Source organism: Abrus precatorius, unplaced genomic scaffold (assembly GCF_003935025.1).
Source record: "Abrus precatorius isolate BTA unplaced genomic scaffold, Abrus_2018 Scaffold4, whole genome shotgun sequence".
Lineage (NCBI taxonomy): Eukaryota > Viridiplantae > Streptophyta > Magnoliopsida > Fabales > Fabaceae > Abrus > Abrus precatorius.
Window position 1 is genome coordinate 14,163,492 of NW_020874384.1, and position 137,466 is coordinate 14,300,957.

The window sequence follows — 137,466 nt, forward strand, 5'->3', positions numbered from 1 at the left end:
TCCATCTTATATACACTTTAAGCAAATTCAAAGTATCATAATAAATTAAAAAATCATCTCAATTAATTTTAATGGTTTCATTATTATTTCAATAAATCATCTAAATTTCGTAAAATAACTAATGAAAAATTTCCATGACACAAATGTATATCGTTAATATTTTTAAAAAATTACTTAAATATTTTTAAACCATCACAAATGAAAAAAAATTTGTTATACTTTCTTCCTTTACCTTAGGAGAGCTAGCCTATGGAAATATTATATATATATATATATATATATATATATATATATTCTAGTTTCACTTAAGCAATTTTTTAGAGAAAAAATATAAAATTTTAACTATTTTATAATTTTAATTAAAATAAAAAAATTAGTCTAAACGAATTATTTTTACTTAAATAAAAATCACTTTTTCACTTATTTTGTTTCAGCAATTTTACATTGCAGAGTGATGTTTACACCAAAATGACAAATGATTTAGATCTTAGAAAAGTGGAATGAGCTTAATTTTGGCAAAGTTTAAAGTCTATAAGAAATATATAAAGATTCATCTATGATGGAAATGTAAGTTTTATGATAAGATTTTCATTTAAACTATATTTTAATTGTAAAATAATTATTTCTTTTTGTGTCTATGCATCCTTTTTTTAACCAATTGAAATAATTATTAATGTTAATTTTGAATCAAAGAAATAATATTTTCATAAAAGTTTTATATCATCATATTTTTATTGAGTAAAAGTATATCATACTTTCAAAAGAGAGAGGAAAAATTAACTAATAAAATCCATAACTTAAATTAAAACTTTATATTGATAAAAAAAAAAGTTTTAATTGTGAACATTAAGAAATTTGGTTTCTAAAATTTTTAAATGAATTATTTAATCCTCAATTTACAAATGTAAGACATTTTAATTTAACTAATGGTTATAAAAGTGTTAACTTTTATTATTAAGTGATATCTAAGATGTCAAAATGATGTTATTTCTCTTTCCATTATCTCAAAATGACATTGTTTTCATCTCTTTTTTATCCATAACGTTCAAGTCTTAGTCACCAGTGAACTCAACGCCTCCACCATCGTGTTCTCTCTCCTTCTCGTTGACATTTTCTCACTCTCCCTTCCTTAGTTCCTTCTCTCGCAAGACTTTCATGTCTCCTGGTTTACCCTCTAACATTATTGCCTTGCCAAACTTCTATGGTTCTCATGCCTCTTCCTATCTTTTGAATATAGTGCATTCGAACACATTATATATCATCTCATATCCCTTAAATCTTCCAACATCAAGCTCAAATTAGGAGTGGAAGTAATTTTGTAGAGGAGAAAGGCGAGATTAAAGCTTAGGCTAGTGGTAGAGGTTGTCTAAGGCTTTACTTAAAAATTTGGAGTGAGGAGAGAAGGAAAAAGTTTGAATAGCTTAGGAGGGGAGGAGAAAGGAAAAATTTAATCCTTTTTCTCCTCTCTTAGATGTTTAAATTAAGAAGGAAAGAAAATGAAGAATTTAACATGTAAATAATATTATTACTCTTTTATATTTTTTTTAAAAATAGAAAAATTAAATATTGAATCTAATAAATAAAAATATAAATAATAAATCTGATTATATAAGTTACTAAAACTCTCCAAAATAAGAAACTCGTAAGAGTTTTGAAGAGTTTCAAAAAATTTCTTAATCATTATCTGCATATTTAATTAACTTTCAAATAAGAATTAATGATAATAATCTTTTTTTTTCCTTCTCAACATAAAATTCAAATAAAACTTAAATGAAAATTAATCAAATTAGTAAATAAAATTATATTAAACAACATCGTATTAACATTTTAGTATTATTTAAGGAAAAAAATTTACACACAAAAATAATAAATCAAACTAAAGTATTTACCATTTGTAAAATATTAACTTATCCTTTTAAAAATATCAAAGATTAATTTATTTGATGCACATAATTTTAGAAACTAATCAAAAAATTTATTCTGTATTATATATTATTTTTTTTAGAATAATCACGCGTGCCTTGCTTAAAAACATTAATGGGTTAAAATAAGAATTTAAATACATTATCAATTTACATAAAATAAAATAGAATAAAATAAAATAAATTTATATAGAGAGAAAAAAATATATCTGAAAAGGCGTAAACCTAATAATAAAATAAAATTATGAGAAAGTTAACCACGTAATCAACTAACGCCGTAACATGCAACGGCAACCCTAAAGAGGCGAACACAATGACAAAGACCCTCTAACGGCGTCAGAATAGACGGCGCCGCTCGCTTCGTCTTCTGTACTCTTCTTCCCCTTTCCCTTCTCTCCTCACTCATTTTCTCTTTACAAAACTCTCTCTGTCTCTCTCTCTCTACAATTTCATTTCAACGGGATGCAGCTCTCCCCTTTGTTTCCGTTAAAGGTACGCTTCCATCACGTAACGCTACTTTATATTTTGATAAATGTACTGTTTGTTTTTAGTATTATGGAAATTCGGTGGTTTTGACTGCGAATTCCGGTGTTTCAGCATTGATTTCAGATCGTTCTGACTTTTTCAGTGTATGAGAGTGAGTGCTGAGTTGTTTTTTCTTTCTATTTTTGGTATGTTTGATTGTATCATATTTGAACTCTTTTAAGTGTATTTATTTGGCTCATGCTGTTTTGTGTTCTTAGAAGTGTTTTCTTATTAAGTTATTGTGGTGATTTGAGGTTGGTAACTCCAATAAGTAAGATGAAAGTAGAATACTTGTAGTTGATGAAGTGTGTTGTTACATAGATAATATTATGGCCGTGCTGATTGAACTCTGTTGTATTGGGTTCATTTCACTGCTATTAATATTTTATTCGATGCTGGTTGCTTTGTAAATTAAGGTAAAGTTTAGTATATCCCCTTAAAATTTGGGGGAAATTTAGGGATGATTTTCTTTTGCAAAAATTTGATGATAAATTTTGCCCAAGTTTACGCCTTTTTAAGCTGAAGAAGTGAAGCCTAACCTCTTTGGAAGTCTAGGTTATGTTGATTCAATGAATAGTTGATTGCCCTCGCTTTTATTCCGTACCCTTTTGTAACTGGGCTCTCTTACTTATTTTTATCTTATGTTCGATTCTTTTTTGTTGGGGTATTTTAATTTGGAATTGTGTTTTACTTCTGCAAGAATACTGGCTGAGTAACGATTGGTATTTCTTCTTTATTGTTTCTTCGATTATGCATTGGACTGTCATGTTATGGATCATTACAATTGATGGTATAGTTTTTCTCATCACTGTTACAGTGAGAGAGCAGTCTTCACCCAGGGAATAAGTGCGTGCTAGGGACGATTTTGTTAATGTGAGAAGCAAAATACGGAAACATTTCAGAATGGGTGCTGCTTGTTGTGTTGCAGCCAAAGATAAAACTATACAGAGTGGACCAGCCAGTGAAATCTTGCATCGTAATATTCGGTGTTCTCCGACTTGGAGCTTCCGGTGGGATCATCGAGGGCGTGTAGCTGGTGAAGATACTTCTATTGATTGGTTTTCTGATGGTATTAACAGGAATGATGGATTGGAGAATAAAAATGAATCATCATATGAATCGGAGGATGGAAGCCCGTTGCAGAATTATCAAAGGAATAGATGGAAAAAATCCCCTACTGCTGAAGGAACTGCTGGACAAGTGATAAATTCATCTTCCGGTAACTTTCATGGAATCAACTCTCTGGTTTTAACTATACACCTACTTGGGTTGAAGTTTTTAAATAGAATGGAACATATAATTGCAACGATATGTGGAAGACATAAAATTAGTCAGTATGGTACATTAAATTTGGGAACATGGTGATGTATTTCACTTAAGTTTCTCATAAACTATCAGAAACAAGAAAACAAAAATAAAATTAGCTGTAAATATGATTAGAATGATAATTCCATATCAGGAACAGATTTAGCTTTTTATATTACTTTATTATTACACTAGCAAATATAGAGCGAATTAGATAATAATTTTAAATTTAATGGGACCACAAAAGAAGAATGAACTGTTAGAAATAGGTGCAAACCAATGCCTTAGTTATACTACATTTACTGTGCACAAAAATAAAAACAAAAAATGGAAAATGAAAAAAGATGGTAAAGGGATGGCATCATTTTGTTTATTTAGTAATGCAGGAAAAATTTTGGTTTAAATACATTTTTAGTCCCTATGATTTTCTCAGTTTTGGTTTTGGCACCTATACTTTAAATGTTTAGTTTTAAGTCCCTTTAGTTTCAAAACGGAATGGAAAATCTTGTTAGCCATGATCATGAAAATTTCCCTTTAAAAACACTATCTTGGATGAGTGTCCATACTTAAGAAAATTTTGTGTATTAGAGCCATTTGAAAAAAATTGGACTTATATGTCTACACAAGCATAAACAGTAATTATGTGCTTTTGCAGTGGCCTTGCATGTTTTGCTTTGTATCTTCTCTAGATTATCCATAAGCACCCATGCAAGACAGCAATTGTGCTCTTAAAAAATGTTTCTGACCCTGTTTTAATTGATCCATTGGTAAATTATTTGCTCGGCTCAACTTGTTGATTAATAGATCTGACAATGTTTGTTTATGTTTATATCAGATCAATCTATTTCAAGGAATGTCACCTTGAATGTAAGCACGGAACGGGTGAGGTTATAATAGTGAAGGAATCTGCTATTGTTTTATGTTTTTGTTCGTAGTTTATATCTGAAATCTTTGATACACTCCCTACTTATGAATCACATTTATAGGTGAAGGAGTTGGCAGAATCATCAACCCTATCATGTCCGTATACCACAAAACCTCCACGATTGCCTTCTTCTACTACATTGTCAGTATCTCCTGTACCATCACAAAGTCACCCACTTCCATCCAGCTCAACCCCTTCAAGGCCCTGCCATTCCCCAGGACATCAACTACTACGACAAGTTTCTGATAGCCGAATCCTGGGATTTAAGGTACCTAGCAACTTTTATGTATCTGAAGAAAGGCCAGTGTTTCCTTCATGGTGCAATGAATCTGGTATGCACTCCCATGGTGGATCTTCAGATTATTGGTCTAGGCCTGGCTTTTCTGAGTTGATGGACACTTCCCAGAAAGAAAGCTGGTCATTTGATAGTGAGTCATTTGGTTTTAATTGTGAAAGGTTGGTTAGATCAAATAGTCAGTTTTCAAAGTCTGCTGATCTTCAAACATGTGGTGTTTGCTCAAAACTTTTAACTGAGAAGTCTTCTTGGAGCACCCAAAAGATAATTGCAAGTAATGACTTATCTGTAGTTTCTGTTCTTATTTGTGGACATGTCTATCATGCTGAATGTTTGGAGAGTTTGACACCCGAAGTCAATAAGTATGATCCAGCTTGCCCAATTTGCACTTTTGGTGAGAAGCAAACTCATAAGTTGTCTGAAAAAGCTCTGAAAGCTGAAATGGATTTGAAGGCTAGAAATAAGAAATCTAGGAACCGAATTGTGGACAGTGATATTGATGATGATTCTGTTATGTTTGATCACTTTAGTGATGGAGGGCGTCAAGGTAAAATTCCTAGAATGGAATCTAGTTCCAGTGGGAGAACCTCTAATGTGAAACCTCTTCTGAAGAGACACTTCTCATTTGGGTCAAAGAGTTCCAAGTGCATGTTAGATAATCACCAAACGAGAAAGAAGGGCTTCTTTTGGACAAAATCTAGCAAGGAATAAACTTTCCTTTGGTTGTTGAGAGGTAAGTTGCATTATCTCCATTCCATTGCTCTCCCCAGTTTGTCAATACCATCCTTAAATTCCAACCAGGAAAAATTATTACATTATGATAAGAAAAGAATAATTATTACATACATTAAGATAAAAAAGAGTTTTATACTTTCCTCGTTGTAGTGAGCAGATTATTTCCAATGTTTACAAACGTTGACAGACCAGCCAGTCCAAGCAGGAATACCTCTGGCTGGTCAGGTTAAGTGCAAAATAAACGATGCATTTTTAAAACCGGTGGGTAAATTAGTACTGTATCGGTTGATCTATCTGAACTGGTCATGTGGTTGAATTGTTTCACACATTTTTTTCAATGAAAATGCTGATCAGTGTCAATAAAAATTCTGTTTTTGATCCTCAACCAGTGCCTTGAGGAAGGCCTTTTTTTAATTAATTTATTACAAGTCTTTTCACTAGGCTGAATTGATTTGGTTCCTGATTTATGATAAAAATTCGGACTTTCTGCTATTAGTTTGTCCAATGGGGGCAAATAGGAATATGTATTGCAACCTTGCAAGAATGGTTTGTGTCCAAATTATATTTAGAAGCTTTACCTTTACCTCTTGATTATTATTCGATGTGGGACTTGCATAGGATGAGAAAATTTTCCTCTACCTTTCTAGTTATTTGATGTTGCACTGACATAAGTTAGAGAAAGTTACTAGTAAATATATGTAGTTTAATACTTGATATGCTTAATCAGATCGATATATGGTTCAATATTTTTCTGTGATTTTACTTATATTTGCATTCATAATATATGTATATTTTATTTTGTTAAATTATGTACATGTATTTGTGTAATTTACAGAACCCTTGTTCGACCTAGTTGGACCTTAAAATTCTTAAACTTCTCGTTTAACACGAGATTTAGGGTTTAGAAAACATTTTTTGTTTGGCATCCAGATTGTTTGGATTTGGTTCAGGGTGCAATAGAAATTTGAAATCCAAGCTCCTCCAACGTTTCATAAAATTAAGCATATCATGCCAGAAATCCTCAGCGATTATTTCGAACTTAGTTGTTTATTTACCTTCTTTAAAGCAGGTTCAATTGTTGATCTTCTTGGCAATGTCAGATAATGGCTGAGGAAAGGGCAAGATGTAAATCAAGCTTTTATTCTTGAACATCTGCATACATTAATTCGTGATTTCAGACGGATTAGAAGCTGGAATTATTCTGTAAAGAAAGGTGAAAAAATACAGAAGATAAATATAGGAAGACAAAGTGTTTTGTTATTTTGTACAGATCCATTAGTTTATTGCATATGGAGATGATTCATGTATCCAAAAATGTACCGATATATAATGCAGTATATATGCCATTAGCCCTTGGGGGTTTCTCGTGTTGGGCAATGGTCTTCACATGTTGTTAGGCAATACCAACTAGTTTGGTTGACTTGAATTAATTGCTTTTAGTGAAAAACAAGTTCAGAAAACCTCACATCAAATCAATGCCTTTGTCGTTAGAATTATTTGTATTTGCCTTTTTGGTCTCGTTGGAATCATATTAAATTATAAGCTTTACAAACATGAAATATGGGTTGCAGGCCCCGGGTATTTTGTTGCTTGGTGAATGCTGAATCATCAAAAGGCTTCAAATTCCTAAGATATACACTGTTGTTACGTGTGACTGAGGAATTCCGTGCACGTCTCAATTAGTATCTTCTTGATTCTAATTTTCGTTAATGCGCATGCATGAATCATGATTTGACATGAGTTAGAGAAAGCATTTATCAATAGATCATCCCTACTAATTATTGGGCGACTAAAAATGCATACGTTGACGGAAAGGAAGGTGATAGTTCTTATCTCTTGCGTGTTTGATTTAAAGTCTGGCTTGCTTTTACTTCTAAGTATCATTATTACATCATCATAATGATTAACAATACTCTTACTAATTTATCAAGAATAATTATAAATTTATATTCTATTTACAAATTATTCATAGTATTAAGTGAATGAATCTGACTCCGTTTTTTTTATGATACAAATTTTATAATAAATAAGAGTATAAAAAATTTATCAATTAATGTTTTGAAAATGAAATTTTATTTTTTATATTTAAAAATTATAAATTATTTCTAATAAATAAGATTAGAAATAATAATTAACTTATAGCTTTTTTCATTGTACATTGAAGTAGAGAAAAATAATTTTAAAATAAAAAAAAATATCAATGAGTTTTTAGTAAAATAATGTGGCATTTTGATTATAAAAAAATAAATTAGATGTTAGCAAATCTGTTCAACGCATCCTCACCACTTGCGAGGGATGAAAAGTTTTTTTATTAAGACAAATAGTTCTTATATAATTTGTGTTTAAGTTAATTATGAATTGACATTTAATCTCGAAATGAAATTATTATATGAATATATGTGCAAAATGATAATGCTTCAGTTAATAATTAGTCTAGTTGACACAGTTTATGAACTTGTTCTTGTCTCCTTTGTCAGAAAATGTCCATTATAATGGACATTTCATTAAATATTAAACAGAGAGGAATGAATTGTGAAGCACATATTAAGAATATATTAATCTTTAAACAATATCTCAATGATACATGTTTACCTGTACTTAAAAAAACCTACAATTGCAAATGGATACTATCATTTTGCGCCACGTTTGAATAAATATCTTAAAGTAAATATGATTTTAATACATGAAAATTTTATTAAAATAAATTGAAAAATCATCTAATGTTTTTATTAATAAAAATTATTAAAATAAATTTAAAATAACTTAAAAATCATAACTAATTTTCAAATCTAAATAATTTTTTGTAAAAAAAACTCAAATAATATTTTTTTTTCCAATTTCTCGTTAATTTCTTATATATTCACCAAAAAGAAACTTTAGATATTTTATAATAAAGTTCAATATTTTATATCATTATTATTATTTATTTGTAATAATGATTTTCAACCATTAATTCATAAAATTAATTTTAAATAATTGAAAATAAAGTTCAAATATAATAAAAATTTATCAGTTTTAAATGCTTGTTAATAAAGCCTTAAATATAATTATGAAACTATAACTATCAGTATAAAATAACAAAAAAAAATTGTTAATGACATTTTTAACACATTTTTAATTATTAATTAAAATTTATTATAAATTATAAAAATTAAGTAAATTTCATTTTTTTTTACTCTAAATTTACTTTTTATATATTTTTGCAATTAAAAATGCGTTTATTTATATATTTTTTTACTCTTCATGCGACTGGACACTTTTCACGATATTTATTACTAAACCATTTGATAATTAAGGATTAGACGTAAGGATGTGTATAGATTAGATTTATAAAAAACTAATCTAAATATATTTTAAATCCAATTTATGGATTTAATTTTAAACTAATTTATTTTATTTTTTAAAAAAACTTTTAAAACTGATCTTAAAATTTAAATTTAGTTTAAAATTAATTTTAAATCCGATTTTGATTAAAACTGGTTTTAAATTCAATTTTAGTTAAAACTGATTTTATTCTTAGAGAAAAACTTTCTTTCTTGTTTGTCTTGAACAAAATCAACTGAAATTCTTCTTGCCATATAAAATAAAGAAACCATAAAAACAAATAAAAAGACAATATTTAAAAACACAAACAAATAATGCAATACATGATAGGAAATTTGATGAGTAGTGCATTTTACATAAAACATAATACATTTGTGAACTTATGATTCTATGGGTAGATTAGGAAGAAATCCATCATTCAGAAAGGTTGAGGAAACAAATTTCATATGTTCATAACACATTGATAGAAGGGCAAAGCAAAAGATGGCACAACTCACCTTATTAATTAGTCCATCATCAATTACAGCACTACTGATTTTCTTGAACAGTTCATACAGTGCTTCAATCTCACTTACGCTAACTGCATTGATAATAAAACATATAAAAATCTTCTTTTGCTATTTGTTTTGTATCCCTGATTTTGTATGCTTTTGATAGAAAAAGTATTGTTTTATATCCCATCCAGATTGTATACAATTAGTCATTGTTAAAGTACGAATTTCAGAATCCAACTGTATCCTAGAATCTTCTATTTCTGCCTTTATTATCTGACTTGATCTCAATACTCTAATGCCACAATTTCCCATTAACAGTCAAAGGCGTGTATAACTCTCTAGAGAACCCTTTCCCACCATTGTCTTCCAAATATTGTGAAAACCCAAAAAAGGAATAAAGGACGAAAAGACAGATAATAAATGATTTAATCCGTCTAGGCACAGCACCATGATCTCTTCTGGGTGTCAAAACACTCCATACCTGAAATCCAGGGGGAGAAATCATAATATAAATACATGTGTAAATGTCTAGAAAGAATTTTTTTTACTGTCCGTGATCAAAGTCACATTCCATTTCAGCAACCACTAATGGAAGTCAAGCACCTTTGTTATCTCATTAATTTAATAGTACTAAACATAAACTGAGTGTCATTACCCCTTTACAAGGTACTTCAACAATTCAATTAAAATGTTATACCAGACCTAATTAGACCGATCTGTCCATCCTCCACCTAATATCTCAAAGCAATGCGTGGAAGGAAAGCACTCCCATCCTCTAAAGAAAGAGCTTTACAGTACAAGGTGGTGTGAATTCAAAATTTAGCAATTCAAGTAGGATTCTATGTAACACCCAACAAAACAGATTCACACTATTCCAAATATCCTGAATCAGTGAATCGTCAATCATGGAAAGTAGAATATGATATGGGAGAGAACTCTAATCAATTCAATCTCCCAATTAAATCATTACAAATGACAAGAGGCAATCCGATTCAATATAAAAGAGCACATTAGCTACGCGATCACTTCCAATATCAGGTAATCGAAAATCAGTTTCCAAAGCAGAGCACGACAGTATCACACAATTCACCTACTTTTATATCAGTATAGTTTATCAATACTCAAAGTTCAATCCTTTTCTATGATAAATAAAATAAGAGTAATCACATGAGCACAATATTCATAACCACAACTTATAAAAAATTCTAGCATTAAATTAATTTTAGTATAGTCTTTATTGTCTCTTTCATTAATATTTTAATACATCGCGAGTTTTTATTTGACTCTGCCTATAAGTACTAATCCATGCTAGCACTGGTAGCTGCATATATTTCTACATAGGTGAACAACGCCAAAACCCACCAAACTATAAATGGTAGGAGCAAATGGGTGAACTACTGCATTCAAAACGGGCCAAACTGTTCAACTTTTTTGTTGGTCATTATTATTATATAATGATATGCTATGTCCTTAATTAGCATACCGTTGGTTGAACTTGAATACTATTCTTAAAATGGCTAGCAACTGTGTGGTAAAGGAGCGTGAAGGTGCTGAGATAGTGTATGGTTCTGAAGAGTGTTACTAGCATTCCATAAAGCTCTTAGAAGAGCTTGGTTTTCCAAAGGGTGTTCTTCCTTTGCAAGACTTGGTGGAGTGTGGAAGAGTTAGAGAAACTGGGTCTGTGTGGATGAAACTGAGTTAGAGAGTAGTTATTGAAGTTTAGTGTGAGAGCTGAGTTATTACCAAAACCAACAAATTCCCAATCCTTCAATCCCAATTGCAGAAAATTTGGTTAGCAACGTTGAACTTTGAAGATGTGCTCTTTGCAATTAAAAAACATGGAATCTCCACCGTTCTATATTTTTTTATTATATGAAATGAATGCAATAATTAAATCCATATAGTACTATTCAAAACTGCAGGGTTGCCTCATCAGCCTTATATGTTTTTCAAACTGCAAAGGATCCAGTTCTAGATTGTGATCTCCAACAAGCACAACTAAACAAATATACCCAAATAAAGAAAAAACAAACTGCATTTACAACAAAATTAAAATTAATCATCATAGAATAATTAATAATTGCCGCTGCAATGCAGCAATAGCATACACTACTATGTACACACCCACAAGAACTAGCTTGCAGAACACGTAGCCAATGTCTGCATCTATGTAGATTTCATAAAATGATTTGGTCATACATCTGAAATGGTTGGAGAATTTGAGTCTCATTTGCACATAGCTCTTATGAAAAGAAAGCCAAAAATAAAAGGGGTAAAAAGAGAGAAAGGAGTAAAAGAAAAAAAGGGGGGGAATAACAGTAAGAAGAATCGTCTTTTGTATTGGTGATTTTGAATTCGTACAAAGAACACTGAGATGTTCTAAAAATAAGCACATGACCCTCTAATGTCAGACTCTGATTCCTTCTCTCTTTCTCGCCCCCACAATAACAAGAAAGGAAGAAGCCAAACACCCTCTTTTGCTCTAGTTTGTTCCCACATACCACCCTGTTCCTATTTTGGCATGAACATATCTTAAACAGTGTGCTCAGTTTTCATAATATTGTGAAAATCCCATTGAAGAGGAGGGAAAGAGAGGACTTGCGAGGCTGCGAGTGAATTCTTGTTGCAAGTTGCAATGCCGAATCACTATTGCAAGCCAATCTTCACTGTTGTAGGCTAATTGACATTGTTGATAGAGATCTAGGGTTTAGAAGAAGGAGAAGAAATCTAGTTTTCTCAAGTCATATCCACTTTTGATACATCGGATCAAATTCATATCTAGATTTTTTTTCCGGTGGATTGGGTTATCTGGTTTCCTCAAAATTTGGATTTATAAATTCAGTTGGAGTTAGGTTACAGACTAGGCCTTTATATTTGGATTTTTTGCCACCCCTTGCTAGACGCACAATTTATGTTGAACCGATAGGACAGATCTTGCAATACCTACTTAATTATATGATCAAATTGTGTAGGTCTTTAGTCAAATTGGACATCAATGTACAAAGAAAAGAAAAAGATAAGGATTCTAGTAAACCCTGATGAAAGTTAAGTATTTCTCAAAATATCCATCATATAAAAAGGCCATCTTGGCATTAAAAAATGTGCAAGTTTTACCTGCCAATTCAATCAAAACATTGAATTTCACAAATGAATTCAGAGTTCAGTGAGACAAAAATGCAACAAATTGATCCAACAGGTGTATTCTGTCCAATTTTTTGTTCTGAGTCTTTAGATAAATAGTTGTACAGAATGTATTACTAACCTCTTACTATTTACTGACTGAAATGAGAAAGGAAAGTATCAGACCCAAGTTGTCGGGCATCTCTTCTTATCAAATAATAATGAAGCATTTACCAACTTCCACTTAATCCTTTTCACTAAGGCTGCAAAGTGTAAACTAACTAATCAGACTGAAAGATAATGCGATTAATTTCATTTCATATCAGCTACGTAGAATAGATAATGAAAATATAGGAAAATTCAAAATTCGTTACCAACCTACCCCTAATTCAGAGTTGTGATTTCTGGTGCATGCCTCTCTCCCTGAAGAAAGAGCACTAATGCATCAAATGATAAGAAACCAAAAGAGAGAAAGATACAAAAAAGTAAAAAGGAAAAAAAAAAAAAAAAACCATCAAAGAAAGTAACAATCTTGTAAATAAAATAAAAGTTTGAGACTAGCAACGGCACACTTGAAACTAACATTATTAAGAGAATCTAACTCCATTGATGTCAGCTTCTTTTCCTGTTGACAAAATCCAGGTATCCCTACAAAATACCAACGTGCAACTATACAAGTAGATGTAAACTAAACTTAATTCAGTTCAAAATCAAATATAAAATGTAAAAGACAACTAAGCAGTATGTGATGCAGCTGATAGAGATCATCTCCAAAAGCACCATATGGTAACCAGTCAGCAGGAGCAAAAATGACTGCCTCTGCGCAATTTAAACCTGAGAACACAAACAAATAATACAAAGCTTGACATATTTCAGAATGTATTAAACTCGTAATTTCGGATGGAGACAAAATGAAACTCCAATCAGCATACCAAGATTGAAAACCTCCATGATAAGATCTGGGGAAGGTGATAACAAAATTCCCTTATCTCAGCATACTTTAAGAATATACACCCCAATCCTGTTATTATACTTGTTGCAAACTGTTTATAGGCACAAGCTCACAATGAGGTAAGGAAAAATACTTTTTTCTTTTATTAGCAGGGAAAATTTTAGTTTTTGACGTGATATGGAGAGAAGGAAACGTAAATAATTATAATGAAGTATTCAGAAGAATAATTTAAAAACAGATTTCCATTATGGGCATACACTTGCAGAATGTTGGGTCAAAGCTAACCTAACCACTAGTCTCTCTTCCTTTTACGTTTTTAACCAAGAACATCTTTCATTTAGGTTTTCTGTCTCATAATTCTTAAAATCAAAAGAATATCCCATAATGCAGCTTAAATTCTTCAAATCCTTCTCACTTTAAGAATCGTATGTGATTCAGTTAGTCTCATTTTCGCTTGCGAACTGCTACAAGGTAAAGGAGTTTAAGTTGTGGGCTTGTAAGGGACGATAAATAATTTGGATTTATTGTTGCAGGCCTTCTGGTTTTGAATATTCATATTTTTAGGTATCTTTCAAATTAGCGTGCAAAGGCTCATGCAATTGTCTACTAAAATTAATTTGTTGGATTATAAAGGTTCAGATCCTTCTTTGATAATGGTTCTAGACATGACATTTTGTTTCAGTCAAATGACAAGTTCGCATCTCAGCGATGCTCAAAAGATATATTATCATTCCATTTCATTTTATCAATATAAATGATTTTATCAATTCAATCAAAGCTCAATTGTGGTTAATAATTAATCATCTGAAAGAGAGAAACTGAAAAGGGAAAAGGAAAGTCAATGAGACAACCAAACTAATGCCACTCACCATTAAAAACTAAAATTACCAAATGAAAAAAAATATTAATATCCATGAAGGAGGAAAAACTTTCCTTCAACAGAGCATCAAACATTGCTTGAAAGTGCAATCAGCAGAGAAAACAAAAAAACCTCCAGCCATAATGTAAAAAAAAAATACAGTTCAATTTAGAGCCTACGCTTAAAAACTCTATTGCAAGAGAGGTTTTTCGAGAGGAATTGTAACTCAATTAGATCTTCTATCCAAACAGGTTCTTAACCTATATACAAAATTGCCCTGCTTATAAAAAGAATGGAACTGTTAAATTAGCAATCTGAGTGTGCTCATGCTGATTACTCTGAGCAATTTCTTTTAAACTTGTCCAAGATTTTCTTCGTCTTTTGGCTGTACTCGCAGACATGTTAGTAATTTGAATATCTTTCTTAGAGGAGGAACTATTTCTAATTCTTTTCTTTCCTTCTAACAGGGTTGGGGTATTTGTCCCCAACGGAGTTGCCAAACCATCCACAAGGGCAACATCCTTAGCTACAACTTGTGAAGCAAACACACCAATTTCATTCCCTTCATCTTTGTTTACAATGCCTTTATCCAATTTTGCAGCAGATGTTGATTCTAACAATAGCTTTCAATCTTTCAACGGATAGATTTCTTTTAAATATCCCTTAGGGGTTCCTCTCCTCAGATTCTGATAAAAACAGAAAAGGCACTTGTACACTACGTTGTTCTGATTGATGGTACCAAACTTCTTGCGCTTATGCCTGGCCTTTGATTTATTCTTTTCAATTCTACGACATCTGTGGAGCAGAAAAAGGATCCTGTTTACAGATATTTCAACATGTTTCCAAACACATGCAAAACTATCTTAAAACTTGAGAGAGGCACAAGGAAAAAAAGGGTTGCAACAATCACATAATTTTCACATATTGGATTGTTAATGTGAAACTTAAAGCATGACAAAAATAAAATCATAAGAACAAAGGTAGAGAAGCAAACCTTTGGCAAGTAATGAAAGAAGGATTCGGAAGAACTCTGGTGGCTTCTCTGAAAGCAGAGAATTGGTGGGCATAGAAGGCACCCAAAGAAGGTATAGGGGAGTGACTGGTGTAGGCCCACAGAGTTAGGTTTTTCAAGTGATGAAATCTCAAATTGGACTAGTTGTTAGTGGCTGTTGATGAAAGGATTGTCGCTACTTCTATCAAAACACAAGTAAAATTAATGTAGTACTAGATTGAACTAACCTAAGTCATCTTCTTGTGAACTGAGGGATCAAATATCAAACATGAATTGTGCATTAAGTGCAGCAAACAATAAAAAGAAGGGGAGGGGGGGGAGGCTGTAGCTTTTAGGTTACCAAACATTCAAGTGAAAACTTAGGGAGAGAGAATCAATTAACAAAAACTATTAACCCTTTAACTCATCCATACTGGTTCAATCATAAATTCACTAAGAAATAATAACTCATCCCTTTCTAGAATTCAGTAAATTAGAACAAGCGTTAATTAATCCTAAATTCTCATGCAAGATTAAGCAAATCACATGAACTCTAATTCCTAATCCTGAGAATTAAGCAAATTTAGGATCTAACCCAAAATTAAGCAAACTGAGTTTTGAAACCCTTTTTAAGATCAAAATTTAGATTGATTAAGTAACCACCACCATTTAATTTCTAACTCAATCTTCAAGACATTAGAGGAAATGAAACTCAATGGGAAGGAAATTCGTATTGACAATCAAATTAAGATTTCAAGAATCATTATAAACTTACTAGGGATTAATAAACAAAAATTAGCCTTCAGATGAGATTTAACATTACAAGTGAATAATATTCAGCAAAACCAGAAAAACTGAAAGTAAGCGGAAGGAAAAAAGAAGAACAAAGAAAGAACCTTAGAAATAAATCCTTGGTAGTCACCCAGGGTTCTAACCTAAGCCTCTGCAAAGTGTGTGAAAAGAAAGTACAATAAAAATGGCAAAAAGATCCCTATCCTATAAGTGAAAATCTATTTATAGTAAGGGTAACGCTTCCTAAAGTGATCACTATGACTGCTGAAAGTGTTTACGCGCAGCTCTATGCACTTTTTCCTCTTTGTAGTGATCACTTTAGAGCTTCGTTGGCTAGATAGGCTTGCGCATAATCATTATGGCTACTGAAAGTGATTACGCATAGCTTCTCCTCTTGAATGGTTCTCTATAGTGTTTACTATCACTGGTAATAGTAAACACGCGCAGGCTTGCTTCTTAGAATTAGCTTTGAAGTGATTACTTTAAGTGTTGGAAGTGATTACTTTCACTTGAAACTCGGAATAGCTTGTTGGAGTGATTACTTAGGGTGCTGGAAATTATTACTTTCATCCAATTTTCTTTCAAGAGCTTAAATCCCATGGATTGTTGTCCAAAAATTTTTGTACAATTATTCTAGTGAGTAAAATTGCAAAAGATAATTACAAAATTTATATAAATTGAACCAAAATTAAGAAAGCTGGAATAAATGACATAATTAAAATTTTTATGGTATTTACATTTTCTAACTTCATTTTTTCATTAAAAATCTATTAAAAAAAAAAGTAAAATATTAACAAAATATGGATTCATTAGCTGTCTTACTTTGTATTTTCCCGATGGCTTCTTCCCTCAACGATATCAGAGTGTCAGAGACAGGTTCCAAATTTTTACCTCCTCTTTTCTTGCCCATCACTAATGTGGGAAGAAGAATGCGAACCACAAATAGAAGAATTCTGAGCCACACTCATTTACGGTTGGGCTTTGCAAGGTCTTGTTTCCCACGTAGAAGATGAGATGTGACGACCCATGCATAGCTATGAAGTCAAGAGATTCTGGAATCTCTCTTTCCTGTGCTATCAAGAATAAGGAATAGCCAGTAAGATATTCTTATCCACGCTTGCAAGAGATTCAGTTTAGTGTAAGGTGCAAGGCAAAAGTCAAAAAGAAAATCGAACTCCCAATCAGTCTAAGACTGTGTGTGGACAAGAGTTCCCTCAGGACAGGTTCGAAATCATCCTACAACCAAAATAGAAAATGTAAACGCATTTTTAATATATATCATAATAAGTGTATAACATCTTATAAAACAAAGCAAACTTGTAAAAGATTGTCTAACACAAGCAGAACATAAGAATTTAACCTGTGTAGGGCTTAATTTAACTCTTATTCCGTACATAATTTTTGAATGATCACCACCAAGCCGAGATTTACAAGAAAAAAAAAAAGCGTATGTTTTCAATACTAGGAAAATGCATTCTTCTTAAGATGTACAGCAAGAAGAATTAAGACAAGTGCAGATCTTAAAGTCAATGTTTATTTGATCAAAAAGTCGTGAAATCAATTGGGGTATTTTACAATATTCTGACACATCATATAATAACTAATATTAAACACTTCAGAGTGAGAACTCAGATTCTGAATTTTGTAGAACTCTCTGTAATTGGTAAAAGATCTGCATAATTTTTCACACTGTTGTTACTTAACATTATTGTCGACTTCAATAATAGTCCACAACAAGATCACAAAATGCACAAGGATAATGTACTTATAAACAAAACCAACAACGTGTAATAATTGAAAGATTTACCCCAATGTTTATCAGCTGTGAGGAATTAATTAGAGCCTGTCCAAATCTTAACGGAAGTTTTTTCAACAACTGAACATGATATGCACATACATCATATTACAAACTCAACCAGCTGTGACCAACCTATTTAGAAGGTAACTTTGTCATTCATGAATATCCCTTCAATCTTTAACCGAGTTGTTACATGCTCAGAAACTAAACTCATGCAGGGTCCCTTACATAATTTCTTAGTAATCTAAATGAAAAAGCCGACCTACATCCACTTGCTCTTGAAAATGTTTACAACTGATATAATAAAATAGAATTGTCATTTTATTTTGTGAGCTAATTCATTTGTTTCATGATTCATTGATATTTCTTGCAATTTCCAATCTTCAGATAAATTTTAATTTTAATTTGAACAGATAAATCTTCAGATAAGTTCTTTTGATATTTCAAGCATTATATTTTCTCGTTGCAAGTCAAACACATATATCTCATGCCATATAACAATCACCAAGTATCCAACCCTTTGTTGATTATGCAATTCAAACGATAAGACAATGCTCTAAACATGAATGGTTAATTAAATGAACATGCAAATTTTATTCTACCCTTCTCCAAAGGGAATCAAATATTAGGTAGACATTGTCACTGATTCCATTATACATAAACCAAGATCCATGCTACCTTGAAACTTAAGTTAAATTTAATTTTAGAAATAAAAGAAAAAAGAGTACCTCAGCTAGAGTCGGGAATTTGTCGGCAGCTTCCGCTGGAAGAGAGAGACGGAGAGTGAAACATCAAAACAGTGTTTACTGTGCACAACTCGCATTGCATAATCCTTACTAGAAATACGAACGGTATTTACCGTGCTTACGCTGCGTAACTTAGGATTTGGAGGATTGGAATTAGAGTTGATTTGGGAGTATTCTGATATTGGGATTAGGGTTCCCAGATCATGGATAAAATTAACAGTGTTTTCAGGGTAAGTGTAGCAGGGCTGAATGGGTTATTGTAGTGTTGGCCCAGAAATTTAGCCCTTTCGACACCTCTGATTGTTTTTCAAAAAGCGTGTTATCTACCATCTTTTCCTACTGGTTACGAAGTAAGAGAGCAAATATTAATCACCACATGTTGATGGAATGGCTTGAGCTCTCTCACCTGCCAAAATGTGTTATCCCTGTGTCTCTTTGGTTGATTCTTGTTTTTTATGGCAGTGATTGAAGTTCAAGCTCTGTATATTGCATATTATGTATTGTAAGAATTTTTAGATTTATAATTATGTTGTAAAATATTTCTCTTATTATACATAATTATTATTATTAATTTTAGCTAGATATATATCCTCTCTTCAATTTGTGATACTATAGTTTTCTAAGAGGGTTAACAATATATGTTTTTAACATCATTATTATTTATTACAATTTGCAAAGAAAATGTAAGTAAATCCCATTCATTAAATAATTAAATGCAAGATTTACTGTATTTTCTAACTTTTAATAAATTCAATTAATAATAAAAGAATGCTTCTGAAAGTGTGGTGCTTTTAGTATTTTATAACTTCTTTACCTTGTGTTTCATTGCTGTCATAAAATGTTGTGGAATTTTTGTATAAGAATTCATTAGTTTATTTTCCAAATAACTCTGGGAGTTGGATGGGATGTAGAATTATTAATTAGTCTTATAAGACATTCTTTAAAGATATAAATTTTTTTATTGAAAAGTGTTCATGATATGCTTCCATTGAAGAGGAAGAAGGGTAAAGGTGTAGAAGAAGTGGATGAGGATCATTCATACACTACCACCATGGATAGTAGTCAGCACCAGAAGAAAAGTAAAATAGAGAAGATTAAGGAGAAACTCCTTGTATGAGCCAGTGAATGCTCATCAATATATAATAATGTTTATTATATGTCATCCCATATAGTTGGATTTTGGGAATTTGTGTGATCATTTTTATATTAATCATAATTAACAAGGTTTAATTGTACTTTTAATGTGCAATTGTGATTTTATTTTCTTAATTTTAATCGTTTATATATTTTAAGATTTTCAATTGATTTAATTAAATTTTTTATTCTAATTTTATGACAATAAAAAATTTGTATTATATTTTAGATAAAATATTATATATACCTATATATATTAATTTATAATAATCATATTCTTATCATATTTTTTAATTATTAAATAAAATTTGAAGGTTAAAAATGTAATTTCAACAACTAAAAATTGAAACAATTAATTATAACCAATTAAAATAAGGAGATTAAAATTATACATAAATAAAATTATAGAAAAAAATATAATAATTAGTTATGATTAAATTTATATTATGTTAGAATACATGAATGATAAATAATGAATATATAGAAAGCTACATTAAGTAAGAATTTTGTTGTAATTCTTTTAATTTTGATTTTTTTATATATTTAAATTTCGAACTTGGAGTTTTGATTATTTTTTTTTTAGAAAAGATAAAAGTTATTTATTAACTAAAGGTTTAAATATTTAAATTTTATTATAATCTCGTGACTTAATTTAAATATTGTTTGTTGTGTTTTTTATTAGAAGAAATTAAAATGGTATACTTTTTAATATTATAATGAGATATGAGATGATATTATTTTTATTATCATGTTTTTTATGATCTCATTGAAATATTCGGAATTTTTTTGAGATTAAATATTTATTTTATTTAATTATATTTTGGTTTGTTATCTATATTTTTTTTGCATGAAATATGAGTTTAATATTATATGATATCTGTCAATTATCATTTTTTTACTGTTGATTAAAAAGTATGAAATAGAAATATTAATTTATGAGAAAAAATTATATTTATATAATTTTTATATTTTTTCATAGATTTTAATTAACAGTAAAACATCTTAAAAGAGTGTGTTATTTTAGTGTTTAAAATGTTAAAATCAAAGAACTCATTCACTCAAGTTGACTTTGTTATTCGATATTTAGTTATTTTACCCGAAACTCTTTTCCTGACGAAGAACACAATTGATTTCCATACATGCTTGACACGTTCTCTTTCTCTACGTGCAGTCACGAAAGATAGCATCATAATATACATATACAGCTCTGCATGTCGTCAAATATTGCATCCATCTCATTTTAAATCTCACTTAATTAATACCAGTGCATTTATTTTAAGACAATAAATATTTTTGGGTATTATAAAATAAATAAATAAATAAACAATGAGTTTAATCTATGATTGAGAAAGAAAAACAAATAAATTCGAGTAGTTCATTCATCTAAAAAACTTGAACAATTTAAACTTATTTGTTTCTAAAAGTTTGATTATCTAACAAAAATAACAAAGTAAAAAGTGGGTTATGTTATTGTTAGCTTTATTGTGGTTGTTGATGATGAATGAAATGAAACAAAAAAGTGGAAGATAGTTGACTTGTTCAAACCAATCATTTAGTTTGATTAGCTTTAGCAAAGGCTAAAAAAAGGAAAAGAACAAGTAATGTAGGAGAATCCTCAAAGCACAATGCACCCTCCACATTCTTTGGCTAACTATTGGGAATTCAAAGTGGTGTAAAAGTTGTCATTCCTTCCTTTTTGCCTCCAAAGAATGGTGTTGTTAGCGAGAGAGAATCCCTTATAGGGATCATTAGACACCCTTTTTCAGGCTTTCTTGTTAATCTTGATTTCTAAATAGAAACTCACTGAGCCTCACCCCAGGAGGTATGGGGAGGATAGAAAATAAACAAAGTACCTTTGAAGCACACTTTCTATCATCCTTGAGGTCATCTTTGATGGCTACCCTCCTGGTCATTTTCTTGGCCTTGTCCTCATTAGGAAATGCACTTTCTACCTCATCCTTCATTCCCAAAGACAATTTTCTGATTGATTGTGGTTCAGATAATGCAGCCACACTCCCTGATGGAAGAGAATTCAAATCAGACCCTCAAGCAAGATCCTTCTTGCAAGCCAATGATGAGTACATGGTCTCAGCAGATGGTGTAAATGTTTCCTCCTATCCCATATATTCAAATGCAAGGATCTTCATTCAGGAAGCCAAGTATTCATTCCATTTGGTTCAACCAGGATTTCATTGGATCAGGCTCCATTTCTATCCCATCAAGAACAATGTCTTTGATCTTCAAAAGGCCACTTTCTCTGTCTTCACAGACACATATGTTCTCCTACACAGCTTCAATGTTAACAACACTGAAAAGGCAATCCTCAAGGAGTACCTCATCAATGCAACTGAACCTCAATTAACCTTGGCATTCATTCCCCTCAAGAATTCAGCTGCATTCATCAATGCCATTGAGGTTGTTTCAGCTCCTGATGACTTGATCTTTGACACTGGATCCGGCCTTTTCCCAGTCAGCGAGTTTGGCGGCCTCACGGCTTATGGTTTTGAAGCTGTTTACAGGCTCAACAATGGAGGGCCCTTGATCACCTCATCAAATGACACCCTTGGAAGAACTTGGGAACCTGATGACACTTACCTCACAAACAAGAACTTGGCAAAGAATGCCTCTGTGGCTACCAATGCCATTAAGTTCCCCAAAGACAATCCAACAATTTCCCCTCTCATTGCACCACAAACTGTGTACTCCTCTGTCACTGAAATGGGTGATGCTGGTGTCAATCAGCCAAATTTCAATGTCTCATGGAAATTTGATGTGGATGATGCTTTTAGCTACCTTGTTAGATTACATTTCTGTGACATTGTGAGCAAGGGCCTCAATGAACTCTACTTTAATGTCTATGTTAATGGGAAGATGGCAATTTCTAACTTGGATTTGTCAGCTATCACTGGAGCCTTGGCAACCCCATATTACAAAGACATTGTGGTCAATGCAACATTGATGTCTGAAGGACTAACAGTTCAGGTAGGTCCAGCAAATGCGGATGGCGGAAATGCCAATGCCATTTTGAATGGTGTGGAGGTCTTGAAGATGAGCAACTCTGTCAACAGTTTAGATGGAGAATTTGGAGTTGATGGAAGAAGGATAGGTGGTTCTAACCGTGGCACGGTGGCAGCAGTTGGATTTGCCATGATGTTTGGAGCTTTTGTGGGTCTTGGTGCTATGGTGATCAAGTGGCACAAGAGGCCTCAAGACTGGCAAAAGAGGAATAGCTTCTCTTCATGGTTACTGCCTCTGCATGCTGGTGACACAAGCTTCATGAGCAGCAAGAACTCAATGGGAAAGAGCAATATCTTCTCCTCATCAATGGGATTAGGAAGGTACTTCTCCTTTTCAGAACTGCAGGAAGCAACCAAGAACTTTGACTCCAAGAACATCATTGGTGTTGGTGGATTTGGCAATGTCTATTTAGGTGTGATTGATGAGGGGACTCAAGTGGCAGTCAAGAGAGGAAACCCACAATCAGAACAAGGCATAAATGAATTCCAAACTGAGATTCAAATGTTGTCCAAGCTCAGGCACAGGCACCTGGTTTCCTTGATTGGATACTGTGATGAGAATGATGAGATGATCCTGGTTTATGAGTACATGCCTAGTGGACACTTCAGAGACCACCTCTATGGAAAGAACATGACCATGACTCCTCTTTCATGGAAGCAAAGGTTAGAGATATGCATTGGAGCAGCTCGCGGTCTTCACTACCTTCACACCGGCACTGCACAAGGCATCATTCACCGCGATGTTAAGACCACCAACATCTTGCTTGATGAGAATTTGACAGCCAAGGTTTCTGATTTTGGACTTTCAAAGGATGCACCAATGGGGCAGGGTCATGTTAGTACTGCAGTGAAGGGTAGCTTTGGTTATCTTGACCCTGAGTACTTCCGGAGGCAGCAACTAACTGAAAAGTCTGATGTGTACTCATTTGGGGTAGTCCTGCTTGAGGCACTATGTGCAAGGCCAGCCATTAACCCACAGTTGCCCAGGGAACAAGTAAACTTGGCTGATTGGGCAATGCAATGGAAGAGGAAGGGCTTGCTTGACAAGATCATTGACCCTCACCTTGTTGGTTCCATCAATCCTGAGTCTATGAAGAAGTTTGCTGAGGCTGCTGAAAAGTGCTTGGCTGATCATGGAGTTGATAGGCCTTCAATGGGAGATGTTCTTTGGAACCTGGAGTATGCATTGCAGCTTCAAGAAGCCTTCACGCAAGGAAAGGCTGAGGATGAGATCAAGTCTTCTGCAGCTGTTCCTACTTCACCAGCTCCACAAACACCTTCCACCCCCTCTGATGCTCCAGAAGTCATTAATGCTCCACCAGTCAATGATGCTCCACCTGTGAATAATGCTCCATCAGTGAACAACACTCCAGCCGAAGCCGAAGCCGAATCCGAAGCCCGTGCTGTTGATGACCATTCTGGAATGTTTGCCCAGTTTGATCGCCTTAATGGCAGGTGAAAGCAAAATTTGGTTCCATGAAACCTGGACTGCTGCAAATTTGATCATCTCAAGGAGCTTTTATGGTAACTTTCTCAAGGTTTTTTGGCCAAAAATTTCCTGTATAATGGTGTGATATTCTATGGGTTTCTCTTCTAGGTACTCCTGCTCACTTGTCTGTCTTTTTGTATTGTGTGTGGAGTATTGTCATGATAGCAAAAATTGTATCAGATATTTTATACGATTGACTTACTAGTTTGTAAGTACATATATATGCATTCAACAGTACCATTATTCATAATTAGTCCTATATTTTGTTATGTAAGGGGTAATTGTAGAAACTAGCTTCTGGCAGGTTGTGAATTTGAATTGAATTTATCTGCAATCAGCTAATAAATGTTGTAACAAAGACTTGTTTCGATTTTACAAAAATAGTCTCCTTTTCTCAATTGACCATTAAGAATTTTAGTGTCCAAGTTCCACCTGGAAGAGAACAAACTAGGGCATTTAAAATCTAAATTGACATTTTCAGTCTTGCTTTGTTCTTGTCACATGTAAGATGGTTGAATCAACTAATCATCTTTTTATTATTATCATATCTTAAGGAGAAAAGTGAAAACTAAGGGCTTGTTTGTTTTTTCTTTTTAAATAAGTTTTTTGTTTTGAAAAAAAAAACTTATTTGTTAATGTAAATTTTAAAAACTAATTTAAAAATAAATTTTTTAGTTTTAAAACTGAAAAATAGAATTACTAACAAAGTGTTTTTGTTTTTATTTTTCTGTTTTTCTTCCTAAAACTAATGATAGTTTACTAAAAACAGTTTTAAAAATTAAATTACTAAAAAAATTTGATTTTTATTTTTAAAAATTGTTTTATAAAATTGTTTTAAAATATAATTTTTAAAGAACTAAAAATTAAAACTAAATCCAACAAGTCCTAAATGCACAAGTCCTTGGTTTTCTTCTTGAAACCATCCTAAGCATTGAATGATCAATCCACAACAGGATGAAAAAAATAGTCTTCTCTTGCATGCTGTGCTTTGCCATATGATAAAAGCAATAAAATTGGAAATGTCACCTATAACTGGAGATATTAAAACAGTGATAATACTCTATTTTTGAATAAGCAAGTTCCTTAAAAACAAAAAGTACTCATGAAACAGTGTTATCCCTTAAAGCTTTTTTCGATCAAAAAATGACACAAGCAAATGAATAGCCCAAAGACGCTTTATCTGGTAATAGAAATAGAACCATCTTCTTTTCCTACTCCACCAATTGTGTGTATATTTAACAAGTTTAACTTCAACAAGGTGTGTTATAATAGCATATTATTCTGATATTATATTCAATCAGGCTTTGAATGCAACAAATTGTACATCCATTGTTGCCGGTATTTTAATTTTGATAGTTGATCAGCTATCTATTCTGACCCAAGAAACGCAACTATTGTTATGCAAATTGTCATTGTCAAAATTACGCTGTCATGAAACAGTCTCTCAGAAGCAATGACTTTCTTCTTAGCTAGTCTCTCTTCTAAATGAGCAAAAGGAACAAAAATGTTTCATCAACCTTCATCCAAAGTACATCGCTTCCCTTTGGTTAGAGAACACCTTATACTTTCACTGCTATACTAGAGGACCATGCAAATCATTGTCTATAAATTAAATTACTATATCAGTTCGTATACATTTGAAAAAAATAAGTCTCTGTAGTTTCAATTTTTATAATTATATAAAATTTCGAAATAATTCTCTTGGGTCCTTGAGACCACCTAAGGTTAAGAGACAGGAGACCCCAGTGTGATAGTCACAAACCCCAGTCTCTATACAGACAAGAAGTGGTGGACGCACGATGTATTATTATTTATAACATCTTTTGCAACTTTTTTGTCTGTTATTTTTTAACTTTTCCTTTTCTTTTTTCTTTTTTTACTTTCCATCATCTTTATTTGAATTACTTTTAGAGATTTAATTTCAAAAGGTAATTTATAAATCAGTTCCAAAATTTTCATTTAAAAGAAATTTACAAATTATTTCTGAAATTAAATTTTTGAAATTTTGTAATACATTATAAAATTGTTTTTTTTTAGAGTAATGTTAAAAAAAAAGTTGTCCAATTAACATAAAAGAATACTGTAAAATATAATTCCTCAACTCAGATTTCATAAAAAACGCAACCCAGATTTTTAATTTTGTAGGATCCAGTATCGTGTCATTTTATGCTTGGCTGCTTCCTCACAAGTTTTTTCGCAATTAGTTACTGATAATTAGCACTTTCTAACACGAATCTCTATCTTCAATCCAAGTAGAAAAAGAAATGGACAAGCTGACTTCTAGCATGGTTCAATTAGGGCGAATGTTCCACATAAGAGCATTCAACTAAAATCATAATTTAGAAAAACAACAAAAACTTTGCTTTTTATTGTGGCTGTTCCCTTTGTCATCAGTATCCAGGTATTACTTTTGTAAATTAAGATCATTAAATTACATAACAGATGGGGATGCAACCAAACAAATACTATGACAGGAAGGTACTGCTTAACCTTTCTCATAGTCCATGCAGCAGGGTAGTCCATGCAGCAGGGTACCCACTTTGCATATCAATATCAACTTTGGTTACTCTGAAAGGGGCAATTAATTTAATAAAACGTGCTAACACCTTCATGCTTTCAAAATACAGTGAAGGGTAAAGAAAGGATTAATTCAGACACATAGGATGCTACTGCTAACGGAGTCCACATTTGCAGGCATATTTGCCATTACATCATATATTGCCTTGGATTTCCATTTTACCTTTTCTGCATCAGATAGATTTGTATTGAATCTTCACAAATGGGAATCATCAAGCCATTAAAGATTAGTAACAAAAGATGTCCTTTAAGAATTCATGACACATTAAAGATAAATCACATTCCAATTCTAAAATATAGTGTACATGACAATGATTGAATATGTTACCAGTTTGCAAAACTTTTGTCACTAATGTCAAGTGAGAGAAAGTTAATTTGTGAGGTCAGTGATCCTCTCTGTCAGGCGTCAGCGAGAGCTGCTACAGGGAAAGCAAAAGGGAGAAAAACAGTATCTATGTGAAGCAAAAGACTAATAATAGCAGCATACCTAACAACTACGGCCAAAAGAATCGCCAAACCTCCCTATCAATACAAAATTAGGATGCAAGAATTCATCCTGATTTTAGTGCATGCATAGACTATGACAATCTTCTCTTCTTAAAGTTGTCAAAATTCCCATCAAGCACAACAAGATCGTCTTCATCGTCAATTACTTGCAATTGCTTGTGATGCTTGGCTTCATCAGCAGCATTTGGAGTACTTGATTCATCAGCAAGTTTTCTTTTCTTTGGGGTTGAAACTATTTCTATCTCGTCATCCTTTTCAAATTCTACAGCTGTTATTGATGCATCTGCGGTGCTTGCACCATTACCAACAGACTTGTCTTTATTTTCTACTGCTGACACCGGTTGAGTCCATCCTGAGAGAACCATCCCATCAGGCTCTTTCTCCTCATCAAATTCCTCTCTGAATATATAAATCACCAACAAAACAGTCATTAGAACAAAGAAAAAAAAGACAAAAAGATTGATGAGGAAGGGAATGAAACTAGCTTAATGCAGCATGTGAGAGTAAAAAAGAAACACTACTAACTTACTATGCTCCCCTAGTATAGTAGTATTTGCTGCAAGGCAAGGAACAAGTATATTCAGAATACAAAATAGTATCAAGTAAAACCTGTGTTTGATGTTAATATTGCAAACGAATTCCTGTTGCATATCCTCTACCGTGAGCATTGTGCCCCCAGTTACTGGAGAAGGAAGCTCAGCTAGAACCTGACAAAGCCGGGAAACAGGTTAAATAAAAAAAATGTCATGTCATTTTCAAACCAAAGACAACCACCATACCTTCTCAAGGTTGGCAGCATAAATTGCAACCATGTCTTCCTCGACATCACCAGCTTCATAAAGCAGGTTTGAAGAACACATAATAAGAGGAAGGTTCATCCCAAGCTTTGCCTTGACAATCTTTTCAACTAAATCTTTCAACTTCGAACAGTTTGTATTTATTTCAAGTGATAACGGTGTCTGTTTCCATCAAATATGAATATATTGAGCGTGAGCATATTTTTAAGAATGACTTTAGGCAATAGATACAACAAGGGGAAATTTGGGCAAACCTCAGAGCAAACATAACAGGACTTGTTTGGGTCAAATGGCTCCACCGGCATAAGCAGCATGTTTCTTGATGGATGCTCCAGACAATATGTCATTCTATGAGATGTCCAGATAAGATTAGAAAAAACATTAAAAAATAGTAAAGCCAATGCTGACTTGTAACTTACACAGAGTAGTACATTATTAATGAAGAATTCATTAGAGAAGAAATGAGCACCAAGGAAAGAACAGGAAGGACAAGACAACCTCCAAACCAAAACTACAATCAACAAAAGGTAGAAGATACAGAAAATGAGGTCAGAGCAAAAGATCTTAGCAATCTAGGGACAAATTTTCCCTTAAAGATTGATGCCTTTTGCTCCAGCAAAAATCCAACTAAGAAAGCGCTGCCCATGCCCTCTAAGTTAATGATTATGGACCTGTTTGTCTGATTTTTTTTTGAGGAAGTGCTTTCTTAACTAAATACTATGCTTTTAAAAATTTATAATTATTATTTTTTTGAAATGTAAAAACCTTTCGAAAAAAAGAAGCTGTTTCACTTTTTCGCATATGCTAAAATTAACAGCTACTGGAAAGAAAATCTATAGAAAAGTTATATCACACAAAATCACTATTTTTAAGCTTAAAAATCAAACAAGCTCTAAATAAACTTCTTCAATCATAAGTTCATTCAGATTTATTTTAATACTGCTTCAGACTTGACAAGAATGATAATTATCATCAAGCATTCAAAACAAACAAAAGTAAACCGAGTGTAAGTTATATGATTTAGCACCAGCAACATGATTACACTATGAATTCTGTTTTCCCCTACCAAAAAATTATCAATGACCAGGAGGAATATATTTCCCCAAGGAATCTTTGGTTAATATTTATTAATGCTCCAATTTTAAACAAAGAATGTGCAGTAAGATGCATCACACTATACCTATAATTTTTAACATCATTTTGCAGCACTTTGATTGCTTCAATGACAATCAACCCAGCAATAACAGCATTTGTAGTCGCAACAGCATGCACAATATTACCAGCAATACCCTTAGCTTCAAAAAGGCTGTGCAGAGGGATACCAAATGAAGCAGCCCTTACGTTTGCAGCTGCAGTAACAAATTCTACAGCCAATTGATCATCTTTATCAAAACTTAGATTGCCAATGTCCTGCACAAAGATGCATTTAAAAATACCAAAACAAAGTAAAAAAGGATTTAGGGTTTAGTATCCAGAGGGCGATATAAAGATTACTACAATAGGATCACAACATCAAAATATCATTTCAGACCTTTTCCCTTTTTGTAAAAAACAGTCTCAGTGCTTCAAGAAATATTCTAGAATTTTCTACAAGACTCCAGATATCCTGTGGGTTCTTCATGCCCAAGGATGCCATGGCAGAAACTGAAAATCCATCATCAGATGTGCAACTTTTGTCCAAATTTCCATTTTGTTGAGACAGTTCATCAGACAGCACATCCTTGCTGTATATAGGTTTTGGTCTATTACGATTTTTCCATGTCTCTTCGTTAGACAAAGCTAATTCTATGTTGTACCCAAATACATGATCAAAAATTTTCCTTCCATATTGATCAATGTCTTCATCTTTCCTACGTTCAAATACATCCTCTACATTTTGAGATGAACTGGCAGCATCACTTGATCGAACATTTAAATCATTGTCCTGATTCTTGTCCCCAAATAACTTAGCAAAAAGTAGGTCTTTTGCCCACACAATACAGTGAACAAACTGCCAAACAACAACAACAAAAAAAAAAGAACTGAAGATTTAGAACACATTGATCAGAAGTTTGAAATAAATATCTAATTTCATAATTTCAATTGATGTTCAATTTGACAATGTCAAAGCCAATAGCTATGCATTCATCTAAGATATAACTAATAAAGTTTCCTTTAATAGTATGCTAAATGGTATCTACCCAGTAGCATCCATCAAGATACAACAATGCATTATAAAATTCCATTCAATGAAAATTCAAATAATCACACCCAACCTAAAATTTCCCAGGATGATCCCAAGTCCTATAGCTTTCATATTTTCAATGCTCCCTAGATACAAACTATTAAATGCCCAGCAAAAGAAAATGACTAACCAAAGGAATATACAGTAATTATTTGCATAGTAATACAAATTATCAAACTACAAAACTAAAAGATTCACAAACTACATGTTTGAAGGCACATCATTCAATACAACTCATATGGAATGCATTCTCACTAGTCTTTTAAATGTTTCTAATGATTTCAGTTCTGGATAAGAAAATACTCCTTTGGTGTACAAATGAAAATGAAAACCAACCCATACCTTTGATGGGGTACTTGTGATAGTACAAACTGGATACGTCTTGGGGGCTGGTTTTGGTTGACACTCATAACACTCTGTTCTTCCTTTGATATGTACAGTGACCTGTTTTCAATTAAAACTATATGACAATTATGATTGTAAAGATGCAACTTAGTATACCATAACAATTAACCATACAAACACATCGAAGTTGAAATCATATGGAGCCAGTAAATATTTAAAAGCTAGTAAAAAACAAGTTTTACATTCATGTTTGCCAAGGACAATGGTAGTATTTGTTGGCTCCAGATGATTTCAACTTCACTGGTAGTATTGCATCTTTGAGCAGGACATTGGCATTCATATTACAAACTTAGCAAAAAAAAAAACAGCAAATATAGATCTCAGACCACAAATGTCATACCAGAATAAATCAAAACTAATAACATAATTATTAAGAATTAAAGAATTTGAATCATTTTTTCAGAGGGTATAAATTGAATATTATGGCATTATTTGATCCATGTAGCTTACCCCACTTAGTGGGAAAAAGACTTGGTCCTTTTTTATTACTTTCAGAGGATGTAACTAAAAATCAGGATGAAGAAGGGTGCATTCACTTAAATTGTAGTGGACTACAACTGAACAGAAATTATAAATTTATTCGATAAAAAAATTTTGACAAGCATGAGGCATAAAACACATTGCTTTCCCAATCAAAAGATTGCTTATCAAGGCATAGAACAATTAAAATCAGTTACAAGTCAGACATGGTCACTGGTTTTCATAGCTAGATTTATATACATAGCAGGACGACTACTATTTAGAAATTTTATATACAAATTAAATAATTTTTACATATATATAACTGCTAAAAATTATAAAAAAAACAAACCAAAACCATGACATGTTCATAATTAAAAGTAAAAGTCATAGCTTTTGAGCAAAACATACAAGTAAAGTAAATAGCAATAAAAATAAATAAAACCCCCAAAACAGTGTTTTTTTTATGGCAAATTTGATTTTTTTTTAAAGTTTCACTCTAATACCGCTATTAGCACTACGGCTGCAATTTAAAAACACTCCACTATTCAAATTTTGTAGCAGCCTGTGACCGCTCCATTATTGATAACCATGATAAAAATAACCATTAAACAGGAAAACATGCATTCAGAATCTACCTAATACTGCTAAAATACAACCTCATAATGAAAATGGATATCAATAATCAAGAAGGCCAATAAATCACCTGTCCAAGGAACCCAGTAGTTCCACTTTCAACCAAAGGAACATTAGCTGCCAAGCACAAGCGATTCACATGTCGGCGTGCATCTAGATTGTCAAGCCCATTTAGAACAACATTAAATTGCTTAAAAAAGTCCACATTGAATTCAGGATCTTTGACATTTGCATGGTAAGGTGTAATTTTTATGTGGGGCCTAAATTTTAACACAGCATCCCTAGCAACCTGGTCAAAGACTCCATCAGATGGACATATAACAGAAACCTATACCAGCAACAATAACAACCATGACATATTAACTTACTTTAGCCTTGGATTGCCCAACATGGGATTGTCGAAATAAAAATTGTCTGTTCAGATTACTGACTTCTATGGTATCCATGTCAATCTGCACATTGGAAATAAAAGCATATTAATAATGTGTACAAGCATATCCATAGCTTATAACCATGATACAACTAGTTCAAGAGACAATTTACAAAATGGCATCCTGTAATCAACTGCCTCTGAGTGTGCCCGCACCCCACACCCAAAACACCAGCTTCTCACAAATAGATGAAATGCATATTCAATTACAACTACTATTCACAGTGGATTGACTGACCATCGACAGTATAACTACCAACTCACAGTGACAATGCACAAGCCTCAACACAAGGACACAGGAACACAAAAATTAGTAGAATCTATAATGGGGCACAGCATTCTACAAAAAGGAATTATTCATTGGCAACAAGGATAAAGATAAGTATAACACTAGAACTACACTTGAAAGTTGAGATTTTCAACCCTAAGGCTAAACTACTCCCTTAAACAACTCTTCAGCTCCTTAAACTACAAATCAAGGAAACAATCCATTGAAATTAACTTTGAGACTGAAAAGCGCGACTAAGTTCAGTTATGCTTAGTGATACGTCAATTCCAACAAGCAGGAGTCTAACCTACAATAAATAAATAAAAATGTATGTAAAGAGAGATTTAACAATATAATACACATCCTTGTTCAAAAAGAGTATGACACGTGGATATGCCGCTATTAATTGCTCCATTTAGTAGCAATAAATTCATTCTGGGTACCTCCAGCATTCAGCAGATCTGTCATTCCAATTCACCCTTGGTCTAACTTGCAGCCATAACAAGGTCATTACACTTGTACCGTTGCCATCCACATCACAATTCACAAACCACCGTTAATTAAACTATAATTTTTCTCATGTATAAGCTATAATTATGGTAACCAAAACCCAAGAATAAATATCAAGGCCCACAACCGCCAACAGACTTTCAATTTTTCTTACACCTATCATCCCAAAAACAACTGAAGCCAACAAACTAAAAGCACCAACAGAGTCCACCTACACAGTACAACCAACCATGTGCTCTGTACTTCCCAATTACAGTTCATACCAAAGCAGAAAAATTGCTCAAACCATACCAAAAAATAAACCACACTAACCCTCCCAAATGCGAAAACAAGAGGAAATTGAATAGCATGTTCAAGCACTCCAATTAAGAGCTCAATCTGTCCAATATTTTCTCACAGCACAAGCAATAAATAACTCACTCTCACAAACACTTCCTTCACATGAACAATAACCAATTAACTCACCAAACAACGGCGCAAAACTTTTGAACCACCCATCTCATAGAACATGCAAAGCTCAAAATTCTAACAAAAATCCCAAACCCGGAACGACACAAAACCCTAACAAAAATTTAAATTTTAAAAAACCCCTTACAACTAAACCTGGAAATCCCAAAAGAGAGAAAACTAACGATGTGTATGTCAGGGAAACCGGAGAGAGCAAGAGTCTTTAGGAGCTCGCAGCCAATTCCGCCAGCGCCAACCATGAGCACTTTTGCTTCCTGAAAAAAACAAAACGACATGAGAGGCTTCAAAACGACAAAGAGAAAGGGCTAGCTTTGCCTTGCATGGGTTACCTTAATAACAGAGGAAGAAGAAGAGTCCATTGGAAGTGAGAGTGAAGAGAAAAGGGTGAACTGAAGAAGACAAAGAATAAGAAGAAGAAGAAGAAGAATGGTTGAAAAATCATGAGAGAGAAGAAAAAACGGTGTTTTAAAAAGAAAGAGAAAGAGGGGATAGTGGCTGCGCGGAATCGAACCGTTGACGTGAAGGAAGTGGCGGAATCTAAAAGAGTCTTCAATGAAAAAGCGCCAAACTCTTCAATGAATCTTTATCATACAAAAACAAATTATAAAAACACAGTACTAAAGAACCACACCACACCGTTACTGTTTGACCATGCTCAAAATTGTTTGCTTAAAGTTATAAATTTCACTTAATTTATTGCACGGCCAATGCACAATAAATAATAATACAAAATTTATGATAAAAAATAATTATTAAATTAATATGCATAATATATGTTTAATAAATTTTTAATAAAATTATGTGTCACTTAAAAATAATGAATAATTTAATTATTTTATTTTAAAGTGATTTTAATTTTCTTAAAAAAAATTATTTGCTCTAAACATAGATTGAAAAATGAAGCACCTCTTTTACAAATAAAGAATATCATTAAAATAATTTAATAAAAACAAAAAAGTTAATAAAGATTTACAAAAATTAACATTTGAATCTTAAAATCATAACAAATGTTAAAAAAATTACATAAACTTGTCGAATGGTAATTAATAATATTTTATACTTTTAAAAAAAATTGTAGTCAATATTTTTAAAAATCAGTATGATTTCTATCACTTTTCGAACATAAAAATAAATTAATAAAATAATATGTAATCATTTATAGAATGCAAGCTGATACAAATTTTATTTTCACTCAAAATTTTTAAATGCATGGATAAATAATAATAATAATAATGCAATTTTTATAATTAAAAAAAATTAAGTAAATAAGTTAATATGTATAATATATGTTAAATAATATTTTTTGTAAAAATAAAATTTCAATAAAGAGCATATATGCTACTAACATAAAAAGTGGATAAAAAAATCAGAAAGTACTTAAAAAATGTAATATACAAAACTAAATAAAAAGAGTTAAATTAAAATACAATTATAGTATAAAATAATTTCATCATTGATAATAACTAGTTTATTGCTCATTCAATGCATGGTAGATAATAATAATAATAATAATAATAATAATAATAATAATAATAATAATACAAATAATTCTAGATTTATTATAAAAGATAAAATACATTAAAAATAAATAATTAAATTAATATTTATAATATAAGTTAAATAATATTTTTTAATTATAAAAAAATAAAAATATATGTGTCATTTAAAATAATTTTAATTTTATTAATAAAATAACTTATAGACTGCCACAGTCATAATTTCACCAATAAAAAGATAAAGCATTTTTTCTATAGATAAAGAATATCATTAAAAATTTTAACAAAAAACAAATAATTTGATAAAAATTTACAAAAATTAATATTTGAATTTTAAAACTATAACGCATGTTGAAAGCTTCCTTTATGTAAACTTGTGAAGTAAAAATTAATAATATTTTATAACTTAGAAAGGAAGCAGTATTTAATGTTTGTTATAAAAAAAATATTAGTAACACATTTTTTAAAACTCTCACAATTTATTAAAATTAGTAAAGTATGAAAAAAATAACATTAATTTAAAAATGAGACTCACATAATTTTTATAGTTTTAAAATTTTATTAAATAAAAAAAATTGTATGAAACAGTGTATTGTTAACATTTCTCTTTGTTATAATTAGCATAATTTTTACCACTTTGCGAATATAAAAATAAACTGAAAAATAAATTTTAATAATCATATCTTAAATGCAAGCTCATACGAACTTTATTTTCACTTAAAAAAATAAATTAATAAGTACTGACTTATTTTTGTTATACAAATTTAAGCTCTAAATATAACAAAAACAAACATATTAAATATATACTTTTTTGTAAGTCATAGACATAATTGATGAAAATAAACAATAGAATTTTCTTGTTAACAATATAATATCCAATTGTTTAATAAGATTCAAGAAAAATCAGTTAAGCTTAATATAAAATTATGCAATAAACAAAATAAAAATGAATATATTTGGATGAATATTATATATGTTTGTGTATAAAAAAAAATTAATTTAATGAATGCCTTGAGATGAAAATTACACTTTTCAATGTTAGAAAAAATAAAGAACGAAAGAAATGTTAAATGTTATAAAAAGTATGAGAAAAAAGAAAGAGTTTAATTTCATACTTTTAAATATAATCATAATTGTATCGGAATAAAAATCAATGTTAACAGTGTTAAAAGAATCTAAGAAGATAAAAGTGACACTATATTTTAAAATTTTATTTAATTATCAAATTGTAAAGAAAAAATACGTCATTAACAAGTACTTATTTATTTTGTAAATGACAATTATGTTGATTTAGTATTTATGAATTTGTTTAATTTTTTAATATAAAAAATGTATCTTATTCATAAATATTAGAAGTTTTATGTCACATATACAAAATCAAATGTCTCGTATTAAACTATAAACTTACTAAACAAAGTTTGTTTTATGGATTTTTATGCTTTCCACTGATAGCTTCAAAAAATTATTTAACACCGATTTTATGTTTATTTTTAAAAAATATAAAAAAGTAAATTATACATAAAAAAAAAATAGTTATATCTACACTTACATAAATATTAAATTATGTAATTAATATATATATATATTAATTACATAATTTAATATTTATGTGAGTATATATATATATATATATATATATATATATATATATATAAATTTACTAATTCATATAAGAATAATCTCCTTAATCCTTTGTAATTTTGATATTAATGGATTTTGAAAGATTTTAGTGTTTAGGTATTTATTTTACTGTTTCAAAATATTTCAAAAATAAAGTTATTGATTAAAATCGAATTCAATATAAGAATAGCATTTTGGAATCATTAAGACATGTAACAATAAGTTAGGAATCTATTATTAGTTATTGAAAAGAAACTAGAATCTTGTAAAGAAGCAAAGTTGGATGTGAACTGGGGTTGATGAACTGGATAAGTCAAATTAAAAGAAGATAAAGACAATTGTGAAAAATAAGATAAAAAAATATTACTTAAATTAGGAAAGATGTTAAAAGAAGAAAGATATTTAATGTGTAAGGATAAAAAAAATCATAAAAAAATGAATAAAACTAGTTTAAAAATGAAAAAAAATGAAACATGAATATAAATGTGGCTTTGAAAAGTTATTAAAATTAGATTGAAATAAGAGATGTGATTCATTAAGATGTTCTTAATGTAATTTGACCAAATAAATAGATTTAACAAAGGATTCTACGAAACAAAAAAGAAAAGATAAGGACTTGACTAAAATATACTATAGAGATCTTGCGTAACTTTAGCAAAAATATCATTAAAGATATTAATGAAATATGTCAATAAAAGAATAACTTAAGGATGTGGCCTATAAAATACTATTATTCTAAATTTAATTGAACAAAACTTAGAATCTACGAAGAAGGAAAGCAAGCTCATGTACAATATTAGAGGAGTGATAAAAAATTAATTAATGATTAAATATTTAGATGAGGTAAGCATACAAGAATGTGACTTGATAAGATATGTTTGATCTATATTTCAATAAATTAAACAAAAAGTTAAACATCTAATTCGTCTATTTTATCCATATTTCTTTATGTGATGCACATGATTTTTATGAACTTTTATGACTATAATTAAATCTAATTTTTCCTAAAGTCTCATCAGTTTAAAATCACTTCCTATGACATTTCATTTTTGTGTTCAAATGGTTTTAAGTTTTAGAAAACTGTACTAATTGCAACGCCAAGGTCACTAAATTTTGACTAATTTAGTTATAGCTAAGACTTCATGTTCAACAGATATTCACTTTTTTGGGCAAAATTTGACACATGTAAATGATTAAAAAAAATACTCAAATTCTTAAATCTAAACGTCTAATATAGTCTTTTTATTTACACACCATTAAAAAAATATTTTCTATAATAAATTTTTACATCAATAAATAATCAACTGATTTAATAATAAGAACTTTTAAATATTGGTTGTCAAATTCACGTATGTACAAAATACTTTTTCTATCAATTCTAGAAATAATTGACGTAAAGCTTTTTACATTAATAATTTTTTAAAATGATGTAAAACGTTTTATAATATTTTGCTTTTATAATCATAAACTTTGAAAGAAATAATTTTTGACACAAAATTTTGATTTATGCAAATTATTTGTCTATTTTGTATAATTTTTTTAGACTTATCCAATCTAAACTTTTAAACTTTCTACATTCAACAAAAAGTGTAAAAATATAAAAAAGATTAGCAAAATGAGTAAAACATTGAAATTTTGAAAAATAATTTTGTTCAAACCCCCTTTGGGTTTTAGATTGGATAAATCTCAAAAATTTATATGAAATAAATATATAATTTGTATAAATCATAGTTTTCTGTCAAATGTTATGTCCCTCTAAAGCTTATGACTATGAAGGCGATAAATTGAAAAACTTTTTATATAAGTTCAAAAAATAATCAATGTGAAAAGTACTTTATACATGAGTTATTTTTGGAATCGATGTAAAAAATATTTATTGAACTAATGTAAAATCAATTCAAAGTAAAAGTTTTAGAAAAATGGGTCAATAAAATAACATAAATTGAAGAGAATGAATACAAATGTTTACTTACATTCTCAACTTTTTCAAACTTTTGATAGAGCTTTTGGCTACTTGATTGACGATATGACATTAATAATAAACATTGCATATTTTTATTAGGTACATAAGTGATTTTATCATGCTTTTATTTTGTATTTTCTTCTTCATTAACCTATTGGTACAGGACATTGACAAATATTACATATTTTTTATTTAAAAACTCAACAAAAATGAATTTTTGAGTAAATATTGAACAATATTAATGATAAACAATGCATATTTTTCATTTATAGATTCAACAAAGATTAAATATTGAGTAAATATTGATAAACATTGATGATGAACATATGAATATTAACACATCAGATGAACATTGACGCCATTAAAAAATTATTTGCTAAACTTTTAGAGTAATATTGACACTATTAAAATATTTTTGCTAAACAAATGAAAGTTTTAATACTATTAACATATTAAGAAAAATACTTTTTACATCGATTATTCATAATAATTGATATAAAAGGTATTGACTTTGTATGACGTCATTATTTATATCAGTTCTTTGACTAATGTAAAGACTATTTTAACTAACATACAAAACTTTTTTTTGCTACTAGTGATATTTTCTTGCATGATGTGCATGAGTAAACATTATGAACTTTAAAGTTTAAAAACGAATCATCCCAATATTTTCCTAGCACCATCTAATGTGTCTATTTTATCCATATTTCTTTATGTGATGCACATGATTTTTATGAACTTTTATGACTATAATTAAATCTAATTTTTCCTAAGGTCTCATCAGTTTAAAATCACTTCCTATGACATTTCATTTTTGTGTTCAAATGGTTTTAAGTTTTAGAAAACTATACTAATTGCAACGCCAAGGTCACTAAATTTTGACTAATTTAGTTATAGCTAAGACTTCATGTTCAACAGATATCCACTTTTTTGGGCAAAATTTGACACATGTAAATGATTAAAAAAAAGTACTCAAATTCCTAAATCTAAACGTCTAATATAGTCTTTTTATTTACACACCATTAAAAAAATATTTTCTATAATAAATTTTTACATCAATAAATAATCAACTGATTTAATAATAAGAACTTTTAAATATTGGTTGTCAAAATCATGTATGTACAAAATACTTTTTCTATCAATTCTAGAAATAATTGATGTAAAGCTTTTTACATTAATCATTTTTTGAAATGATGTAAAACGTTTCATAATTTTTTGCTTTTATAATCATAAACTTTGAAAGAAATAATTTTTGACACAAAATTTTGATTTATGTAAATTATTTGTCTATTTTGTATAATTTTTTTAGACTTATCCAATCTAAACTTTTAAACTTTCAACTTCTACTAAAATGATTCAACAAAAAGTGTAAAAATATAAAAAAGATTAACAAAATGTGTAAAACATTGAAATTTTGAAAAATAAGTTTGTTCAAACCCCCTTTGGGTTTTAGATTGGATAAATCTCAAAAATTTATATGAAATAAATATATAATTTGTATAAATCAGAGTTTTCTGTCAAATGTTATGTCCCTCTAAAGCTTATGACTATGAAGGCGATAAATTGAAAAACTTTTTATATAAATTCAAAAAATAATCGATGTGAAAAGTACTTTATACATGAGTTATTTTTGGAATCGATGTAAAAAATATTTATTGAACTAATGTAAAATCAATTCAAAGTAAAAGTTTTAGAAAAATGGGTCAATAAAATAACATAAATTGAAGAGGATGAATACAAATTTTTACTTACATTCTCAACTTTGTCAAACTTTTAATAGAGCTTTTGGCTACTTGATTGACGATATGACATTGATGATAAATATTGCATATTTTTATTAGGTACATAAGTGATTTTATCATGCTTTTATTTTGTATTTTCTTCTTCATTAACCTATTGATACAGGACATTGACAAACATTACATATTTTTCATTTAAGAACTCAACAAAAATGAATTTTTGAGTAAATATTGAACAATATTAATGATAAACATTGCATATTTTTCATTTATAGATGCAATAAAAATTAAATATTGAGTAAATATTGATAAACATTGACGATGAACATATGAACATTAACACATCAGATGAACATTGACACTATTAAAAAATTATTTGCTAAACTTTCAGAGTAATATTGACACTATTAAAATATTTTTATTAAACAAATGAAAGTTTTAATACTATTAACAGACATTATTAAGAAGAATATTTTTTACATCGATTATTCATAATAATTGATATAAAAGGTCTTGACTTTGTATGACGTCATTATTTATATCAGTTCTTTGACTAATGTAAAGACTATTTTAACTAACATACAAAACTTTTTTTTGCTACTAGTGATATTTTCTTGCATGGTGTGCATGAGTAAACATTATGAACTTTAAAGTTTAAAAACGAATCATCCCAATATTTTCCTAGCACCATGTATCATCTTAAAAACACTTCCCATATTATTTGTTTTGTGTTCTAACATTTTCATGCTATACAAAATTGGAAAAAGCATAATAATTACAACACTAACATTCCTTAATTTTGACGGTTTCAAATTTAGCTAAAATCTAGTGGCTAAAACGTATATATCTTTTTAAACAAATTAAAACAAAGCATGACTCATTCAAAAGTTAAAAATGCTCTCAAAATTTCAAATTCAAACGTTTGATATAACTTTTTGTCCATATTTTTCTGTGTGGGTGTGTGTGCAAGGAAATTTTATAAATTTTTATGACCAAAATTAAAATTTTTCAAATTTTTTCTGAAGTTCTGTAACAACTTAGAAATATTGATTTTTTCAAAAATTTTATTGCTTTCAAGCTTTATATAATTGCAAAAAATATGTTTATTGCAACGCCAATGATCAATTTTCAATTTTCATGACCATAACAATAAATTTCCAAATTTTTCTTAGAGACCCTTAACAACTTAAAATTTTATAGGTCCTTTATTTTATCGATCAAATTTGACTTGATCCAATTAAGTAGACCCATTATTATTGTGTAGAACTTTTAATAAAATTTGCCATTTCTATACAAAAGAATAATATATTCGAGGATGTGGGTAACTGGACAAATGAGGTATGTGAAGTAAGACTTTAAGTGAAGACGAATGATAATAATCTCACTTGTCAAATATGTGGAGAAAAAAATGAAAACTACTACACATTTTATGTTCTTACACAAGCTCTCATCTAGGATTTAACATGAATGCTTTAATTGGTTAGTATACTAAGTTGAAGGAATTTTATTTCTCTATTTTTATTGACTTAATGTGCTCTTTGTATTTTTCAACCCTTAATATATGAGTTATAACATTCTTGTACTTGTTATCTGTTGATTTTTTTTAATGATAAAGAAAATTAAAAGATAAAATAGAAACAAAAATTTGTATACCAATAAATAACACTTTCTCCGAGTATTTAATTTATTAATAAATAAAATAAAAACAAAAATCTTTATATAAATAAAGAACACACTTTTATATTTAATACAATTACTTTCATTGATATTCTAGTTCATACTATAATTTAAGTTGTTGAAACAACTCCTATAAGTTAATTTATATGTTAAATCTTAATTTAGTCTCTCTTTTTTTAAAATTTATAGTTAATTTATTATATAAAATATTTTTAAATTTTTAAAAAATAGAATATAATAAAATTTATATATTTAAATTTTTTAAAATATAAAAGATTAAATTATATATTTAATCCTTACTATTAATATTTATTTATGAATTAGTCATATGTTAAAAAATTATATTTTAATCTTTATACTAGTGTTTTGTTATGTTTTATTTTCTATTATTAACAATGTTATAACAACATAAACTAAAATATAATAAAATATTTATATTACCAACAGAGATAGATTTAACTTAAGTGACAAACGGTTTAATATCTGCTTAAGTAAGATCTTGTATTTGAGTTTTTGTGTATATAAAAATTTTTAATAGTAAATTTATCTACTATATTTAAGTATGTAATTCGAGTCGTATTTAAATTAAACTAGATAAAAAAAAATATATAACATTTTTTAAAAATAAAAACTAATATATAAATGAGTATTAACAATAAATATCAAATATATATTTTAATTATAAATAAAAAATATGACCTTGTCTTAAAAAAGTTAAAAATAAAATACAAAATAAAAGAATTATAAATTTTTAAGAGATTATAAATTTATTTATTTAAATCAAAGATATTTATTTATGATTTAAAATTATACATATTAATTAACATTAAATTTATTAATTTAATAAATTAATAAAAAAATATAATTATAGTTAATCAACTATTAAAAATAATTTGGTACAATAAAGACATTTTTATTATAATTAAAAAAATAGATATGTCTATATATATTTATAAATAAAATTAAATATTAATGTTATATCAATTAAATTATATATTTTGTTTTTACTGTTATTATTTATTTATAAATTAATTTCTATGCTTAAAAAATAGTTTAATTCTCACTCTTGTAAAAATATTTAGAATTTTTGGGATGATTATAAATTTATTTTTTTATGACTTTTTTGGTTTAACATATTTTAAATATCGTATATTATATACATAAGTATAAATATAATTTGAAAGGTAAAATTTAATTTAATATTAATTTATCAACTAATAACAAAAGAATTTAGAGATTTAGAAAAAAATATTTATTAAAAATATTATAAAAGAATATAAGAAAAAATAGTTTGTCAATTAAATTAAAAATATAAAGTAAATAATATTGAATAGAAATATAATCATATTAATTGTTAATGATATAATTAAAATATTTTAAACTATTTACTTGATTAAAAAAATTTAAACCCATAAGTGCATCTAACGAAGTAAAAATACAATTAAATCAATAAACCAATAGGCGCGCACACAGGAATTAACCACAGCCAATGAAAACCAATAATTTGTGCACCCACACGGTAAGTGCAAAACACAGAATGATTACCCTCTCTCCAACTTAACCAAATGCTATTTGTCAGTCAGTAACTTCCTTCCGAGTAACAATAGCAGAAAGGGAAAATCAAAAGTCTCACTCATAAATTCTGCAATGCTTTTCACTCACACTACTACTTCTTCTTCTTCACTCTCTTAGGTATTCTTCATTCTCTTCCTTCCTATTTTCTCTATTCAAAGAAAAACGCTTATATTCGGTCATTTTCTTCTGATACTTCTTTTTTTGTTTTATAAATTTCTCCTTAGCTTTCAGTTTCTTCGTTCATAATCTTCAATGGAATCCGCTGTTGATGTATTAACAGCTAAACGCCTCTCTCCGACCGGTATTCTTCACTTCCTTCTCAATTTTTTTCATTTTTTAATCAATTTTGACGTAAATATTATCACCTGGTACAGTATTTGCATTCCATGCGTTTTCCTTTTTAAACTTTTCCCCTTATAGATTATCGTTTTCGGTGTATTATTTGCGTGTTTAAAGCTAAAGTCATGAACCTTTGACTTGTTTAATTAATTCGTAATAGTCATTTTTTTAATTTTTTTTTAGGATTTAGCATGAATCACCAGTGTTTGTTGCTTTGTTTCTTTTTTTGTTTTGGGTGTGTGTTGCTTTATATGTGGTTTATAAAGTTCTATGGGACCATTCTTGCTTAGCCATTGCCAATATGGTAAAATGCAACTTTGACCTGTATTTTGTAGCCCTTTTCATTTTTGCAACACTTTCTTGTTACTGTCTGTAGCTGAGGGGTAGTCTGAGACTGTGTGGTGATGTCAAATAGCTTTATGTCGGTGGTCATGGGCTCATGGCAGTTCATTGGTCGAGTCGGAGGTAGATGTAGTGTTTGAGATGGCAATCTAATGTTGAAGTTAGTTTCTGTGAAATGAGGGGTATGCGTGATAGGTAGAAAAGTGCAAAATACAATGCACAATCACCTTGTGTGCTATTATTTGGTCCATAGTGACATAATGGTTCACATATCCTTCCTGATAAAAAAAAACCACAAAATGATGACTCCAAACATTTTATTTTACAATTTATTTGGTTTGATTTGTTTCTGACTGAAGTTAAAACTGAATTGGTCTTTGTTTAGTATCACACTTGAGTCCAGTTGAAGTAAATTATCCTTCGGAATTTTTGCTTTTGCTATTGTACTTGTATTGTGTTTCCTCAGGATGTATGCTGTGCCATGCACCTAGTGGATCATGACACGCTGCCCAATATTCATTATATAACATTGAGGCAATATCTGCAGTTTCTCTGAGTATATTTGCATTTTCTGAAACAGGGTTTTCTCTTGATGGACTTAAAAGACTGAAATTATCAAGTGATAGCCCGCCATACCCAGCTCATGATAAAATCGAACCAAAGACACCTCAGAATTCAAATGTTGTAGAATACAGTAACCCATTCGTAATATCTGATGTTCTGGATCGTTTAGAGAGTGGAAAGTTTGGAAGTGTCACAAAGGACATAGAGGCCCTTATAGCCCGGAAAATGCAAATACTGAGCCCTTACTTTGGAAAATATCCCAGACTTGTTAGTCAATTATTGAAAGTGGTAACGAACCATGACGAAGGAACTCCTAAGTGGGTACAAGTTACTGGTGTGTCAGATGAATTGGATCAAAAGGTCATAGATTTGGAGGGGGAGCATATAAAAAAGGATGTTCCTGCAGCACCAAATCCTGTTGTGATTATTGATTCAGATGAGGAAGATGATAATGATAAAAAATCTATTCTTTCATTTCATGAAGTCATGTTGCCAACAGTAGCTGCACCGTCTCCAGCATTGAAGATGATTGTAAGTTTTCCCTTGTTTTGGTAATTATTTGAGTGCATGTTTGGAATGGCATTGATTTACTTGAACGTGGATCCAGTTAACACAACAAGATTTTATGTTGTAAATGTGTTTCAGAATTTTCTACTGTGAAACCAAACATGCACTAAATATGCATGAGCTTTTATTTGGAATGTAATAGTAGCATGCTCCATTGAGGGCTGATTTGGCTGAATTGTGGCAATTCATTTTTAACATTTGTGGCAGAAGGTTCTTGTAAAATATCATTGATTCTAATTATTTTTTTCTTGAATTCTGTTCCTTTCAAGAATATATTGCCTTAATTTTTGAATATTACAAAGCAGATTCTTCTGGAGATGAAGAGGCTATTGCTATGACTTTGTCTGACATACGTTCAGGAGATGTAGTTTATATTGTTTTAAAAGTTAATTGTATATTTCATATACCCATCATTCATTTATGACCTGTTCTATATGTTTTACTTTTTGGCACATTATGTTGGTGTGCCATATATACCTCACCACTACACTTATTTTATGCTATTCTGTAAACACTAGAGAGATTTCTGCATAGCTCCCCTAAAAAACACTTTATCTCTGGTTCCTTGTCATAAAATTTAATGATATATTTCTCCAAGTTTCACAGAAATTTGACTTTTCACCTCAAGTAAGGTTTGTAATCATTGGTTATCTTGCTTGACTTGAATGTTCTGATGCAAAATAAAACTTCCTGTACTTTTACTCATTTGCAGTACACTAGGTACCTGTGCAAGTGATAAGGTTGAAAGTGAAAATAACATATGTATTTGGATTTATATTTTATCTAAATGTTGAGCTATTTCTATCTTTTTTCCACTTACTCCTGCTATGCACACATTAACATTGAAAAATGAATAGTGTGTTACGATGTTAATATATGAATGTTTCCATTTTTTTCAGAATATATGTAAAAAATTTTCATTTGGATCACTGTGTTTGCTTATAGGTAGCTTACTTTGTAAGCTTTTATTTATTTGGATTTAAATTTGTAGCTACATTTGAATGCAAGTTTTCTCACTGACGTGCTTTACTATTCTATGCATTTTAGGGGTATCACACACCCATTCCTTATCGTGGAGAAAGTGAAGATCTAAAAATTCAGACAAGTACTGATGAAAAAAATAAAGGTAAAGGTGTTTACATTGGTGTACAGGAAGGAGAAGATCATCAGGTCAATGCTGAAGATGATGGTCTAGATGATATTTGGAAGGAGATGTCGATGGCCATAGAATGTTCCAAGGTATCTTACATTCTTACTTCAATTTGTTTTTACAATTCATTAAGAATAACTGTCTTTGTAAAATTGTTTATCTTCTCATTTGTGAAAATTTTTCATGTCATTTAATTTGTACTGCTTCCCTAATATCTATGTGTTAAGGGTAGCTGATACAACTGATGACACATTTTTCTTATGATAAGGGGAAAAACTATGTCAGAATGGACGACTGTGGGGAAAATAAATTGATAGATACAGAGTTGTGACATATTTCCTTCTTTGAGTGGGGTTGTTAAATAGATTATTCATTGATTTATGTAGAAGACTGTAAACAATTTTGTAGATTTACAGTGTGAACAGTGTGCCCGGCCCATTTCTACTAGGCCTAGCCAAATATAGTATCGTTATTTACGTATTTTGCAATTTGCATTACAGTACGGTAGTTCATGAAATGCATATTGAATGTAATTTTATGTATTGAAATATTGTGCATTATAGCACGCAATTTTCGCTGTTGGCCTCCATTATTTTGCTCTCTCACTTAATCTTTCTGTGTTATACCTTCTGTATGCAAATAACATATAAGGCTCCCCATCATGTGTAAACAGTAAGTATGCTTTTATTTTTTGCTTAAGAAAATTACTTGTACACATGTCTAAGTAATTTAACTTTGAGTACATTATTTATTTCTTAAATTCTACCGCAAATATAGTTTTTCAGACTTCAGAGATCCTTTTGCATTGATTTAGTTTGATTTTACGTTTATTAGGATGTTTCCGAGAATCCTCTGCCGGATGAAGAAGTGAACAAAGATGAGGACTGTGATCATTCTTTTGTTTTAAAAGATGATCTTGGTTATGTTTGTCGCGTTTGTGGAGTTATCGACAGAGGAATTGAAACCATATTCGAGTTCCAGTACAAGGTTAGACTCTTGTTTCTGCATTAATGCTTTTTTGGTTATAAATTTTGGTTATAAAAACTTTATGAATGTGTGAATTGTGTCTTTAAGTATGGGGCTTGAAATTAAATGTACTGAGAATGTTTGAACAGGGCATAAAAATAAGAAAAGTGAAACAGGTAGAAACTTATTAGGTTGAATTCTTGTAATAATTTACAGTTTCCATACAGGGTCCTTGTGGGAAAATGTTTTTTTTTTTTTTTTTATTCAATTTTATTTTCTTTAAGGACTCAGGAACCTCTATATTAAACTAAAATAATATAATAGTAGGTAGACCATTCATATCATGTAGGCTTAATTGCTTTATAAAATAATGGCTAGTTCATAATTTCCATGATACACTCACACAGACTGGACTAAAATATCAATATGAGATTACTTATGGTTGGGACGGTTAAGTGTTCAAAACTGATTTTTTATATTATCATGTTAATTCAATTGAAGGTTAAAAGGAGCACTAGAACTTATGCATCTGATTCATGGAATCCCAAAGAAAAAGATGTATTTGGAATTAATGTTGCTGAAGATGATCTCATGGTAACTGAAATCTCAGCACATCCTAGACACATGAAACAAATGAAACCCCATCAAGTTGAAGGATTCAATTTTCTTGTTAGAAACCTTGCGGGTGACCATCCTGGGGGCTGCATCTTGGCCCATGCTCCTGGATCTGGTAAAACATTCATGATAATCAGTTTCATGCAAAGTTTTCTTGGCAAGTATCCTAATGCTAGACCTCTAGTGGTGCTTCCTAAGGGAATATTGTCAACTTGGAAAAAGGAGTTCCAAACATGGCAAGTGGAAGATATACCATTATATGATTTTTACACTGTGAAGGCAGATAGCAGATCTCAACAACTTGAAGTGTTGAAGCAATGGATGGAGCAGAAGAGTATCCTTTTCTTAGGATACAAACAGTTCTCCTCTATTGTCTGTGATAATGGAACTAACAATACATCGATTTCTTGCCAAGAGATATTGCTTAAGGTTCCTTCAATTCTCATTTTAGACGAGGGACACACTCCAAGGAATGAAAATACTGATATGGTACAGTCCCTTGTGAAAGTACAAACACCTAGAAAAGTTGTACTGTCAGGAACACTTTATCAGAATCATGTCAGGGAGGTATTTAACATCTTAAATCTTGTGCGGCCAAGGTTTTTAAAGATGGAAACATCTAGGCCTATTGTCAGGCGCATTCATAGCAGAATACATATACCTGGTGTGAGAAGCTTCTTTGATTTAGTTGAAAACACTTTGCAGAAGGACACAGATTTTAAAAGGAAAGTCGCTGTCATACAAGATTTGCGTGAGATGACAAGCAAGGTACTTCACTATTATAAAGGAGATTTTCTTGATGAGCTTCCAGGTCTTGTTGATTTTACTGTGGTACTCAATCTTACCACTAGGCAGAGACAAAAGGTTGAGGAATTAAAAAAGTTATCTAGAAAGTTCAAAATATGTTCCGTTGGCAGTGCTGTCTATCTGCATCCTGAATTGAAAGCTATAGCAGAAAAATGTGGTGAGAATTGTATATCTGATAATATAATGGATGATCTAATTGAGAAACTAGATGTGAGAAATGGAGTGAAGTCGAAATTCTTTCGCAACATGCTAAATCTATGTGAATCAGCTGGGGAGAAGCTTCTGGTGTTTAGTCAATATCTCTTACCCTTGAAATATTTAGAGAGGTTCACTATGAAATGGAAAGGCTGGAGTCTTGGAAGAGAAATCTTTGTAATCTCAGGGGAATCAAGCTCTGAACACCGAGAATGGTCCATGGATAAATTTAACAATTCTCCTGATGCTAAAGTCTTCTTTGGCTCAATCAAGGCATGTGGAGAGGGTATATCATTGGTTGGGGCATCCCGCATAATTATTTTGGATGTCCATCTCAATCCATCGGTTACTCGCCAAGCTATTGGTCGTGCATTCAGACCAGGGCAGATGAAGAAAGTATTTGTGTATCGGTTGGTAGCTGCTGATTCTCCTGAAGAGGAAGATCACAGCACTTGTTTCAAGAAGGAATTGATTTCAAAAATGTGGTTTGAATGGAATGAGTATTGCGGTGATCGAGCTTTTGAATTTGAGGCAGTTGGTGTGAAAGAGTGTGGTGATCTCTTTCTTGGAAGTCCATTGTTAGGGGAAGATGTAAAAGCTCTGTATAAAAGGTCAGTGATTATTCTTACCCTTTTTGCATGTTATATGCCAATCACAGAGTTATTTCCTAATACTTGTTTTATCTGTTTATGTCAGGTAGAATGTGGCTTTCAATGGACTTGGGTGGGCAATTATTTTTTGTTTTATGTGATTGCCCAGTTTTAGCATTGTATCTTGGCACATAACAGCGTAGGGAGTTACTGAATTGAGCTGTTGTCATTACTCTTCATACAGTGATATGCTATCCATCTCTCGCACTCAGGGTTGGGGTGGGGAGATGTATAGTGTATTCAATTTTCTTCTATTGTTGCAATCCGCTTAGTCATGTACTTAAATTGCATCATCTTTTTTCCAAAAAAAAATGTTTCAAGTTCTGTGTGTCTGCTTGAGATGCTAAGAATGCTTTGCTTCGGAAGATATAGGCAAAGCATGAAAGCTAAACATGATATAGTTAACTGGTTCAAATTGTTGGAGACTAGAATTTAGCGACTCAGAATTGAGATTACTGTCTTGTATCAGTTCATACAATTTTTGGAAGGGAGGGGGAATACCTGTTATAAGCTTTTGGAATATTGGATGTTGTATGCTGCACACAATTTCTAACTTGAGCTTTGTTTTTAATAAAAATAAAATGTGTTACCTTGTGATTAACAACATTTTACATGTGTTTTGATTCTAGGATTGTAAATTAATGATAAGAATGTGTCGATTATTTTCACGCATGAATGTTACTCCAGTAAACAGTTTTTGAGCAAAGTCTTTACGACATATGTTGATGATTCTCCAACACAAACATTCAGCGCAATACAATTGAAATGCGCAAAAATTGAAATAAAATAACACATGTCGTGCAAATATTGATAAAAATGTTAAATTTTGTTCTTTAATTACTAAATTATATATGTATATATATATATATATATATATTAATTTTAAAATAAAAAAACTATACATTAAATAGATTATTAACTAATAAATAATAAATTAATGATATTGTTATTTTCTTTTTATTAATTATTTATCATATCATCTAAAGTCGTATATTTATTGACAGTTGTTGGGGTTCACCCAAAGGTGAATAAAAGATGAGGTTTGTTAGGCTATTTAGATAGGTTTTAAATCGACTAAACAAGATTGGCTAATTTAATTGTAACATTAGTGAACTAATTAAGTGATAGGTTAATTTAATTAAAAAATATAGTTGATTTCAATTTTTTTTTTGTTAAATTTGTGTTAAATTAATGAAGAATATTTATATTTTTTTACCATTAATAGTAGGCTATAAAGCAAGCTTTGACGTAAAATTAAATTTGAATTAAGAAATAGATATTTAATGTAAAAAAAATACTATCGACGTATTTTCTAACACACTTTTATTTATTGTTTGAAATTTATCAAAATTTACATGATTTTTATTCTTAATTTAAATATTTTTAATCTTATATTAATGTTTTTTTTTATCATATTTTTGTAATTTGAAATAAATTTTAATTAATACTAATTAAGAATATGTTAATTAAAAATTATTTAGCATGATGAAAAAGTACTTCCATTTGATTAAATTTCTTAAATTACTGTTATTTAAAAATTCAAACTTACAAAATATATATAAAAAATAATTAATATTTTAATTTAAGTAAAAGTTTCAATTAAATTTTTTTAAAAGACCTAAATAATTATATAAGTTAAATTTGAACTTAAAAAAAACTATTTAATTTGGTACATCAGTGTACTTAAACTTTTATATATATATATATATATATATATATATATAGAAGAATCTTCTTAAATTGGTATAAATCTAAAAACTCTTATATCAAATTTAAACTTTTCATTTAACTTAAATCTAACAGTTAGCGAAGTAATAAATTATAATATATTATATTTAAGTTAAATAAAAAGTTCAGATTGAGTGTAAAATTTTTTAGACTTACACCGATGAAAGAAGATCCTACCTCTATATATATATGAAATAACAAATATTTAAAATAATTAAATCTTAAGTAATGATAACAACATATTTTTTAATATATTTTTTATTATTAATTAAAATTTATTAAAAAACAAAAAGTATGAGAGAAAAAATTTAAAAAATAAGAAAAAATGAAACTCATATATATTTTACATTTTTAATAAATAATAATAAATATATTAAAAAAATATAATAAAGATTGTGTTGTGAGCATTATCCTTAAACCTTAAATGAATTAAAATCCTATTTGAGAGGCCTATGCTTACTGGTCGCCGCAAGGTAGTAACAAAACAAAGAGAATCTCCCAATAAATCCAAAGAGGACAAAGCCTTCCAAAACCCATTGGGTCACCGCAGCCCGGGCCCAAGAAGGAACAAAAAAAAGAGAAAATTTAGAAGCAACGAATGCAATAGAACGTAACCCCTAAAACCTCAGAAGAAAGAAACGCAACTGAAAACTCTGCACTCCTCTGCTTCAGGTGGCTGTCTTTTTTTTTTTTTTTTTTTTGGCTTTTGAGTTTCATTGAGTGAGCAATCATAAACGACAAATGCAAATTTGTGGTTTCAGACAATAGAAAATTCAGAAGAGAAGAAAGAGATGGGAAAGAACAAAGTGAAGGAAAATGGTGGCAAAGACTATTGCCCCTTAACCCTTTTTGTCTCCAACTTGCCCTACTCTTTTTCCAATTCTCAGGTCTTTTTATATTCCCCTTGTATTTTTTTTACTTTTTCTATTGATTTTATTTTTATGTATTTATTTTTTGTAAAAAAATAATAAAATCAGCTGGAGGAGGCGTTCAGTGAGGTTGGACCTGTTAGGCGTTGCTTCATGGTCACACAGAAAGGTAAGGAATGAAAAAAATGTACACCCACTTTCTGTTTATATATATAAATTTTGTAATGTGTTTATTTGTGCACAATATTTTCCCAAATTTTAATTAATAAAGTAATTTTTTATGCTCATGGCGTCTATACTATGTTGATAAAATTAATGAAATTTGATGCATTTTGCAGTTTATTTTATTGTGAGGATATAGTGGTCTGTTTCTGCTCTCTACCCTTTTTAGCACAAGTTGGTGGCTGTTTTGTTTTAATGGGCAGAGTTACTTATTTATGAGTGAGAATAAGATAATTCTGTTGCATCATGTTTCGTTGCCCAAAATATTCTTGTTCTTATATTATGTATCAGAATGCCAACTTATGACGCTGATACTGCTGGACTACTGTGCTTCAATCTGCCTTCGTGTTACCATAAGCATCTTTTGTATTGTGGCTGTAGAAATAATAAATGCAATTGTAATTAGTAACCAGTTTATGTTAATTAAATGACACATGAAATGAAATCTACCAAGACTGAAGAGTGAAGTATATTTTGCGCCTATTAACATCTCTATCTTTGCTTAATGGTCCACAGGTTCAGCCCAGCATCGTGGTTTTGGTTATGTCCAATTGTGAGTTTATTTTTCCCTTTAAAAAATTGTAGTCACAGTTGTTGTTGTCTTTGGTTCTCTTACTATTCTTCCCAGTTGTTCGCATACTGCATCACTATTCTCTTGCTTTCATGTTGACCATGTGTTGAATTTCTAGCTTTAGCTTATTTTATTGTGTTCTTACCAGTCGTTTTGATCTACTTTCTTGATCATGCTTTGGCTATGGATCAATTCAACTGAAGCTACTATCTGGATGAATACTGTTGAACTGAAACATTTGCTCAGTGACCTAGTAAAAGTTGCTCCTTTATGGAAAATGTGCTTTGATTGTATTGACATTTTAACATCCTCAAACATAATATGGATTGCTGTATGCTCTTCAACTATTTAATGTCAGAAAACCTCCATGTCCTTGACTCAATGTTGCTGATAAAACTTGATGCACTGCGGTTTAAAAATATCACTTAAGATGATATCATTTGACAAACTTTTTCAATCTTTATTTTAGAAATAACTGTTGCATAGTGGTTTTATAAAATGAGACCTGTCTTCTTATGATGGTGACTCTGCTGTGTAACTGTGTTGTTGTTGTGGTAATTGGTAAATTAATCAATAATTATAAAATATTGGTTGATTTTGTTTTTATGTAAGGGTATGATGCTTTTCGTTCTGGGTTATTAGAGTTATAATTGTGACTTAGCTTTTTCTAGTTTGGTTTTAATTGTTTCCATCTTCAGTGCTGTTGAGGAAGATGCTAACCGCGCTATTGAGCTGAAGAATGGTTCATCTGTTGGAGGCCGGAAAATTGTAGTGAAGCATGCGATGCCTCGTCCTCCCCGTGAAGAACGAAAGTCAAAACCAAATCAAGGTTGACACTGCTCTCTGATTCTGGTTCAGCATACTGTGGTATTTTTATATTACATGCTTTCTGAAAGGCGTGCAAATGATTTTAACCTTGTCTATATTCTTCTTCCTATGTTTTCTCTTTTCCCTCGGTCTTTCCTGATTCCTAATGTATTAGTAGGCAAGTCAGATGATCTCTTAAAGCCAATAGATGACGATGAAGACCGCAGATCATCTGCAGCAGGGAAGCCTGTTTCAGCTTTAAAGGAAGAAGGTTGATAATGTGTTTATGCAACTTATTTTTATTATTTGCTCATATATATATATATATATATATATTTATTTAATGTATTCTTTTTCTTCTTGTCTAGAAGTACAAGTCACTAAAAAACAAAAGCACTCAAGGAAGCCCGTGGAAATGAAAAAATCAGCCCTTTGTAATGATGTAGCAGATGAGGGTGGTTTCTCAGATAAACAGAGGTTTTCATTCGTCTCTCCTTTTCTGCAATTTTATTTAATCCAACTTTTCAAAATCAATCAGTTATCAGACGAGTAAAAGATAATCCCCTGAAACTAATTTTTTAACATGGTTGAGATTAAGTGAAAATGAGATAATCTGATACAGCTTATGAATTTCTTTTCATATTTTTAATTTATATTTTGTCCCTAAAATACTGTTCCTTAATGTAATTTTTTATTCTTTTGACAGGGTTGCTAGAACTGTTATATTTGGTGGTCTCATAAATTCTGATATGGCTGAAGAAGTGCACTGCCAAGCCAGAGAGATTGACACTGTGTGTTGTATTAATTATCCTCTTTCAAGGAAAGATCTTGAGCAACATGGTAACTGTGCATTTGATCTTTTCATCCCATGATATATAATGCTGGTGAAATGTGTTTTATGTTTATTTGATGGTGTGATATGTCATAGTTATACTCAAAAAGAGATATAAAAGGTTCTATTTTTTTTCTTTGTTGAATAACGATAATTGGCTGTATTCATGTTCTTTTTGGGTCAGATTTTTCCTGTTTTGTACTTAGTGTAAGGTTGTCATGTGGCTGATGTGTGAAGCTGATTTTAATGTAGATTTTCTCCTTTCTTATACTGTTATAGGTGCTTTTTTAGTTGTCAATATTATTGTCTTAATGCTAAACCCTTAACATTTAATTGTATTTTGTCCAATGTATATTGAGCATTGATAAGGATATTAAAGTTGTTCTTCCACTGACATTGTCAGAGATGGCTTTCCAGCTAGGAATTTGTTTAACAACTTTAAATCCATTGTATTACTTAGTTAAAGGTTCTTTATATTTCTTGGGATGGTAAGGGTCATTATGGATTTTTTCCAGGTCTCCTGCAAGATGGCTGTACTTTGGATGCTTCAGCTGTACTTTATACAAGTGTAAAATCAGCTCGAGCTTCTGTTGCAAGATTTCATAAAAAAGAGATAGGAGGGGGAACTGTTTGGGCTCGCCAACTGGGTGGAGAGGTAAAGTGCTTGTCATAGATATACCAGAGTATAATATAGTTGTGCTCCAGAAAAGCATCATTTGTATATCTTTTTTGCTTTATGTTGTAAAATTTATATTCCATGGTATTATAGTGAATTAGCTGACCTTACCTAGTGGTATAAAGCTTCATTTTTTTATGCTTTATTGTGTGCTTTTCTTCCATTCAATTTCAATTGGTCATAGGTGAAGTTAACTTTTTCCTGTTTGCTGAATATGATCATATATGAGATGTTAGTTTCTCAACAATTTTCTGCTGTATGTGGACCAGGGCTCTAAGACTCAGAGATGGAAGCTTATTGTCAGAAACCTTCCCTTCAAGGTTTGATGCAAAGTTACAAAACGTGAAATAAATGTTGTTTGGGGGCCTTGAATTCTAACTACTTGACTGAAACATGGATGCAGGCCAAAGAAAATGAAATAAGAGATATGTTTTCATCTGCAGGGTACGTGTGGGATATATTTATTCCACTCAAGTCAGACACAGGGTATGCTCTGTTTTTTTCCCCACTGAAGTGTTTCAATATAGTATTTTATACAATGCTTTCTCAAGCTGTATTCCCCTATTTTCCTGTTTGCAGTATGTCTAAGGGTTTTGCATTCGTAAAATTCACCTGCAAGCTAGATGCGGAAAATGTATGACCTGTTACCAAGATTTTCACTTTATGTACTGTTTTTTTCTGATATAATCAGCATATAAATTTCCTGTTTCTGTTTCAGGCCATTCAAAAGCTCAATGGATCTAAGTTTGCAAAACGTCTCATAGCTGTTGATTGGGCTGTTCCAAAACAGATATTTAGTAATGATGCCAATAATGCTCTTGCTCCAGAGAATGGTAATTTTTATATTATGCGGAAATGATATTGTGATCAACCACTCTTATATGTATTTGACTTGATCAAAATTATCTTGCTTTTAATATTTTCAGTCTAGATCTTCATGTTAAATTTAAATTTGAGTAGGTAAAATAAAATCATACAGTAGAAAAGATTGTTGCTTACCCTTCACTGCTTAATACTTAAGGTGAATTGCATAATCAGCTGAAGGGAATGAGGTGCTTTTGGCTTCTCGATGCTGAACTGTACACTATTTTCTGATGCTCTCATTTATTACCAATTGTTCATACGTCATAGTACTATTTTTGTAGATATTAATATTATTATTCTTTGAGAAATTCTTTGTGAGCAAGGTTACTTATCTATTTTTTAATCAAGTATGCTTATAACAAGTTGCTTATAAGTGCTCTAGTGTTGAAATAGAAATTGGGGTTAGTCTCACTATCACTGTTCACCAGTTTGGGTAGATTTGGGGCTTAACATCATCTTCACCATTATGTTGTTCAGCTCTTAGGTAGAATTGTGGAACAGAAAACTGGCTCCTTTTTATGTAGCTCACTCTTTACTACACTTGGAATGTAACTGAATTTGTTTCTTAAATCATTCTTTTATGGTGTTCTAAACTTCAATGAATTATAAAGTGGCTAATCATTTGAAGCCAGGCTAATGAGTTGTTACTAACTTACAATAGTTATAGAATTTGTTGGAGAACATAGGATAGCAATGTTTACTGATATTTCAAAATTTAACTCCCAACAGATTACGATTTAATAACTATGTTGAGGTCAAAGTTTCTTGTTCCTTCTTTGTAGCCTTTGAAATTTCCCTGGTAGATTGTGTTTGTCCTTTTAATTCTTTAGTTGGGTCTATTAGGAAAACTTATGCAATCATATATAGGAGTGTGAGCTTATTTCTTCATGGACGATTGATATCTAACATTTGACGTATTGGGTCATTGTGAGTTATACTACGCGGTATTTGTTGAGAAGCTTTTCATTATTGTTCTAGACTGTAATTCCGCTTTTGTTACTATAAATAAGTCTCGTTCTCTATCACTGACCTAATTAATTTAGTATGCCAAATACCCCTTCATTTAACTCAAACTATCTAAATAAGACACAATTTCTTTAGGGCTCCAAACGATGAGAGATGAGGATAGTAGTAGTGAGGGAGATGTTGAGCATGTTGGCAAACAATCTAGTCAAGGAGATGATAGTGATGCAGATTATTCTAGTGCCATGGAGGAGGAAAGTGCACCTCCTGAAGATAATTTTGATAAGGAAGCAGACATTGCAAGAAAGGTTCTTAACAACTTGCTTACATCCTCCAACAAAGGAACATCTGTAAATAATGATTCTATGTTGTCCAAAGAAAAGAAGGAGCCAAAAGCCAATGAAATTGTTGAGGATGCAGATGGTAAAGCATCGGATGAGTATGAAAAGGTTTCAGATGTTTCCAAGCCTGAAATTTCCACCAGAAGCAAGTCATCAGATCTTAAGCAAACAGAAGTAGATGATTTGCAGAAAACAGTTTTTATAAGTAATCTTCCCTTTGAATGTGATAATGAAGAAGTGAAACAAAGATTTTCTGGATTTGGGGAAGTAGAATACTTCCTTCCTGTTCTCCACCAAGTGACCAAGTATGTCCTAGAGCATTATTTTCTGTGTGTCTATATTTCACTGGGCATTATTCATAGTCTCCTCTTACTCAATGCAGGCGTCCAAGAGGCACTGGTTTTCTTAAATTTAAAACTGTAGAAGCAGCTAATACTGCAATTTCAGCTGCCAGTAATGCTTCTGGGCTGGGTATTTTACTGAAGGGTAGACCGTTAAAAGTCTTAAAGGCTTTGGATAAGAAATCAGCTCATGACAAGGAACTGGAAAAGGCAAAAAGTGAGGTTCATGACCACCGCAATCTTTATTTGGCTAAGGTTTGTCTTCTTCTCTGTACCTTGTGTAGCATGTGGAAGCTCACATGCAATAGGACTAACATTTTTATTCTACTAAACTGTAAATAGGAAGGACTTATTCTTGAGGGAACTCCAGCTGCTGAAGGGGTTTCAGCCAGTGACATGTTAAAACGCCAAGAGTGAGTATTTTATGGCTAGCAATGCTAGTGGCATTATAATTTTAACTCCCACCTATCATATTTGTTATAGTTATTATGGGCCGTCCTTGAGTAACTATTTAATCCACCACTGTCATATTGTTATGGCTAGTGTATGCTGCATCTAAGGGTCAATCCAATGGGTTCATGTTTTTTGACCCTGTCAACTACATTTTTCTTTTTAAATTCACCTGATATAGTGATAATCCTTTGTTGGTCCTTGCAGCATTTACCCTCATTTCAACTTAAGGAGAACAAAAGAATACTTGTATTCTTCACCTTGTTTTCCTTTTTTCTTTTTTTGTTCTCAGGTAAATGTTGAGAAAATAACATGTGGACAAGAAAAGCTAGTCTATTGAAAAGCAAAGATAATATAATTTCTGACAAATGATTATTGTACAAACCATTTTGTGCATAGATCCACTAACAAAAATATGAGCCATTAATGTGGGTGGAAAGATAGGTGAGAGATAAAAGTGGGTTGTTGTGAAATGCCTGTGTGGTCTGAGATGTTTTTTTCCGAGTAATCATTACTGTTTCTAAATACTTATTTCCTTACGTTGCATTTGATCTTAATATGGTGAAAAAATATTGTCATCTTCTTGCTTCAGTTAAGTGTGATTCCCTTAGCTGGTTTTAGTGCTCTCTAACATTATTTATGGAAAATTCATAGGTTGGAAAGAAAAAAGAGGACAAAGCTTCAATCTCCAAATTTTCACGTTTCAAGAACTAGACTCGTTATCTACAACTTACCAAAGTCAATGAATGAAAAAGAACTCAAGAACCTTTGCATTGATGCAGTAATCTCTAGAGCTACCAAGCAAAAACCTGTAATTCGGCAGGTTGGTTAAGTAGATCATGACTTGAAGTTGTCAATTATTGTTTCTGCAAAGCGTTAGGAACTTCATTCTATGTTTAAATGTTATACATGTACTCTGCAGATAAAGTTTTTGAAAGATGGAAAGAAAGGGAAGGTTGTTCAAGAACGCCATTCCCGTGGAGTTGCCTTCATTGAATTTTCAGAGCATCAGCATGCCCTTGTGGCTCTGAGAGTTATTAACAATAATCCTGGTAACTTCCATTTCTCATTACTGAAGGGTGGGGACTAATTTGTGCCCTGATTTCTGTTCAATCTAATGCTGTCTTTCATTGACCATAGAAACTTTTGGTCCTGAACATCGGCCAATTGTGGAGTTTGCTCTTGATAATGTTCAGACACTTAAACTTCGGAAAGCAAAGCTACAATCTCAGCGACAGGCTCCTCAAGATGACAACAAATTCATGCCTGGCATAGAAGTTTACACGCATGCAAATGACAAAAAACGAAAATCTCAAGAGCTTGATAAACCGGCAAAGGACCCAGAACTGACTACAAATGATGAATCTAGCGGTTCAGTGGCAAATGGAAAATCCCCTCAAGGACGCAAATCCAAAAGACACAAAGGCAACCATAAGGGTACAAGGGCTGAAATGTCATCACTGGAAGAAACACCAAAATCCTTGTCCAAAAAATCAAAGAACTACCAAGGTGGGCAGAATAATTATGGTACATCACTTGAAGGTCAAAACTCTGGCATTGACACTAGTAGAAGAAAATCAAGAAGCAAAGATGATGGATTTAGAAAACGGAAGATGCAAAACCAAGAACAAGCAGGCCAAAAGGTTTCTAAGAAACGGCCCAAGAAGAATAAAGATTCAGTAGGGAAGGACGTAGTAGATAAGCTTGACATGCTTATAGAACAATATAGATCAAAGTTCTCACACAAGAGTTCCCAAGAGAATGATGGAGATAAAAAATCTTCTAAACAGCTTAGAAAATGGTTTCAATCATAATTAACTATTTGTTTGAAATTATATTGTACTTTGGATTATTTTTCTTCACCGCCTCGGAAAGTGCAGCGATTTAACTTTAGTTGCACTGTATCTTATGCTGTTTTCTTTTTTTTTTCTCCCTGACAATGATTTAAAATATAAAGTATTTAACATTTTCCTGGTATTTTTATCATGTGTTGTTTGGGGAATGTGCGTATATAATTTGTGCAAAATATTTTAATCATTTTATAGGGACATCATCTTCAACGAGTTAAAGTTGGTCAAAATTAGTACACCGAACTGTACAGTTGGTTAAACCAACAAAGCGTTACTTAAAAAAAAAAAAAACTGTTTTATATTCATTTGAGAGTAAATCTTCAAATAGGTGGAGTTTTATAAATATTACTTTAATATTTAATAGTGCATGCACATACCTTTAAACTCGTTCAAAAAAGATTGAAAGATTTAGTATATATAACTTTTAACAAGTTTAAAATTATTGAAAAATTAATTAAGAAAAATAACTTATGTCATCGTTATAATTAAGCAAAGTACATAAATGAAAGCATTTCACTTCACTTTTAAAAGTAGAATTAGATTTATTGAATAGCAAAAACAAAAATAAATCATCAGAATCTATTCAATAAAATTTATCAACAAAAATACCAAATTACACTTACATATGCGATTTGTGTGTGAAGAAGTATAATGATTTCATTAACCATCGATTTACTGTTTCATATATAACAGCGAAAGAATAGTGTTTCATTGTAAGAGTTGCATTTAAATAGTAAATAATGAGATGATTCAAAGCAGAAAAATAGAAAGTAATTTCTATAGTGCCTTCAATTGGATCTATACTAAAAATTAGAACACTATAAGAATTACTATAAATTACTCTGCTCTTAAAGACATTATTCCAATTGTCTCCCTACTTTTGTGAAAGTGTATATGAATACATCACGAACAAAATCTTACTCCTATTCCTTCTCTTGCAATTGAGTTCTTTGATAAGAAAGTACACTGTTTAATTGTTCATAAAGAAAAAGAGATCCTTACCTTATATAATAATTGTAACTCAAATTTTCACCTATCACAAGCCCTAAGTACTACCTAATAAACATTTAAAATATAATATAGATAGTGCTTTACAAAACTATGATGGATTATTATATGAATTCAAAAAAATATCATTATTTATTCAACTTGTTTTATAAAATCAAATTACCGATCAACAGAAGGTCAAACTCAAAATTCCAAAGGAGGACAAATTACACGCTATCCAAATTAAAGAGAGAAAAAATATATATAATTAAACCCTCCATGAATGCATAGACTTAATATAAAATTTTGTTCGCAGATGTTGGGATAACTTTTCTATTTTTTTTGAAGTATCATAATTAACAGTTTTACTTTTTTCTAAAACAAATATATAAAAGAAATGCTGAAATTTTGAGAACATAAATTATACAATTTGGGATCAAGATAAAACTTCAAAAATTTACGTGAACTTATAAGTGAATAATGCTATTTTAACACTTAGATTAAGTGTCAATGACTGATGCCCTGTACAAGCTAAAAAACAGTTATATTATAATTATATAGGATATCTTATATAAATACTCAAATCAGGTGTTAAAATAGCATTACTCCTTCCTAGAGTTATAAGAAAAAGCTTGGTGTGTCGCTTCTAAGAAGCAAAATTGAAAATACCATCACTGGGACCGGGACTAACGTATGAGAACCGAGATTTTTAACACTTGAACGTAGGAATAAAAGGGATCTGCATTGTAACATCGACGACAAAGGGCTATTTCAGACAAAGACGCCTTATTCTTTGATTGTGTAAAATTACACGGTGGACAACGTCCAAAGAAAATACATTTCTCATAATTCGTATACAAAATCCCTAATCATGTCTAAGAATACATTTTCCTCCTCGCAAAACACAATACACTTTTTGAACGTAATTTCTTCCGCTTCCCGAGAGGCTGGGGATGATTGATTGATTAATTTCATGGGTACAGAGTACATTGCAGCAAAAATTAAAAAAATTAAAAAATGATAACACAAAAGATACAAAAGGAGAACGGTAAAAGCGAAAGAAAAAGGAAAGCAATGTAATTGTAAAGAAAGCAATCTTCACAAGCCGTCAAGTATACGCTTTAGAATTCTATTATGTATTTTTGTTTTGATTTGTTCTTTCTCTTTTCCAAACAATTACTATGCCATAAAAATCAGATGAAGCCAAAAAATTTTCTCCATGGTTCCAAGCAATACCCACTACTGGAAACCGATGACCCTGCATCGCAAAAGTTCTACTCATTTTGAGCTTCATAATAACATTAATACCTCAGGGGAAGTAAGACTAACCTGAAGCTTGTTTACGCATGTATGTTTTGGCCGTGTTAAATCATAGAAATAGACATTTGAGTCCTCACTTCCAGCAACTTCACGTGACAACAGAGGATAATGTTAGAAAGACACCAACTGTGATGTTGCTTTAGTCAGAGGTATTCTAGAAAACTTAGGGGCTGTTTAGTCTTAAAAAAACGTTTTCTGTTTTCACTTTTAATTATGAAATTGCTACCTGTTTTTCATTCTTTTTCTTGTTTTCGTATAGGAAACAGTGAAAAAAGATTACTTCCTTTATAAATATTTGAAAACAGGCAACAAAATGAAAACAGTGACAGTTTTGTAATTAAAAATAAAAACAAAAACCTTTCCTAAAACCAAACGACCCTCAAAATTACGGCATATCGATGGCCTTTTTCAATGCAAGCACTATTGAATGAAAAACAAATACTTTTATTGATGAATCCACTGCAAGCAACGTACACCAAACAATTATTTTCCGGTTTGACACAGCAAGAGTTTTTAGTTAAATGATAAAAGCAGCATTATTATTTAAGACTCCTTCAAGAGACAAAAAAGAGAAAGGAAAAAACACAAAAAGAGGAGAAGAAAAAGAAGTACCAATATACCTATGAATTCTCCTTTTTCAAGGGAAAGAAGAGGGCAGAAAGAAGCTTGAACTTTGTGTATACGTGGAGTTAATTTGAGTGAGCATCGAAGAGTTAAATAACCTTGTATCTCCAAAGCCACACTATAATATACCAACTTTAGTGATCCAAAGAAAAATAAGAGAAATGAAGACAACTGAATGCACTTGGTAATAATGGCAAATTAATTTTGAACCTGAAGAAAGACAGGCTTCCATCCTGAGTACATGTCAACAACACAGGTCCTCGAGCCAAGAAAGAGAAACTCCGATATTGCACTGTTGTGACTGGAGATTTGTGTCTGCTGCTACTTCGATAGCGATGAGAGCGAGATAATACACCTGTGCGGGAGTTCATATTTACTGAGTATATACATCCCTGCACATACAATTCAGTACCTAAAGAAAATGAGATAAACGTAACAATTAGGATATTAATGTGCAAAAATAGAGCAGCTCACCTGTGCATCTCCACAAAATATGAGATGTCCGGTATGATCATGATCCATTGCAGTAACTTCACTGTCAAATATTGATTTATTAATTATCCTTCCAGTGCTAAAATTGAACACCTGGCACATCATAATTTTTATAAAAATAATAAATGACCATAGCAGGTAATGTAAGAAGAGGGAAAACATAATGGCATAGGATTTTATAGAGTGGAAATATTTATCAAAATCAATAATGGAAATGTGTTGAATGAATTCAGCCGATCTAAGAGTCTGTCCGGATGTGAAGGGTGGAAAGGAAATGTTGGGAAGGGAATAATTCTCGTTATTTAGGAGTTTGAAATTTAGATGAAGGAAAAGTGTGGAGAGCCATTCCCCCATTCCCATTCAAATTATCTTTTATTCCCTCCTAACTTTGGATAATTAGGGTTAACTTTTATTTTGAAAACTTGTCACTTGCAATTTTACCTCCATAAATTGAGAAACTTTAAAATATTTAAATTTTACAGTACACTACTTATAAATCAACAAACCTTCCCATTTCTTCCCACATTAATACCCAAACACAGGACAGTAACTCTCTTCCATTCCCTATCCATTTCACCCCATTCTCTCTGAAACATTCAAGCATAAGCATAGTGCCAAACCACAAAATATAAACTGTTCCCGATACTTTAAAAGAAAGAACACAATCCCAATTAAATGACATTTAAGCTCAAACTGATGCCACATAATGACAAATAGAATGGAAATGCATTCCAAGAGGTTTCAACCAAAAAGCTGCCAAGATTGTTACTTCCTTCTCCATAAAACAAAATGGAAACAAGTAACATATTTATTGCATGTTTGGTTGAACTTATTTGAGAGGAATAATTTCACAATATAACCTCTAAAAATATATGCTTATTTTTCAAAAAATTGTATAACAAACATGAACTTACATTGATTTCTTTGTTTTCATTGCCAACTGAAAGGAAGTTGTTATTTACCTGCACCAAATACAAAAAAAAAAAAAAAAGAAAAAAAAAAGAAAAAAAAGAAATACAGTCTTCCCTTAGTAGCAACCAAGGATGAACGCAAAGGACTAAATTTATTTACCAATATAAAATATCAAAATCCCCACAATGATATAGGAAGCCATATCTTTGGAAAAATCAAACAAGTTGCAAAAGAATATTCAAGTTTCACTAGATGAGGTGGAGAAGTAAATTTTCTGCAAATTTTTCTTGTTTTTCCCATTTGACAAACCCCTCCCCCCATCTTCTTCTCCCACACTCTCCCTCTCCCATAGAAAAGAATATTAAAGTTTTACCAGATGTGACAAAGAAGGAAAAATTCTACATACCAAATTCCCAGCCTCCTTCCCCCTTATTATCATATGTTTCACACAAGCTTAGTTTATTTATAACAGCCTTAAACACAAGCAACCTAAAATAAACCAACATGTATAAAGGAAGTCTTAAAATTGTTAACAGGACCAGGACCACAGTATAAAGTATTGGTTGTGCGTCAGCATTCGATCCTTTTAAGAAACAAATTTTGCCAACAAAAAAGAAAACAGGGGAGAGAGAGAGAGAACTACAGGTAAATCCAAGTTCAAGATCACACTGGATGTCTCTTTTTTTCTGCATACTATGAGAAAGATTCAGCACCACCCTTAAAAAAATTAGCCATCTTCAGTCTAGGAAAGTCAATTTATCGCCTCCCTTAGGAATTTTGGGAGAAAGATTGATAAAAGAGAGTGAGAAACTGGTAAATTGAAATACTCACAAAGTAAGAGGAGAAATGCTAGCAACACACATAGTTATTGGCTAGTTATACCTACACACAAAACAGACACCATTACTTACAGGGTGAAAACGGATACATGTCTGTGAAGAAACTCCATATATCACCCGTATGCAAATGCCTTTTGCTATCTCCCATACTCTCACAGTTTTATCCAAAGACGACGATGCAATGTACTGATTGTTTGACGTAAAATCAAAATCTGAAAATAAACCAATTGATGTAAAGGAATAGATTAACAAGGCAACAATAACAAAATTAAAATTACCAAAATTTGGGATTGATATTCTAATAGATTGAAAAACCGTAAATTGTGTGTTAAAAGGCATGTAATGTAATCATGGATGATGCTCAAAATTGCATATGCTAATGAAGATTAACAATTTGACGTATCACGGATTTATATTGGTCGAATTTCTAAATTCCTGAAGTCATAGTTGTCATCAAATTCAGTTTTAGGTTTTAAAAAGGGTGAAGACTCCTCAGTAATTCACAGGGGGGAGGGGGGAGAACAAGTTCAGGAAATCAATGCAACAGAGATTAAGTCTGGTTTTGTGTCTTAGTAGTAATAAAAACAGGGAGAATTACAATTTAGGGAATCTTGGAAAACATAATTCCAATTAAAGAAGAAATAACAAATTCAGCAAGAATATTTGGTATGACTAATTTGATTCCCAGAAAAAATATTACATTAGACGATATTGTTTTAGTGCAGCTAATCATATATGTCATGCAAGATAAAAAATAGACCAAAGAAACCACATAAATCTATCCAACCTGTGACATCTTTGGAATGACCATTTAATTGTTTGATGACTGAAGGTTTGTCAGAAACGCTGCACACAGTCAAGGTTCCATCTGATGCCCCATAAGCAAGTAGATCAGAACTCATGTGTCCAAACTTTAACACCGTAACTACACAGAAAAATTTTCAGGATTACTCCAACAAGTAAACCAGAGATTAGTACTAAGATAATGGGAAGACCAATCTAGATTGGATTGTAAATACTACCAGAAGCTTTGCACTGATCAAAGATACAATGCATTCCAACAAAAGAATAGGCAGGCTCAGCGCCACGATGCCTAGGACGATCAGATTCACTTGCACTTGAGCCAAAACTCGTTCTATTATTGTATAGTGGATTTGCATTTTGCAGATCCTGCAATGAAAATAAACACACAATTTCAACACAACACAGAAAATAAGTAAATAATCCAGAAAATTAAAGTAATATTCATGGCATGGCATACGAGTAAAACTGTACAAACGAACTCCAATTTTGAAAACAATTGAACAAAGCTCCAAATTATCATGGCACAACCCACTCATCCCTTAACAGTATAAACATAAAGTATACTTGTAACTATCTTGTTAAATATCTGGTCATTCTGTTTCACTAGTGTAATCTTAACTCTTAAGTAACATCTAAGAGTGCATTTGGATTCACATTGGAAGACCTGTAAACATGAATCTGATACGGCCCATACATTCGTGAGCCCAGCTAACAGTGAGATACCCGGGCAGCAGATACGTGAGGGAGAGAAGACCTGGAAAGTATACTCCAGGAGAGGTAAAAAGGGTGACACGTGTTTAAAAAGGGAGGACTAGTCAGTTAGGCTGAGTGGGTTGTTTTGGGGCCCACTAGAGATGGGAGGTAGGGGAGTTGGTTATAGGTGAGAGGAAGGAATCAGGGAAAGGCAGAGAATATTCATTTTGATCTAGCGGCCATTGTGGCTAGGGAAGGGGAGCGTGGTGCTCTCCTGAGTTACTATCTTTTGTTCTTCGTTTACTGTTGCTAGTGCAATCTCTCACATTTCCTTATTCATACAGCAATATACATATATCAGAGTATCTCTTCCATACTTTCTTTCTCTTTTTTGGTTGTGTTTTCTATCATTTGGTCCGACCTGCCGGATATAAACGTGACGGAGGAGATGGAAACGCGAAATCAAGCTAGGTTGGAGGCGATGGACCAGCGTTTAGGGTGGTAGAAAGGACGTTGTCGGAGTTGTCGGCAGCAGCGAACGTCGTCAACCAGGGACAACAACGCCTGGAGCAAGAGATGAAGGAGCAGGCTGAGTTCCGCAAATACATTGCGAGTTTGGTACGGAGACTGGAGAAGATGCCGCAGAACGAAGAGTCGCCAGAATCACTTGTGACCGCCGAATCGGAAAACCGCACGGAGAGGGACGGAGAGAAGGAACGGTCGACCAGAGATGCTCTCACTATGGACAACCTTGCAGGGACTCTAGACAACCTGTTCACAGTGGCCAGGCGCGTGGAGTTATCAGTGTTTGACGGCACCGACCCGAGGGGATGGCTGATTCGAGCTGAGCTCTATTTTCGCGTGCATCAGACTCCCGAGGAATCGAAATTACCTTTGGCTCAGGTGAGCATGAGCGGAACCGCGATCCATTGGTTCACTATACTAATGGAGATACACTCGGGGCTGAATTGGACCACGTTCAAAGAGGAATTATTGGAGAGGTTTAGTGGGCTCAAAGTGCAGAACCCGTATGAAGAATTGGCAGCATTACGACAGAAAGGAACGGTCCAGGAGTTTGTGGAAGAGTTTGAGTACTTGGCTTCGTTGGTTCCTCGCCAGCCCGAACAACAGTACGTGGGCTACTTCCTTAATGGGCTTAAGGAGGATATTAGGAATTGGGTTCGAGTCCAGAACCCAGAGACGCATCTTCAGGCCATGCGTGTGGCCCGCAATATTGAGATAGCCCTGAAGAGAGGCGGAGGCCCACCCAGTAGGCTTGGAAGGCAGCGAGGGTTTACGGGAACACCGTTTCAAACTTCCCGACCCAACTCTCAGCATCAGGCCTGGAATCGAAGTCCTCCAGATGCTAGTGTTTCGCCGAGGCAGGACAGGAGATCGGGTGGTCCGCCTACAGGGGGAGCAAGCCCAGAAACGTCCAAGGCCCCAGGTCCGGGCACGAGGGGAGTCCACCATCTGACATCTCAAGAGTGGGACGAAAGGAGGAGGAAGGGATTGTGTTTCCGCTGTGGGTTACCATATAGCTCTCTTCACAAGTGTGCTGAACCAAAAATGAGGGTCATCCTCTTGGGGGAGGATGAGACAATTAATGAAGAAGGTGAAGTGTTAGTGGTCGAAGAAGAGGAGACAGAAGCGGGGAGTGGTCAAGAGGAAGGGGAGTGTAAAAGACTGGAATATTGGGGCACAGCTGAAATTTTTCAGACACAGGGGCAGAGTGCAGAGGAGTTATCTTCGATGAAGGTGGAGGTACAAGTCGATGGCATCCCTATTCTGATTTTGTTGGATAGTGGCGCGACTCATAACTTCATCTCCCCCAAACTAGTGGAGTCATTGGGTCTATTAATTCAGGAGGCTAAACGAATGAGCATCAAGCTGGGCGATGGGTATCGAGTCATATCCCCAGGAGTGTGTAGACAATTTCTGGTGAACATTGGGAACTATGGTTGTTTGATAGATGCTCATGTATTGGACATAGGTGGGTTGGATCTCATTTTAGGAGTGGCCTGGCTTCGCACTCTGGGAGAAGTGAGGACCAACTGGCAGACAATGACCATGAGATTCAAGAGTTCGGGACAAGAATTCACTCTACAGGGAGCAGCACGGCCAGGTCAAGTGGTTTCTTCTCTACATAATTTGGTTCGCAGTTTTTATCCGGATAGTGCTCAGTCCTTTTGTTTTGCTGCGAGGGGAGAACAAGAAAATAAGGAGGATCAGATCCTGTCTTTACAACAACAGCGACAACTGCAGGGCTTAATGTCCTCAATGGCAGTGGTATTTCAAGAGTCTACGGGGCTACCTCCTACAAGACCGTGTGATCATGGGATTAATTTGCTGCCTGGACAGGGTCCTGTATCAGTGAGGCCATACAGGTATCCGCATTTTCAGAAGAACGAAATTGAGCGGCAGGTGCGAGAAATGTTGCAACTAGGACTCATTAGACCCAGTACGAGTGCTTATTCCAGCCCTGTGTTATTGGTGAGGAAAAAAGATAATACATGGCGTATGTGTGTCGACTATAGAGCTCTCAACAAGGTAACGATCCCCGACAAGTTTCCCATCCCAGTAGTGGAAGAGTTGCTGGACGAATTGCATGGAGCTACCTACTTCACCAAGCTGGACCTTAAATCCGGCTATCACCAAATTCGTATGCGCGAAGCAGATATAGAGAAGACTGCTTTTCGGACTCACAGTGGTCACTACGAATACCTAGTGATGCCATTTGGCCTCACCAACGCTCCCTCTACCTTCCAGGCCACCATGAACGAGCTGTTTCGATCTTTGCTTCGTCAGTTTGTGTTGAATTTTTTTTATGATATCCTGATATACAGCAAGGACTGGGCATCGCATCTGTCACATCTGAGAGCTGTTTTGACAGTGTTGCAGGAAAACAGATTCTATGTCAACCCGAAGAAATGCCGTTTTGCACAGAGGGAGGTGGAGTACCTAGGTCACATCATTTCAGAAGCTGGAGTTGCAATGGATCCCATCAAGATTAAAGCAGTCTTAGACTGGCCAATTCCCGTCACTGTCAAGGGAGTCAGGGGTTTTTTGGGCCTCACGGGATACTATCGGAAGTTCATACGTGGGTATGGCAAAGTGGCTCAACCTTTAACAGCATTGACAAAGAAAGAGGGATTCCACTGGAATGTGGAAGCACAAAATGCTTTTGTTCAGCTGAAGCAGCTCATTACATCAGCTCCTGTTCTAGCATTACCAGACTTTTCCAAGGTGTTTGAGGTAGAGTGCGATGCATCGGGCAGGGGAGTAGGGGCTGTGCTCATGCAAGATCGCAGGCCTATCGCCTATTTTAGTAAAGCACTAGCTGACAGGAGTTTGTCCAAGTCTACATATGAATATGAGAAGGAGATCATGGCACTAGTCTTAGCCATACAGCATTGGCGTCCATACTTACTGGGAAGACAATTCGTGGTTTAGTCTGATCATAGAAGCCTGAAATTTCTATTGCAGCAGAGAATTACCACTGCTGACCAACAATGCTGGATTGCGAAGTTATTGGGGTATCAATTTGACGTTAAATATAAACCCGGAAAGGAGAACACAGCAGCTGATGCACTATCTCGTCGCGATGAGCCTGTAGAATTGAGGATGATCAATTCTTTTCCACTGTGGGTAGAAGGAAAAGATTTGACAGCAGGGGTGCAAGAAGACCCATATCTCAAAAAGATCATTGCTGCAATACAGTCGGGTGCTAATGCTAAGGCTGGGTACTCTTATACTCAGGGAGTTTTATTGTATAAAGGAAGACTGGTGATACCTGCAAACTCTCCCTGGATTGTTAAGTTGCTGGATGAATTTCATAGCTCTCCACAAGGCAGCCATGCAGGATATTATAGGACCTATCGCAGATTAGCTGAAAATCTGCACTGGGTGGGAATGAAAAAAAGGTCCAGCGCTATGTCCAAGAGTGTGACATCTGTCAACGTTACAAGTACTCTACACTGTCGCCAGCTGGCTTGCTGCAACCTTTGGAGATTCCAGAGGTAGTGTGGGATGACTTATCCATGGATTTCATAACTGGCTGACCTAAGTCTAAGGGGTTCGATGTCATTTTGGTAGTAGTCGACAGGCTCTCAAAGTGTGCCCATTTTATTTGCCTGAAGCATCCGTTTACTGCAAAAGGGGTAGCTGAAGTATTTATAAGGGAAGTGGTTAGGCTCCATGGGATTCCCAAGTCAATAGTCAGTGATCGTGATCCGATATTTCTAAGCCATTTCTGGACAGCTTTATTCCAACTATATGGGACAAAGCTTAGGATGAGTTCTTCATACCATCCTCAAACGGATGGCCAGACAGAGGTTACCAATCGCTATGTGGAGGCGTATTTACGCTGTTTTGCAGGAGAACAGCCAAAAGGGCGGACATTCTGGTTACCCTGGGCTGAGTTGTGCTTTAATACTGCCTGGCATTCCTCTATCCGCACCACACCTTTTGAGGTGGTCTATGGTAGGAAACCGCCCTCGGTTCTGAGTTTCGCACCCAGTGAGACCAAAGTGGCAGCAGTAGCTCAGGCTTTGATCAAGAGGGATGAGGCTTTGAATCAACTTAAGTATCATTTGTCCAGAGCCCAGCAGAATATGAAGAAACAAGCAGATTCACATAGGAGGGAGGTCTCTTTTCAAGAAGGGGACCAGGTTTACTTAAAACTCAGACCACACAGGCAACATTCAGTGGTTCAGCGTATTAACCAGAAGCTTTCTGCTCGGTTTTATGGTCCTTTCACTATCCTCAGACGCATTGGCCTTGTTGCGTATCAGCTGGATCTACCCCCATCGTCCAAAGTTCATCCAGTTTTTCATGTTTCTCAGTTGAAGAAAGCTGTGGGGAATCGAGTAGTGGAAGCAGCTCTACCCTCGGGTCTTGAAATAGACATACAGGAGGGTATCGAACCAGAAACAGTTCTGGCTGGAAGAACTCAGCTGCAAGATGGGACTGCTGTGGCTCAATGGCTGATTAAATGGAGAGGACGTCCAGCTGAAGAGGCTACATGGGAGGAAGATTTTGTCATGCGTAACCAATTTCCTTCTTTCAGTCTTGAGGACAAGACTGTTCCTCAAGGGGTGGCAAGTGATACGGCCCATACATTCGTGAGCCCAGCTAACAGTGAGATACCCGGGCAGCAGATACGTGAGGGAGAGAAGACCTGGAAAGTATACTCCAGGAGAGGTAAAAAGGATGACACGTGTTTAAAAAGGGAGGACTAGTCAGTTAGGCTGAGTGGGTTGTTTTGGGGCCCACTAGAGATGGGAGGTAGGGGAGTTGGTTATAGGTGAGAGGAAGGAATCAGGGAAAGGCAGAGAATATTCATTTTGATCTAGCGGCCATTGTGGCTTGGGAAGGGGAGCGTGGTGCTCTCCTGAGTTACTATCTTTTGTTCTTCGTTTACTGTTGCTAGTGCAATCTTTCACATTTCCTTATTCATACAGCAATATACATATATCAGAGTATCTCTTCCATACTTTCTTTCTCTTTTCTGGTTGTGTTTTCTATCAGAATCCCACACGGAAGTTACAACTAGTAATATTAAAGTAAACATGGATCTATAGGCATTTAAACACAAATCTAAACATGGTATAAACAAATAAGGGAGTTCCATTTATTTTTTCTCAAATCCAGGATATGTGTATTTACATGAACTGACTGCTACTTCTGCAATTGTAATTTCAACAGGAGAAGCATTAAACAAAAATTGCTAATGTATAAAGTTATAGCCAAATCTATAAGGAAAATATAGGGTTGGTGCTGTATTCTCTCAGACAAACAACCTCATTCCTTGATTTACTCTTTTGATGACTTCAATTTTTATACTTTTCTCTGCAAGATTTTAAAATGGTGACCTTAAGTCCATCTTAATTTATAAAGAATGTGTTATAAAACCCAAGGTCAATTATACCAGTTTTATGTTTAATCCAAATTTATCTAGCATTTTTCCTAACATATCTATTTTAGTTTCTGAATGCTTTATTTAGCTTTACTACAAACCATTCCTCCCTAAATGAAAAAAAAAAAAAAAAACACTAAATAAGCCTACACATTCCACTTGCTCAGGCGCCATGCTAATGCACAATCAGCACCTCCTTGACAATAACATGCTCACTCTCAGCCAAAGCACATACAGCATAGTGGGTTACTCCCAGTTGAAATGATTCAAATGAATGGGCGGGTGGTCATCCTATCAGTTCTTATGGTACAGTCCGATAGTTACATATGTGATCGAATTACAACGCTTAAATTCCATTAACAGAATATATCAATTTGTTAATTATTTTAATGATATGAGTCATATGACATCTCTCTATCCTAATTGCTACTTCCAAATGATTAATGCATTGTCACATCGAGTCAAATACTGCAAGAGGAACACATATTACAAATATATTACAACAAGATGGACATAGAACAACTTACCCGCCCAGAACTAATGCTGTCAACCTCAGACCAACGGGAGCATGGACTTGGTGATGGAAACCATCGGCCACTGATGCATCAACCAGTAAATTATCCTGATGTCAGAATTGTATGGAAACAAAAATTTAAACTAGCACCATGAATGAGAAAGTTGCATTGACATAAAATGTGGTTATAGTTACAAGCAGAAAAACTGAAATAAAATAATTAATCACAATGAAATAAATGAATTTTGAATTGAAATTAATCTATATTGACATAAGATTTTGTCAGATGGAAACAAAGTACAAATGCGGGAGAATATGATATCCTCCTATATCAACCTATGCAAAATGGTAAAAGGAGTAGTGAAGAAAAATAAATAACCAAAACGAGCTTCCTGATCTCTAAGCAAAACGGTAAAAGAATATCACAAGCAATCATAAATCATAATCATCTTGTAAATTTGCATGAGACATAATAATCATAATTTACATCACATGAGAAGAAAAAAGTGCATTTAAGTGCATATGAACATTCAAAGTTTAATATAATGTTCAACTACATATCCAAATCACATTGAAGCTGGCCAATCACGGGCATCTTTATTTCTTTGTTTTATCAACCTTTCGGTAAACAAGTGACCATCATGGAGTCATGTAATGCAAATTTAGACATATATGCTCATCACTTCGAGTAAAATATTCAGCAACCTGTTTCCTGGAGTACTTTGCAGACTTGGGGCACGCGAACTCTCCCAGTCCCTTGGTCGACTTATGTAATTCCGGTATGCCACGTAAGTTTTTCCATTGCATCTCCACTCCTTTAACACAAACATGGGAACGTCAAAAAGCATGGAACCTCACCCCATAAGTCAAAAAGTAACAACTCAGCGCCACCGGAGACAAAATTGTTACAATTTAAAAATAAGGAAAAAAAAAAAGCAAATCCAGCACTCAAGGTAATTAAACATTGTTTTCGACGATTGATCTGAAAAAGTCACATTAAGATCAACACATCTATCAAGCGAATTTAGCTGAGAGCAGCGTAAGAACACGCGAATCAATAAGCTTACAATCCAAAAGTCAAAATGTAACAACGCTGAGCCAAAGCAAACAACACTCAGAAAAAATGCACATCCAGCACGATTCATCTGAAAAAGAAATTCGAAAGAAACAAAAATGCACATTCACAACACGAAAAAATAAAAACAAGATCAACACGGTAATTAGAAAGAAAATTTATCTAGGAACTCTTGACAATCTCAATTTTCAGATTCTGTCGATAAAATCGCTAAACATGTAGATAACAGCGCGTGTTCACAATGGAGCATACTCTGCGGTGGAGAACTCCGGCCTCGGCCTTTCGATAAAGGAGGAGGCGCCGAATGCCGATGTACTCGGGATCGCAGTCGGCGGTGGCAGGCTGCAGCAAGCAGCAGAATAGCTCTGGATCTGTACTCTTCTCGTTGTCGCCTTCGTTGTTGTTGAGGTGGTGATGGTCCTCATTTTGTCGCGGTTCTGGTTCGCCGTCATTGACGGTGGCGCTGCTGTGCTCCGCCATGGTGTCCTATGAAGCGTTCATCGGAGAGCAGTGGCCGAGCCCGATTCTCCGGCGAACTTCGCGACGGTTATTGCGTGAAGGTTCGATTCGAATGACAGAGAAAGAGAGCTTGTGTGAACATAAATGCAGACCTTACCAATCGGTGATCGGTGGAGAAATCGGGGAAAATTAATAATAATTAAAAGTTGAAAAAATAATTGGAAATGCGAATTTCCATGCTTCCTTATTTGTTTTAAATTTTTTAATTGATTTTTTCAACAATAAATTTAAAATAATAAAATTTAGATTAAATTAATATTTAGAAATTATTTTAGAAAGAGCGTCTTAAAGAAGAGAGGAGGAAATGCAAAAATTTATATTTTAAATAATTATATTTAAAATTATTTTTAAAAAATAAAAAATATAAATTAAAATATTAACATAAACTTAATATATTTATCATCTGATATATAATTTTTAATTTAAAATTAAAAAATATGTCTTCTCTTTTTTTCTTTATAATTTTAGTCTAAATATTTTTTTATATTTTTAATTAAATTCTCATAATTTAATTTTTTCAAATTAAATATTTATAAATTTATTTTTTAATTAAATCTAATTTAATTACTTATATAAAATTCAAGTTTAAAATCTAATTTCTTCTACCATAAATTCAAGTTTTTGGACCAGACTTATATAATATTTTATTATAACAAATCATTAAAGGACCAATTTTTTTTTTACTAAAAGCTTACACATGTTGTATTGGCAATAATTCAAAATCAAATATATCATCCAATTCTAATATGATTTGTAACAATTGTTAACTATTAAGGACTTTATTTTAAAAAAAATCAAATTATAAGGATTAAATTAAAATTTTTAAAATTTGAAGACCTAATTAAAACTTTTAAAAAGTTAAAGGGACGAATAGATTAGTTATAGGGCAAGCAGATTAATTTAATTAAAATTATATTTTGAATTTAATTGAAATGCCCTGACATTTTGGATAAGTTGGTTTGCCATTTATTAGACTACTTAATTCGAAAGGAGAAGAAAAAAGATCCATCTTTTACAGCTAGAGTGACGTTTTCTTGCGAAGGAAAGTTGTAATTTTTGTTAGGATTTATTTTTGTCTATTTGTTCTATTTAAAACTTTTAGGTTTACTGAACTCTTTAGATGTCGCGTACTTGCTTTTATCTGTTGTGTAGTTTTAGCATTTTTTGAATTACAAGAGTCGTTTGACATTTTAATAAGAAGATCGTTTGAAAAAAAAATAAAATTGTTAATGAGATGAAGAGAAATAGAAAATTTATAACACCATATAAAATGTCATATAAGTATAGTATAAAATTTATGTAAGAATAATATAACTCTAAAATAAATTGGACTTGTACAGAAACAAAAGAAAGAGATTCATATTATTTTCTGCACAGCTATGAGTAGTACCACAAAAATAGGAGAAACGAGAAAAAGTATATACGGCAACACTTGGTTGATTGCACTTTCTTGAACCGCGCCATCTTCTGTGGGATAGTTGGATTTATTTTCTATGAATGCATCAAAATAATTCTGGTAGTCTGAGTTCTTTAAATAAAGTGGAGATCCTGTCGTTACCTTCATCATTTCCATAGCCTGCCATATTGTATATTAACCACAAATGCAAGTATAGTAATAGGACAGATAAGTGAGGTCGGTCATAAAATAAATCTATGAATGTAACAGATTGCCAATAAAATAATCCTATATGCATGGGAAATATAATAGATTAGAGTATTTTAAACACTAGACAAAGACAGTACAGTTCTTTCAAATTCAGATTGTATTGTGATCTGTAGCAAATAATTTTGCAAAAAGATATAAACACATTGCATAGCAGAAATTACCTTAAAGCTGTACATAAACTGTCTTGCTTTCTTGCTTACTTTAGCATTTGGGTGAGACTGAAGCTTCTCATACATACTTCGAGCCTCACTCGACCTGTCAATCATCAAACTATATTTGGAAATCTTGATAAAAGAAAAATAGGCCAATTAATAATAAGTAACACCACTTTCCAGTCATTTCTAGACCGAGTCCCAGTTGTAGCAGACTCACACGCATGTAGAATCTAAATTGTTCACCAACACTACTGGGCATATCAATAAAAACATGCAAATTATTTACAAGAGAAAACAATGTGACATGATCAAAACAATGGTCCATCATCATTATTTTACATCAAAAAGCCTAAATTATACAATATGATTGTGTGATGACTTAAGTCATCAAGAAATGAAAATAAACTCCCGTTAAGAGCCCAAATTGATTTGGATAACAATATTGGAGACAGCAAGGCAATGTAAGATAAACCCTATCTGAATTGTTTTGGAAGCAAAAAAGAAAGAAGATAAAGAGAGAGAGACACGTCGCAAGGATTTAACATTGTTCAGTACACAATATATGCACTTACATCCATGACTGTACTAGGGTAATAATTTTTATTGAAACAGACTACACAATTCTACCAAACCGAACACCACAGATAAATTGACCTGTTTTCAAACTAATTAATTGGTCATCAACTAACAGCATTATACATAATACATAATTTAGACTAAAACACAATTATCAACATGATCACGGCACAGACTTGAATTAACAATCTTGCACATGTATATTGGGGATTTGGGGTGTCACCAATTCTATTTAAAACACAATCTGGTAGATTCCATGAGAAGTTTAGATATGTCATGAAGTTTGTGAACGTACCTACTGAGGGAGTCTTGACAAATTGACCACTGCAAAGCAGCTAATCCATGGAGCTCACTCTGCATAGACATGATTAATCTCATGCATATATTCCTCCAAATATTTTTTCCCTAGTTTACCTGCTAGAGTATATGTCATTACATTTAAAACTACGAAAACTGGATACATGCTAAGCTCAATAAAACTTAAAGTAGAAAAAAAAGGTCATCTTCCCATGGTCCCGGTATTTACCTTCACCAAGCATGACTTCAGTTGGCTTTTAGACAGATCGTATTAGCTTCTTACTAAAAAGATACATATAATTTTTTCCACATCTAGTTAGTAATTTATTTTAAACATTTACCTGGAAGGTTAATTTATCCATAACCTTCTCATAGTAGGGCAATGCTTCCTTCAGCTTTCCGGCATTCATTAATGAGTCACCATCTTTCAATACCTATAAATATTGCATGCAAATTAGAAACTATATTATGCTGGGATTACCAAGAAACTGAAAAACAACTAAAGAAGAGGCAAATAACAAATTGAATTAGAAAGATAACAGTCTTAAGAAATTTAATGAAGCATTTAGGTGAAGATACATAGCTAATTCCTTAAGAGGCACATAACAAACAATTTAGTGCATTCTGAACACTTTAAGACGAACAGATAAGTTGAATGTCAATCATATTCTATTGAACCAAGTCATTTCCTTTACTTCGATAAGCCAACAAACCACAGCAGCTTGAGCCACCAATTTCTTTTCCTATTGGTCATAGCCATCAATTGTTAATGGTACTTTCTAAGACTAAATGAATTTAGAAATTGAATCGACTGTATGTTACATTTATCAAAAAGATAGGTACATCTATTTATACAGGTGTTGAGGTGATCTAGAACCATAAAAAACGAAAGGAAACTTGATAACTGAATTGTACCTAAAATTGCTAACTGTCATCATCAATAATACTCAACAATCAACAACTAAATAGAAAAACTGCCCAACAATATGCATGGAAATATTAGAAATAAGAAAATTGATGCATAAAAGAAGGAAAGAACGGTAGTAATATTTGCAATACCACTAAATATGCTTACCTTCTCGCACTCAGATTTTAGCTTTGGGTCAATATTTAATCCAAGTTGCTTCTGGTAGGCGGCAAGCAGCTTCTTTGTACGTGTTTCTTTAACAGCCTTTTCTTCTTCAGTCTCTAGAACCTCTCCAGGACGTATGACTCTTCCACCACCAAACTGAAAAGACCGGAAAAAAATAAGTGGAGGCAAATGAGAGAGAGAAATCATAAACAAGTGAACTATGTTGGTTCATTTGGCAAGATTATTTGAGAAATACTAAAATATCATACTGTTTTTGAAATATTGCTAGGTCTAGGAAAGACACCCCAGGTAGAAACTTTTGGCTTGTAGAGTTCTGCATTGTCTTCCTTAGCTTGTTCAGGTTTTGGAGCTGTTTCAGCATCAAACTTGCTTGTGTCTCCAACAATAAGCTCAACCTCAGGCAAGTCACCATCAAAGAAAGGGTCTGAAATAGGAACCAATCCAGGTGGCAATCCCCTAGTTGTCTTCTTATCAGCAAAATCAAGCCCCACAAAATCCATTCTTGAAACTGATAGTTCTCCCTTCTTACCACCACCAACAGTATTACTTCCTGTAACATTCTCGCCTGAAGTCCTCTCACTCCCACCCTGCATTTCTAAAATTGAATTCAAATACCCATTTTAGCACCAACAGAGCATTGAACCACACATGTAAACCTTTTCATTATACATTGCTAAATAAGAACAAACATTCACAAGATTCCCTTGTGGTTGAAGCCCGGACAGTACACATGCAGACCTAACTAACTATGTTTAAGTACACATGCAGCTATCAATTTTGTCCTTGAAATTATGATTAAAAATTTTAATTCCTATGATTATATAAAATAATAATAATTCTTAGTTCCTTTGACTAATTTTTGTTTACATGATTACCTATGCTATTAAATAACAGTTTTGTTTTATAATTTTAAGGACTAAATTGAATATAGTATTTATAATTTTAAGAACTAAATTAATGAATTTGATAATTTAACGAACCAAAATGATATATTACTCCATTAATAACATTAAATATTATTTATTAATTTTTTTTATTATGATCCTTTTCTCACGTGGACAGGTATTATTGATTACCTTGGGGTGTTTGACTAACAAGGCCTTTATTCTGCTTATACTTTTTGGCCTTTTCCTTGGCAATTTTCACAGAAGCTGGCAAGTCCTTTGGTCTCTCATCATCATCATCAACAACACTTGCTTGTTCAATTGAATTTCCATCATCAGAAGCGCTTTGCTTAATGGAGTTTTTATATGCTTTGGCCTTGTTAAACGCGAGCTTCACAGGACCCGTTTCAGCGTTTGGAGCGGAGGGTTCAGATTCAGATTCAGCACTATCAGGACTCACAGCATAACACACCTTCGCAGGCTTGTACGTTGTTGAAGCCATTCCCACGTTCAATGAGGAAAACGGAGCAGGTTTTGCCGTGGATGCCACGCGCAACGATGAGTACCATTGAGGCTGTAAAGAAGCCATGCGAGTTTTCACTCCAAAGGTAGAACAACACAACCGTTTCGTTTATTGTTGGATAAGGCAACCATGCCACGAATCATGTACCACATCTTCTATTACATTTTCTTTCGAGGAAAATATTTAAGGGATTATTTTTTATTAAAAATACAAAAAGTATAAAAAATAACTTTATGTTTAGTAAATTTAAAATCAATTTTATAATAATTATTAATAAATGTTTTTTTATTGTAAGATTAAATTTATTAATAATTATGTGAGTTTTAATAAATTTTAATTAATAATATATAACATGTTACTAATTTTTTTATTTTAAACTAATGTTTGTTAATATGAAAATGAAACTTTTTTCATGTTTAGTAGAAAAATAAAGAAAAAATTAGCATAAAAATCTTGCGAATGTGCACACAAGGTTGTGTCTTTTTTTAATGATGAAATGAAATAATAAAATAAATAAATAAAAGGGTAAGAAGCAAAGTAAAAAAGAGTGGGCAAAAATATATTGTTTAAATATTGGTATAATATGATAAGGAAGAAAATAAATTGTATAAATGGGTTAAAAAAAGTAAATAAATAAATAAATAAATTGTATAAAAAAATTATTTTTATAATAACAATAATAATTTAAAAAATTATAATATATATTATATTAAGGTGGGAATTCACTTACTTCAATTTTTCATAAATTTATATAATTAAAAATAATTAATGTCTTGTTAATAATTTTTTTAAAAGACATTTACTAAGTAAATTTTAACTATAATAAGATATTGAATACAGTTAGCTGTCACGGGCACAGCTTATTCTTGGATCAAGTAGATTCTCACATTTTATATTACATAAATTATTAATTAATATATTAAAAAGATCATAATTTACTAAACATCTTTTATATTAATTGTACTCTTTCTTTTTTTTTGCTAATATAATTGTACTTTTTGTTCTCATACTTTACTCTATATATAATTTTAGTTTTCTTAATTTTTTATATTTATTCTTCTTAATTTTTTAACTGTTAAAACTAAATCCTTACATCAAAATTCTGAACTAAATGATCGTTAAAAATATAAAATACTATTGATGTGTGCAAAATAGTAAAGTAAAAAATATTTAAATAATAATAATAATAAAGATAATAAAATAATTTTTCTTTGAATATTTTATATTTTTTCAATCTATACAAATAAATAATATATTAATTTTTGTTATATTTATGTTAATTATTAGATAAAATTTTAGGATTAAAAATTTATTTGAATAATTAAAAACTATAAAAAATAAATATAAGTAAATATAATAATAAAGTAACTAAAAATGCACAATAACTGAAATATAGGGATTATTTTTATAATGGAATTAAAAATATAATTAATTCTACATTTTTTCAAGAAAATAATTTTAAGAATTTTATTATATATATATATATATATATTATAATGTGAGCAAAGTCCTCATTTTAAAACAATAAAATATTTAATAATAAATATTTTTTAAAGATTTTTAAAAATAGATAAATATTTTTTCAAACCATTTATTTTATTATAAATTTCTCTTTTAACTAATGTGATTCTCCTTTTCTCTTTATATATATTGTGTTATCACTGGACTACGACTTTTTTTTTTTTTTCTTTCACTCGATAAAAAATTAAATAATAAACGTTTTAGTATCTTAATAAGTTTCTTTCATTAACTTAAACAAATTAGTTTTTAAATTTACATTAAGTAAATATTAATCCATTTCTATAGAACACTTTAATCGATATATCAAATATTAGCTTGAAGACTTTTTTTTGGGGTCATGACTTGGAGACAGTTCACTCAGCTACATAATCCAATTCGGCAATGGGCTTTTATTATTGGGCCTGAAAATTGATTATGTAGGGTTTTTATGAGGACAAAAAAATATGAAAGAAAGTATTTATCTTCTCCCATTGTTTATGCATTATTTGTCAGCATAAACTAACTACACAAAGGTTTGGTTTCATTTATTTTTGAACCATTAGGTTTCGACCTTCTTGTTATGTTTTTGTGATGTGATGATTTCGAGTTGTATTTGAATTTTTCATGAGTTATTGGTATTATGCTCTCTCTATCTCTTTCTATACATGGGATTTTCGAAGCCCCGATTTTTCGTTGCAGAATTTTGTTTTTCATAATTGGTTTTTTGATTTCTATTTTTCCAGATGATGCACTTTTTTTTTTTCTATTGCGAAGTGCACCTTGGTGAAAAGTGTTATGATAGTTGCTTTAGATCATTTTCTCATGTGAAAGACTGAGTTGATTGGTAATATGGTGAGCTTTGGAGTTACTGATTTAACTGAGGGTTATTATGAGGGCGTTAATGAGTAAAAATATATTTAATCTTCAAATTGCAAGCGTTGTTGTTCACTTTAGTACTTAAATTTTTTTTTTTAAATCACTCATTTTGTTATTTTTCCTTGTCATTTTGTATAAAAAAGGACTAAAATGAATGTTGTTTTGTAAAGTCAGAGATTAAAATGGGGATTTTTTAAACTAAGAGACTAAAATGATCTATGCATACAATTTGGGGGACTAAAATAGGTTTACACTGCCTCCCAGGATGAACAAAAAGAAAAACTTTCGTTCTTCTTTTGTCTATGCAGAAATATATTGGAGACCTAAATTGAGGAGGCTCATACAAGATCCTCCTGTATTCTCTATGTGAATTTGATGTTCTATCTTCAGATTGCATATTGTGGTTTCCTATTCCTAGTGCATCTTGTGTTGTTTGTCTGATGTAAGATGTGTTTAGGGTAATATGCATGTGAGTTTTATATAACTATTAACTTGGGATTTGAAATGATCCAGTAAGTTGAATTCACTTTGTGCCCAAGAGTAAGAGTTGAAAAAGAAAAGCGTTCCTAGCATGACAAGAAATACTTGTTCCTGTTTTGCTGTATAGCACATATTTTAAAATCTGATTGTTTGGTTTCAACACTGAAATAAGAAACATCACTTCTCCATTATGAATTTCCCCATGCATTCAAGTTTTCTTTCTTCACTGTGCTTGGGCTAACTTGATTAACTAGAATGGAGTCCTTGAGTTAGCTTATTTCTTATAGTTTGTGTGCATTGCAGATGGAGGATAGGTTTGCCGAAGAACTTTATGGTGAAAGTTTACAACTGTCAAAATTAGAACTCAGGTCCACCAATGATCAAGAAAATAAGGCAAATGGTAAGATGTAGTATGTGTGAATTGATGTGCAAACTCTATTACTAGTACTAAATGCCTTTAATAGTTTACTTTAGAATCAGTCTATACTCTATACTATTACAAAGGGTATGATAACAATTAAAAGATGCTTCCAGCTAGTCAAAAAGGCAATAAGTGTATAAATTTTGTTTTCTATGAAAGGACCATACACTGTAAGTTTCACTATTATAACAACTATTGAATTTTGTTTTTCTAAATGCATCTGTGTTATTGTTTTTCAGTCTCTTGTTTAGGCGTGTAATTGTATATTATGCTTTCAGACTATGGCGGTGATGATTTGAGCCTTGATGGTTCTTTCTGGGATGTATCTGATGACAAGTTGGATAGCTCGTCAGATTTGGACAGAGAGTGGCAGAGGAGGCATGACCAATTCCATACGGTGTTTTGACAATCTAGAATTCATTTTCCTTATTTTAGTTATTTTTTTCTTCTGTAAAATGTAGAGTGATTAGCTATTTATTTTCACACTCCTTCATATGTTAGATTGGGTATCGAGATGGTCTTATAGCAGGGAAGGAAGCTTCTGCACAGGAAGGGTTCAATATTGGTTTTAAGCAATCAGTCCTTCCTGGTTATAGCTGGGGTGTTGTACGAGGTGTTACCAGGTATTTGGAAACTGAAGGGGAATACTTGCTGTTTATTTGAGTTTTAATACTGTTACTGGTTCACTAATTATTTTTGATATTTTGCATTCTGTGAAGTTCTTTTTCTCATCTTCCTGATAAATTAATAGAGAGGTTGATTGAAACATTGGAAAAAAGAAATGAGTTCAGAGAGCTGCATGAATCGGTGCATTCTTTGTCAACAACAGATGCCCTTAGATTGTTTAATGACGAAATAAAAGCACAAGAAGCTTTGGAACAGAGTGAACAATCAGAAGTTAGCCATCCCACACCAGGTTTGCAAGAGCAACCATCCCGTGACTCTCTGCTGAGAAATTATCGTGGACAACTTGAATCTCTGATCTGTGACAATCCTGCCTTTGACATTCATTTACCCAAACCATGATAAACGGTGATCTATTTTGTGTAAAACACTTTAGCATAGAATGATAAGAAGTTTTTTGTAGAACGTCTTCCATTTTTATCACTGTAAAAGTAGATTTATTGCCACTATTTTTGAGTTTTGTAAAAAATAATTGTTTCCTGGTAATGACAATAAAATAAAACACAGAATATCAAGTACTGGATAGAAGTTTCTTGGGTATATACTCTCATGCACATTCTAATGTTCTTTGGTGTGTAATAGCAAGGCTAATATGTTGAATAAGCTTTGTAACGTCTTCTCTTCTAGTGTGGTGTGCAACTACATTAAATGAATTAATTGTTATGAGGGTTACTGTGAGGATTAGAATAGCATGGGAGTAAATCTGGTGCTTTTGTTTCTAATTATGATAATGGTGTCCATGGGTGATGCAACCCACACAAACACTTAACACAAATAGAAGAGAACAGAGGACTGGAAAAGTTGGGAAGTGTAATATTGATAGCAGGTAACGGACAGAACAAAATGCACTAGGTGGACAACACCTCCTCATACCATAGAGCTAGGCTCCTAATAGAGAGCAAATGCTTCTCTATCTCTAATTTCTTTTTTCTCCTCACGTAGACAAGTCATTCTTTGGGCTGTGTAACTGCTTTCTAGACTAACATTTTCTCTGGCTCAACATTGTCTTTTGGGTCCTCATCAATGGGATAAAAATTGGTCTCGTGATTTATTGAGCAACAAGTGCCTTATTTTGTTCTCTGTTTTCTTAGTTGATTCATAACAACCTTTAAAATTAAATATAGAACAACAATTTTTGTGCTGTTCAATCTGTTGCAAATCAAAAGGACCCTTGTTGGTTAGTGCTAATTTTAGTTTTGCATTCATCGTAAAAGGATCTGAAATGAGTTCAAACCTATATTTGAATTTGTTCTTAGTTTAGTTACTTGATTGCGGTATACAAAAAAGTTTGTGGATAGTGTAAATGTCAGTCCTAAAAAACCTAGTTTGAAGTGGATGATTCAACGAGTGTACATAAAGAGAAAAAATATCAGATCAAGATCATGGTTTTATTCATCTATTCAAAATGAGAAAAAAAATATATTCCTTTTTATTTGTGTACATAAAAGTTCATGACAATATTGATTATTATATTTTCGGATAAATAGCTTTTAGTTATATAGAAACTTGAATGACAATAAATAAAAATCTACACTAGTACGTATTTTTCTAAAAGAACATATTATCCTGGTTATTTTAAATTCCTAAAGTTAGGGGAGAGGGGAGGAGTGGCAGGTTCTATTTAGCAATTTCACAATTTGTCACGAAAGGGATTATTTATTTCAACCAAAGGCTCTGTTCAATCTAGAGTCAAATGGTTTTACCTGCTATCTCATTTTGGTAAAGATATGGAATCCACCAAATTGCAACGCAAACCCTCAAGTGCGTATTGCGTGAATATTTTCCATCTAGTTTTGGAGCAAATATATACACATACCCTCGTGCACATACATGTTCTAAATATTTACCAATATTTAACTTGACTGAATTAATTACTTTAAATTTTTAACTTTATTTAAGTAAATTAAAACAGGACAAAATTAAAAGCTCATAGAATTTAACCCGATTTTCCAATGTACAGCATCATTTACAGCTTTTGCAAAGATAACTTTGCCTCGTTATATGTCTTCTGTTCAATGAAATATAGTATTGGCAAATATCAACCCAAACATTCAGAACACCAGATTGATGGATTGTACAAGAAACAACATGCTGGCTGCTGTGTGTTGTTAATGGGAAATGGCAGTTCATGACAGCAAGCCAGAAATATGCCATACCACTTTTGCAACAGATGAAGCAAATGTATCACTTTTGTTTAGCTGCAACCGTTCGCTGTACAGTTGAAACGCCGTCCACAAATTTTGTCCGGAAAAGAACATTTGCATTATTGAACATGCCTTCCTTCAGTGAAACCACAATAAACTGCAAATCAAAAGAAACAAAAGAAATTAGGTAATTCAACTTATTGGGGGCTGAACTGTCACTTGCAGGAATTTTGAAAATAACATTAAGAAAATGAATTTAACTGTACTGTAGTAAAACCAAAAAGAAAATTATTCAACAATCGTGTCTTTCTCCCACTTGGTAGGTTCAACTACATGGATTAAACTACACCATAATGTCCTATTGTGAATATGTACAGACAAACCACAACGAAGATTATAAAAACTGAAAATATACATGCTTCAACGTGTCAAAAACACATTTATGTTTTTCTTTTAATATTTTGATAACCTGCAATAACAGTTTGATGGATATTATATTTTTGGAATTGGGAAAAGACAAGATTGCAAGAAACCAAAGAAATTGCACCGCAATACCAATTATCTTATACCTGAGAGTGTGGAAAGTGAGCCTTAATCATTCTCCCAATGTTTTGTGTGTGGCTCAAATCAAGAGCTGCATCAACCTGCAACAATTAAACAATAAACATTTGGCTCAATCACATAATCATTGCTTCAAATGTATAAAAGATCATAACCAGTTTAAAATGGTAGTGAAATAAGAAATTCACAACATAAATTACCAACACAGTTTATGTACTCACTTACAGTTTTATTTACAAGCATGTAAATAATAGTCTAACAAGCCAAAAAAACCAGGTGTTTCTAAACAAATTGACATTCTCACTCCTGTGCCATCAAACTTCAAATTTGCCACACAATCAATCTCTAGACACAACCTAAAATCATCCATCTCCAAAACCTTTCTATAACTTCCAAGGAAGCAAAAATCTGTTTTTTCCTATCTCATTCCATCTTCTCCAATTACATATCTACACTTCAGCAAGAAAATTTCTCTCTTTATAGCGGTAACATGACATTCTATTTGTTAGTTTTTCCTCAAACTTTATTTGAAAGTTTGGACAGAGAAGGAAGGAAAGAGGAAAAGGAAGGAAGGTTAACTCATCCCTTGTTTGGATGTTAAAAAAAATCTCCCAAAATAAGAGAACTCAAAAATAAAAAGGGGGGTTTGGGAAGGCATATAAAATTCCTCAAACCCCTTCTTATTTTTAAAAACTCTCAAACAGGAGGTCTCTTAAAAGCTCCTCCTTCTCCCCTAAATTGAACTAGCAAACAAAGCCTTAATGATATGTCATTTTTCAACTGGGGGACATGGAAAGAGGACAGGTAATTTGAATACAATTTCCAGACCCTCTATAGCTCTCAGCATTAAAAAATAATAAACAGTTTTACTGAATTTATAATCGGTGAGGCTAAAAAGTTAACAACTTTTTACTAATGAATACAATGCCAACCAATTTTTTGGCAATATTTAATTTGAAACATGGTATGTTAATCAAAAGGCCATTTTCTATTGGCATAGATGATTAATCAAACAAGTCAATGACAAATTATAAAGAAAGTGGCTTGAGGATGCCAATTAATTAATAAGCATAAATTTGTAAAGCATGTTTAACCCATCATCCTATCAAATAAGAAGCATAAATTTATTAACTATGTCTAACAACTGATCAATCCTTAAAATAGAATGTAACTAATTTTATATTACAAACCAGTTCATCATCGAGCTTGACTTGTATTCTTTTAACACATTCTACTAAGGACTTGTTTCTCAAAAAAATTATTTAAAAAGACTATTATTTTGCATAAGCATATACTCGTGTAGTTTTCTCATCAGCTCAAATTTCACTAATTTAGTAAAAACGAGGATTTGTGTTCCCCAGTTTTATCGAACATCAACACATTATAATACATCTCAGTTAATATCAATTTAGTGTTTCAATCTCTTATAGCTCTCTTCCTCCCTCAATACATAAACCCCCATAATTCCAGCACATTCAAAACTTCATTTCATCTTCTAAAGTCTTAAAGTTGATAGTGTGAATGTCCAAGACCAGTCACAGATTAAGCTAAGCTGCAGAGAGCAAAAAACTATGCCTAAGAAGCTGGCCTGTTCATAATTGCTCATCACCGGTAGATGCTAAGAGGTTCATTCACAATAAAGTGGACTAAAGCATAGCACAATTTGATTTCTCAAGGAGGCAAATAGTGCAGCTTTTCAACAGAGAGGAGGGCAACATAAGTTAACATCTTTTAAGAGAGGGAAGGGTATTTTACCACAAATATTACTAATTGACTGCACTGTGCACAAATATAGAATGTCCATAAACACCAGTTAATAATTAGGCATACAAAAAAGGCATGAAGGAAAAATAAAAATGATGAAAAAAAAAATAGTTTGTTGGGAATAGCTTAAGTGCCATGCATTTGAACTTATCTTAAGGTTTTTTACAGGATTCCATCTGTGTCTATAGAGGAAAACTTGGAGGATTTCAGTATTTCACTGTCACAATTGAATGCAATCTCTTCTAATTACTGAAATAACAAGATAACTAGGATTCTATGAAAAATTAAGAGAAAACTTGTGTAAAACATACCTCATCAAGGATGTAAAGTGGAGCAGGTTTGAACAGAAGCAGTGCCAGAATCAGAGAGAGTGCAAGCAGTGATCGCTGACCTCCACTTAATTCAGACAATGTCTGTTTCCACACACCTCCAAATGCAACACGAACCTCAAGACCATCAAGAAAGCTACATCCCTCAGGGGGTTCTAACTTAGCCATTGTTCCAGGCAATAGTGTAGAAAAGATGGATCCAAAATCACTGGATCAATAGAATAAAAGCATGAAACTCAACGATTGTCAAATGAAAAAGAATAAAAAAATGAGAAGTCAGTAAATTACACTGTTAAGAACTTTATACAAAAATGCTTAATTGAAGGGTCATGAATGGTGTTATATCTAACACACTAAAACCCATTTACCCAAGAATCATTTAGACATGAAGCATGGACAATGCACATGGTCCACCAAACCTTGTACCAAAATTCAATTTTTAACTTAAAAAAGACGAATTACGAGGCAAGGATCAACCTATAGACCGTTTGGTCACAAAGGATCAGATATCATGTTATGAACCAACTCAACCATCAAAAAGCTGAAGTTATTAAATGAAGGCTACCAAATGGTTTTACATCCAACAGACATAAATTCAGTGGATCAAATTATATAAAATAAATAAATAACTCACTTATTCACTTTGATCCAGGTAACATTTAGTGTCTCCTTCTTCTTCTCATCTAGTTCTTCAATCACCTTCTTGATTTTAGACTTGTCATTCTAGGCCAAAAAGGAATAGTTTAAGCACTTATGAAAGGAAGATAGAAAAATGTTGAAAAAGATTAAAAATCACCTCAATTATGTTTTTTTTGGACATCAAATCATTGTACTCGTCTTCTGCCTTCTCAAACATTGCCATTACTTTCTTGTTTACCCTTTTCTCAAGCCTTATGGATGCAAAACAATAAAAACAAAAGTGTCACCATAGCAAATGAGGATAGTAATACTAGTTGCACATGAAATGATACTAGTGAAGTTAGATTTTCAAATAAACACACCCAGATTGTTCAGCATGAAGCTTCTCAAGTTCTTCCCTTGCTTTACTGGGATCACGGGAAGAAAAATCATAATCAGTCCCACCTCTACCAAATAACTGTTTTTCAGAAGCAATCCATGCATGCTTCTGTATTAATTTTTCCACTCTCTCAGAACAGTCTTTCTGTTCCATCTCCATCCGTTTCACCTAGAACAATAGAATGCAGAGACTGTTCCTCAGCACACAAATTCAAACGGCCAGACAAGAGCTGTTAAAATATTACCTCATTTTCCATCCTCTTCCTTTGAAGACTACTCTCACTAATTTTATGTTCAAGCTTTTGCTGCTCTTTAACAATAGCACTGATTTCTGTATCACATTCCTTCATTTTCAGGCGAACTGAATTCAGCTGTGACTGAACTTGATCAAGATTATTCCGTGCAGCAGTAACCTATACCTCAGAAGTTTGAGGACACAATTCTTGCTTTAGAGATAGAGATCTAATCAAAAGAATTATCTATGCTTACCGCAGATCTTTGTTCTTCCACTTCTGAGGCAAGATTATTGATCAGCATTCTTGATGATGCTAACTGATTCTCAAAGGATGTTTGCTCCTGGACAACAGCTTCCATTTCCATTACAAGCCTCTCCTTTTCACTATCATGTCCCTAAGAACCAGCAAGCAACCAATTAATATGACACTGTAGAGATTATCGAATTATTCTGTTACATTTTGTATTTTAGGTTTTTATTGATTCTGATCGCTAAACAATTTTTAAATTGTATCCCTAGGTTTTTTTCTTCTACAATAACCTATAAACCGTATCCCCCACTCTTGACTTAAGATCAGGACTGCAAATTTTTCTGCTGTGTATTTAATAATTGTTAACTGATTCCACAATTTATATCAGTAAGTAATGCCAAATATGCTAGTTTACCCATTCAAAATTTGTCTCAAAAAGGGGCAAGACAGGCTAAAAAAAGCACGGAAGTTCCATAAATTCAATTATGCAAGCTATTACCAAAACCTGCAGGCAGGCAGGCAGCATTATTAAATATTGTATGAAAGACATGCAAGCCGATCAACAACGTACAGGAGCAATTGAGGACATAATGAGTATGAATAAGAACTCTTAGAACCACACCACAAAACTAGCTATTGTAGTTGGAGGGCCCAAGGCCTTATAAACCCCACATTAGAATCTCATACCTCCAATGTGGGACTCAAGTTTCTACCTTGCAATTGGATCCTAACATCCCACCACACTCTGCAGCCCTGACACAAACACAGGCTAGCTGTGCTCTGATACCAATTGATAAGAACCTAGAGAGAATCACACCACAAAAGCTAGCTATTGTAGTTGGAGAGCCCAAGGCCTTATAAACCTGTGTGAGTACTATTGGCTCAGAGCACAAGGCCAATGGATCCAAATAGAAAGCTACTTTCAACAACTGACAAATATTGGTTCATCAAAAGCTCCCTTGCTCCTTGGGTTGGATCACAATGGAAATATCCAATAGGCCTTCACAGAAAACCCAACCTTTCATCCCAACATGACTTTGACACAGTACATACTTACAAACTAGAATTTTAAAAGTGCAACTAACTATTTGACCATCACCCCAGGGTTGGCAATTATCCAGTTGTTATAGACCAGGTAAACAAATCATGATATTGTTTAAAAATAATAATGCTTCAAGCATACCTTCAGATCTTTTAAATATGACTGCATCTGGGATTTGATTGACTTTATCTTTTTCTCCAAGCCTTTGAGCCTACTTGCTCTGTTATTGTCATGTTCTCTGATAGATTTCTCAAGTGATGAAACAGTTTTCACACAGTCCTCATATAGAAGTTGCTTGTCTTTGACTGTAGATTTTGCTTCTTCAAGTTCTTGCTCAATCTTCTTCACTAATTCTCCAAGCTACAAAGAAAAATGAGACAGGTTGTAAAGGAGCAGACAAAGAGATCAATAACATGGACAAATAACACTACAAACTAAACGGAACGAAAGTGGGATTACAGTGTTTGTTCATGAACCAATTTTGCACAGAAAGAAAGGAATCAAAACCTTATGATGCTCATTTTGCTCAGCTCTGCTCTGAAACAATGAAAGATCATATGACTTGAGTTCTAATTGTGCTTTGAGATCTTTAAATTTTTTCTGAAGAGGAAGGAGCTTGGAGATCTGAATTTCAGGATACAAAGACAACAAAGAATTAAAAGATTGAAATCATGTTGAAAGTTTCAAACTAAGAGCTCTATAGAAAAATGACTAAGCTGTAAGATTTAGAAAAGTAAAAATAGCCAAAGTAAATGTATATCAAAAACTCCAAAGTGAAAAGAAAATTATAATGCAAGTTCAGATTCATACAAAAAAGCAACACTATTTTTTATCTCTATAAAATGTATTAAGACAAAAACTCTGCAGACCATTCTACCTTCTGTAAAGCTGTTGAGAATAATCGTAAATAAATAAGAAATATGTATTTATTACTTAGCATTATTTGTGGTAAATATGAAATAGAATATTTTGTAATTATTTACTAATCATTATAAATAAAGTCCCCTGCTATGTATCAAACACATGGATTTCTCTTCATGTCTTTCAATTCCTTCTCTTTCGACATGGTATCTAGAGTCTGACAAAAGGCAACCATTTTCTGGGATTCCCGAGTAGGCCCACTGCTCATCGGTGCATACTTTTTTCAAAAACCTAGTTTCATCTACATTTTTTTTTTTTACTTCTTTGCTCTTTTTTCTAACCATGTTTTCCAATTGTAGTCATCTTCCTTTTCCCGAGAAGTCTCATCAATGTTCACCACTGGCCCCCATTTTTTCCGGTCACTAACCCCGAGATCAAAACAACCTCCCCATGATCGGCCTAACCCTGAAATTTGGAGACTATCAAACCATGCGCACGGTCACACACGCACTCTTCTGCTCGTTGTTTTCTTTCCTCAACATCCGCCTTAGCTGCGTGAAGTGGCCCGTGAGAGGAGCTTTCCGGGCGCCGTTAGTGTGACTACTCATCCTCCAATCCTTTGAAGGTTAGGGCCCCTATTTTCACAAACCATGTCACTACTTCAATCTATACTGAGCAATTAGATGGTAATAATTATGCCTTTTGAGCCTCTAGCATTAGTCATTGGTTAGTAGAACACGATTATGAACACCTTGCTACAACGGTGGATGATATAAGTGCAAAAAATAGTCCTCAATGGAAAAAATTTGATGCTCAATTTAGTGAATTGAGGGCAGTCTTTAGCACTCATGAGACTCGTGAAGCAATTTTTACTCAAGCAAAGCTCATGTAAACCAATAATAGCCAACATCCTATGTAGTTTGCCACGACCTCACGACTATTATTGATACGTGTTGGATCGATGACTCTACGGCCAATTATTTGAGAAAGGTTTTCTCGCCTTGTTAGTGACTTTAATAAGCTCTTACCCCCCCCCCCCCCCAACTATTACAAATACAGAGGAAACTGAGCAGCGCCAGCGATTTTAATGTTATTGACCTTGAACGATTTGATTGAGGACTATTGTCACATCCATGATCATATCTTGGTTACTACCACAACCCCACCATGGTCCCTGCTTAGGCTAGTCTTCGTGTCCCAACTAAAACCCCATGTGTAGTTGTCATTCTTACCCCCGTTCACTAATCTGCGTTGGTCTCTCGCTGGGATGATTGCCAACACCTACTCGTAGGCACCACCTCCCATCTAATCACTCTAGGTAATTTACCTTCAAGACCATTCTAACGAGATCTAACTTGGTTAAATTCGTCCATCTTAATTTACGGCAAAACTAATTCCTAGAAATTTGTTAAATTTTAAATTCTTTAATTTAAAGTAATTGTGTTTTTAATTCTTCTACCTTTTTTCTATTTTCTTTCAAAAAAAAATTTTGGTGAATATTTTCTTTCAATTTAATCTAGTCAATTGGTTGTGTTTAGATAATGGTTGCAATTAATCGTTAAATAGTACAGTCCTATGGATACGATATCTTTTATACTACTTCACCCCAATCCTTAAAAATCGAAAAAGGAAAATTACGGTGTTAAGTAATAAATGAGAAATTCATAAAAAATTAGAATCACTGCTGCGTAATAATGCCCTTACACTTCTTCATCGACGTTGTTAACCGTACAATTGCAGCTCTATCAGTCCTAACAATTGATATCAAAACCTATTCTAATCTTGATTGTAGTCCAAAGATGCCCAATAGTCCAATAAATTCCAAGCTCCAAACCTGAGGTGAGTAAATTGTCCCACGTTTACGAGAAACATGATCAAATACTCAAATAACTCCGTGTAAGACAACAATCCCTTCATGAATAACTACTTTTGAGATTTAGGGCTAATCCACCATTATCCTTCAACCTCTCACACCACCATTTCATATGAACAATGCAGCTTTCAATCTTTTAAAATTCTTCCATCTCTAGGAGTTTTCTTTCTGTTGAAACTTTATTGATTGAGAATCTCTAGAATTGAAAGCTCTTATTAGGGTAATTTACTCTCACTATAGGATTTCAACTGTAGATTCCTCTGGAAGTTACTATTGCATAGGCCTATTTTCAAGTTAATATACATTCTCCAAAAACTGCCAACTTGCTGATCAATTTTGGAAGTCTAAGTTCCCCAAGAACCTGAAATCTTTCAGTTGGACTGTTACACATGACTAATATAAATAATCTCTAGCAAGTTCTCACAAGAACACACAAACTTCCCTTTTAACGTTTGTGTTTTGTGCTCTTTTGGCAGAGGCAAGGAGTTATTCATTTATATATTCTACAGTAGTAAGATATTTTTGGGGCAGACATTTCTGATATTTTGACGAAAGCTGAAACTTTAGAGAAAACACTTTGTCATCTGCATTTGTTATTTTAAGAGAAGTAAAGGTCATTCAGCAGTGTGCCACATATGTGCAGTGTTTTGAAGGCTTTGCCTGTATTGAAATGCCAGAATTTTCAAGGCTATGTCTTTAACATAACCTTTACTTTTGAATAAAATAGTCAGGGTAGTTTCTTAGAAGTCCTCACCTAGTACTAGTAAGGGGTTTAAAATATACATATGGTGAGATGAGTGCAATTTGTTCAATTGGTATAATTACTGTTTTTTCTTATTTTCTTTCTTTAAGAGGATTTGTTTGTCCTCTTCCCCTTTACTTCTATCTTTTGCTACTCTAATGAATTGCTTTTCTTGTAAAAAAGATAGATAAACGCATACAAACATTGTATTCAAACTCTCCACCATTAATTATATTAAAGAGGTGACAATCAATGCAAACTCATGACAAACATGCCTAGCATTTTAATTTCAAGCAATTGACCCCAACCCAAGTTAACCAGGCTTATTATTCGTTTCTATTAACTTATAAATGTAGTGACAGACAAATAAAACAAAGTTCATATATCACTGCATTTTCTAAGTTTTCATACCAGTTCGAAAAAAAAGGGTCTACCTTTGCCTCAATCTCTGATAACCTTCTTTGATGCACTGAAAGTTTTGACTCAGCCTCGGCCAAAGCATGAAGTTGCCTCAAAAGATCACCACTGCCCCTGTTACAACAAACAAGTTCATTACAACATACCAAGTATATACAATTGCCTAAATTGTCATCAGATACAAGCATTCAATAACTATGTGACTACAACAATACCCTGTAAGGTAAAATATATAAATTCTGCAAACTCAAAAAATTCAAGGAATTATACACTGTATGATCACAGTCTATTGCACAGAGAATAAGAGAAATATGCACATTGCAGTGAAAATTGTAATGATAAAATCAAGATAGAACCATACTTCCGACTTCCACCAGTCAGAAGACCACTTGGCTGAAATATATCTCCTTCAAGAGTGACACTTGTGGTGTGAATATCCCGATTAAATGCTACCTATTAGACATCCAACAAAATGCAAGCCAAATTGAGCAAGATGATCGTGTGCCAGATCAGACAAGAATGATTGTAAGAGCAACAAACAGATAAAGTATATAGATAGTGGACACAAATAGGACTCACCTAGTTAAATAGAGACATTGTGTGGCAATGGCAAAACTTAAACGCATTGCTATTTACATTAGGTAAATGTACGGTAAGAAAATTATAGCATGTTATGAAAGCAATAAGAGCTGGGGATACAGTTGCCAAATACTTTCCACAGAAATGACCATCAAGCTATTAAGTAATGCATGATTACTAAAGAAATGCATAAGAAAAACACAACGCAGATCTAAAGTGAAAATTATGGAAGATAAAATATCAATAAAAGATTTATGCCAAATCATAAAATCAATGCTTAATGCAACTTAAGTAGAAAAAAGGACTCATTACCTCCTTTGCAGCATCAACAGTTTTGCAAACAAAGGTTGAACCAAATACATATTCCATTGCACTCTAGGAACAAATATAAAATTTAGTTAGAACAGAGCATAGTTTAATGCAAAACAAAAATTACAATCTGAGCAGCAAATTCCCAAACAGCTTGTCAAGACAGCCAGAAAGATAAAAATGAAAAACTGGAGAAGATTACTAAAACTTTCAGTTGGCTTGGAAAATGCTTTCATTACCCACAATCGCATTAGATACCATTAGATAAGAAAGATAAAAGAAATATGGTAAATACATGTTGATCTGGGGTCAACCCTCTGAACATGTGACCAATACCGGACGAATACTGATACAATTTGGACAACGGTCCTAACGACATTTTCATACACCCTTGACCTCAGGCTGAAGACCTGAACACTGCTGGATCACTCCCTATAGACGATCATTCCACGTCAAACCACAGCCAAAAAGTCCGAAGACATCCTTATCCTATCCCAAACCTCAGGAAAGGGAAAAGCACTCCTAACCCTGACAAAGGAATCCCCACCCCCACCCCGTGGACATCATCCTCCTTTGTGACATCACCATAATGGGGATTTCACCTAATCCGAAGACACCTTGCGTATAAATGGAGGGGTTGGCATCCCATAGGAAGGTAAGAAAATCATCCTACTAATATTCTATCAAAATCTCCACTAACTTGGACATCAAAATGCTTCTTGCAATAACACCCCTACCACCTGCTATTGCAGCCGTCTCTGCACCATCACGACTTCTGCATTGCAACAGTACCTCCGCCACTAGGAGTCACGGATCAGAACACATGTTATTATAAATTTAAATTCAAGGAAACAAACCTTCAATTCTTCTTCATAACCAACCAGAGAAAGTGCTACTTCAGCATTCTCCTTGCCCACCTGAAATGAAAGTAATAAAAATGTTTAGCAAAGTTGGCTAAGCAATCAAGACATTTAGATAGTAAAAAATAAGTAGATAAATAATTTTGAAAAATAAAAACTGCAGTGACCTACCAATCTAACGGCAGCTTGTTGAACTCTGGAAGGAACAATATTGGATTGTATTTTGTTCAAAGGTATAATTGTCACTCTTCTTTTAAGATTCCCATTCTGTAGTAGTTGTTTTCCAGTATTTTCTGTGTCAACAACAACATTAAACAACTTTCCACCAGCTGTAACCTGAAAATGGTCATATTCCAGGACTCATCATAAGAATTTTAATTTATAAATTTAGATACAAGTTATCATGCTGTCCAACCTCCAGGGCAGTCATCGTGGACCTATCCTTTACTTTGATGAGTTTTGCAACAACACCTTTCACCTTTGACCTATCAAAGTTCTTGACAGGATCACGGTATGTAAATTCAACATTTGCCAGGTATGCTGAAATATTGCGTATTTCATCCTTCCACTTTTGCACACAATCCATCTCAGTTGTACGCTCCTAGAAGTTATTATACAGAAGAATATATTTAGATGAGACTTAAAAACTTTTAACATTGGAAAGAAACAAGCAGAAGAGAAACCAATCTAACCTTTTGTAAAGCTTCCATTTCACCCTCTTTATAAGGAAGAGACTCCAATTCCATTCTAACACTCCCCACATCTTTTTGTCTAGTGTTGAGTTCATTTTCTACAGCAATAGCTTCTTCACGTTTTGACCTTAATTGATTTGTTTTCTCCTTCAATTCCTTTTCACAATGGCTAATTTTGGCTTTCAGCTGTTTCAATTCTGTTTCAGTACTCCCAACTGCTACCTTTGCATCACTTAGTTGATCCTCTAAGCATTTCTCCTCATTACCACTGCTCTTGCCAGCTAAAACACCCTGTCAATAATTTTGCGCAACAGGATAAAATAAGCACTGGTATAACAAAAATTCCACTAATAGACATAACAGCGCCAGATAACATTAAATCAGCATATGTTTCTTTTACCTGATATTCTTTTTCATGCTCCTCTAGGCTCTTTGAGAGCTCATCAACTCTATCTTTCAGATCCGCTGCTCCCTCTTCAGCCTTTTTAACAGCAGAGGCCTTATCTTCTACAGATTGCTTCAATTCTTCAATATTTTTAACAATCTTAAAACACAAAGGTTCAAAACTCAAATGTAAGCTGTATAAAATAGAAATATTTTAACAAAACATAAGTATGCTTAAAAAAATTTGACGATAATAATCTAAAAACTAAGCAAAGAATGAATCCAAAACACCAGAAACTTACTTTTTCTTTGTCGGCTTCTTCACTCCTCAAAGTGTCTTCTTTATTATTTAGTATAGACGTTTCCCTCACAAGATTCCGGGAGAGTGCATCTACCTTATCTGACAGAGATTTCACTTCCCCGCCCATGTTTGCTTCCTTTTCAGCAGTCAACTGAGCTATTTTGGTCTCCATTTCCTTTATTTCCACCTGAGTTGTCTTAGCAGTGTCATCAATCTCAGTTATCTTGGCTTTTACTTGTTCCACCTCCGAAGCAGCATTGTCTTTAATCCTCTCTGCTTGAACATACTCATAAGCAATACAAAATCTTCTCAGCCTATCTAAATCAGCATTACCATTAGCCCATTGCATGTATTGTGTCTTTTCTTTCCTTAACTTCTCCAGGGCAGGCAGTATCTCCTGATCAAGAAGCTTGTTAATCTCATCAACCTTACTCTGCTTCTTCTCAAGTGTTTTTAGAGCCGCCTCTTTTTTTGTCTCATACATTCTCGTCCCTGCAGCTTCCTCAAGCATAGATAATATCTCTGGCGGTTTCATATTTAAAACCTTTGTGATGCGTCCTTGCATTATGAGGAAATGAGGATTATTAACATTTAGTTGCACTGAATGAAAAAGGTTTTGAACTTGACTAGGCTGTGCAAGCTTCCCGTTGATCAAATACTTGTTCCTCCCTCCAACCACTATCTGCATTGTTCCCCAACACGAAACTTAAGTTCAAAATGAGAATTTTCCCAGCGGATCATTGATAACATTGATTTTAAAATACAAAAGTCACTTAACCCATGATTAAAACAAAAAAAGCACTTAAAATTTACGAAGGACGAGACAGTAAATCTATGCAAGAACCTTCTAAACTTAAAACCCAAAATGTCTTTTATTTTAAATAATAATTTAACTATTTTAACGTCAACAATTATTAATCTAAAACAATAGATAGTATTTCAACAAAAATTGCAAAGTTGGTCATACATGACTTAAAAGAAAAATCAATTCAAGCAATTAATAAACTCAACCCACAGCTCTTTCTCCCCAAAAGAACCTAAAACTGGAAACTCTAAATGAATAGAAACAAATTTAGAGATCAAACAAAAAAATTAAACAAAAAAAAAAAAAAAACCTGTCTTGTTACTGTAATCTCCGAATGGTCTTCATATCCAAGAGGGCTTCGACTTCTATCGGAATTATCAAACACAATCGAAACGGTGGCTTTGGTGATTCCTGCTTGGCCTTGCTTGTACACGAGTTCCTGAAGATTGGAGGCCCGAACCTGCTGCAAGTTGGTGATGCCGAGAACGAAGCAAATAGAATCGAGAATGTTGGATTTTCCGGAACCGTTCAAGCCGGTTATGGCGTTGAAGAAGGGGTCGAAGCCCGGAACGACGGTTCGGGTGGCGTAGGATTTGAAGCCTTCCAAGCAAATCTCCTTGATGTACATGGTGAGAGGGAAATGGATTCGGAAGCGGTGTAGGGTTTCGGAGATCGAATCCCTAAACGGCAGCGTTTGGTTGCTGTGTTTCTGAGAGAGTGAAAATGGTGAATTTGAATTTTGTGAAGAGTGAAGAAGTGACGGGTTTTTTAGTGCATCTGTTCACGTTCACTCACAAATAGGCGGGAAATTTTCGTCCATTTCAAAAAACAACACTCAATTTGTATACTTTGTAATTTCATTTCATAATAAATAAATATTTTAATATAATTTACGATAATATTATTAAATTCGACCCTGAATAACACTAAGTTTAGTTACACCCAAAATAGGATAAAGTGGGAAGGGAAGAGGCAAGTGAGACTGGGTTGGGAATTTTTTTATTTATTTAAAAACTTTTATACGATATAAAAATAAAAAAATGTTCTATCAAGTATAAGTATTATAATTAAAAATTATTAGATTAATTTTAATTTGTATTATTTTTTATTTTACTCGTTCAAATAATTGGACGAAAATTTTCATCTTTTTATTATTTCGACTCATTTAAATATCAATTTTTTTATTATATTTTGTTTATCTTCTTACTTTATCTCATTTATTTCCTTTTTTATTTTACTCTTGATTCAAATTAATCCTAAATTAACAATGATGACAGGGTTACTTAGATGTAAAAATTTTAACGATTAATATTAAATTCATATATTTTATGATAAACATTTAATGGTAGGGAAATATTTTTGTATTCCTGTTTATAAGTTAAATGGATTAAATTATATGTAAATTATTATAAATAAATATTTAATACAAATTTATAATAAAATAAAATTATTAAACCTTAAATTTACCATCCATAATTAAAATCTAAACCTAAAATATATTTGAAATTTTACAACTTATTTTTTAAATTAAAAATATTTTCTTAAATAAATAAAAATATATTATTATCATTCTTTGTTTGTGCGATAATATATAAATTATATAATTAGTTCATCTATCTTTATATCTATTTTAATACATGTGTCACGGTAAAATTAATATTTTTTTATAACTGGCCATATCTTTTCAAATAAATACTTAATAGTTAATTTATTAAGTATTAATATATATTTCATAGTTTGTCTATATCTTATAAATATTACTTCAGTTATATATGAGGAACATATTTCATCAAAATTGTTTTTTTTTTTCATATGATTTATTTTTATGTTTAATCTTCAATTTTATGATGTTTTATTTCAAGTGATGTTTACTGAAATTAAAACACATAACTTGACATAATAAAAACATAGTGACTTTAAGACAAATAATTACATATATCATTATCATATTAAGAATTTTTTATCATACTGATATAACGTTTTATAATGAGTTGATTTAATACATAATTATTCTTAATGTATATCTATGTAAAAAATTGATATTTCATATTCATAATACATGAAACTTGATTATTTGTTTACTCACACACTAATTTCAAAGCATTATGTTGTCCAGTTTTAATAATACTTAATTAGATATATTGTAAAAATATTAAATAAAACATCATAATAAATTTTGATACTATACAAAGTTATGTTTATTACTTTTAAGAACATCTTTATGATATTGTAAAAAAAAAATTGATTTAAAATAACTTATCATACAAAAATATATATTTATAATAGAATGATCTATAGTGCATATACCGACAAAGGTTTGAGTATTTTTATTTCTTAATGTTTTTTTTTTATGTAATTTAACTTTTAGTCACAAGTGTTGTGTGTGATAATAGTTATTATTATATAATATTTTAAAATTCACTCTACGTTTTACAATTAAATTTATTATACATTTCATACTTGTTGTATATATATATATTTTATTCACTCAAATTATGAGCCTAATAACAGAAAAGTAAAAGAATTAATAATTGAAATTAAGTTATAAAAAAAATATCTAACTTATCCTCACAAGTGAAATAATTAATGCACTTACTGTAGTTTTTAGTAACATTCATTAATTTATTTTATTTTTATATATAAATGAAATAGCAAGCGAACACTGAAGGATGAGTTGTGCTACTAACCATTTATATTTTATATCAAATAACAATGTCATAGCTTAAGAGAACATACTGGTAACATTTGTATAGAATAGGAGTAATAAACATGATAAATTTATTGTAAAATGTAAAATTATATTAGTAGACTAAGATAAAATGTTAAAATATTTAATAATATAAGGGTGTTCTAACCCGTTATTAATCTAAAAAGAATTAATAATATATGTTAAGAAATTATTAATTTAATTTATATATAATTTCTTATTAATTAAACGTTAATGTTTTAAAAAAAAAGGTTGAGATAAAATAAAATAAATTAAATGAATAAATAAAATTATTGTATAAAAACTAATTTATTAATAAAATTTTAAAACTATTTATCAAAATAATATTGTTTAAAAACTAAGATATTTTGTGTTAGAAAATGATGCCTAAGACATTTTGTGTTATTTTTTTAGTGTTGAAATTTAAATATTAATTTATCATTTAGATTAAAATTTAAAATTAAGATTCAAAATTTTATTTTATGCAATTGAATTTTAATTTTAAAATTTTAATTTTAGTTTTCTTTTTATTTTTACTAAGTTTGAATTTAAAATTAAAAAATTTTAATCTTAAATTTTAATCATAATGAAAAAAATGTAAATTTTAGATTAAAACTTCGTTAAAATGAGAGGGAACTAAAATTTTAATTTTAAATTTAAAAATTTAATCTAAATGAATGAAAATATAATATTTAAAGTTTAAGTTTAGTCATTGTGCCATATCTTATTCAAACACTATTGAATTTAATATTATTTTTGCTCAATATTACTCAAACACGGTTGAATTCACCAATTTTACTAATTAATTTTTAAAGATACTATTTTCATGAATAATTTGTAAAATTATAGTAAAAAAGTAAAATATTTTCACCAATAACAGTAAAAAATTAGAATACTTTATTTAAAAAAATTAATGCCTAAAAAGGTTGATATAAAATTTAATATTTAATTTTAAAATAATAAAGTATTTTGAACAATAATAAAACGCCGTCTTCGTTAAAAAAAAAAAAAATCCAACCAAAAAACTCATCAATAGTGGACTCCACGTGCCGCGACCAACATATGCCGAGTTGAATATAAAGACTTGATTGTATAATTTTATATTCAGGTTTATAATTAAAACATTTTAAAAAATTATTATCAAGATAGATTAAAGTAATGATATTTTTTTAATTTGTATTATCTTATAAAAATATTAAATTATGAACATATGTTTTAAAATATGAATATTATTTTTCATTCAAATAAAAATATTAAACTTAATTAAAATATATTGACAATACAAATAGTTTTATATTATTTTTAGTTATTAATTATCATAACAAAAGCATTAATTTTAAAGTTATATCTGTCATATATATTATTTAATTAAAATGGTACATTAAAATTAAATTTAAATATTATAAGAGAATTTAAAATATTCTAGAGTGATTCTGTTATTATACTTAAAAAATGTTTTGATAATGTTAGTCATTTAGGTTGAGTTAAACACTATAAATGGAAATAAAAAAAATATTTATTAAGATAAATTTATAAAAAATAATAAATATTTATTTTTAATAATTTTTTTTATTATTAATTTATCAACTAGACTCAATCGTTTAGAAAGTAAAATATTTTTTTTATAATTTATCTTTTATATGTATATTTTTAAATTAAAATTAACTAAGAATAAGGTATGAATCATATTTTTTTTGTAATAATTTTATTTTTTATTCATATTTTTATTAGTTTTGTTATAAAGTTTAGATATTAAAATTATCACTTAACTTTCTATTTTTATGATTTTTAATAAATAATTTATAAATTTATAAAAATTATTTTATTTCTTTATTTTTTAATTTAAAATGTAATTTTAAGAATTTTATCTTTTAATTCTATAGTTATTAATTAATTTTTTTGGCTAAATTACACGTGTTCTCTATTAAAAGTAATATTAAATTAGTTGAAACTATTTTGAGCAGAAAAAATTTTCCTTTGAATATTTATTAGACTATGAAGACTTGAATTCGAAACTATAATTAATATTATTTTAAAATAATTATATTAAAATTTTATTATATATAATTATTTATAAAATATAAAATTTTATTCTTTAATCATTAAACTATGTATATTTATTTTAAAATAAAATATGAATACATTTCAGGAGCTTCTAAACCAGTTGCTTAATATTTTCTTACTTAAAAAAATAGATAAGTAGATAGATAGATTTTAGGCGAAGGAAACAGTGACAAGAAATGTGAGAGCAGCATCTTACGGCGTAGAGTTAAGAATCTGCAGATAGTGACAACAACGTGGCAGTTGCTGGGCCAACCGAGGGCATTGCTGAAAATGAATCATGGAAAGATCGACCACAGCACAGCCACACAATAACAATAGTCCCACTCATTCACTATTTTACACCCATTTGCGTTAAGTTGGAAACTTTGTTGCATTTTGAGAATTCAGACACATTCCCAGCAGCAATACCATGGAGGATGAGAAGAAGATCATCACTGGAGAGGGGATAGTGAAAGTGGAACCGAAACCCAGCAATGGTTTCACCTCAAAGGTTATTGATTTGTTGGAGAAGCTGGTTGTGAAGTTCTTGTATGATTCTTCACTGCCCCAGCACTACCTTTCTGGTAATTTTTCTCCTGTTCCAGATGAAACCCCTCCCACTATGGACCTTCCCGTTAAAGGGTACCTCCCGGTTAGTGCTATTGCCTCTTTCTTTGTTACCAATTATGGGATGAGGCTATTGTCAGTTCAAATGTGTTTTTATCTTTTTTGGTGTTCTGCTTTCTGTTCTTGAAAAGTGTCACCATTGTAATTCATTGACATATAATTACAATTTACAACATTTTGCTGTAATACACTGTCACTGAAGGTCTTGAGCAATATCAGGTCCTGCCACTCATTGCCTACCATTTCAAGTGTGTTGCAGGATTGCTTGAATGGGGAGTTTGTCAGAGTTGGACCTAATCCAAAGTTTGCTCCTGTAGCTGGATATCACTGGTAAAATTTTATTTATTTATTCTTTTGTATATTTTGAACCCTGTATTATGAGATATTGCACAAAAGTCGGTGGAAAATGCATATCTTGGTGATCTATGTAGCTTATCAGTATATTGATTTTCTTTCTTATTTACTTTTTATGGCTTTGGCATTAATGTGGAACCTTTTTAGTTTATCTGTATTTCAAAAAATGTGTTCTTAAAGTGGAATTTGATGCTTATACCGTGTTTTCCCTCATTGTTTTTGCAGGTTTGATGGAGATGGGTGTGTGATTCTCTTCCTTTATGCAAACATATATATCTGTAAAGTTTGTTATAGATGAGTTTGTGTGTCAATAGACTGGCACTATTTGCCGGATCTTATTATTAGAATTGCTTTGGAATATTGTTGAGCATCAAACTTGATCAAAATCTTTGTCTTTTTTATGACAGAATCCCTGTTTTGCATTTTTTTGATTATCCATTTTCATTGACCTGTAAAATATGTGGTCACTAATATAACAGTGTCAATTTTTATCATTGAATTGCAGAATGATTCATGGTTTGCGTATCAAAGATGGAAAGGCTACATATGTTTCCCGTTTTGTGAGAACTTCTCGTCTTAAACAAGAAGAATACTTTGGAGGCTCCAAATTTATGAAGGTATGAAAAGAAAGTGAAAACATAGAAGCTCAGTGAAATTTTACTAGTATTTGAAATGGTTTGCTTTGGATTCCATTGACAAATGTAGCTTCTTGCATGTCATTTTCAGATTGGAGATCTCAAGGGTCTATTCGGACTTCTAATGGTTAACATACATATGCTGAGAATTAAATGGAAAGTACTCGATGTTTCTTATGGAACCTCAACAGGTAATTTGTGCTATATGATGCTTTTCAAATTTAAGGTCCCAAGAATTTTTTTACTGATAGACATGTTTTAGTGAAATCTTTTGATGGTTTTTGACTGGGAATATTAAGCTCTTGTATATGATTGGAAGTGCTGAAAATAACTTGTGCTCATACTCTAATTTCTACCAGCTAATACTGCTCTTGTATATCACCATGGGAAACTTCTAGCACTTTCAGAAGCAGATAAACCTTGTAAGTACCATTCCTATCTGTTTTACTTTATAAAAGATATAAATTTGTTGATCATATCTCAAATGTCATTGACTGAATAAAACAAAGGGGTTGAAAAGGTTCATCAAGTTCAGGTGTTTTCTTTGGCATTATGATCTTAAGCAGCGAGGGTTTTTCCTTTCTCATGGAGAAAGTAACTGCAGTCCAATTAGTGACTTGTTTGTATCACAGGATTCAACTTGCTATAGTTGTGTTGAGTTCACATCTTCTAGTGTAGGACTGAAGTAACTCATTTTGAATTTTGCAGATGCTATTAAAGTCTTTGAAGATGGTGATTTGCAGACGCTTGGCATTCTAGATTATGACAAGAGATTGGGCCATTCCTTCACTGCTCATCCAAAAGTTGACCCGTATTCTGGTGAACCCATCTACAACTAAGAAATTAAATTGACTGATTTAATGGAATAGTCATTGCAACAAATAATGTCCTGTATGCAGGGGAGATGTTTACATTTGGCTATTCACATACCCCACCATACATCACATACAGAGTAATTTCAAAGGATGGTTATATGCATGATCCTGTACCCATAACAATATCAGATCCCATCATGATGCATGACTTTGCCATCACAGAGAATTATGCAATATTTATGGATCTTCCTTTGTATTTTAGGCCAAAGGTATTGCAGGTGTTTCTGTTCTTATAATCTCGCAAAAGCTTGATCTTTTAATTAGATAATTCAAGCATTTAACTATTTGAAGCTTGGTATTGAAATTGTGAAACTGATCTTGTTTATTATAAGTAAGAAAAAAGAAATAATGTTTTGCTTTCCCATTTGTACTAGTGAGCCTCTAATAGCTCAATTTTGGATAGCTGGTTCTTGAGATGGTATTAGGATGACTCTAGCCAAGTGTTTAGGAGATCAATCTTTCTTTCTCAATACTAGTTAAATCATAATTTTGCATCATGTAAAAATGGTTCATGCTTTAAAAGGCTTTTGTACCTGGGAACATAGGGTGTGCCTGGTTTCACAACTTATTTAAGCACTTGTTCAATAAGTTATTTTTAAATGATGACTTATGCTATAAATTTACCAATGAAACTTATTGGGATAAGCTGAAAATAATTTATTTTATAAATTATTCGAAGAAAATTGTTAAAATAAGTTAAAAAGAGCTTGTGGAAGTGATAAGCTATTTCCTTAGTTGTCTATAAGCTCTTTCAAATCGGCCTGTTGATAAAATCCATTTCTTGGTTTAATAGCTAAGTTCTTGGTTCTTGACATCACTCTTTTTTTCAGTGAAAAATCTTTAAATAAAATGTTATAACATGGGACTCATAGGAGGGGATCAATAATGTAAATTTTACTATTACAGTAAACATAGCGGGCATGGGAACGTGATTTTGTTTATTGGTTGGGAGCTTCTGTTTTTTTTTAGGGGAAGGGGGGGGGGGAGGGTTGTGTTAAGGATTGTTTGATGGTATATTGACTTTGCACATCAATTCATAACATTTAATGAATTGGCATTGTCGATTGAAATTTGTTTTTCAGGAAATGGTGAAGAAAAAGACACTGATATTTTCATTTGATTCAACCAAGAAAGCTCGATTTGGTGTGCTACCTCGGTATGCTAAGGATGAAAAGCATATTAGATGGTTTGAGCTACCAAACTGCTTCATATTCCACAATGGTGTGTTTTTTTTTTTTTTTCTCTTCTTAATATAATATGTTGATTTATATTCTGCAGTGATGATTTTGTAAAAAATCAATAGTCCATCCACATGATTATGATTGAAGTGCATGATAAAAAAGAATTTGAGTGGCCAGTCCGGCCAACCTATGGAGAGAGTCTTTATTTTGTAAATCATTATACTGTTAAAGTTTTAAACAATCCTTGCAGTAACATGCAAATCACCACATGAACTTGTCCATTGTAATATGCTTAGAAGTTACAATACACAACCAAGTTCAATCTGTGCTTTGAATTCTGTATTTCTAATATACCTTTCCATTGTAACCTTTAATGTGATATTGTTTTTTCTCAGCCAATGCTTGGGAGGAGGAAGATGAAGTTGTTCTGATCACTTGCCGCCTTGAGAATCCAAATTTGGACATGGTCAGTGGGGCTGTCAAGGAAAAGCTTGAAAATTTCTCAAATGAGCTGTAAACGACTCCTCCTTATATGTAAATTATGGACCAAATTTACTGGATGATTGTTCTTTATTTATAGATTTTGAACACATTGCAGGTATGAGATGAGATTTAACATGAAAACTGGTGAAGCTTCTCAAAAGAAACTATCAGCACCTGCTGTAGATTTTCCTAGGGTGAATGAAAGCTACACTGGAAGGTTAGCTTATTATCTTAGAAAATTTGGGGTGATCAAAATACTGAAACTTGTATACTACTCTATCTTAATCATCTGACAATTTGATAGTTGTAAACTTGTAATATTAACATTACTTCACTTTTGTGCTTATCTTCCATAACGTGTATTTACTTTTCATTTTTATCAGGAAGCAGCGATATGTATATGGAACCACATTAGACAGCATTGCAAAAGTTACTGGGATTATAAAATTTGATTTGCATGCTGAATCAGATTCTGGAAAAACAAAGCTTGAGGTTGGAGGAAATGTTCAGGGTCTGTATGACTTGGGACCTGGGCAGTTTGGCTCTGAGGCTATTTATGTCCCGCGTGTCCCTGGCACCAATTCCGAAGAAGATGATGGATACCTTATCTTTTTTGTGCATGATGAGAATACCGGGTATTGCTTCTGCACACTTCAAGCAGTGACTTCTATGAAATTATTTATATGCATGAATTGTAATCATTAAGTACAGCTGTTATAGTCAGTGTAATTTCTCAATGCCTTAGGAAACGGGGACAGCTATCTTCTGTGATTTGGCTTATTTTTAGTTTATTTGTTTTTTGTTAATCTCCTTTTTGAGTATAATAAAAGCTAACATGAATTCAAATTACAATACTGCAGAAAATCGTTCGTCCACGTTATAGATGCAAAAACAATGTCAGCAGATCCTGTCGCGGTTGTTGAATTGCCTCATAGAGTTCCATATGGTTTCCATGCCTTCTTTGTGACAGAGGTTTGTGTTACTTCATGTATTTGTACACTGCATTTCTTTCTCTCTTTCTTTCCTCCGCATTGTTGTTTATTCAGTAATCACTTGCTCAGGGTTAGCTGGTAATGCCATTGAAGTTAGTGAGGGTATGAAAGTGTACATTTTATGATAGTAACTTGAGTGCTTAGTTTCATCCATAGTGTTTAAAATCAGACCAAACCAGGAACTGGTTAGGTTATTAGTCTGCCAACCTAGAAAACCACTGGAGTAAAAATTCAGTTCAGAGTCTGCCAAAATCAAGTATGAAATGGTGTCAGTAAATTGGTCTGGACAAGTTTTTTTCTAAATGATTTTCTATTTTAATTTATTTATTGTAAAACACATAAAATAAGTAAAGGGTTATGAAGTGCTATTATTTAATTACGTATTATGAATTCTTTATCTGGCAGAACATATAATATGATCCTTTTATGTTAATTTAAAATTTTCTTATTGTTTTATAGTTTATTATTTAATATTAAAATAACATAGTTAATTATCCCTCGTTTGACCCAGTTCAATTACAGATGAACCAGTGAATCGTAAATTAGTACTTCACTGGTTTAATCACCAGACCTATTTTAAAAACATTGGTTTTGTTTGATATGAACTAATTTATGGAAATATATCACAAAACCAAATATAACTCTGGCAATGGAAATGCGTTAAGAGCCCATAAATTATGCATGACACTGATTGTTAATACAGACCTTTTTCTTTCTAGTAAACGGAAGAATTCAGTTCCATATGTTTGAGCATTCAATTGTTTCTCTTTTATTTCCTACCTCTTTTCTGTTTTTAAGCACTACCACTTGTTGCTTACACTACATAATTTGACCCTCTTATTTTTCTTTCCCCTTTTGTTTTACATGTTACTAATTATTATTATGATATTCTTATTTCTCCATTGGCAGGAACAACTGCAAGAACAGGGGAAACTGTGATAATTTTGACAGCCTCACTGTTGCTCTACTTCAATCTGTGTATACATCTTTCTACAAATTATCAAATTGTTGCATTATGTATATCCTGTATCACAGTAAACCAACCATTTTACAGCACACAATTATAAAATTATTATAATATGATAATTCCTAAATATTTTTCCAATGTGGCGTGGTTGTTTGCTTTGCAGTTTAATACAATTCTTCGTTGGGCTAGTAATTCGCATCCTCATCACATAACATAAACAATATTTCCTAATATTATGATCAATTTGGAATTTAAGCCTGATTTAACCTCAAAAGCTAGCCGGTAAGATGAAGATTGTTTTAACTTTTATAAGTATACAAAGATCTATATTAATTATGGACTATGGACTATTATTTAATAAATGTAATCCTGATATTATGCTTCTAATGACCGTATTTATGTAATCTTAATATTATGTTACTAATTATTATATTTATATATCAATACATTTTGAATTACTCTATCCAAACATAATTTGAATAGTATTTCTTGTGTTCAAATTATTCTTCAAAATAGGCCTTACGTTACCTTGTGCCTTCCAATTCTTTACCTACCATCCCTTGCCCCTGCATAAACATCTTTTATTCATATCCTCTGGCTTTAAATTGAAAAGCATGACTACTTCATAAGTGTGAAGAACTTTAATCAAAATATTGACTCTCATTGCTTGACGGATGTGTTATGTCAATGACAAAATAATTAATACGCATTGTTTTATCTTGATCCATACATTTGTTCAAGTTAAGATTGAAAGCTCATCCACGAGGATACATTTTTGCATAAGATTTTTTGAGGAATGTTTACAATACATTTTTTTTATTATTATTGACTAATTTTTTTTTAAAATTAAAAATGTTAGAGATAGAAACATTAATTCAAAAGTAAAAAAGAGTAAGATCAATATTATTTTTTGTAGTTTTTAATAAATTGTATTTAACAGTGAGATGTTTGTTATAAAAAGTGACAATGGGTAAAATACCCGATAGACACCCGCAAAATTTATCCACAATGGGTAGAGTATTTACCCGCTATATAAGTATGGTATGAGTGTGGATAAAAATTCACAAATTTTAATGGAGATAAGTGCGGGTGTAGGTATCTAAGTACCCACTCCCGCTCCATACCTGCATATATATATGCTTGAACTTTATTCTATAATTATGCATTGAATTTTTGTATTATTATATTATTTATGTGAAGTTATATAAGATTAATATAAATATATATTTAAAAATAAAGTAAACCAAAAAATTTATTTTGGTTTATATTTTTAATAGAAAAATTTATTTACTATTTTATATCATTTAATTAGGCTAATACAATTTAATTATTATATAGTTAATATGAGATTGACTTTTTTAAAATATTATTTATATATGACACATAAAATATTTTTCACATAAATATTTTTGTTAATAAAATCAAATTGATGTTTAAATCATAAAGTGAATGATAAATAATAAATATTTTATAAATTTTATAATCACCTACTATTACTGTAAACTTATTATTTATTAATAATATTTAAATTTTATTTTTTATATTTTAATTTAAAATAATATTTTTCTATGCAACATATGTATTACAAGCACAACTATAATCTATTGAATCTAAATAACATTATTCTTACTATTTATTCACGTTCAAAGAAGTTTTTGAAAAGATATAAATATAAAAAATTATTATTAATTTTTATTTGTTAATTTTTTTCAAATAAAAAAGTATAATTTTTTAAATATACACGTATATTTCTTTATTATAAAATTTTATTGTGACCATTTATTTTTTATTCAAATTCTTTCTTTTAAATTTATATACATTATAAATATTTAATTCATTAAAATAATTTTTCAAAAATTTATATTTTTGATAAAATATTTTCGTATAGTATATGAGTTAAAAATACTAGTATTAATATACATATATATATATATATTAATTATATTATATTATTTTAATTAAATATATTATTTTTCTTACAATTTCAAATTTAAAAGTTAAAAAAAATATTTTATGTATCCACTTTGTTACTATTGAACTTCTCTACTCTAACTCTATTCTTATTCTCAATGTTTATCTCATTAAAACCAAACAACTATGAAATGTTATTCATTAGAGTTAGTTGTCAATGCTGTCACAAGAGATCACCAAGTGATCTCACACGAAAGGATAATGATTGTATAGATTTATTTCGTTGTCACTCTGACATTACTAATCAATCAAATATTCCACAATATAGGGTTATCACTGACAAATAACTTGTGTGTTTAGTTTCGCTTATTGTTTCTAAAAATTTTAGTTTAGAAAATTATTATATTAAGATACATTTAGCATTTATGATATTTGAATATTTATTTTTTTTTTATCTATGTTTATACCTTGTTCGGCAACTACATATTGAATTTTTGTATTATTATGCTAATTATGTGAAGTTATATAAACATATTTTTCTTTATAAATATTTTTTTATCAAACAAGCGCGAGTAATGGGTACAAGATGGGTATACGGGTACCTAGAAGGTACGGGTACGAGAATTAATATTTATACCCACGGGTATGTGTATTTTTTTAAAACACGAGTATGAGGATGGTTAATATAGTACCCTACCCATATCCTACCTATTGCCATCCCTTTGCTGACATCAAATCTTTTTATAAAGCTTCAAAGTTTTGTAAGGCACTTCCATTCTTCATTCCTTACATTTTCAATAATGGCCAAAATATTTTTGTTTCAACTTTTGAATTTTTAGTGTACCTTTTAAATCCTTTCTTCTTTATAACGACATTTTTTAATTTCTATAATAAGACTTATTCACTTAATAAGATATTCTCCTTTTACTCAAATAATAAAATTAGTTTATCTATTTACTCGATTTTTTATTGTAAATATATAAAGGCTAAAATTCTTTATATTATCTGATAAGAAAATAAATAAAGAGAGACAAACTGTGAATATTTAATTTTATTTAGGTTTAATTTTACCTAATTTAAACTAAAATTTAAATCAATTAATTCATCTAAGTTAAATACAATTATATATATATATATATATATATATATATATATGCATGCAAATGTATGCAGATACACTTGTATGCTTACATGTATGTATGCATGTGAACATGTGAAATTTGATCACTCAAATAAAAATTAGTTCTAACTATAGAAATTAATTAAAAAATAAAAACAAAAGATAACATTTCATCTTTAAAAAGATATAGTAGATAATAAATAAGATATATACAAGTATACTGAATATCTAAAAGTGAGATAAAATAAAACAAACTTCAGTGAAGATAAAAAAAAAAAACTCTTTTAAATTAAAGATTAAAACAAAATAAAAGTAAATAATTACAATAAAATTTCTTAAAATGATTAAAATCCTCTTCTAATAAATAAGCTAAAATAATTCAACAATAAATAATTACATTTTTTTATCTTAATAAAAAAAGATGCATGGTAAAATAATAAATAAAAAAATTCTTAAAGATCAAATTAAATATTTATAAAATAAATAAATTCTTATTCATTTGGCTAGAATCATGCTGAACATTCTTCCAATTGAGGTTCACTTAGATAATTTTTTTAGAAGTTCATATATAAAAATAAATTTATACAAAAAATGAATAAAAATTCTTTTATAAATTAAAGATAATTTATATTTCTCTATTTTTAAGAAATTCTTTCAATTGTATAAATTAGATGAAATTTGAAAGGCCAACCAATTTACCACAAAAAATCCAAATTTTCATATTTTGTTGTGAACTTTATTAGAAGTACAGTGCTGATCAATTGTTTTATTTTGATTGCATAAATATGCTTACAGATCTAACGGACCACATTTGAGATCAAATAGAAGTGAACAAAATTGACTTTATAATATTTTTATTACCAATGAAATTGCGTTGTAGGAGTTATTAAATCTTGGTTTATGTAGCAAAACTTTGAAGTGAAAGAGAACCATAAGAACCTTGTCCTTAATTTAGCAAGATAAGATCTCTATGCTTTTTGAACAAGGACAAGGAAACATATAAAAGACAAATGAACGTAATCTTCATCTACCATAGAAATATTAATGACCAATATATGTAATTGATCATTAGATGAAGTTTGTTAAGCAATATTCAATAAAAGAGTTTAAGATAAATTTACTTTTTGTCCTCAAATATAGTAATGTCACATTCTATTTTTAATGATTCAATATTTTTTTATGTACATTGCAGAAAGAAAGTGAGATTAATATAAAAAAGACAAAAAGAGTTACCTGCCAATATATGTAGTTAGTTAAGGGATATGTCTAGCTAGAATAAGATTTAATATGTATTGATGCATTTTAAATATCTTAGCATATAATGATATCACTTTAAGAATTTTTGCAAAAAGAATATTAATATGCAGTTTTTGGAATGCTTCCAAAATTTTTGAGAATTTTTCTCATTTTTCTTCTTCCTTTACCTTTGAGGAAATGACACTTGTGAGTTAAGGTAAATGTTAGAGGTGTGTTACCTACTTTTTTTAAAAAGTAATTAATAATTATTATGTTATTTTAAGAAAAAATAAGTGTTTGTTTATTACTTTTTTAAAATTATTTTATTTAAAATTATATTTTAAATATTAAAAATATATTTAAAAAATTAAAATTCAATCAATTCTATCAAATTAAATTATTTTACTTTAAAAATAAATTCTATTAAATTAAAATGAGACAAAACTTAAATATTTATTAATTTTTTTTTAAGTTTGTAAGTTACGTATTTGTATTTCCGAATTTAACAATATTAAATATCATATGTATATGTATGATTTTTATGGTGTTGCATTTATTTTTTAACATATAAAATTTTATTTAAACAAATAATTTTGAGTAGTTTGATAACAACAAATAACTTAATAAATTTAACTAACGTTGTTAACTTTGTATTTTTATTGTGATTTTAAAAATATTTATTGATCATGTGATATTTTTGAAATAATTATATAAAAATAAATAAATAATAATAATAATACAAAAATATTAAAATAAAAAAATTTTATGGTTAATACTTAAATAATATTATAAAATATTAAATAATATGATAAGACTTTATTTATAAAATTATATGAATAAAAAATATTACTATGATTCGATAATTATCAATAATATAAAAAAATAGATAAATATATATATTATTATATTTAATATTATTTAATAATAATAATTTATTCTAAAAGTTTAATATTATACAAATTTAATTATTTTTTGATCTATTTTTAAACACTTTGATTTGTCTATGTATTTATAGTAATAAATATTATATAGAATAAATATTTTTAATAAATTATAATAACTTTTAAAAGTAATTGACATATGGATAAATTCTAACCTACTTAAACAGTCTTTTAACCTTATATACTTTTCACATGATGAACTTTTTAACCTTAATTCGCATGAATTAGGATTAAATTAGTTAGATTAACCTATTTAACCGTTCTAACTTTCTTATTTATCAACTTTTTTAATTCTTCCTCTTTTCAAAGACTCTTTTATTAATTTATGACTTCTTGTTCCTTCTTCTATAGTTTCTTCATATTTTGCAATATTTTTCAGTTTTCATTCTTCTCATCAATCTCTTTCTATTTTTGAGTTTTCACTATTTTTTCACTTTTTGTAGTGATTACTTTGCAATATTTTTCTGTTGTATAGACTTGCTTCCCAACAAGGTTTCTTTCATAATTTTCAACAAGATAATCAGATAATTGCACTATACATTCAATTGCAGCTACACAATTTTAAAAGTTTTCTTGAGTGATTTAAATAAATTGACAAAATAATTTTTAAGTTTGCAGAGGTACCTTGTTGTGGTGAGAAATTAATAAGACCCTTTCAACCATTAATAAAATGAAAATAAAATTAAGAATAGAAAACACGTATTACAAGATATTGTAGAAAACAAAATAAAATTAAAATGCTCAAACTAGAAATTTTTTTAAGTTTCTTAATATTGAAAATACAATTTCACGAACAGTATTAAAATTTGATGCAATTATTTATTTATCTATTTATAGATGTAAACGCTACTAGTAAGTACACTAATCATTTTATAGAGTATAAATAAAATCGATTCTATTAGAATTGAGCTAAAGTACCAAAACTTTTTCTTTGTATTTGTATTGGAGCTTATCATGTAAAAGAATGACATGATTTATAAAAAATAAAGAAAAATATAATAAATATTTTTAATATTTTATAAATGAGCAAAACAAATTCAAACACAATACAAAATTTAACAAAAATTTAATAGACAAAAGTGATTAGGATTTGATTCACTTCTTTTTTCCTCTCCAATATTAAAAATTATCCCATCTACTTTACTTCTCATATAATAAATGTTAAGTTCTTTAAGTTTGATTTAACTCTAATTCTTTAGATGAATTCTATGCAATTAACTAAAATTTCCTATTTACCTAGACTAGCTTGATTAACACATACATTATATTTCAAGAACTTAAAAAAGCTTCTTAATCATTGAGCAAATTCCTTAACATCTTAACAACTATGGTGAATTATTAAGATCAAACTCAACAATCAATTTTCTACTTAAAAAAATCAAGTTTAACATCGTTCTAAAGTTTATGAAACCAAAGAATGTATTAAAAGCAGAAATACCCACTTAATTTAAACTTCTAAATCATATTAGTTTACAAACTATCAACGTCGTGCACGGGTATAACACTATTTACTCGTTAAAAAGGATATATATTACAAACAGAGATTCCATCCAAGAATGCAGAAGTCTCAAAAAGGACACCAAAATTTATTTAGCATCTTTTCTTTAAACTAATGTTGTAATGATCTATATCACTTTTTTATTAATAAATACAAATGGGTTACACTTGATTTTAAACCCAAGTTAATATCATTTGCAGTTATAGTCAGCAAGCAACGCTTCTGCACTAAATTTGACTTCCAATCAGCCCTCGCCACAGGGGGAAACAAGATCCAATGCAAGCGCAATAGCTATAATAAGTTAACAGTTCATATTATGCATCCGCCCCAATTAAGAATAATAAAAATTCATACACACACTTTTTTAAACACATTTTATTTTTTACAAAATTGAAGTATAATACTAAAAGCATTATTCTTCAATCACAATTAAAGTTTCATCGTGATAATGTGTGTATGCAGATCTTTAATGTTTCAAATTACTGAGGCAAAACTCTAATTCTAATTAAAAAATAACATCAATAATATCTACTACACTGCACCTAAATTTTATCTTTTTATTATTGATCCATTTTTCATAAGTTAAAATACATGTCTCATAAATTAATTGCTTTTTAAATGTTTCTTTGACTTCTTAAAAAATAAACTAATAATATGAAATGTGTTTCTATCATTCTTCTTAATGGATAATATAATGTGTGGAAGGAGACCGGACAAAATAGATGAAATTTTTAAGGTTTTGTGGAGTAAGTCACACAAGTCAGTATACAGTTATACGAACCTTCACATAGAGTTTAGAATATAAACTTAAAAAAGTTCTCAAACCAAAGCAGTTTTCCTTTTCTTTCTGTCATCCATTTTACAAATGGACTTGCCAAGAGAAACAGAACAAGATGGGAGACTAAACAAGGCATAGAGTGCACCATATCACTGATCTCACCACTGTAATCAACTGAGCCAAGAATGAATTGCCTTCAATACAGCATCATAAGTTGGATGAAATAACGTCCTTCGTCTTCACCTGCAATATATGAACCTTATATGAGACTCGAGAGAAATTCAACTAAACCTTACTATATGTAAGACATGCTATCAGCACATTTTTTTGCACACACTCTTGAACACATTCTTTGTGATTGGTCTATTTTTTAAAAAGTCATCAAAGCACTTACCTCATAAATTGATCCTTTTTTAAAAAATTACATTGACTTTTTAAAAAAATAACCAATTACAAGAAGTGTGTTGAGAGTACGCTTTAAAGAGTGTGTTACTAGACTTCATATCTTCTAGTACCTAACTGTTGCTGTATGGCTGAGGGAAGTGTTATTTAACAGCCCCATTAGGATCCCTCTCTTTACCAAAGTAACCTCCTTCCTTTTTTCCATTTGCTTGTGAATGGTACAGTGCTGAAAGACCATTTCCGTCATGGAAACCAATATTGAAACTATGCATCCTGTGCATGTCTTGAACTATGCACTGTGATGCATGTGATGAGCCTAGATTCTCATTGTTGGTAAGAAAATGTTGAGTGGCAGGTGAATTTGTTGAAGGGTTTGCACCAATACTGTTGTCTTTATCTAAAGTGGTATTAGAGTTGTTATTTTCGAGCTTCTTTGTATTAAGAAAGCGACCACCGTTACCTCTTGCCCTTCTCATAGCATGTAGGTGACGGGATTCATGAAGATATGGCTGAAAGAAATGAATGAGAAAACTATGACTATGATCAACTCTACACAAATGGAAAGAAATGAGATAAAATTGTATGAATACAATACATTCACACAAGCACCTTAGCAATAACAAATGGGAGTCATGATTTTGGTAGTTATTGATTTTTTACCTATTACCTGACCTTAACAATTGCTTAGAGTTTTCAACTCACAGTATTTCATTTTAAAACTTAACAATGAAATGTTTAATCTAACCATCCATCGCATGCCTCCTCTAAAACCCTTGATTGTAAAACTAGAAGATAAAAAATCAAAATTTACTTCCAAAGCAATTTTGGCCCAAAAATATAACTTGGGAGTTACTTTTAGTTGCCAATTAACTATAACCATAATTTTATAGTGATGTAGTTGTTCATTTGGCTTCTCTTTCATATATGCCTTTTAAAGGGTTGTTATTCTATCAGACATCATAAATATTTGTCGACCTTGTCACATTAGATAATGTTTTCTGAGTTTATATTGAAGGTAGTCTCCAGAGGTTTACATATTTTCTCTTTTTTTTTTTTTTTCAAATATTTTCATTCTTTAATTATCACTTCGTTTTCTACTAAAACAAATCTTGGCATCTAAAGCGATATCTATCTACATCAAATTTCCACCTCAGAAATAATATATCATGTCCAATTGTCGATACTGAAAAATGTTTCAAATTTGAGAATTTGAAAGACATTGACTTGAAATCTGATGCCTGCTCCCTCACAGAAAAACAGGCAAACCAGGAAATGGAATTAGTATTCCATTGTTTTTTAAATCAGATGACTACAAGAACCAGACTTATAGAATGAAAAATAATCAAAGAAATGGAGGAGCATAAGAAGACCTAACATCTGTAACTCAGCATATAATCTAAGGTAAATAATTATCATTTGCCAAAATTTATGTTTGACACTTGGAAAGTCAAGTAGATTATTATTACAAGAATGACATACAAAAGAAATAGAAATACGAAGCACGAGAAATGTAATAAACTATCATTCTATTACTTTATCTATGAGATTTTAACTTATTTTTCTTCTATTAGAATTGTTTGTTTTACCCCTTGAACTGGTCTAATTTCTTTTGATTTTATTGTAAGAAGAGATGATAGTGCAACTTGATTAAAATAGTCAAATCATAAAGAAAGTTGCCAAAAAGAACCAAAAATAGGCAAATTTTGATTTTGATTTGAATTTTGAGCTTTCATTTTGAATTTAGATTTTATCTTTTTGACGGAAGATTTTGGAACTGGTGACTAGAGCTCTCTTCGTCTCCTCCACACTCAAACCCTAAATCTTCTACCCAAAACTCTTCCATATTTTACATCCACACAATCTCTCTCCTTGATCTCGAGCGTTACCTCCACAAAATCTCCAAGAAGAGGTGTTCCTAGTGGTGTTCTCCAAAAGCAAATCAGCCACAAAGTTTTTCGTTTCTTTTCATTTAGGACTATGAATTTTCTCTATTTAGTTTCCTTTGTTTTTAATATTATAATTATTATATGTAACTACCACTCTTTGTCATGAAGATGCTTGTGATGTAACCCTTTTAAACTATAGTTTAATTTTATGATAATAATGTTAGTTGTTTCTTAAAGTTGTCTCTTTATTATTACTGTTCTTGAAATGGTCACTCAAAGATTAATCTTAATTAATCAATTAATAGACGATCATAACATTAATATGTTAACATAACTAAAAGATAATTTGAGTTTACGGGGTATGGAAATCAATCTATCATCTAAACTTCTAATCATTTAATTGAGATTTTAATTTTTTTTTTACCTATTATTGTCCATGATTATCAGGATAATATCTAAATAAGAAAAAACTGTCATTATTCTATGATTATTTAGTAGTGATAATAATAAATTAAATGGTTGGTAATTGCACTAATATAATAGATTAGTATTAAATTGAGATATATTTAGGTAGTCACAAGAAGAAACCAAAGACTAGACTTTCATCCATATAACTTTACTTTGTGATTTCTCTGTTTCTTTTTTTTTAAATCTCTCAAACTATCTTAATTCTTATTTTTTACATAAAAATTCTCAAACTATTGCATTCGCTTAACATTCAAGAACCATTAGTAATATGTACTCCTAAATATAGTCTTTGTGAAACACTTCATTTTATTACAATCAACTTATGCACTTGCTTGTATGTTGATAACTACTAAAATTCGCAACATAATGTTAGCAACACACTTTTTTCAACACGTTATCTACTATTGGGTGAAATTTGTGTAGGCTACTCTATTTACAAATAGGATTCATTAAATAGAGGGTAGGATAATGAAAGCCATAACATTGAATATATTGAACCAATCCAGAATAAGCTTTTCCTATCCAATATAAAGACTGTGAATGCATAAACTTCAATCTAGCAGTAACATTGTTTTAAGTAAATGAGTTCTACAGTTCTTTTTTCTTCATTTCTGTTTCATTCTAAATCCTTTTTATGATAGATCCCTTAGTTGTAACTTTATGTTGCCTTTCCTAAATAAGTTGGATATCAACCATACCTTTCTAGCTTTAATCACTTTCTTTTCAAGCTCAGCCTTTGCCCGAGACTGTCTTCGCCTCAAAATACCATGATACTGCTTTGCATTGACATATACAGGCTCCTCTTCCATTTCAAGTGGCAAAGGCATTCTAGCATGATGAATTCCGTATACCTGAGGGTTTATCTAGCATTATAACAATAACTGTAAGGACTAGCACAAGTAGTTTTGCATTTATTTGGTTCAACAAGAATATTATAAGTCATAAAAGCCTCAAAGGAAGAAAATGAAGGAAAAGGGATGTTGAATTTAAATTTAGATGCAAAAATTCACAGAAAGAAAGGCTTCCTTAAAGGAAGCACTACTCTCATAAAGATGACACTATGCATGGTTACTGTTACATGGATGTGAATGGTCTAGATTTACAGAATGTAATGGAAAACAAAAGGATCCATGACTTACAGCCAAAGGCCTTTCCAAGCTTATAGATATAATTGCAGATATGCTCAAATTACTTCAAACTGAACATGCGAAGACCCATTCTTCTTAGCTCTTCTAAAGTGCAGGGTTCACGTAGGATAAAGTAAAGAGTGATAGCTGTTACTTAAAAATCAACTATTGAGATTGCAATAAAATACAATATACGCATGCATGCACAAACAAAACAGAATATGAAAATTTTAAAATTTCCACCATCAATTTTTCAATCAAGGACTATCACTGCTTACCCTCCAAAGTGTACCCTACACTTTAGAAGAGCCAAATTCTCATTTACAAAATCTATATATCTATATCTATATATAATACATAAAATAGACTCCTCCCACAAACCTCCAAATGCAACACATATCAAGTATTGAAGAGGCATCATAAAGAAAAACCACTTCATAAGCCCCAAATACTTCATCGTGTCACATATTGAAATGACATCATCCCAAAAGAATCACTTTATATGCTGACATGGACACTATCTGATGCCACATCATAACATGGGTAGATGTGGCATACTCCACTGCTCAAGGGCATATAACAATGAAAAAAAAAAAAATTCAAATAAATTCTAACGTCAACCTCAATGAAAGTGAAAAACAAATCTATAGTATATGCACATTCAATTAATACACTAACGTCAGACATAAGATCTACAAAAGAAAAAAAAATATTATTACTTAATATTTAAATTTTTATTTTATTTTAAAAACCTAATTGCAAAGACTAGTATGCTAGTATCCCAATCTGATACTTTTATGAATATGGCTGTCACTATGTTTGGTAACTTCTGTTCAACTTTTTTATTTTTTTAATTTGCACTGTATGTATTTACAGAAGTATAACATAAAATTATAGTTGAAAACATTCAATTAATGCCATCATGGAAAAATATGCAAATAATTTTCTTTAAGTTCATATACCAAAGTAAAAATCAATTATACAATACATAACTCACATGTTCAATTCATAAAACTAAAATATATTACGTAAATATTTAAAAACTATATCCAAAAACAACTGCTATAAATATTAATATTCATACAATTAATGACACATGATAAAAAAAATTATGCAAATAATTTTTTTTCTAACCAAAATAATAAATTAATATATTACATGTTTATTCACTTTATTAAACTAATTCATAACTACAGAGTATCTACAAATTATATGCAGAATAATTATAAATATTAATAAACAACATCTGTCAGGGCTAAATGACAAATTAATCTTCTATGCCAACCTTTATCTGCCTGTTATAAATAATTATGTTTTAGTGTGTGCATATAAGCCTATTATATACATAGGTGCACAAAATATCTCTCCTAGACATCAAACAAAAGAAATAAACAATTTCTCTTTCCAGTGAAGCAAAGGAGGACCAGTTATGGACTACAGAATAAAAAACAGACTTGTTAAATGTATAGAAAATAAAAGATAGCATACCATAACTTGCTGCCCATAAGTAGTCAAGATTTGACCATACTGTGCATCTGAATAAGGAGATGTTAAAACCTGCATCACATATTGAGGAAGCTTAAAATCTTAATTTTTACACTCCAAAGGTATAGTATAAAGTGACAGATTCCATAACAACACCCCCTCCCCCTCCTCAAAAAAATAAAAATAGAGAAACAAAAGGAAAGAAAGTTGACATAATAGGGGGAGATTAATGAGTTATAAACTCAGAACTACATAATAAAGGGTCATGCAGTGTGTGACAAAAGTTCACCATGCCTACACATCTCAGAAAAATGTAACTCTAAATGTCTTACAACTGAATGACCAACAAATTCCATCTGGGAATTTGGACCAATGTGTTTGCCCACTGTAAATGGGGTTGAGGACATGGCATCCTTGATGCTTTGGTACTCTTTGGCAACTCCCCCACCTGAGACCAACAAGAAACTTTTCAGTTTATCATATTCATATATAATGCTTACGTATGTGAAGAGGCAAATTAAGTTAATGGTGAATTCTTAGTTCACCAATTAGAAGTCATTATTATAAATTCCTCACTTTGAACACAAATAGAATATCATTTTAAGAATATCTTCTTTCAAAAGTTACAGCTGTATATAAATTTCTATTTTCTTAACTGTGAGAATTAGCCCCTAATTTGAAATGTATGAGGATCATGCTAACAATAACATTGAATGAGTAAAACCCACAATTTTATATTTTATCAATTACGGAGAAAAGTCCTATTGATTTGATAAATTAGGATGGCTAAGTGCAATAAAACTGAAATTAAGTCAACCCAATCTGCTAAAACAGATGATAGAACAACTAACACAGGCACGCTGTTTAATTCAAATAGTTAGAACTTAGAATAACAAAAAGTACATACAAAAAGGAGAAAAGACAAAATTACATTATTATCAAGCAAAACTCTAATAAGATGCCAAATTACAGACACCTGACTTATCAGTTCCAGAGAGTGAAGGAGAAACCATAGGATGCCTTTGCCTATTGAAATCAACCCTCTCAGCCAAATCTTCATTGGTCTCGGACCCTGTGACACCATTCATGATTGAACCATTTAAGTGAACAGATGAAGGTGACTTGGAGGCATTTTCCCCGACTCCACGCCACCAAGGTTGATGATGAGAGTAAACGGAAGTTTGAAACTGAATCTGCTCTCCACGCCAGTCATCAGTGTCAGGTTTCCCTGGCATCTTTAGCACAACTTTTCTCTGAGACCAAACAAAGATAACATAAGAAAATTCCAAATCACACACAAGGACATAATCAAATTCCATTTTTTTATAAGGAAAAATGCTAAGGGTTGAATAGATCTCAATTTGTTAACTTGATAGCAAAGCTGGATAAGGGTAATGAAGTTGAAACTAAATTACGTGACACGAAAATGTTTCTATAAGTAGAAGGAAACCAAATTTACGACTTACCCTCCATTCATAATTCCAAAAAGACTTCAGCTTTATCTAGCTCTATGTTCTTGAGCTGAGAATTTGATTATTTAGCTACCACGAAACTCTATATTTTATGAAAAAAAAAAAAGTGGTGACTACCCCATTTCATCCCGGGACTGAAAACTCAACTCAAAACTCAAAATTGCTTTTCTCATGCTTTCCTCCCAACCAATTGAACCAAACACACATACTGAAAAGAAAATTCATATTTCTCACAAACAATTTTGAATCAAACAAACACAGAAACACCTTTTACAAAGTTATAGTCAAATTTGACTCAAAGCTAGAGATCTTGTGATTTAAGAGCATAAAGCCATGAGCTTTAGAGGGAACTCACTTTGGGAAAGCTTTCGATTTTCAGAACATGAATTGCATTGAGATGAGACCCATTTTCTCTCTTTCTCTTTCTATGGCTGCAACCTTAAGAGAGACATTGGACCATGATTCAGTGACGAGAATAACAAATAACTTTTACGAATAATAAGGATATAAAATAAGGTTTTTAGTTTATTTTTTGTATTGAGAAAATAAAAATATGAGAAATATATTTTATTTCTGCTTCACGCAAAGGTCATTGTCCATGTCCCATGTCTCCTCTTTGGAAGAAAACAAAAAATAAAATAAAATAAAATATGAAACCTGTATTACCTAATTACTTTTTTTAATAGAAAAACTGTATTACCTAATTACTTGAGTGTAATGTAAGAACAATGATGTGTTGACAAAAATGGCCCCTTACACCTCTTTTTCTTTATTATAGTGTGACCTAAGGAGAAACATTGTTGAAAAGTTTATCTAGCTTCATTCTTATGTCACCTAGCTCAACATAGAATATGTGCAATGCCAAAATGAAGGCCGTTGAAAAGAAATTATGTATTTATTAGATATGTAAAAAAATATTTACATTTATTAAAAAAAATAATGATCAAATGAAATGTAAATATTACTAATTTTACTTGCATAGTTTAAAAATGCAAAATGACAAGTACTTGACATAATAGGTCAAATTTAATAGGTGTATTTTTAATTTTAAAAATTACTTTTTTTTTATCCAAAGCTTTTTAAGCTATCTAATGAAAGTTAAGTATTTATAGGGCTACTTTTTTTCATATAATTTTTATTTTTCAAAATTTAAAAAATATTAGATTTTTTATAAAATTACAAGAATATAGAGTTTAAAAATTACTATTGGCAATTTTTTATGCAGTACAAAAATTTAAAGATAAAAAAGTAAAAAAGTGATAAAATTTCAAAAGTCGCCAATGGTGATTTAAAAAAAAAATCAAAAGTTACTAATGATGATTTTTAAAAAATATTTAAATATTTAAAAAATACATCAAAAGTTATCGGTAACAATTTTTGTCAAAAATTGCCAATAGTATTTTTAAAAAAAATCATATTTTTATAATTTTATAAAAAATCTCATATTTTTTGAATTTTAAAATAAAAAACTCATATATAAAAAATGTTCCTATTTATAGGCCTAGATGCCTTCTCTCTCTCTCCCACAACACCAAAAATGGAACTCAAATGCCATCAAACTTAAAATTCTTACTTTATCTATAATTTTATGGAAGTCAAAACTTGCCTATTGTCATTGCCTAAAGCCCTAAACTATAAACAATGACTTAACACATTTCACGGGTTTAGTCATTAATTAAACTTGTATCAACTACGCAACAAATCTGTTACTTTTTACAATCTAATTTTAAAAGTCATTTGCATTGCAAGTTAAATGAGTTTTTTTATACTTTGTATTATAAAATAATATTCTTTTATTTTATCATTCAGCCTTTTAAATATCATATATTTTTTTACTTTTATAAAAATCAAGTGCAAAATTTTATGATATTTAAAGGAATCAAATAAAAAATAAAAAATAATAATAAAATGTAGATTATAAAAGACTCATTAAAAAATATTATAAATTTTTGAAAACTAAAAAATTAATTATATATATATATATATATCAAATAAAAAATTAAAATCATAGAAAGGCCCTTAATTGCAAAAATATATTATTAAAGATCTATCTACAATGTTTTATTTACAAACAGTAAAATTAATTATGTGCATAACCGTGGGTAGATAAATACATAAATATTAGAGCAATGTTAGATTTTTTTGGGATAGTTACTCTATTAATTCATCAACAAATATTATAATTAGATAAATGTCAAACTTTTATTATGAAATTAAATATCAATAAATAAATTTAACATTTTACATTAAATATAGTATTCACATGAACTATGAGCAAGGGTAATTTTGACATTATGCTTCATAAATTAATATATTTTCTAAAGGAAAACTGTGTTCCTCAATCTGATTCAGCAACAGTGATTTAGTGGGTTAACCTAATTGAGACCACTTTATATCAACAGGTTAAAAATAAGGTATGATATATAGTAAAAGTATTTTACCTCATTTTTCAAGCTTGTAATGAGTTTGGTTATGTCAATATTTTATATTTATTAAACTATTAGATGTTAAAAATTAATACTATAAATAATGTCAAATAAAATTATTTTTGATCTTTTATATAAATAGGTCTTCAAAATATTCAATAAAAAATCTTAAAATATTATATAACATTTTGTGATTCGTTTACTTTGGTAATAAAATAATAACAATAATTGATGCCTTAAGACTGTATTAAAATATAGACATGTAAGTCTCGCCAAACTCAGACACCTGTTTTATGTTCCAGAACGTGTTGTAATCATAAGCGACGTGTCTGGGCCCCACCACCAAGACCTCGCCACGTGTCCTTTTCTTGTTTAGGCCATAATAAATAAATATATTATTTAGATATTTAAAATTTAAAATTATAAAAAATACATATTTTTTAAAAATATGTAAAAAATAATATATAATAAAATAAATCTTACTAACTAATATCTTAAAGATATCAAATAAATTTAATAAAATATTTTTTAAAACATATTAATAAATACAATAAATTTATATTATATAATATTATTTTAATTGAAATTTGAATAATATTATATAATTTTAAAAAAATTATAATAAAAATATTTAATTTATTTATGTTAAGTGCCAACTAACCGTTGTTGGCGTAGCGGCGTTTGCAGAAAGGAGTGATTGATATTTTTTGTCGTTTTGTCCGGAAAAGCTGTGAAACGATGTGAGAGGTGAACTTAGTGGAAGACACGTGCAAGATGTATGTGTTAGTTGCACGCCTCACTCGTAGGTGTTGAGTAAGCCACAAACATCACGTGGCAATACCTCAAGCTGCTTTAGCCTTTAAGAATTCACTCTGTAATTTAAGCTTTTTAAAAATAACTTATCAATTAGTTATACTAAATATTTTTTTTATACATAAAAATTTAAATTCAAAACTTTACTTAAATAATATTAAATTATTTAAGATTTAAATTAATTTTTGTTAATAATTATAATATATTTTACTTTATAAAATAAGTACTCAATTATATTATTATTAAATATACTTTAATATTTAATATTCATAAAAATAAATAAATAAATAATTTTTTATTTTACTAAAAATATTTTAAAATAATATTATATATATATATATATATATATTATATTTTAAAAATAAGTTTAGAAACAAAATTATTTTTAATGTTGTATCTCTGTTTTACTTTGACTTTCCCACGTTGAATTGTAACCTCAAATTTCATATCTTTCATTTAAGTTTAGAAAACTCACTTTGACCCCTTTTTCTTAGGACTTAATATTTTGGATTAGGACCTTGAATCTCATATTTCAACCTTAGAACCTTAGACATCATATTTCTCATCTAAATAGTTCTCGTTGCTATTTTAGAAACTATATTCTCTAATCCTATCATACCCTTTTATAGTGTGGTTGAGTAGCATAATAATTATAAAAGACAATATTTTTCATACACAAAACTTGAAATAACATAAACCATTCTCTCTCCAAGTATGTATCTACCTTTGTTGTTATATATTCTGCTATAAGTTTCATTAATTTAAGTGTTGAAATGTTTTTTTTTCTCATAAGAACATCTCATCACACTTCATGAAGAGATGATGAAAGGAATGCTTCATTAAAATAACAAAATATTATCTAAAACCCTTGCCAGTGCAATCCGAGTCATACATAGATTAATATTCATACTTGTTAGTTAAACTAAGTTGAAAAAAAATGTATTACATATTATATTGAGTAATGCTAAATACCTGTCATTATTGATTATACTTTACTTATGTAAGGTAATTATTATTTTTTGTTGTAATAATTTTATCAAAAAGATAATTTCTATATACATATGAATTATTAATTAATTAGCCAAAGATGGATGAGTAAACACTAATATTGCTAGCCAAATGAAATGTTTGGTTTCGAGTTTATTTCTCAAGAAATAAGAGAAGATTTTAGTGAGTTCAATTAAACCTAGAAAAGCCACTTTTGCTTTATTGTGGTTATAGAAAAGATAAATACCAACCAGTGATATAAGAATAATGGTAACATCAAAAGTCTTGTTAGGATATGCATATTTTTTTTAGATGTTTAATGTATTTTTATTGCAATATTTTTCTAAACAACAATACCTTTATATTGATAATTTTAATAACCTAAAATTTGATTTTCAAAATAAAAGTACTTCTGTGATTATAATCAAACACAAAATAACTTTTATAAATAGATTTTGTCAAACTCTTAATATCTATTTGAAAAATATATAAAATTACCCTTTTATTATAACACATTTTAATAATTTAAAGTTAATTTAAGTCAGCTTTATAGCATATGGTCACACACTAATAATGAGAAAAATAAAATAAAATAAAATAAAATCTTCCATCATTGTTCTTGTTGGACAATTTTCCAAATCCAGCCTGGTGAACTCTCTACGTTCCCTCTAATAATTAGTCTGTTCCAATATTACATAATACAAATAATGCATTTCATATTCATTATCTATATATATATATATATATATATATATATATATATATATATATAATATTTTTTTTCTAATTTCGTCTTCTTTTACTTATTTTCCACCTTAAACATAACATTTTGTGAGAGAAATAATCTTAAAGCAATCCTACGTTAGTATATTATTAATTCATTGCTACAATTCTTGTGGAATTCCAAAAATGGTTTTAAAAGAAGGGTCTCTTATGATCTGAAGCATAAATTACTCTATTATTTAGGCATAGTATATATTTAACAATTAAACATTAAAATCATTGTTTATTTTTTAATATAATTTGTTTCGTACTTATCCTTAAAACTCGCATGACGTGCAACATGTTGCAGATAATATACATAAATTACATATACGACAAAATGACTGGCACATAAAGAAGAAGAAAAATTAGTTATGTGTACTGAAGCCAACTTTTTTAAAATATGATTCATATCGGTATTTATATTGAAAATAAGATGGTAATTAAGTTATTTTAAGAACGGTTCTTATTAAAAATGTTTTCTTTAATATTTTTCTAAATTAATTTATTAACTAGAAATAATTAACTGTAAAATAAGAATACCAAATTAATTTATGTTTGAAAATGAAACATTTCACTCACATTCTATGACGTGAATATGTGTTTTTATCTATATTAATATTCATAATTAAAACAAAAATATCACTATATATAGAAAAATTTATTAATGTATATGTTTTGAGGTAATATTAGATTAAAAAATAACTGTGATCAAAGTGAAATAATGATGAAAACTCTAATCAGAAAATGATACGAAGGCTTATATAAAATAAGAAAATTCCAAGCGTCACATATGTTGCATATCCTTATTTTACACAGAATACTGGCCTTGAATCTCTTTTGACTTGAGCATTGGAACATTTTCTGATAAGAACTCCATTAACCTGCTAAAACCTCTCTTCACACAAGAGAACATTTGTATCATAATAATATCAGTCTCTAAATACTAAACAATATATTCAATTATTTTTTAAGAATATAGTAATCAATTATAGCTTTAATATTTTTCAAATATGTTATCTAGTCTATTATTTTTAAAATACTCTCTCTATATGTATATAATTATAATATTATTCTTACATTCTGATTTTACTACATACCCTCTTATGTATATAAGTAAATATATATCAGATGCAACTAATATTTTCCTGCTGCGTCTATTTTCTTGTAAGATACTATCTATCAACATCATGTCATGTTCATGGTGTATTAAGGTTAATGTTTTTAAATAAAATAATTGGATGATGCATCACAAAATGCGTTGAAACTATATTTTGATTTTTGACGTATAATAACAGTAGTGACAATTGGAGGCTTTAGAGAGTGCAGGGTGTAAAATATGCAATGAAAGAATCGTCATCATTTATCTTAATATGAAGCAAAGTCGGTGCCTAGTTCAAAGCTAGTGAGTAGTGAACAAAGAAGAAGAGAAAAAAATAGTAAATGAACCATTATTTTTGACGCCGCAAATCTAACCAGTGGCTCAGACACCCAAGAAGAAAGTTGATAGCTACCTTGTCTCCAAATCTTAGATGTTACTACAAGCTTTCATTTTAGAAACAATGTTTTTAAAAAACAAGAGGTATCTTTTTTATAAGTGATATATTTTTATACATAATTATAATATTTAATAATATTACTGTATTGAATTATATCATATTCTATAATTTTTAATAAAAATTTATCTCATATAAATTCATATAATGTTGTACATGTTAAAAAATCAATATTATATATGATAAAAATAAAAATAATAGCATATAATATCATATACAATGGTAATTTTAAGTGATTTAAGTTACGAATCTCCATTTTAAGGTGGCTTTCCAGAGGATGATCCAGTATTGTAAAACCCCTAACCCTACAATGTCTCTCATGCTACAAATAGCACCAGAAATATTGATTAATTAAAAAAATATTCATTTCAATATTTAGAATTACTTTTAAATATTAAATATGATAAATTTTATCAAAAATATTTTATATATAAATTATAGATGATTCAAATTTAAAATATTGTTTCAAAAAATTAATTATGTACCACTTAAATTAAATATTTATTGTTAGAACAAATATTTATTATTTTATTATATTTGTAATAAAAAATATTTTTATATACTTAAGAATTAATGTTAATAATATTAATTTCAATTCTTAGAATTGAATTTAAGCTACTAACAATATTAAGATTCTATTGATTAAAGAAGTATTTGTTATACTTTAATAACTTTAATATACACACTAATTTTGTCACGTTTGGTAAGTTATCCCATAACAGTGAGAATTTTTTGACCAAGAAAGGTTGGCACAGCAAACAAACAGTCACGACAGAGGATAGATACGTTTAACCAGAACACGTAGTCAATTTATTATTGAAAATCAAGGTATTGTATAAAAAGAGAGGATAGTGAGTATAATTTTATTAAATTTTCGAGGGTGTAACCAATCCTTTATTATTTACAAATAGTTGTACTCACTTCACTCCAATCAATTCCCAATTTTGAATCCCTCGTAAACTTTTATGTTGTCTGATATAATTGTCTGTCCAAAGATAAAAACACACTCTTCTCTGTAACATTGGGGATACTATATTTAAATCATTCAAGTTCAGAAGCCATGTGGCACAAATTTTCTTGTTTACCGCATCATATATTATGTATAATTTCTTATATGTTCCCTAGATTTCCTTGGTTCATATTGAAAATAGTTAATTTGAATCATTTAAATTATCAAAGGCGGTTGAAACATCATGCTGTCTATTCAACTTCTACAACTTAGATTCTCACTTGGTTAAAGAAAGGATAGAGTTTGGGAACAAATGAAGTTAGAGGGAAGAAGAAGAAGAAGAAGAAAGGATTGGAGAAGTTGCTCACTCATTAAAAGCATATTTGCATTGACCATAACAACGTAACATCCATATCACTTTTGGACATTGCTTTGTATCTTAATATCTTATCTTGCCAACTAACGCAAGAATAGCTTCTAGAGTTGATATATGCCGGCTTATTGGAAAGTGGGATTGCGTTAATACAATTAGTCTTTTATAATTCTTTGGATGAGAGAGATATGAAAAAAAAATTAAATAGAGTAAGATGTTGATGTGATAAACAAAACAAAATAAAATTTTTCAAAATATATTATGTAAATAATATAACTCTTTCATTAAATGTAATAACGTACGTATTAGGAATCTGGTTTAAGTTACAGCATGTGTGGTTCAAGTCGATAAAGTTCAGCACCCCCCAAAAGCACACACTCAGTACTATTTATATGATAAAAAAGAATAGAAAAAATATCATAATTTGGAAATTGAATTAGTAGACTATGATACGGTAGAATACTAACTTCTGGTGAAACTCTCATATAAAGCATGGAGACAAACTTAAAAGCTAACAAAGACAGAAAGTGTATACAAAAGAGCAACAATCATTTTATAAGTTTAATAGACGTATCTCAACTATAACACTGATTCAAATTTAATTTTACGAAATCAACTTTACTTAACTTTGCTCAACAATTGATGTTGAAGTCAAATCTCCATTCACAAGTTAATTGGAGCTCACTTTTATCAAAATAAAAACTTCATTATTCGCAGATAATTGATTCCATACATGAAAATAAATAAACAAACTCTAAAGACTTATATTTGATAAAAAAGATAAAAAAATGAATATGTTACCGACTTCGAACTCTTATTTAATTAATAGAATATAATAACTCTATTCTAAAGTTGTATCCTATCATTTTTTTAATATAAATTTTATCTTGTTAAAAAGCTTTATTAAAAATAGATAAAATAAAATAACAATAATTTTAGTTTACTTTTTTGGTATAGAAACATACAATAAAAGTATGATTATTGTATTCTTATTCAACTCTTATATCCTATTCTTTCCTGTTTTATTATGTCCACCAAACAAGACCAAATGTAGTAGTTTTATCAACAAGATAGCAGGAACCAATTTGTTCTTTAAAAAAAATGTTGCACATTTTAATTAATTTGTTGCTGATAATTACAACCTTGATATAAATAATTAGAAGATCGGAGATATCAACTTATCCGTAGAGCAAGTGAGGAGGGTCGCCATCAGCAGCGTTCAATAAAGGAGCAACGATTCCAGCAAACAGTGTTAACAATACACTATAGTCTAACACTTATTTTAACATGATTTTTTTAACTTCCTTTATTATTAACTGAAATTAAAAGTCATGAGATAAAAAATTCAATAAGATATGAAACCTATAACGTTTAGTGAGTCCTAATAAATTTCAATTAATAATAATGAATGTGTTTTGAAAAGTGTTAAGTGTTAACATTTTCTCAAACCAAGCACCGAAGCCTAATACTTCAAAAGAAATTGCAAAACCCGAAGATAATTAGATAGCAAACAACAAACCCTTACTGAGCAGTATGAAATTGAAAAATCCTGCACGAGGATTTATAAGAACAATGAAGAGGAAACATATTACTAGCTAGTTTCCAGATAGCTAGTCAGCATTCTTTCCATAATATTTTACGACCAGTATGTGGATGAAAATATTACTTCGAGGTAAAACGACTACAAAGCCATTGGGTAGATCCTTCTGCTAAGCAATTTTCATTATTGTTATTAAAAGGCTATACTTTACAAGCTGTACAGAATACAAACTCGCCTAGCATATATTATACATTTATAGTCTTCATAAATGGAAATAATATAGAGCGGTTTGACTGGGTAAAGAATTCTGTCCAAAGTATTCCGGGTTACCATGTTTCTGCAGACCTGAACCTCAAACACTTGCCTCCACCACTGCCCAACCTTTGCTATTTTGCTCAGCTTTGGAGTCAAGACGCACTTTTTAAGTAAGGCAATCAATCAGCCAAGTTCAGGGAAACATCTCCTCAAGGAACTCGTCAAAGTTATCGTCATCACCTTCATCGCAAATTTTATGATCACTGGCTGAAGTAGATGCCCTTTTACCTATAAATACATTGTAAAGAAAGTTTAAGCTTAAAACAGACGATTCAAACGTTAGAACAAAAGATTTCTGGAGCATATAAAGAAATTCCAAACACTCGAACAAACTCAAGAAGCAAGTCAAACAGGGAAAGTGCGCTTTCATTGTCATGCTTAAAAGATGAAACCGAAAATTTCACTAACTTCACCATTCAAATCAGAGAGACAAAGATATATATTTAAATTTGACCCATTGTTATGGTGCAAAACTTGTTGCACAGTTAGTAAACAGTAGTAACCAGTCCCAAGGTTTTTCATTTGTAGAAAAGAATTTTAATAGTTTTCTAACCAAAGTTCTCATTAGACATATCTTAAGTGAGAACAAAATTAATGATAACAAATTATAAAAAAAGAAGATAATGATAACAAGTTGACAGCCTCTTTACAAAAGGGGCAAAGTAAAAGATAAAGCAGACGTGCTTCTAAAAATATAAGTTACAATAATCTAAGATCCACATACATTTTCATTTTGAAAGCTTTTCAGCCATCTCAACAACACCAGATAGCACAAATTATTCTTTCAAAAACAAGAGTCAATTGCACCAAATAATTTCACTATTTAAGAAAATAACCTAAATAAATTAATCATTCTAAAGCTAAGGCCTCTTAATAAAAGATATGAATGCACTGTTAATGAATTACTATATTAGGCACAGCACTTGCGGTGCATTCTTCACCAAGGTTACATTTGGATTGATGGCAAGGAATGAGATGATACTAGGTTCCATTGTTTGGATTGTTTGAAGCAAGATGAAATGGAATGTATCCAACAAAATTTTGGGGCAAAGAATGGAAATTCTTTTCTTTTTCCATCATAAAATTATCTAGGCAATGTCATAGTACTTTTATTCCATACCATTTTATTTCATCCCATTCCATCCACCATTAGATACCAAAACAGAGCCATTTTTCTATTAACTTTTTTTTTTAATGAAAAAAGGTTAAATTGCTAAAATAACCATGTCTATCCTGCAACATAAACAAATGAAACTTACATTCCTCTTAGTTTCGACTTTAGGAATCATTTTTTTTGCTATCTTTTTCAGAGAATCCCCTAAAGTTCCAACTAAAAAAATGAAATGATTTTTCATTATCTCAATTGAAAGTAATAAGCCCCCAATATTATATGAAGAGCTCATTACTTCAACTAGTCCCTATACTCTTCGAATGGATCTCTTAGTTGTTGAGAGCATGGTAGTCGAAATCGCATGCCGGATCATAAAATCGCACAATTTTACGATCTCCAACCACCTATCCATGCTAGCTCGGTGCTAGAATCGTGATTTAGCAAGATTGAGTGGGATCGCCGTGCTAGAACGTAAAACCGGTAAGATCGGACGATCCCCGTGTTTTCAAACCCAAATTTTAACCTAATGACACGCGACCCACTTTGTGACCCGGTTTGCTTGAAACCCTAAAATTGATTTCATTCTGTGATCCCTAAACCTTTCCTTTGATTTGTGACTTCGTTTCTCTATTATGCGATCCCTATAACTTTCGCTCCAATGACTGTGTTTGCTTCAGCGACCTTGTCTGCACTGGCAACTTTGCTTTATGTTGGCGACCTTGTCAAAGCGGAGCATTTTGCTATGGTGGCCATCCCAGCTGTATTTGCAGTCATCGTAGCCTCATTAGCAATGCAACAGTGCCGCTGGAGTATAAGTGGTCAACTTTCCCTTTCTATCCCCAGAATGAAGCAAATTTTAGGGTTTTTTAAGGATAAAAAAGACTTTCTTAGCTTTTTAAAATAATTTGACTTTCCCTTTTAGCCCTTAAAATGACTCTGTTTTAAGTCTTTTTAGAGGTAAAATAGTCTTTCCATCGGAATACCTTAACTGATCCATATTTTCCTTCTCTTCTCTATCTCTGTTTTTAATGAGTATGTCCCTGTCTCTGGTTTGAATTGAGGGTTGCTCCCTTCCCTCATTTGTCTTTGTTTAGCTTCCTCATCTTTATATTTATACTATTCTACATGCACTTATACAAATTTGTAGGATCTTACGATCCTACATGTTACGATCTTTCATCCCCTTTCCGATCCTACGTAAAATCTCGATTTTGACTACCATGGTTGAGAGGGTCGCCCAAAAGCAGTATATAAGGCATACCCAGTAAAACTTACAAGTAAATCAGATATAGAGATGGCAACTAGGGTTGTTGTTTCCATTATTATTATTCTAAAAATGATTAGAATTCCAATATTTCAAGACCACAATGGATACTGAAACTACCAAGTCATGATGTAAAACTGTCCATCCACTTGTAGAAATAGGGCAAGTTCAAACCTTTTTGCTTTCTCTCTTTGCTTTCTTGGAGTTCATCTAGATCATCGTCACTTTTTGAACGGTTCCTACAAAATGCAAGGATTCAATCTCCATATTTTCTAGTCAATAAGAAGGAAAAATAAAACAGTTGGGGGGAGCAATATTCTCACCTCTTTCTTCTACCCTGCTCCTGTTGTCTTTTTTCTAACTGCTCCTTTTCTTTCTGCCTCTTGTAGTTAAGTTTGTGCGCACATCTATTAGAAGAAGTGAAAAGAATGAAACACAAATTTGATTTGCTACACAACCCTCCATTCAAAAATGTCGCACAAAACTCTATATGACTATAAAGGAGACATTTCCACCTAAAGGAATGAAAAGACTATCCTCAATTTTTAAAAAGGGTTGTGTTAATTGTTTTTTAAATGATTACATCAAAAGCAGGTAATCTACAAATTTACATCCTAAATGTTCTGGCATGTTATCAAGAAGCACCTGGGTGAAATTGCTTTTACTTCATGTAAGGTTATAGA

The 137,466-nt window shown here is 31.1% G+C and overlaps 12 protein-coding genes, 1 non-coding gene and 1 pseudogene across 30 annotated transcripts in view; 7 read left to right on the forward strand and 7 right to left on the reverse strand.

The window, feature by feature from the left end:
- The first annotated feature begins 2,322 nt into the window (after nucleotides 1-2,322).
- LOC113864595 lies at nucleotides 2,323-7,198 on the forward strand. 5 transcript variants are annotated; one of them, XM_027498492.1, is made up of 5 exons: nucleotides 2,323-2,414; nucleotides 3,265-3,666; nucleotides 4,588-4,634; nucleotides 4,739-5,705; nucleotides 6,777-7,198. In XM_027498492.1, the coding sequence occupies exons 2-4, from the start codon at nucleotides 3,351-3,353 to the stop codon at nucleotides 5,681-5,683; spliced, it is 1,308 nt and encodes a 435-aa protein (XP_027354293.1). In that variant the 5' UTR covers nucleotides 2,323-2,414; nucleotides 3,265-3,350; the 3' UTR covers nucleotides 5,684-5,705; nucleotides 6,777-7,198. The 5 variants fall into 5 exon arrangements, with proteins under 5 accessions (XP_027354293.1, XP_027354296.1, XP_027354294.1 ...); XM_027498495.1 differs by having other exon boundaries at nucleotides 4,588-4,619; nucleotides 6,777-7,178; XM_027498493.1 differs by having other exon boundaries at nucleotides 2,359-2,418; nucleotides 3,269-3,666; nucleotides 6,774-7,178.
- A 7,229-nt stretch (nucleotides 7,199-14,427) lies between these two features.
- Nucleotides 14,428-17,207, reverse strand: LOC113866167 (annotated as a pseudogene).
- Nucleotides 17,208-21,810: 4,603 nt separating this feature from the next.
- LOC113865336 (probable receptor-like protein kinase At4g39110) lies at nucleotides 21,811-24,393 on the forward strand. The gene has a single exon (XM_027499810.1). It carries the CDS (start codon nucleotides 21,811-21,813, stop codon nucleotides 24,391-24,393), a length of 2,583 nt encoding a protein of 860 aa, XP_027355611.1.
- A 2,433-nt stretch (nucleotides 24,394-26,826) lies between these two features.
- On the reverse strand, nucleotides 26,827-34,251 carry LOC113864794 (SUMO-activating enzyme subunit 2). The gene is made up of 11 exons (XM_027498906.1): nucleotides 34,034-34,251; nucleotides 33,869-33,958; nucleotides 32,397-32,480; nucleotides 32,099-32,317; nucleotides 30,871-30,972; nucleotides 29,836-30,294; nucleotides 29,485-29,714; nucleotides 28,559-28,652; nucleotides 28,287-28,466; nucleotides 28,117-28,214; nucleotides 26,827-27,906 (listed from the first exon to the last, which is right to left on the reverse strand). The coding sequence occupies exons 1-11, from the start codon at nucleotides 34,061-34,063 to the stop codon at nucleotides 27,579-27,581; spliced, it is 1,914 nt and encodes a 637-aa protein (XP_027354707.1). The 5' UTR covers nucleotides 34,064-34,251; the 3' UTR covers nucleotides 26,827-27,578.
- Nucleotides 34,252-43,786: 9,535 nt separating this feature from the next.
- Nucleotides 43,787-50,568, forward strand: LOC113864935 (protein CHROMATIN REMODELING 35). 2 transcript variants are annotated; one of them, XM_027499186.1, is made up of 7 exons: nucleotides 43,787-43,891; nucleotides 43,999-44,075; nucleotides 45,036-45,550; nucleotides 46,634-46,825; nucleotides 47,571-47,723; nucleotides 48,204-49,930; nucleotides 50,016-50,568. In XM_027499186.1, exons 2-7 carry the CDS (start codon nucleotides 44,027-44,029, stop codon nucleotides 50,017-50,019), a joined length of 2,640 nt encoding a protein of 879 aa, XP_027354987.1. In that variant the 5' UTR covers nucleotides 43,787-43,891; nucleotides 43,999-44,026; the 3' UTR covers nucleotides 50,020-50,568. The 2 variants fall into 2 exon arrangements, with proteins under 2 accessions (XP_027354987.1, XP_027354988.1); XM_027499187.1 differs by having other exon boundaries at nucleotides 43,807-43,891; nucleotides 44,006-44,075.
- A 1,727-nt stretch (nucleotides 50,569-52,295) lies between these two features.
- On the forward strand, nucleotides 52,296-60,608 carry LOC113864587 (RNA-binding protein 28). Of its 2 annotated transcripts, none has more exons than XM_027498476.1 (19): nucleotides 52,296-52,369; nucleotides 52,459-52,584; nucleotides 52,675-52,735; nucleotides 53,305-53,341; nucleotides 54,058-54,188; nucleotides 54,345-54,437; nucleotides 54,535-54,643; nucleotides 54,873-55,006; nucleotides 55,514-55,653; nucleotides 55,944-55,994; nucleotides 56,078-56,160; nucleotides 56,254-56,308; nucleotides 56,393-56,507; nucleotides 57,640-58,147; nucleotides 58,225-58,438; nucleotides 58,526-58,596; nucleotides 59,288-59,456; nucleotides 59,556-59,685; nucleotides 59,774-60,608. In XM_027498476.1, exons 2-19 carry the CDS (start codon nucleotides 52,489-52,491, stop codon nucleotides 60,445-60,447), a joined length of 2,871 nt encoding a protein of 956 aa, XP_027354277.1. In that variant the 5' UTR covers nucleotides 52,296-52,369; nucleotides 52,459-52,488; the 3' UTR covers nucleotides 60,448-60,608. The 2 variants fall into 2 exon arrangements, with proteins under 2 accessions (XP_027354277.1, XP_027354276.1); XM_027498475.1 differs by having other exon boundaries at nucleotides 54,342-54,437; nucleotides 59,774-60,600.
- Nucleotides 60,609-62,242: 1,634 nt separating this feature from the next.
- LOC113864723 (WD repeat-containing protein 13) lies at nucleotides 62,243-75,319 on the reverse strand. Of its 2 annotated transcripts, XM_027498773.1 has the most exons (12): nucleotides 74,913-75,319; nucleotides 74,291-74,400; nucleotides 73,599-73,668; nucleotides 66,680-66,827; nucleotides 66,445-66,582; nucleotides 65,730-65,869; nucleotides 64,821-64,868; nucleotides 63,889-63,999; nucleotides 63,625-63,806; nucleotides 63,411-63,532; nucleotides 62,800-62,876; nucleotides 62,245-62,728 (listed from the first exon to the last, which is right to left on the reverse strand). In XM_027498773.1, the coding sequence occupies exons 1-12, from the start codon at nucleotides 75,138-75,140 to the stop codon at nucleotides 62,603-62,605; spliced, it is 1,500 nt and encodes a 499-aa protein (XP_027354574.1). In that variant the 5' UTR covers nucleotides 75,141-75,319; the 3' UTR covers nucleotides 62,245-62,602. The 2 variants fall into 2 exon arrangements, 1 of the variants encoding a protein (XP_027354574.1); XR_003504907.1 differs by having other exon boundaries at nucleotides 62,243-62,728; nucleotides 64,821-65,869; nucleotides 73,599-73,693.
- Nucleotides 75,320-76,465: 1,146 nt separating this feature from the next.
- LOC113864724 lies at nucleotides 76,466-80,496 on the reverse strand. Its single transcript, XM_027498774.1, is given in 8 exon segments — nucleotides 76,466-76,629; nucleotides 76,632-76,755; nucleotides 77,007-77,100; nucleotides 77,872-77,930; nucleotides 78,215-78,307; nucleotides 78,949-79,101; nucleotides 79,215-79,561; nucleotides 80,043-80,496. Coding segments are annotated over 8 exon segments (1,401 nt in total). The 5' UTR covers nucleotides 80,440-80,496; the 3' UTR covers nucleotides 76,466-76,495.
- A 1,791-nt stretch (nucleotides 80,497-82,287) lies between these two features.
- Nucleotides 82,288-84,920, forward strand: LOC113865333 (protein YAE1 homolog). Of its 6 annotated transcripts, XM_027499806.1 has the most exons (6): nucleotides 82,357-82,406; nucleotides 83,533-83,629; nucleotides 83,929-84,047; nucleotides 84,152-84,273; nucleotides 84,370-84,533; nucleotides 84,567-84,920. In XM_027499806.1, the coding sequence occupies exons 2-6, from the start codon at nucleotides 83,533-83,535 to the stop codon at nucleotides 84,674-84,676; spliced, it is 612 nt and encodes a 203-aa protein (XP_027355607.1). In that variant the 5' UTR covers nucleotides 82,357-82,406; the 3' UTR covers nucleotides 84,677-84,920. The 6 variants fall into 6 exon arrangements, with proteins under 6 accessions (XP_027355606.1, XP_027355607.1, XP_027355603.1 ...); XM_027499805.1 differs by lacking the exon at nucleotides 82,357-82,406 and adding an exon at nucleotides 82,288-82,310 and having other exon boundaries at nucleotides 84,370-84,906; XM_027499802.1 differs by having other exon boundaries at nucleotides 84,370-84,905.
- LOC113866416 lies at nucleotides 83,005-83,087 on the forward strand. Its single transcript, XR_003505055.1, has one exon. It is a non-coding gene; the product is annotated as a small nucleolar RNA Z159/U59 (small nucleolar RNA).
- A 1,284-nt stretch (nucleotides 84,921-86,204) lies between the features above and the next one.
- On the reverse strand, nucleotides 86,205-100,127 carry LOC113865125 (structural maintenance of chromosomes protein 2-1-like). Of its 2 annotated transcripts, none has more exons than XM_027499499.1 (20): nucleotides 99,810-100,127; nucleotides 98,696-99,376; nucleotides 98,410-98,553; nucleotides 98,010-98,300; nucleotides 97,733-97,918; nucleotides 97,489-97,653; nucleotides 97,315-97,374; nucleotides 96,461-96,523; nucleotides 95,931-96,022; nucleotides 95,587-95,683; nucleotides 92,184-92,300; nucleotides 91,818-92,036; nucleotides 90,639-90,779; nucleotides 90,395-90,562; nucleotides 90,134-90,318; nucleotides 89,929-90,022; nucleotides 89,767-89,855; nucleotides 89,115-89,340; nucleotides 87,048-87,122; nucleotides 86,205-86,635 (listed from the first exon to the last, which is right to left on the reverse strand). In XM_027499499.1, the coding sequence occupies exons 1-20, from the start codon at nucleotides 100,125-100,127 to the stop codon at nucleotides 86,519-86,521; spliced, it is 3,528 nt and encodes a 1,175-aa protein (XP_027355300.1). In that variant the 3' UTR covers nucleotides 86,205-86,518. The 2 variants fall into 2 exon arrangements, with proteins under 2 accessions (XP_027355300.1, XP_027355301.1); XM_027499500.1 differs by having other exon boundaries at nucleotides 86,253-86,635; nucleotides 97,498-97,653.
- A 4,439-nt stretch (nucleotides 100,128-104,566) lies between these two features.
- Nucleotides 104,567-110,494, forward strand: LOC113866399 (carotenoid 9,10(9',10')-cleavage dioxygenase 1). Of its 3 annotated transcripts, XM_027501303.1 has the most exons (14): nucleotides 104,581-104,901; nucleotides 105,136-105,206; nucleotides 105,456-105,470; nucleotides 105,736-105,847; nucleotides 105,957-106,056; nucleotides 106,225-106,287; nucleotides 106,574-106,684; nucleotides 106,765-106,949; nucleotides 107,823-107,961; nucleotides 108,317-108,434; nucleotides 108,520-108,621; nucleotides 108,788-109,039; nucleotides 109,265-109,376; nucleotides 110,306-110,494. In XM_027501303.1, the coding sequence occupies exons 1-14, from the start codon at nucleotides 104,680-104,682 to the stop codon at nucleotides 110,333-110,335; spliced, it is 1,632 nt and encodes a 543-aa protein (XP_027357104.1). In that variant the 5' UTR covers nucleotides 104,581-104,679; the 3' UTR covers nucleotides 110,336-110,494. The 3 variants fall into 3 exon arrangements, with proteins under 3 accessions (XP_027357105.1, XP_027357106.1, XP_027357104.1); XM_027501304.1 differs by lacking the exons at nucleotides 109,265-109,376; nucleotides 110,306-110,494 and having other exon boundaries at nucleotides 104,567-104,901; nucleotides 108,520-108,649; nucleotides 108,788-109,007; XM_027501305.1 differs by lacking the exons at nucleotides 106,765-106,949; nucleotides 107,823-107,961 and having other exon boundaries at nucleotides 104,574-104,901; nucleotides 110,306-110,461.
- Nucleotides 110,495-117,765: 7,271 nt separating this feature from the next.
- On the reverse strand, nucleotides 117,766-125,164 carry LOC113866400 (nuclear transcription factor Y subunit A-1-like). Of its 3 annotated transcripts, none has more exons than XM_027501307.1 (7): nucleotides 125,043-125,164; nucleotides 124,192-124,468; nucleotides 123,548-123,663; nucleotides 123,219-123,287; nucleotides 121,302-121,466; nucleotides 118,363-118,758; nucleotides 117,766-118,090 (listed from the first exon to the last, which is right to left on the reverse strand). In XM_027501307.1, the coding sequence occupies exons 2-6, from the start codon at nucleotides 124,448-124,450 to the stop codon at nucleotides 118,393-118,395; spliced, it is 975 nt and encodes a 324-aa protein (XP_027357108.1). In that variant the 5' UTR covers nucleotides 124,451-124,468; nucleotides 125,043-125,164; the 3' UTR covers nucleotides 117,766-118,090; nucleotides 118,363-118,392. The 3 variants fall into 3 exon arrangements, with proteins under 3 accessions (XP_027357108.1, XP_027357107.1, XP_027357110.1); XM_027501306.1 differs by having other exon boundaries at nucleotides 117,809-118,091; nucleotides 118,408-118,758; nucleotides 125,043-125,157; XM_027501309.1 differs by having other exon boundaries at nucleotides 117,810-118,090; nucleotides 118,368-118,758; nucleotides 125,043-125,157.
- A 9,089-nt stretch (nucleotides 125,165-134,253) lies between these two features.
- Nucleotides 134,254-137,466, reverse strand: part of LOC113865352 (protein FRA10AC1) — a 15,035-nt gene continuing 11,822 nt past the window's right edge. The window contains exons 9-11 of the mRNA XM_027499837.1: nucleotides 137,107-137,190; nucleotides 136,958-137,022; nucleotides 134,254-134,636 (exon numbers count right to left, since the gene is read on the reverse strand). Of these exons, the coding sequence (XP_027355638.1) occupies nucleotides 134,542-134,636; nucleotides 136,958-137,022; nucleotides 137,107-137,190 (244 nt within the window). The 3' untranslated portion in view covers nucleotides 134,254-134,541. The remainder of the gene's footprint in view (nucleotides 134,637-136,957; nucleotides 137,023-137,106; nucleotides 137,191-137,466) is intronic.

Coding starts and splice junctions, on each gene's coding strand:
- LOC113864595 (XM_027498492.1), top strand. CDS start 3,351: ATGGGTGCTGCTTGTTGTGTTGCAGCCAAAGATAAAACTATACAGAGT. Junction 3,667..4,587: donor AGTGATAAATTCATCTTCCG/GTAACTTTCATG, acceptor TGTTTATATCAG/ATCAATCTATTTCAAGGAAT. Junction 4,635..4,738: donor TGAATGTAAGCACGGAACGG/GTGAGGTTATAA, acceptor TCACATTTATAG/GTGAAGGAGTTGGCAGAATC.
- LOC113865336 (XM_027499810.1), top strand. CDS start 21,811: ATGGCTACCCTCCTGGTCATTTTCTTGGCCTTGTCCTCATTAGGAAAT.
- LOC113864794 (XM_027498906.1), bottom strand. CDS start 34,063: ATGGACTCTTCTTCTTCCTCTGTTATTAAG. Junction 29,715..29,835: donor TTTTTACAAAAAGGGAAAAG/GTCTGAAATGAT, acceptor ATCTTTGTGCAG/GACATTGGCAATCTAAGTTT. Junction 28,215..28,286: donor ATGCTGCCAACCTTGAGAAG/GTATGGTGGTTG, acceptor CGGCTTTGTCAG/GTTCTAGCTGAGCTTCCTTC.
- LOC113864935 (XM_027499186.1), top strand. CDS start 44,027: ATGGAATCCGCTGTTGATGTATTAACAGCTAAACGCCTCTCTCCGACC. Junction 46,826..47,570: donor TGGCCATAGAATGTTCCAAG/GTATCTTACATT, acceptor TACGTTTATTAG/GATGTTTCCGAGAATCCTCT. Junction 47,724..48,203: donor TATTCGAGTTCCAGTACAAG/GTTAGACTCTTG, acceptor ATTCAATTGAAG/GTTAAAAGGAGCACTAGAAC.
- LOC113864587 (XM_027498475.1), top strand. CDS start 52,489: ATGGGAAAGAACAAAGTGAAGGAAAATGGTGGCAAAGACTATTGCCCC. Junction 55,654..55,943: donor CTCGCCAACTGGGTGGAGAG/GTAAAGTGCTTG, acceptor TATGTGGACCAG/GGCTCTAAGACTCAGAGATG. Junction 56,508..57,639: donor TGCTCTTGCTCCAGAGAATG/GTAATTTTTATA, acceptor CAATTTCTTTAG/GGCTCCAAACGATGAGAGAT.
- LOC113864723 (XM_027498773.1), bottom strand. CDS start 75,140: ATGGCGGAGCACAGCAGCGCCACCGTCAATGACGGCGAACCAGAACCG. Junction 66,583..66,679: donor TGATCAGTGCAAAGCTTCTG/GTAGTATTTACA, acceptor TTTTCTGTGTAG/TTACGGTGTTAAAGTTTGGA. Junction 62,729..62,799: donor CATGCGTAAACAAGCTTCAG/GTTAGTCTTACT, acceptor TTTGCGATGCAG/GGTCATCGGTTTCCAGTAGT.
- LOC113865333 (XM_027499801.1), top strand. Junction 84,048..84,151: donor GGCATGACCAATTCCATACG/GTGTTTTGACAA, acceptor TTCATATGTTAG/ATTGGGTATCGAGATGGTCT. Junction 84,274..84,369: donor GTTGTACGAGGTGTTACCAG/GTATTTGGAAAC, acceptor CATTCTGTGAAG/TTCTTTTTCTCATCTTCCTG.
- LOC113865125 (XM_027499499.1), bottom strand. CDS start 100,127: ATGTACATCAAGGAGATTTGCTTGGAAGGCTTCAAATCCTACGCCACC. Junction 97,375..97,488: donor AACAAGCTGCCGTTAGATTG/GTAGGTCACTGC, acceptor CTTTCATTTCAG/GTGGGCAAGGAGAATGCTGA. Junction 92,301..95,586: donor TATCAGAGATTGAGGCAAAG/GTAGACCCTTTT, acceptor CCTGAAATTCAG/ATCTCCAAGCTCCTTCCTCT.
- LOC113866399 (XM_027501303.1), top strand. CDS start 104,680: ATGGAGGATGAGAAGAAGATCATCACTGGAGAGGGGATAGTGAAAGTG. Junction 105,848..105,956: donor GAGGCTCCAAATTTATGAAG/GTATGAAAAGAA, acceptor TGTCATTTTCAG/ATTGGAGATCTCAAGGGTCT. Junction 106,288..106,573: donor TTCAGAAGCAGATAAACCTT/GTAAGTACCATT, acceptor TGAATTTTGCAG/ATGCTATTAAAGTCTTTGAA.
- LOC113866400 (XM_027501306.1), bottom strand. CDS start 124,450: ATGCCAGGGAAACCTGACACTGATGACTGGCGTGGAGAGCAGATTCAG. Junction 121,467..123,218: donor CTTATGGGCAGCAAGTTATG/GTATGCTATCTT, acceptor TTATAATGCTAG/ATAAACCCTCAGGTATACGG. Junction 118,092..118,407: donor GTAAAGAGAGGGATCCTAAT/GGGGCTGTTAAA, acceptor TCATATATTGCA/GGTGAAGACGAAGGACGTTA.